The 121896-nt window shown below is 45.6% G+C and overlaps 3 protein-coding genes across 4 annotated transcripts; all 3 read left to right on the top strand.

Annotated features, from left to right (window-relative positions):
* The first annotated feature begins 2185 nt into the window (after positions 1-2185).
* Positions 2186-67285, top strand: LOC121450719 (vacuolar protein sorting-associated protein 45). 2 transcript variants are annotated; one of them, XM_041655963.1, is made up of 15 exons: positions 2191-2453; positions 3041-3175; positions 6854-6914; positions 13337-13416; positions 14425-14493; positions 14597-14734; positions 15270-15380; positions 18544-18678; positions 19038-19151; positions 19846-20013; positions 28318-28476; positions 29344-29451; positions 31246-31367; positions 45007-45138; positions 67042-67285. In XM_041655963.1, the coding sequence occupies exons 1-15, from the start codon at positions 2361-2363 to the stop codon at positions 67127-67129; spliced, it is 1713 nt and encodes a 570-aa protein (XP_041511897.1). In that variant the 5' UTR covers positions 2191-2360; the 3' UTR covers positions 67130-67285. The 2 variants fall into 2 exon arrangements, 1 of the variants encoding a protein (XP_041511897.1); XR_005974635.1 differs by lacking the exon at positions 31246-31367 and having other exon boundaries at positions 2186-2453.
* A 2213-nt stretch (positions 67286-69498) lies between these two features.
* LOC121450375 (splicing factor, proline- and glutamine-rich-like) lies at positions 69499-71005 on the top strand. Its single transcript, XM_041655190.1, has 3 exons — positions 69499-69521; positions 70305-70438; positions 70542-71005. Exons 1-3 carry the CDS (start codon positions 69499-69501, stop codon positions 71003-71005), a joined length of 621 nt encoding a protein of 206 aa, XP_041511124.1.
* Positions 70904-78056, top strand: LOC121450750 (pleckstrin homology domain-containing family O member 1). The gene is made up of 6 exons (XM_041656020.1): positions 70904-71080; positions 71183-71329; positions 74463-74603; positions 75379-75483; positions 75829-75930; positions 76847-78056. The coding sequence occupies exons 1-6, from the start codon at positions 71054-71056 to the stop codon at positions 77549-77551; spliced, it is 1227 nt and encodes a 408-aa protein (XP_041511954.1). The 5' UTR covers positions 70904-71053; the 3' UTR covers positions 77552-78056.
* Positions 78057-121896: the final 43840 nt, after the last annotated feature.

The following is a 121896-nucleotide window of genomic DNA, read 5'->3' as shown; positions in this document are numbered from 1 at the left end:
TCCCCAATCTAAAGAAGAGATGCTTATCAATGTACCACAATAAAAATAATTAAAAATCAAATGTTTAATAAGTTTAAAAAAAAGATCTTGCATAAGAGTCATGCTATAAGGCCAGCTCCAGTTTACCACCACCAGGCATATCAAAAACAACCTACCCAGAAAGCTAGAGCCACAGAGACAACTGTGATGTGCAAACAGAATTCTTCATGCAAATACTTTTTTCTTTGAGGCGTGGTCTCACTAGGTAGCCCTGGCTGGTCTGCAACTCAGCCTGTAGACCAGGCTGACCTTGATCTCAAGAGATCCCAGCACCCTACTCCCAAGAGCTGGGATCAAAGGTGAGCGCAACCCAGCCTGACTGAAAATCATTTTAAACTAATGATTTAAAGGTATTAAATCCTTTTAGCCATGTGATTTCGGCACATGCCTTAATCCCAGCACTCGGGAGATAGAGGAAGGGGGATCTTTGTGAGTTCGAGGTCGGGTTGGTCTACAGGTCCTGTTGTTCCAGGACAGCCAGGGCTACACAGAGAAAACCCTATCTCAAAAAATCAAAATTAAATAAGCAAAAAGGAAGACTAAAGAAAGAAAAAAAAATTCTCAAAAACAGTAAAATATTCAGTAGGAAGCTTTATTTACTTAGTTAGAAAACTGAAGGAACACATTTTCACAATTTTAGAGGTGACTTCTGGTCTCCTTCGAAGGATTTGGAACTTTTCGTATAATTTGCATGACCCGATTAAGGTTCTTTGCTCTGTCTAACCCGCATACTTCTTACAGTATGTTAACAGAACTGATACTTAGTGACGCCGAGAGCGTTGACTTTTGTTGACTTTTCATTTTTTTAGTTAGCATAAATGATGGGTTTCTAATAGCATTTTCATTCCTATTACAGTTATACCTTGTTCTGTTGTTTTTTTCAGTTTCTCTGTGTAGCCCTGGCTGTCCTGGAACTCGCTTTGTAGACCAGGTTGGCCTTGAACTCACAGAGCTCCACCTACAGTTACACCCAGTTCTGTCGCGTTCCCCACCTTCCTGCCTCCAGCCCCTCCACTCTTCACCCCACCCTTCCCACAGCGCTCTGGTTCCCTTCCTCAACTAAACAGTGCCTCATTTTCGTTACTCGGTTGTCTATCTCGGTTCCCCTCTCTTAAAATCTTAACTGCCCCGTGGTGATCTCCTATCCAATCCTCTCTCCCTCCCTCCTTCTCCCTCCCCCGAATCTCTCTCGTCATTATTTTGAGGGAAATGTTTGAAGCACTAGCAGTCACTGATTTCTGGCAGTTCATTTGTCTTTCGGATTTTACAGTTCTCCAACGTAAAGGCGAGGAACAAAAGCATCCTTTGAGATGTGTGGCGTTGGTGACAGACCTGAGATCTGCTGCAGCTCTTTGGAAGCTGACGCTTTAGGATCCACTTTATTGCTAATCTTTCATTGCTTCTTAGATTAAAAAATGTTTCTCTTTAAATATTCTCAGGTTAGTTGCTTCAGCTCCAATGAATAACAGCCCCCAACCCACTTCAGGGTCCCTGGAAACCCGACGCCCCTGCAACCCAGCCAAGTCCAGAGCTGGACGCCGAGGATTCGCAGTCCCTGCGGTCCTCAGTGGGGGCTGGCGGAAGCTCCCCGGCCTTCTGGGGTCTCTGAGATCTCTCCGACAACATCCCTAAATGGTGCTCCCTTTGTTCATTCATTCAACAACCATGTGATCAATTTCAGCCTCCCTTCTCTTTTCGGAAAACCTATTCACTTTCAGCTCTAACACCGGGCACGTGTCACTGCCTAAATAATGACCACCGGGAGTCGGGAAGACGAATCTCGTCCACGACTTAGCAAATACAAATTGTCGTCCCAAGATGCGGCTTCAAGTTTGTCTGGATGCTTTAGAAACCAGGTCTCCGAGCTATGTAATCCAGCCGGGCTATCCGGAAACTTGCTACCGGAAAGGACTTGTCTCGAACCTGCGACCCCGCCACCTCGGCCTCCCCAGTGGCGTGCACGCGTCTCTGGAAAGGGTGCTCGGCAAACAGCACAGCCACGCTCCATGGTAGCTGTCTACCGCGACGCGCCAAGCCCTCCCCACGCAGAGACAGAAGCCAGCAAAGCGGCTGTCAGAGGGAAGACAATGCCTCCCACTCCACGCCCGACGCGGGTCGGAAGTGGCCCCGGCCCGTGGCCGCCGAGACTGGGTCCGCGACTCCGCGGAGGAACTACAATTCCCAGTACCGGAGCTACCCGGACTCCCGGAAGCCAATACTTGGCCGACCGGAAGCAGCTGAGACCCAGCCAACAGGCCTGAGGTTAATTCAGCCAGGGAAAGGGGCGGGAAGGGCTGTGGGGCGCCTGTCAATTCGCCACTATGAACGTGGTTTTTGCAGTGAAGCAGTATATTTCCAAAATGATAGAGGACAGCGGGCCCGGCATGAAGGTACTTCTCATGGATAAGGAAACGGTGAGTTCGCTTTTGCTCCGCGTTTGTGAAGGAACCCGCCCTCCCTCAGAATTGCTGGTCCCCGTGCACTGCGGGTCTTAGCGTTGCCTTAAAGTCGACGGTCAGTTCTGTCTGGACGGCCCTGGGAAAGTTGTCTAAAGCTTTCCCAGCGGGTGTGCAGTGTAACCGGCACTGATCGGTGCCGAGGGACTTCTCGTACCTGAAGGAGTGTCTGCCAAGAAGTTGTTAATGGTCACAGGGACCACTTGGAAGACTTTAGGGTGACCCTGTCAACGTGGTTTTTAAAAGTAAATTGTTGGGGCTCACTGGAATGACAGATTATTTGTTGGCCCCAACTTAAAGGGGTGGGGGGGTGCTTTTAAAGGGATGGAGGAAATCCTCTTTGGAGTTTCTGAGTTGTTCGTGTTCAGAGAGCAGGCTTTTGTTCCAACACGTCACTACCTGTTTTGGACATTCAGTAAATAGTCTTCTGTGTATTAGCATTTAAATTACCTAGGCAAGTGTTAATGGGAAAAAAGCTTAAGTATTGAAGCATGACTATTTCAGTCTGGACTAGTGTAATCTTGGCTCATTATTTTTCTTTACAGACTGGTATAGTGAGTATGGTCTACACACAGTCAGAGATTCTTCAGAAGGAAGTATACCTCTTTGAACGAATTGATTCTCAAAACCGAGAGGTCATGAAACACCTAAAAGCCATCTGTTTTCTTCGACCTACCAAGGTACTCCACAAACTGAGCTGCCGTCTCCGCGGGCAAAGGCAGAATACTGATCTGAACGCATTAAGAAGGCAAAATAAATCTGTGTTATCATCATCTGTGGCATCAGAATTGCCCTGTTTGTCAGAGTTGTGGCCTTTCTTCCTCTCCTTCCCATGCCTCCCTTCACCCCGACAGCCAGTTTCTCCTTCAAGACATTTTTTAGATTGATGGCTATCCCCACGGCCACTAGCTCTCAGACGCTAGATCACGTGACGCTGGACTGACATCTATACCTGGCACTGAACGCCACTGTCACTCTCTCATACAGCCCCGACTGCCTTGAACCTTCATCATCTTAATCCCGTCTCTACTTAGGACCGAGTGTGTCTTTATCATAAAAACAAGGGAAAGTTACCCAGTGACTCCTCTCGCGGCTCAGTCTTACTCTACAGTAAATCCAGTGTCCAACAGGAAAAGGTCCTCCTCCCACCAGTTTGGTCTCTCTTTACATACTTAGCTTCCTGTGCTCACGTCTGGACCTGCGAGCCAAGTGGGCTGTTTTATCATTCTCTACATGTTTATTCCTGAGCCCTTCCTCAGCTTTTGTCCATTGTCTTGCAAATCTGGCTTCCGTCCTTTCTTTCTAATGAAAACATAGAGTGGGGATGGGGTGGGGTGGCCTGTGCCGAAGGCTGCGTGTGGGGCTCAGAGAACATCTTGCAGGACTCAGTTGTCTCCTTCCCTGTGACGTCCCAGGACTCAGACTCAGGCCTTGGTGGCAGATGTCTTTACCACCTCTTCTCTCTGCCCCCCAAAACTTTCCTATGTCTTGTTTTTTAACATTTTCTCTCTCTCTCTCTCTCTCTCTCTCTCTCTCTCTCTCTCTCTCTCTCTTTTCTTGAAACAGGGCCTCACCATGGAGCCCTAGCTGACCTGGAACTCATGCTGAAAACCAGGCTGGCCTCAAATTTATGACAGTCTTCCTGCCTCTGCCACCCAAGTGCTAGGATCGTGTCTGCCACCATCCTTCGCTTTGCTTTCTCTTGTCTCATATTCATGTTCGTCAACTCCAGTGTGCTTTTATCACGCTTGTATATTATGTACTTCCCAGAACGGCAGCCTGATTATGTCCTCCAGCTTGAAACCCCGGATGACTTCTCATTGTTCTTATGGTAAAAACAGAGTCCTTCCTTGTTGGCTGCAGAGTCCAGAGTGGTCTACTTCCTGTCGCTCTTTGATCTCTCTGCCACTCTGCACTTTAGCTACACTACCCAGTTATATGCTGGTGTCTCATCATGCCACATGCCCTACATACCCATTCCTCCCTCTGCCTCAAACTTCCCTGACCTTACTGAGCAGGTCAGACATCCCTCTTACAAGCAACACCGCCTCCCTGTCTGTAACCAGTCATGGTCGAAGGTGCCTGTTTTCAGGCAAGGTTTTCACTATGCAGTTCTGGCTGGCTGAAATTTCCAGTAATCGCCAACTACTCATACTCTGCCTCCTGAGTTCTGGGATTACAGACGTGAGGCTTACTTGGCAAAGCTACATGGGTTTTATGATTAATACCTAGCTTACCTATCATAATAAGCTCCATGACAGCAAAAGTTTTATCTGGTTGTCCATCCTATTATGTTCCCATGATGCCTACTACATAAAAGATGTTTAAGAAATAGTTGCTAAATTAATTTGTTTTTTTTCGTATTTGTTATTTTCAGACATGAAATTTTGGTCATTAAGAGTGGTCTTAGAGTTGACGCAGTCTGTTATCTCCTGACATAAAATGAGGAGACCTCTTTTATAGCCATATACACTCTCAAACTCTCTTGGTTTCACGTTGTCTACCTTTTTACCTGGCCCTATAAAGCAGCAATGTTAGATTTAAATTGCTTGTTAGAAACAGTTTGTCTTTAAGATTATAGGATGAGCTTGGCATGATAGCACATGTCTGTTTTTCCAGCACTTGGGAGATAGAAGCAAGAGGATCTGAAGTTCAAAGTCATCCTTAGCTGCATAGTAAGTTTGAGGTCTCCTTGGGTTCCATGAGATTCTCTCTCAAACAATAACAAAAGCAAAAGGGGTTGGAGATATGGCTCAGCAATCAGAAGCACTTGCTGCACAGTCAAGAGAACCAAGGTTTAGATCCCAGCACCCACATAACTAGCTAGGCATCCCCATATGCCTTTAACCCAGGTCCAAGGGCAGTGAGTGGCGGCCAGAAAATCACTGGGACTTGCTGGCTTCCAACCAAGCCAAGAAATGGGAGCCTTAAACTCAGAGAGAGACCCTGCCACAAATGAATGTCAGGAAGTGATAAAGGAGGATACCCAACACTCTTTTCTATCCTTCCAGCATGTGTGCACCCACAGACACATTGTACACACACTCACTCGATAAATCTAATAACACAATAGAAATGTTATAAAGATAACATTTTCTGTAGCTTGAATGACAGTGTAAAACCTTTTCCCCATTAAGTCGGCATTGTATACTTCTGTTTGGTTGTTTGCTTGCATTCAGGCAGGGTCTGGCTCTGTCATCCAGGCTGACTTTAAACCCACATCCTCTTGGTTATGCTTTCTGAGTGCTGGGATTTGTATTCAGCACCATCTCAGTTGCAGTGAGCATTTCTTAGAACTATTTTTTTTAACACTATTGGCACAAGTTAAAATTTTTAATTGTTTTTAAAGGATATTAACAGTGACACAATCAAGCAGCAGGGCCTTTGCTACTACAAATTTTAGTTTTAAGGCCTGATTTAATTTGAAATTTAACCATATATTCTGTATTGAAAACAGACCAAGTGTTCATTAGAACAGTCTGTGATTCGAATTCTCATGTTTGGCTTTATAAGAAGAACTGGAAGGGGAGATGGCTCATTGGTTAGGAGTATGTACTGCTCAGAGGACTCAGGTTTGAGTCCCAGCACCTATGTCAGGCAGCTCACAACCACCCCTGTAGTCTGATGCCTCCTCCTCCAGGAGCAAGGGTGTGTGCGTTCACACCCAAACACACACACTCACACACAAAACTTAAAAATAAGTCTTAAAAGGACTGAATTTTTTGCTTCTAATGTAGTTATAGAAGGAGTCATGGGCTGATACAAATACTTCATAAATATTGTAGTTATGAACTCTTAGACCTCAATAAATTAAAAGCCAAAGTGAATATGATTAAGTTATATTTTTTCTTGTTTTTAAAGAACTGCACACATTTTGGTGTTCTAAGTAAGAAACTTGATCAGATTAATATAGTTTATTGATAAGCAGCTTGAGGCAGATTTGCAGTTAGCAATTTTACGCTATATTTCATGTGTCCTTTAGTTTTACCTTAATTTAGCCAAGATATTGCAGATAGTTGATATTTAGCATATATGTATATTTAATTGTATCTAACATCCTTATGTGTTTAATGTCTTATTTGCATCCTTCATTACCCAATAGATGTGCATACTGTTAGACTCCAAGTAAATCAATCAATAAATTGTGATACTTACTAGTTTTTGAGTTTACAGTTATGGAAGCCAGAGAACAATCTGCAGGAGCCGGTTCTCCCCTCCCTCTGTGTGGGTGCCTGGGATTCAACTCAGATGATTAGACTTGGCAGCAAGGGCTCTTGTCTACTGAGCCATCTTGCCAGCCCTGACTACTTTTTACTGAGACAGCTCTGCTCATGCTCCATTTGTTCTTTGTTTTCTAGGAGAATGTGGATTATCTGATCCAGGAGCTCCGAAGACCCAAATACAGTATTTATTTTATTTGTAAGTATGTTGGCTCACGTTTTTAGTCATGTGTGTATCCAGCTAGACTAGGCCATTAGCAGCTGTATCATAAAGCTCACTGAAATGCATCACTTAAAAGCTGGTGTATTCAAAGTATTAAGAATAGTGTAGGGACTGGACAAATGGCTCCGTGGTTAAGAACATTGGTTGCTGTTCCAGAAAACCAGGGTTGAATTCCCAGCACCCACAGAGTAGCTCACAACCCTCTACTCCAGTTTCAGGAGATCTCACACCTTCTAGCCTCCACAGACACTGCATACACATGGTGGACAGACGTACATGCAGGCAAATATATATACAAAACAAAAATGATTTACCTTTAAAATTAGGTAGTGGCCATCATTCTCTTTCTGAAACCAAAATAACAGTTTCCCCTCATCAATGCTTAGATTTAAGGCTGATGTATGAGCCAGGAGTTGTAAGTAGCCAAATCTCGTGCTTTTCCTTCATCAGAGTGTTTACTTACTCTCGTGTTTCACCTGTGAATTGAGGTATAGAAACTAATTTATTTGGGGAAAGCATGTGTGTGGGTTTATTGGATAATGAAGAATGTGAAGAATGTGTCTGTACACCAGATGAGCTAATCCTCTTGTGTGTCCACATGGGGGCGTGCATAGGGAGACTCTGAGGTTCATGCCTACTCAAAGTTTATTTGGAATTTTCTTCCATTTGGCTATGGAAGTTACAGTTGGTCTCCTCTAGGTGTCAGCATTGCTCTTTGTATACTTAGAAAAGTCTGGTGCTGGCTCCAAAACCAGCTACAAACTTAGCACCTAGAAAGTAGGGCGCCTAGGCAAGGCCTGTAAGACCAGCACTCAAGAGCAGAGGCAGGCAGATCATGACCACCCTGGTCTAGGCCAGCCAAAGCTACATAGACAGACCTTGTTTAAAAAATAAAATAAAATAAAAGGAAGAAGAAAGGAAGGGAGGGAGGGAGAGAGAGAAAAAAGGAAGGAAGGAAGAAAGAAAAGAAAGAACACAAGAGGTTTTTAAGCTTTGGGAATTTAGACTATTGTCTAAGTTTTAGATTTATATTTTAGTACATCTTAGCTAGAATATACAAATTTCTTTTACCATATTTTACTATTTAATTATGCCAAAAATTAGCAGGGTAGTAGTAATGCGCCTTTAACCCCAACACTCAGGAGGCGGAGGCAGAGGCAGGCAGATCTCTGAGTTCAAGGACAGCCTAGTCTACAGAGTGAGTTCCAGGATAACCACGGCTACACAAAGAAACCCTGTCTCAAATAATAATAATGTCAAAAATTAACTTTAAATGATATTTTAGATTTTATAAAGAGCTGTGTCATGCTTTATTTCACTTGATTCTTTACACCATCTAACAGGTATAAATATTTTTAATAGTTTCTCATCCTACATTTTGTTTATTAATAGTCATAGCTTTTATTTTTTAAATTAAACTATCTAAAAATAAGTGCAGATTCACATGTCTGATGGTTTGTCCCCCGCAAAACAAACAAACTCATGTTGAAATTTAATCCTGCTATGAAATATTGAGATGGGACTGTAAGAGGTAATTAATCTCCTATGAAATATTGAGATCATACTGTAAGAGATAATTAATCTCTCCGTATGATTGATGGATTAATGTCTTAAGAGAGTCCATTACCCTATGATGCCCTGCACTTCACTGCCAGGAAGAAGGTCCTCACTACATGCGGCCTTTAAAGCTTGAACTAGAACTCGGAGCCAAGATGACAGTGATATTGTGCTATTGGCACAGAAAATAAACTACAGCGATGCATAGTTATAAACCCACAGAAATCCGGAGCGCTTTTGCCCAGTCTCCCCTAATGCAGCAGTCAACATGACAGTAGCACAGTGTCACAACCGGGATAGCAACTGGAACACAGGCGGCAGAGGCTCTGATCCGTCACCAGGAGGTCCCTTATCTGCCCTTTTGTTGACCATATCCACTTGTACCCGGTGGCTGCTACTCTCTTCTTTCCATAACCTTTGTTATTCTAAGAGTCTTCTGTAAGCAGAACAGTGCGCCACTTTGGGGGCTGGCTCTTTTCCTTGAGCGTACTTCTCGGGTGGCTGTAGATCTGAGTAGGGTTCCACTATCTGTTCATTAACTACTCACCCCCAAAGGGCATCTGGGCTGTTCCCGTGTGTCTGCTTGGGATTGCGGCTGTTTCCAGGCAGACATACCCTTCATCTATTTAGTGTGAATGACAGCCAGTAGCACACGTGCTGGGTTACATGGTAGTGGTGTGGTTAATATTTTTCAGAGTGACCGTACCATTTCACATCCACACTAGCAATGAAAGGGCAGCTCAGCATCTCTGCATCCCTGCAGTCATTTGGTGGTGCTGATGCCCACGTTAGCCAGCGTGATAGGTGTCTGCCCCTACCCAGGAGCATATTGGCGGTGCTGATGCCCACTTTAGCCAGTGTGATAGGTGGTGTAGGTCCTTCTGTATTTGTGTTGCTTTCATTGGTTAAATAAAGGGACTGCCTTGGCCTTTTGATAGGGCAGAAACTTAGGTAGGCGGGAAAGACAGAACTGGATGCTGGGAAGAAGAGCAAAGTCAGGCAGAAGCCATGGTTCTCCTGCCCGAGACAGTCGCTTTGTAAGCCACAGTCAAGTGGTGATGCACATTAATGGAAATGGGTTAAACTAATATGTGAGAGTTAGCCAATAAAAGGCTAGAGATAGTGGGCCAGGTAGTGTTTAAATGAATACAGTTTCTGTGCTGTTATTTCAGGGCTAGCCGGGCGGCGGGACACAGCGTCCTCCCTACTACAGATAGGTGTCTGCCTCCACCTAGCAGCATGGTCCTGGAAGCCTCAGAGTGGTGAGGAGACAAAGAAAGGACGCACACAAAGACATATGTAGAGAAAAGATGGGTCATATGGGCCGCATGCACGCTGATGCAGCAACCCAGAACCTCAGTGAGTTTATTATGGACAGGGAGGAGCGACAGCCCTGTGTGTAGATAGTTTCCTAGGAGATCTCTGTAGAGAGAACAGCTCAGGCTGTAAACATCTGGAGGAGCGAACTGCAGATGTTAGTCTTTGGTACACACTGACAACATGCTTTTGTCCGTTGTTTGTTTTCTTTTCTTTTTTAAAGGCAAGGTGTTTCTTTGTATAACAACTCTGACTGTCCTGGAACTCACTCTGTAGACCAGGCTGGCCTCAAGCTCACAGAGATTGGCCTGTCTCTGAGTGCTAAGATTAAAGGCGTGTGCCTCCACTGCCCAGCGAACACTGCCAACATTCTAACTCCTACCAGAGGAAGGTTTTGCTATCCTCTGAGCCACATGGCAAGGCTTTGCTAATTTCCCATGGGTCTGAGGCATTACTTCCTGATGTGGCCATGCCCATGTATAGTCATTTTAGTTAAGTCAAATCACAAGCTACAGCCTCAGTTCTAGATACGTATATATAATTTTTATGTTGCTCCTGCCTTCTGTATTTAAGTCAATACATAATAGGAGCATTCATTTTCTGAGTTTCTTTGCTAAAAAATGGAATGGGGGCATGTAGCTTCACTTCCTCCACACAGTATCCCTGTGTAGCAAAGGCTAGTAAATCTAATACTTATGAAGATAGTTTTATTTGGGCTATAAATCTATAAAGCAGAAGAAAAATTACATTTATACTAAATTGTATAAAGTATAAACTTGAAATTAGGATATGGCAATCAATTTTGGAATTTTATTTGGTTAAAGTAAACTAAAATAAATTAGTATTTAGTAATTTTATTCAATACAGACTTTTAGCACAATTTAAGTTAACACTAAACTGGCCTTCTGTTCATCTCATTTTTAATAATTTTAGATCTATATGTCTTATTTAACAGACCCCTTTTATTTAAAAAAACTTTATGGAAAATGTCAAATGCATTTAAGTAAAATAGATAAATCCCAGTGTCCCAGCCACACCCAGCCTTGTCTGAACTATGCTCCCATCTTTTATGTCCAACAATAGTTTTTTAACAAATCTATGCTGTCATATACGTTTTATCCATTAATATTTCAGTATGAATCTTTAATAGAGATAGATTCATCTAGTAAAAATGAAAAGTAACTCCTATTTCATGAACTCAAGTCAGTGTTCAGATTTCAAATTCTCTCTTTTCTCTCTTTCCCTCTCTTTTTTCTTTGTTTGAGTCAGAATCAAAGTAAGATCCACATATTAAACCTTACTGGTCAGTATGTTGAGTCTCCTAATTTTCTCTAGGTCCTCTTCTTCCATGTAACTGTTTTACTGAGGAAGCAGTTATGTTTCCTACAGGCTGGAGCTTCCTGATTTCATCACTGTGGGTAGTTCTAGTACTCCTTCAAGTTAAAGTTCATGTTATACAAGCTATCCATGTGTATCTATAAGTGGATAAAGAACTTGATATGGATTAAGTTTTGGCAAGAATACTAAAAGGTGGAGCTGGAGAGATGGCTCAGAGGTTAAGAGCACGGGCTGTTCTTCAAGAGGTTCTGAGTTCAATTCCCAGCAACCACATGATGGCTCACAACCATCTGTAATGAGAGCTGGTGCCCTCTTCTCGTGGGCAGGGGTACATGCAGGCAGTACATGTATACATAATAAATACATCTTGAAAAAAAAAAGAATACTAAAAGGTGGTGCTGTATGGTTTCTCTGGTAATTTCTCCTAGTGATATTGTTAGTGAGATCAATGTTTATAGGTTATTTGATAGGAATTGAAAGGAAAGTCTTTTTTTTTTTAGTTATAAATTGATTGGCCCATTAGCTCAGGCTTCTTATTAACTCTTATAACTTATATTAGCCCATTATTCTTATCTGTGTTAGCCATGTGGCTCAGTACCTTATTCAGCGGGGCAGTCACATCTTGCTTCTTCTGTGGCTGGGGCAGGACTGCAGAGGAATGGGCTTCTTAAAATGGAATTATTCTATCATTCACATTCCATGGGGTTTTTAGATGGAATGTTTCTATTAAAAAATTCCCTCATCTGTTACTTGATACAGCTTACATGTAAAGTAGGATAAAAGTTTACTCCTTCCCTGTATTTGCCACTGAAGGTAACAGTCTGAGCTGCAGCATCCTCTGATACCGTCAATGATGATCTTTTTAAAAATCTATTTGACTTTATTTTATGCGCATTGGTGCAAAGGTGTCAGATCCCCGGAACTGGAGTTACAGACAGTTGTGAACTGCCATGTGGGTGCTGGGAATTGAACCTGGGTCCTCTGAATGTAGTGATATTTCATTTGTATTTTAATAAATAAAGCTTGCCTGAAGATCAGAGAGTAAAACAGCCACACTGGTCAGCCTTACAGACAAGGCAATGGTGGCACACACCTTTAATCCCAATAGCCACACCAGGCTGCCAAAGAATGTGGGAGTAGTGATGTACACCTTCAATCCCAACACTAGGAAGGAATATAAGATGGGAGAAGACAGCACGCACTCAGTCTCCATCTCATTCTGAGATTCCCGGAGGCAGAATCACCATTTCAAACTGAGGTAGAGGTAAGAGTCAGTGGCTAACTGTTTTGCTTTTCTGACCTTCAGGGTGAACCCCAATATCTGTCTCTGGGTTTGTATTAATCGTGACACATCTGGAAGAGCAGCTAGTGCTCTTAACCGCTGATCCATCTCACCAGCCCTGATGGTCTTTTTTTTTAGTTAAATTTTTTTTTAATTAAAAATTTCTGCCTCCTCCCCGCCTCTCTTTTCCCTCCCCCTCTTCCCACTCCCCCTGCCCCACTCCTCTCCCCCTCCCTCTCCAGTCCAAAGAGCAGTCAGGGTTCCCTGCCCTGTGGGAAGTCCAAGGTCCTCCCCCCTCCATCCAGGTCTAGGAAGGTGAGCATCCAAACCGGCTAGGCTCCCACAAAGCCAGTACATGCAGTAGGGTCAAAACTCAGTGCCATTGTCCTTGGCTGCTCAGCAGCCCTCATTGTCCTTCATATTCAGTGAGTCTGGTTTTATCCCATGCATTTTCAGTCCCAGTCCAGCTGGCCTTGGTGATCTCCTAATAGATCAGCCCCACCGTCTCAGTGGGTGGATGCCCCCCTTGTGGTCTTGACTTCCTTGCTCAAGTTCTCCCTCCTTCTGTTCCTCATTTGGACCTTGGAAGCTCAATCCATTGCTCCAGTGTGGGTCTCTGTCTCCATCCATCGCCAGATGAAGGTTCTATGGTGATATGCAAGATATTCGTTAGTATGGCTATAGGATCGGGCCATTTCCTGATGGTCTTTTTTTAAGTATTCACTTTTGGGTTTAAACATTGTTGTGCTCCTCATTCCAGCCTGAAGGTGCGTGACGTGGACATGTGCCACAGTGTGTGCTGAACTTCCCTGATTTGTTAGGCTTTGCCTGGGGCCTGTATAGGACTAATCGCAGCAAAACTCCACTGGTGCCATTTGGGCCAACTGTGGCCTGTCTGTTTCAGATTTCAGTAACGTGATCAGCAAGAGCGACGTGAAGTCGTTAGCTGAAGCCGATGAGCAGGAAGTCGTGGCTGAAGTTCAGGTAAAGTTGGGTCCTGGATCCTCCCTTGTATTGTCCCCGTTAAACTATTTCAGTCTAGAAATAAGGAAGTGCTGTGACAAAACAAATGTGCACATACTAGATAGATTAACATTTACAGAATTTCAATGAAGTGTTAGATCGCCTAGAAATAGAATGAATGGAATCAGTGGGAAGGAGCAGAGTGGGCTGATGAATTGGGGGACAGTTTCACAGTTGGGGAACAGAATCAAGTATGCTCTTTGTTAGTTTATCATAGTTTATGAACCTTAGTTTAAAAACCTTCATCAATACGATTGTGCCTGATTAGGAGAGAATAAAATCAAAGGCTGTGAGTGAGATGTCTTAACATTCTCTTTGAGAGGCCCATACTTTGGGAGCTAATAAAAGACTTTGTCACTAGGCTAAAACTTGGAAACTCCTAAGCACTTACTTTGTATGCTACATAATATATAACATTAGCATGTATAATGTTATTTTTCCTTCTTTAATAGTTCAGTGTTATAGAATACATCTATCATAAATATTTGAATATATTTATCACCTACATGAAAAGTACTGTCTTCACAGGCAACAAACTAGTTTTGAATTTTTCAAAAAGATATTCTAAGTGGTAAAACATATAAAAAGAATAACCTATTTTAAATCATATCCTCCTACATAAGAATACACTGGGCATATAATGTGGTGTATTCTATAGCGGTGTTTTATTTTATTTTGTTTACTAATGAAAAATTTACATTGTTGTGTATACTTTAACTTTTTAAAAGATTTATCATTGCTGGTGTTTATAGTTAGTTCAGTTCCCCCATACCTTCTGCTACTCAATTATTATTTGAACATCTTGTACCTTTTCACCCTGTATGTTCCCATTTGATTACAAAACTTGATACAGCCGGAGTCCATAGCGCTCGATACAGCCGGGGTCCATAGACTGGGTACAGCCGGAGTCCATAGAACTGGGTACAGCTGGAGTCCATGGATTAACTGATTTTTACTTTTTATTTGCAGGAATTTTATGGTGATTACATTGCTGTGAATCCACATTTGTTTTCCCTCAATATTTTGGGTTGCTGTCAGGTATGAAAGGCAAGGATTTTCAAAATAAGTTAAATTAATTCATCAAGTAACTGGAGTTAGAGAAAATTAAGGTATTTTCTCTTAATATGTTTTTAACAAAAAGGGCCGAAATTGGGATCCAGTGCCGCTGTCAAGAACAACTCAAGGACTGACCGCTCTCCTCTTATCTCTGAAGAAGTGCCCCATGATTCGCTATCAGCTTTCATCAGAGGCTGCAAAAAGACTTGGAGAATGTGTTAAGGTGTTGTACTCCTATTCCTGTTCTAAAAACCTCAAGGCTAGTCGTTTCCCTAGAAATATCTGAACTGCTGGACGTGGTGGTGCATTCCTTGCAGGCAGATCTCTGAGTTCAAGGTCAGCCTGGTCTACACACTAAGTTCCATACCAGGCAAGACCCTATCTCAAAAAGAAAAAAAAATGAAAGACAAAACGAGAGAAAGAAAGTGAACAAAGAATATTTTCTTTGTTAGTTTTATTGGCAAAGAAGAACGGCTATAGAATTCAAAACAATAAGAAAGGAACAAATTGGCACTAAGACCCTTAGATTTAACCTAAGAAACATTCGCAGCTGTTTACAGTTAAACCACTTTAAAGTAGGCTTTCAAGTCCTGGTTTTTTAACTAGTGTGCTACAAAACTTTATGAAACCTTTGAGTCCTTTTATGGGAGGCCCGCGAGGGTGGAAAACCTTCTACTGTTTTTTTATTCATTTCCTATTTTGTCAGCTCTACTTAGAGCTACCGGGTTAACCAAGCTATTTTTCTCTTTTCTCTTCAGCAAGTGATAAGTAAAGAATATGAGCTCTTTGAATTCCGGCGGACAGAGGTTCCTCCACTGCTTCTCATTCTAGATCGCTGTGACGATGCCATCACCCCACTGCTCAACCAGGTGCAGAGCCCTTTGTTAACATAAAGGAGGATGGTTTGCAGCTCAGTAAAATATGACAATAGCATCCTTTCTATTCACCTCCTTGTTTTCAGCTGTTCTTGATTTCTGCCTTATGTTTTCTGGTGTTTTGGTGTCCTGCTTTTCCGTCCCCATCATTCCTGCTGGTTTCTGCCTCTTTCCTCTCTCTCTGTCCCTTCAGCCGCTGCCTCACTCTCATCCAGGCAACTTTCCAGTGTCTCCTTTTCCAACCTTACTGCCCGTGTGTAGGTGTAATCCCATCTCTTGCAGTAACAGTGAAACAAGCATTTATACAGGTCCTTCTTTTTATTTCTCTTCGATCTATATCCTACAAAACCAAGGCTGTTAAATGGCAGCTTTCAACTTAAATTACAGCTTCTGACCTGAAAATCCTTGTTGTTCCCCATTGCCCTACTGGGCTAAAATCACGTTCCTGATTTTGATACCCAGGCACCGTCGCTGAAAGCCTCCAGCTCTCTGCCATAGAGGCGCAACATGGTTTCTTGCCATTGTGCTTTTAAAGTGACTTTGTCTAAGCTCTGGGACATTGGGATACCATCTCTTCCCTGCTTTCCCTGTAAAACACTTCTCCCTTGAAACTTCTCAGAAGCCAGAGCGCAGCTTCTCAAAGGCTGCTTTGGCCGGGCAGTTTGCTGTCTCCCTCGAGCTGTGTAGCATTGTCTCTGGTCCCATGCTGCACTTGCTAAGTTGTACCGTTGGTTGTTTTGACGCTGTCTTAGACAGTGCACTCCCAAGGCAGCCTGTGTCCGCTCAGGTTTATTCTTTGCAAATTTAAGCAGTTCCTTGTATGTAGTTAGGTCTGTGAGTGGAGATTTGGGATGCAGAGAAAGAGGAGTCATCCCCAGCTCAGTTTCTTCTCAGCACAGAGTAACGTCAACGCTAGGGTAGTCCACGGTGGAAGGGGGCGCCTCTGTAGTGTGAGGTAACATCTGGCCACAAAAGGAAGAAAGGGAAGGGGAGGAGGAGGGGAGAGAGAAATGACTCAGTAGCTAAGAGCACATACTGCTCTTGCAGAAGACTTGAGTTCTGTTCTCAGCCCACACACTGGGCAGCCCACAGCCACGTTTAACTCCTGCTGCAAAGGAATCCAGTGCCCTACCTGGTCTTTAAAACAGGCATTGTACTCATGCCCAAACTCACACTCAAACTTACATAATGAAAAAATAAAAAGTAAGTCTTTTTTAAAACAGCAGAAAAGTAACTATCTATGAGTTCTATATCCCAAAGAAAAACAAGTTTCACTGAGAACCTGTGGTGTGCCATGTAGTAAACTAAGTATTCTATGTAAGGTTAAAAGACAGTCTCTTGTCCTCAAACCTGTATCTCAAGAAGAGAGGAGAAAAGAGATTTTATGTGTAGAGTGAGCTCTGTGGTAGAGCCACCACGACGACGTCCACTTTGCTCTATCCCTGTCAAGGCCCAAAGGGCTTTCTCAGGAGCCTCTCTGCAGAGCTGCACAGTACGGTGCCCATGTTTTCACAGCTCCATGCCTGTTTCTTCCCACTCAGTGGGTTGCTCTTTTTCCTCTGAGTGGTGTGTGCGCTCCACCTTACCTATCTGTCCAGGACTACTTTGTTCTGGAGGTTTAAAAAAAAAACCTTCCTTTGCTTTCTTTCTCTTTTCTTTTCTTCTCTGTGTGTGGGTGTTTTGCCCATGTTTGTGTCTGTGCACCACTTGTCTGTCTCTTGCCCACGGAGGCAAGAGAGGACATTGGCTCCCCTAGAACTGGAGTTACAGACAGTTGTGAGTTACCATAAGGGTGCTGGGAAATTAACCCAGGTCTTCTGGAAGAGTGACTGGTGCTCTTAACCACTGAGCCGTCTTACTCTTTGACAAATCTTTTAGGCCATAAAACACCTTCTTTTGGGGTAGAGAGATAGCTCGGCCTTATAAGCACAGGTTGCTAGAGAGGGGAGCAGAGAAAAATGCAGAGCTCAATAAAATTAATAATTAAAAAAAAAGAGCATAGGTTGCTCTTCCAGAGAATCCAAGTTCATTTCCCAATACCCATTTGGGCCACTCACAACTGCCTGCAATTCTAGGCCCATAGGATCTGATACCCATTTTTGGCTTCCAAAGGCATCCATACACATACACATACAAATAAACAAATTTTAAAGGACTTTAATACATCTTAAGTGTTTTCTGTTTTTAAAAAAATATGTATGGGTGCTTTGTGTGAGTGTATGTCTGTGCAATACAAGTGTGCCCGGTGCCCATGGAGGCCAGAAAAGGTTGTTGAATCCCTGGCACTGGAGTTACAGACAACTGTGAGCTGCCATGTGGGTACTAGTAATTGAACCTATGTCCTTGGAAGAATCGCTGGTGTTCTTAACCACTGAGCCATCTCTCCAACCTCCTTAAATTACTTCTTAATAAACTTAGTTATAAATGTACACATAAACATCTCTAGCATTTGGGGATTCTAGATAGTGAATTGTTTAAAGATACTTAACTATTAAAAATCCACTCTCCATAAATGGTGAGAAGGCAGCTTTGTGGCATTTTACCTTTCTGGTTTTTAACCAAACTGATTTACGTTATTAAAGGCTAGAACTCAATCCTTCTTCACAATTCATACTTAGTTAAAACATAAGATAAAATGGATGCTGAGACAAGTGTCTGATTATGTCAATGTTTTGATTAACTCGCAAGATTTTTTTTCTGGTAATATTAGTGTTCCTGGGATAAATATAGAACCACTCAGATCTGCAAGAACACACTTCTCAGACAGCAGAAAACCACAGAAGCGTGCAGGAAGTGGTACAGCTTTTAACTGCAGTACCAATATAGCCCTATCTGTGAAGCCAAAAATATACTCTTAATTCATAATCAAAAAGCTAATGATAGCTATAATTGTTTTCTTTCTATCAAGAATATTAATCTTGTTGGGTTTTGTCTAAAGTATAAAAGTAGAAGCATTTTGACTTTTTTAGAGTGTTTAAGCAATTAAAATGATAATCTTAATACTTACTAGAGAACAAGGTATTAATAAAAATATGAACTAAATAGAGAAACTTGGTGTGAAACAAATTATTAAAAATATTATCACTCTTTGTTTTCCTAAACACTTGGTATTGTCATGTTTTGTCATTTGCCAATTCTTTTTGACATACTTCTTTAGTGGACATACCAGGCCATGGTCCATGAACTCCTGGGCATAAACAACAACCGGATTGATCTTTCCAGAGTGCCAGGAATCAGCAAAGACTTAAGAGAGGTGGTCCTGTCTGCTGAAAATGACGAGTTCTATGCGAATGTAGGTGACTTTAATCTCTCAGTTGTTTTTACATAAAGTGTCAGTACTGGCGCATGAGGGTTTGTGGGAAAGGGTGACAGACTTCTTGCAGTTAGACTGAATCTCAGGATGGCAAGACTTGGGTGCTGGCCTTGGCAGTATTTTTTTGAGTGCTTACATAGTTACTGACTTCCCTCCTTTCTGATAGCTCTTTGTGAGAACAATAATAGTATTCATCACTAGTGTCCTGGCTAATAGCCAGACTTGGTAACTAAAATGGAATTTGTCCTTCTAGTCTGTGTTCAGAATTCTTTTCACTTCTTTTATGACATCTGAAAATCCGCTAGTTTTGAACTTTTTTCTGACTTCCTTTTTCACAGAACATGTACCTGAATTTCGCAGAGATTGGTAGCAATATAAAGAATCTCATGGAAGACTTCCAGAAGAAGAAACCAAAAGAACAGCAAAAGCTAGAATCCATAGCAGACATGAAGGTAAGTCACTCACACAGATGTTCACCTGTGAGTCTTCAGAACTAATTATGTCGGCAACATTTTTGGAATATTCCAGGTCTAATTTCTACTTTGATTCTTGTTTGCTTGTAAGTTTTGTAGGGTGGATTGTGGTATTTGAGACTGTCTAGTCATTGCTGCGTAGCTCAGGCTAGCCTCAAGCTTGGGAGGTCCTGCCTTCACCTCCCACGTGTTGGGATTCCAGATGTGGGCTATCAGCCCAGCTCCTTGTTAGTGTTGTTCTATTCTGTTGGTGAGGTGCACTTACTCCTTAGACCACACTGTCGCCATGTGGACCTGCCTGGAGCTCGTGGCAGTACTCAACGTCTCACCTCCAAGTGCTGGAATTACGGGCACTGCTCATCACATCCAGCAAGTCATTTTGTTTAGTCTGAGACATTTTCTACAAGTTTCTCTTTAATAATAGCATGATGACACATCTATCATAATCATGTATTTCCTTCCATTCTTCATTATGTCTGGCCTCTATAAAGACCCTAAGGAGATGTACCTGCTTTTCTCTTCTTAAGAATAATAAATGCCATGTGCTTGAGAATCATGGGTACCTTACCCTGGGCAGGAAAGGAACCCCAGCTTTTTACAATCTTTTCTTTACAAATGCCTGTTCTTGTTTGGAATATAATAGCATCTCCCATTGATGTTTCTCCCATGACAGGCCTTTGTTGAGAATTATCCACAGTTCAAGAAGATGTCTGGGACTGTCTCAAAGCACGTGACAGTGGTCGGAGAACTGTCCCGGTTGGTCAGCGAGCGGAACCTGCTGGAGGTTTCCGAGGTTGAACAAGAACTGGCCTGTCAGAATGACCACTCTAGTGCTCTCCAGGTCAGTCTAACTGGGTGAGCACCTACTGCGTGTGAGCAGTGTGCCGGGCAGAGAGACTGCAAAGGCGAGTAACCCTTCTTTGCCAACCGCCAACATGGAACTTGGCTTACCACAGAGTTATGAACACATTTAAGGTGGTATAAGCCAAGTCTGGTAGCCACCAGCTATAATCCCAGCCCTTGGGAGCTAAGGCAGGAGGATCACAAGTTTGAGGCCTGAACATGCAACTTAGTAAGACCCTGCCTCAAAACAAATTTTAAAAAAATGTGAAGATGTAGCCTTTTGTTCAATTCACAGTACCACTGAAAAGGAATTAGTTACTAAAGATTGCTTTTCATTTCACAAACATGATAACATGCTACATATAAACGTTATGATGAGTGAGGATGTAGAAGAATGAAGGTAAATAAGACACCATCCTTTTCCTTAGTGCCTCACACTATAAGAAGAAAGAAAGCAACTTTAAAGAATTGTGAGCTACAGGGATGGCTCAGAAAGTAAAGCGCTTAATGCTCAAGCATGAGGGTCTGAGTTCCGATCACCAGTGTGGTGGTGTATGCCTCTAATCCCTGCTCTAGGAGACAGAGAGATAGGCAGATGGGGGGGGGGGGGGGTTGATGACCAGCCAGTCTAACCAGTTGGTGGCCTTGGGTCCAGTGAAAGACCTGTGGAAAACAATCAAGGAAAGGTACCCAGCCTCAGCCTCAGGCTTCTACAAGCAGGTGCATCTGTGTGCTCACACACCGAACACGTGTACATACTCCACTAACCAGTACATACATACACATAAAAGTGATAAAGAACTGTAATCTCATGTAGTAAGTATGTAACCAAGGCCTTCACCACAGCACATGTAGATACAGAGGAGGAACACCTGTTTTCCTCAGTGGTGATCTTTCAGGTTCTTGCTGAGGAAGATGTGAAAACTAGTCCTAGACAGAGAGGTCACACCACGCAGAGGAAGAAGGAGCAGCACTCTGAGTGGGAAGAAACAGGCGTGGAGCTGTAAAAACATGGGCACCGTACTGTGCAGCTTGTAGAGCACAAGCTGAAGAATGGTCTTTAGATAAACTAGAAAGATAGTTTGAGGGCAAGGGCTACAGCTCAATGGTAGAGGGCTTGCCTGGCGTGCTCAAGGGCCTAGGTTCAATTCCTTTGAACACACACATGCACACGCGCATACACGCACGCAAGAGAGAGACAGACACAATGATAGAAGAGAAGGATCAGTTTGTGGTATTGAAAGGAGGTTGTGCTTCAATTTGTGTGTGTGTTTTGTTTTTGTTTTTTGTTTGTTTGTTTGTTCGAGACAGGATTTTTCTATAGTTTTGGAAACTGTCCTGAACTCACTCTGTAGACCAGGCTGGCCTCGAACTCACAGAGATCCGCCTGTCTCTGCTTCCCAAGTGCTGGAATTAAAGGCGTGCGCCACCACTGCCCAGCAGAGCTTCAATTTTAAAATGATGGAAGTCACCAGAGGATTTTAAAAGAAAAATTATACAATCAGACACTAACCTTAAGAAATATGTAGTCTGGTTGAGTAGACAAAACTGAAACATAAGAAAAAATTACATAATGTTTCAGGATATTGCTTAAATCAAAACTGTGATTCTGACCATAAATAGACAGGTTATTAGGAAACTTTTCTTAGAGAAGAAATGTTGAGATGGGCTGTGAGGAATGACTAGAATTGGGAGGAGGATTTCAGTCAGGAATAACAACAAAGCAAAGTTACATTGGCATGCAGGAAGTAATAAACAGTTTGGCCTATTAGGTGCAGAAGAGAAATAGGAGGAAAATTGACTTAGTAAGCAGGAACCAACTTTAGAAGTGTATAAGAGTCTGCTTGCTGAGATAGGCAGAGAGCTGATGTGGGCCTTAAATGAAAGTCAGCAGGACAAAAGCAGGGCTGTAGAAAACTGAGTCTACTCAGGATGCATGAGAGGTGAAAAGCAGCAGTAATAAGTTATAAGGGGCAAGCCCAGCGGGAGTCACAGAGGAGAGAGGAAGCAGTCAGTGATAGATTCAAATAAAGCAGTAACTCCAGGTTCCCAAGAAATGCTGAAATCATTATGATGGGACAAAATGACTCATCTGTATTTGATGCCATTGGAAAAGATAATTTAGGAATAAGCCTTTTGAGAGGTCGTAATTTCTGAGCCACTTCCAACAATCACATTTCCTCAGTAATAGGGCCCCATATTCTAAAACTTACCTTCTCCTCCTGTACTGAATTAAATAAAACCAGCCAGGTGTATTGGATGTAGCACAGGCTTTGGGGCCATACTGACCAAGCTTTTGGTGATAGGATATTGACCAAATATATTTGGGAAAATGACTTTTCCCCCTATGCTAGGAATAGCAACTTCAGGTTTCTATGTCGCAATGAGGACATTGGTATCCTTAACCCAAGCAGTTTTACACACAATAGAACTGAATGGTAGTGGTACATATGGGTGCTCACTCCAAGTCACTGTATGGTATCTTTTACAGAGGTGTAAAATAAAATATTTGACTGAGCCAACTTACTTTAAATAGCCTCACCAATATAGTTTATAGCTGTCTTGTTTGTTTCTTTTTAAATATATTTTTTTTTATTATTTATACAATATTCTTTCTGTGTGTATGCTTGCAGGCCAGAAGAGGGCACCGGACCTCATTACAGATGGTTGTGAGCCACCATGTGGTTGCTGGGAATCGAACTCAGGACCTTTGGAAGAGCAGGCAATGCTCTTAACCTCTGAGCCATCTCTCCAGCCCCCTATAGCTGTTTTGTTACCCTATTAAAAGTATTCCTGGGGATTTCAATTAACTTAGTTTTCTGCCCCTTTCTAAATAAAAAACAAACAAACAAACAAACAAAACTTTATCCCTAACTAAATTTAAATTTCCTCATGTTTCTTTAGTAGTCTTCATAAAGATAGACCCAAAATTAATCACTAGTCGATGTCTAGTGTTTTTATCCACATTTCTCAACCATAGGGAAATCATCTAGAAAGAGTTATTACAATCCTTTGCATGATGCTTTCGTTTTGTACTTTTTAAAAGGAAAAGATAATATATACTTTAAAAAATATGAATTCTAGCCTATCGCTCATGGTATATTCCCAGCACTCAGGAGTATGAAGTAGAAGGATTGCTATGAGTTTGAGGCCAGCCTGAGCCTTGTCTCAAAAATAAACAAACAGGAATGATTCTATTTATGATCTTATCACTGTTTGGAATTTATATTCTTAAGGTTTTTTGTGGGGTGTTAGAGTTGTACAGGGCCACGCCTTTAATCCAGCACTTGGGAGGCAGGGGCAGGCAGATCTCCGTGAGTTCAAGGCCAGTCTGGTCTACAGAGCAAGTTCCAGGACAGCCAGGACAGTTATACAGAAAAACCCTGTCTCAACACAAAAAAAATAAAATAAAATAAAATAAAATAAGAGTTATATAGGCAGCAGCAGTTGACAGGCAGCAGCAGTTGACAGGCAGCAGCAGCAGTTGGCAGGCAGCAGCAGTTGGCAGGCAGCATCAGTTGACAGGCAGCAGCAGCAGTTGACAGGCAGCAGCAGCAGTTGACAGGCAGCAGCAGCAGTTGACAGGCAGCAGCAGCAGCTGACAGGCAGCAGCAGCAGCTGCAGGCAGCAGCAGCAGTTGACAGGCAGCAGCAGCAGCTGCAGGCAGCAGCAGCAGTTGACAGGCAGCAGCAGCAGTTGACAGGCAGCAGCAGTTGACAGGCAGCAGCAGCAGTTGACAGGCAGCAGCAGCAGTTGACAGGCAGCAGCAGCAGTTGACAGGCAGCAGCAGCAGTTGACAGGCAGCAGCAGCAGTTGACAGGCAGCAGCAGTTGACAGGCAGCAGCAGTTGGGCTCTCCCGACCGCAGAGGATTTCTTTGCAGAGTGATTTAAATAGTCCATAAAGGGAACTTTTGTTTGATTGTGAGTAGATGTCAGGGGCCCAACCCCAGATGACTTGACCTTAGATAGTAACATCGTGAAGTAATGAATTGAGGCTTTTGAATAGAAATGGGGTTTGCTTTATTGAATAGAAAGTGTATGATGGAAATAAAAAAATGCTCATACATCCCATGGAAAAATTAATCTATAAATTTCTGCCACTTCTAACCACTTACATAAAAACTAACAGGAGTTTGATCTAGAAGAACTTCATTAGAAATGACATGTGGTGTGCGACCACTGGAGTACATGCGTGTCCACAGAAGGGAGTCCATCCCACCATTTCCCAGGACTCTCTCTGACCCCCAGCGACTGCTAGGGAGAGTCGCTGGATTCCCGCAGCTTGCTGAACCATCTGCTGTCCCACCTCGCTGTCCTCACCTGCTGCTTAGTTGTTATTCGCACAGTGGGGGAGGGGATCCTAAAGACTGAACTAGAACTGGATAAGAGGGAGATTCCCATAGCCACTGAGTTCATCTGTAATCTGCACAATAAGTTAGATGTTTTTATGTCATAAAAAATGTGCTGCAATGCTGCTTCTGATAAGAGAAAACAGAGAAGTAGGGTGATAGTCAGCCTTCAACAACAGAAGATTCTCTAGACGTCAGGAAAGAGCTGTTTCACTTGAGGTTTTGAAGGGCCTGTTAGCTCCTTTTTGAAACTTGACCACCAAGGACAGTGTGTTTGCTTTGCTTTACTGGTCTCTGGATTATGGAAGACCAGAGCATAAACAGTTTTTGTTTTCTTTCATTTTATTTTTTACCAGCTCATCCTTATTTAATTACTTGGGGGGGGGCACGATTAGAGAACAATTTGTGGGAGTTGGTTGTCTTCCACCTTGTGGAAGGGTAATCTAAGGGATCAGACTCAGATCCTCAGACCTGGAGACACGCATCTTTATTCACTGAGCCATCTCACTGCTACAATCCTAACTTTTGTTTTTTCAGAGTCTCATTAGGTAGACCAGGCTGACCTTAAATTTGCAGATCTTCCTGCCTCTGCCTCCCTAATCCTGACTTCTTTTTTTTTTTTTTTTTTTTTTTTTTTTTTGGTTTTTGAGACAGGGTTTCTCTGTGGCTTTGGAGCCTGTCCTGGAACTAGCTCTGTAGACCAGGCTGGTCTCGAACTCACAGAGATCCTCCTGCCTCTGCCTCCCGAGTGCTGGGATTAAAGGCACGCGCCACCACCGCCCGGCTCTAATCCTGACTTCTTAAGTAGACAGTAATTTGCTGGTTTGTTCATCATCCAGCCATTGTTATATGGTAGTGCCCTTTTTTCTGTTTATAGTGGCAAGACTTAGAGAATCTTAAAAAAGAATAATCAAACATCCATCATAAAAATCAGTTGTTTCCGGGCTGGAGAGATGGCTCAGTGGTTAAGAGCATTGCCTGCTCTTCCAAAGGTTCTGAGTTCAATTCCCAGCAACCACATGGTGGCTCACAACCATCTTTAATGAGGTCTGGTGCCCTCTTCTGGCCTACAGACAAACACACAGACAGAATATTGTATACATAATAAAGAAATAAATAAATATTAAAAAAAAATCAGTTGTTTCCAACAAATAAATACACCATGTACAGACCCTGTCTTCTCCTCTTCTTTGGTTAGAATCCTGAAATCTTCACGTTACTATCGCCCTGTTAGTCAAGTGGACATGCCAGGTAGTCTCAAGGGCAGTAATTCAAAAAGAGGTCCAAGGATAACATGGGATCAAGCAAACAAAAATACCCCACTTTTCCAAGGACTGCATAGCTGAAAGAGAAGCAAGAACTTAGCTTGTACCTATACATTTCTTTTCATAAGGAGGGTCTGAGCCAAGTTCTTAAAGGGACAGCAGAGTCCAGCCAGGAAGTCTACTGCCAGTGTGAAGTCTTAAGGAAGATAGTGACAAGATTCAGGACACAGGAGAGGTGAGTAGAAAGGGCGTGGACAGGCGATCACAAAGCCATCACTGCAGTGTCCATGTTTAGTTACATGGGCACTTCAGATCTGCTTAAAGGACAATGATGGCACCGGTAGATTGGCCGGGAAAGGAGGATGGCGTCAAGGGAGGGAGCTCAAACACTGAAGAGGAGCCAGAGCAGCAACCCACTGAGAGTTCACACTGCTTTAAATTGGCCAGGCTGGTTGAGAAGTGGGGGAGGGCTTACATATATGTACATATCTGATCAATTTTGCCCTAAAATGTCTTTACACTATGATAGGAAATACTGGGATGTTTTAACAGATATCCCCAGTGGGCTGTATTCTGTGGGAAAGTTACCACAAAAGAAGAGAATAAGGAAATTCTTATGAGTGTAGTGTTTCAGTGATGTTTTCTCCTTTTTAGATCTCCTAAAGATTATGATAGACATTATCCTGGAGAAGCAGCAGGGGTCCCTCTCAGAACTCTCTAGTTGAGCGCATCCCCTGTGTACTTCTGGTCTCTGTGCCTGGGTCTAAAAGAATTCTTGCATATTGGACATGGCTGCTGAGAGGTAGTGAAGAGAGCATATTCTCAGGGCTCAAGCTTGCTTCAGAATGGAATAAGGTCTTAAAAGCATGCTAAGCTATGGCGACTATTATGACCCCAGAATCAGTGCCTCTTGGGGTCTTGCTATTCTGTCCCGTCCTCCTCTGATTTTTATGTCTCTACTAACTGTGGTTCTGAGCCCAGCCACTGCAGCCCCATTGCTGCCTCTTTTATGAAGGCTTCCCTGACTCCTCAGCAGCCAGAGCACTTCCTCATCTTCTGTCCCTCCCCCCTACCCACTTACAGTGATTTTCCAACTGTTGGGTTTTGCTGATGGTGGTGAAATGCTTTTATAGCACTACACATTTCTCCCAAGAAGCTCACATTCTACAAAACCATGTACTAGATATGGATAAAAGTTATGGGGGAAGGACTATAAGCTGATCATTTAAAGTCTAACTTTAAAAATAATAGAAAACTATCTAACTTTGTAATTGGAGCACTAATAATAACAGCCCTAGCCAGATGTGGTAGCTCACCTGGAATCCCAGCACTTGAAGGCATACACATGAGAAACCCCACAAGTCCATATAGCAAGTGCCAGGTCAACCTGGATGACAGAGTGAGACCCTGTCACAAAAAGCCAAAATACTAAATAAAGTAATAGCGCCACAGTAGCTCATCTGCCTTTGCACATGGAGCAAAAACCCAGCCCATCTCTGCGGCCTTATTCTTGAGGTTAATGTTTTCTTTAGGCTCTAAAGTCCTAAAACTGTTCACTTTTTGTAGAGATTAATTTTATCAAAAGTGAAGATACCACCTCAGGCTGCCTTCCTCAGTCATTTGGGAGTTTATTTTGTTTTGTTTTTATTTGATTGCAATGAAATATCTTTGCATCCTTGTTTGCCTTTGCGCTTTCCCCGGATCCTTAACCTGGTGGGAAGTGTGGCAGCTCCTAAAGTCAGAGAGCCCTTGTCTAGGATTTCTGTCTCTTCTTTACTGACATATTGGCACTTTGTCCTCTTTTATAATAAGGAAGCCTGTCCACAATGAAAAGTTGACATATGGGCCAATATATCTTCTGCATTAACTGATTCGTGTCCACATTTTTCAGTGTCACTAAGCTAACACACTTTGAAGCAACATTCTTTGCGGCAGAGTGGCTTGTGTGTGTGTTTCATCCCTCAGTGAGTTTATGAACTCAATGAGGACAGAAATTGGTCCAAACACATCAGTGTTCCCCAGCAGTGCCTGGCATGGTACCTTCTGGGGGCCTAAAATGTAGTTTTGGCTTAAATTAAATTATGTGTTTTTACTGTATAATAAATATAAATATGTGTCATGTAGGAAGGCCCTTAATGTGAGGATGAAAAAGTCCAAACATGACTATTCTGTCCCTTTGCTTTCAGCTCCTGCCTCTTAGATTGTACGCTCTCCACTTAGTGGTTACATGCTGTGACACACGTTTCTCTTAACTATTTTGAGGCATGTTGTTAAAGATTAAGCCCAGCCCTGTGTAAATCTCCCAACTTGTGACTATTTGTATAGAGTGACGAGCAGCACAGGAAGAAAGCCGTCTTTGACCGGACTGGTCATTTCTCCTGTGCACTCTGTCAGCTGCAGTGGACGAAGTCTCTGCTCTTTGCCTCACCAAGGAGATGAGTCAGGCTGTCATGAAAGGCAAGAGCAACAGTTGCTGAATTCATTTTTCCTAAAGCTATTACAGTAGGAATTATTCCTATTTAGCTCTTCCGTTGAATAAGAAGCGGTTGCTGTTCTATAGTTAAAACAGGATGGCCTGCACGCATGTCAGCTGAGATGTGTCTCTACTGCCCAGGAAGCTTCAGATCCAGGGCATTACACAAGAGTTCACTCAAGTGAAAGGGTTAACCTTGTCTGTCTGTCTTCAGAATGTGAAGAGACTGCTGCAGAACCCTAAAGTCACAGAATTCGACGCGGCTCGCCTGGTGATGCTTTACGCTCTGCATTATGAGCGCCACAGCAGCAACAGCCTTCCAGGACTCCTAGTGGACCTCAGGAGCAAGGGCGTTTCTGAGAAGTATCGAAAGGTGACCTGATGTGTGTGCCTGTGTGTGTTTTATTTTAACTGAGCGAGGGCCTCACTGTGTGTCCCAGGGGAAACCTTACACTTACGACCCTCCTATCAGCCTCACAGTTGCTAGAATTACTGGCATGTGCTGTGTGGCTAAAATTCCTTCCCAGGGAGAGATTTGGTTTAAGTGATCTCTACTCCTCTTCCTAAGGGTCCAACAACAAGCCAAGACAGTTCTACCAAAGTTTACTCCAGGAAACCAATTGGTTTATTGGGCTTCCTTACAGAGAATAGGTGAGGGATAATGTACAGGGGTATGGGTACTCCTCCCCAAAAGGCCATACCTGGAAAACCTACCTAGCAAGGATGAGGGCTCCCCATAGCTGTACAGATGGTATCTTCTTCTCTAGTTCTCCCGTCCCTATCCCCCCATCCGCCCTCCCCACCTTTCCCCCCACCCCCTGTGCACTGTAGCCCCTCCCAGATGCCATATTCTATTAAGGCAACTCTGCCTCCCTCTGGGAGGGGCTACAGTGTATACAGCAGGTGGTAAGTAGCAGCCGCTTACTCAGGCGAGGGCACACAGTCAACATGCCCCACTGAAAGAGCCCTTTTGCAAGAGGCGCAACTGAGCTCCCTAATAGCAACTGCTTGGCTGGGAGGACAGACACAACATAGCACAATACCTGTCACCAAATTTTATGAAGCCCAAGTCTGTTACAGGTAAATCATCCTGTTTATTTACAAGGCATATGGTTCTGTCCTCTCATGTCTTCATTGTTATTGAATTCATTTTTAATTATTAAAGTTATTAAGTTATTTTTAATACAATGAGCTTCCTGATACCTAAGCAATAAAGATTGTTTCCTTTTTTCTTGTGTAGCTCGTGTCAGCAGTTGTTGAATACGGCGGCAAACGGGTTAGAGGAAGTGACCTCTTCAGCCCCAAAGACGCTGTGGCTATTACCAAACAGTTTCTCAAAGGACTGAAGGTAGAGCTTCCTTTCCTGTGCTTTCCTAAGTCTGAAACAATTAAAGATCCCGAGTCTGAGTATGAGCTGATGAGATCTTGACAGTAGATTCCTGATTGTAGTGCTGTGTCCACTCAGCGAAATCTAAGAGAACTCTTGAAACATTGCCTTCTGGGCTGCACTGGGTCTGCACTGGGTCAGGGAGCTGAGTGGGAAATAACTGTGTAAACAGTTAGTCACGGCTCTTTGTACTGCGTTTGTAATTTAAAATTTGTTAATTTCTCTCTCTCTCTCTCTCTCTCTCTCTCTCTCTCTCGTGTGTGTGTGTGTGTGTGTGTGTGTGTGTGTGTGTGTGTGTGTAGAGGAAAGTCAGTCTTTGGTAACATTCCTTAGAAGCCAGCCACCTTGTTTTTTGACACTGGGGCCTGGGGCTTTCAAGGCTCCACTAGGCTGGCTGGCCATTGAGCTCCAGGGAGCCCCCCCAGCCCCCAGTGCTGGGGTAACAAGTGGGCGTGTCTAAGTTTCTTTCCCTGGAGCTGCAGGAAAATGTTTTGACAAAGTGACTTAAAGGAGAAAGGGTTTGTTTAGTTCACAGGTCCTGGATGCAGGCCATCATTGCCGTAAGTCAAAACTGCAGCAGCTCCAGGGAGTCAGTCACTCACGCCCACAGTCGAAAGACTGCACATTGCCGGCTCACTTTCTCCACTTACTAGCTGATTCCTGCCCACAACTAAGATGGTCTTCCCACATAAATAAACACAGTCAAGGCAGCTTCCCACAGGCATGCCCAGAGGCCCATCTACCAGGTTATTTAGAGTCTGTCAGGTTGACAGTGCAGTCGTGGGCTCCACTAGGTGCAGTGCTTTTACTTGGTAGAAGGATCGAAAGCAGGTATCTTATCACCTGAGCTGCCTCTCCCCTAACCTGCTCTCTACAGTGCTCAGAATTCGTTGTTACTTGCAGTTCCTCTTGTGTTTCCTGCTTTTCTACCTCCCGTGGCTTGATTGGCTCCTGCACACAGCCCTTTCTTTATGTTTGCTTTGCCTATTATTTAACATTTTCACAAAAGAATGAGATCCAGACAGATAAAAGAGTCCAGATTTTTTAATAACTTAACAGTAACTGAAACCTTATTGAAAATAACTAGCTTTAAATGTAGTACTTTTTGGCCGGGCAGTGGTGGTGCACACCTTTAAACTGGTCTACAGAGTGAGTTCCAGGGTAACCAGTGCTGTTATATAGAGAAACCCTGTCTTGAAAAACAACAACAACAACAAATTAGTACTTTTGTAAGACTGGAAAATTTTTTTCTAATTAAAATAATTTTTAAATATTCTTAAATTTTGGACTAGGGAGATGGTTCATTTTGTTAAGTGTCTGCTGCTCAAACCTGAGTTTAAATCCCCAGCAAACACAGAAAAAGGAAATATAGTAGTGTGCATTTGTACCCCCTAGTGCCGAAGTATGTGCAGAGAAGAGGGAGAGGAGTCCCTGGAGCATTCTGGTCAGCCAGTCTAGCCAAATCTGTGAGCTCCAGGTTCAATAAGAGACCCCATCTCAAAAAATATGCTGGAGAACCATTGAGGAAGACAACAGTGTTGACCTCTGACATCCATGCACACATGCATGCATCTTTACCCACCTGCACATACACACACAAACATCCTATTTGATTCTGTTTGATTCCTGTCCAATTCATATTTGATTCTGTCCCTTAAAGTTTCTATTGAATATATATCCCCTTTTCTGATGTATCATTAAATGTTATATTGCTAGCTTCCCCAAAATAACATAAGAACCATTTCCATATTTTAGGGAGTGGAAAATGTGTATACACAGCATCAGCCTTTCCTGCATGAGACCCTGGACCATCTCATCAAAGGAAAGCTTAAGGAAAACCTCTACCCTTATTTAGGCCCCAGCACACTCAGAGACAGGTAAGGTGACAAAGACTAGAAATAAAAACTGGGATCATAGAAAGCCAGAGAAACTAGCCGTGCCCAAGACATCCAGCTCTTGGCCTTGAAGAGGTGAACTGCCATGTAGGGAGGGATGAGTGGGTGCTTCAGTCCTGTATTTAAAAAACTCCTGAATTCTGCCCACTGCCGGTGAACCTGGGAGAGGACTCAAGCTTAAGATGACAGCTGGTTTCAGCTGGGTAAAGCCTGAGCAGAGAACTCAGATCTAACCTGTGCACGGACTTTGACCCACAGACCATAAATCTATAAACTATGTGTCTTTTAAAAAGGTGTCCCAAGCTTAGGTCAGTTTGACTTATCAAAGTTCAAGCTTGGTCTGACATTGCAGGCCTCTATGGAGGCTAAGGCAAATTCAAGGCCAGTGAGCTCAAGACCACCCTGCTTAGATAATGTAGACTCTGTTTCAAATTTTAAATGTGCGAGAAAAGTGTGGCTTCAAGTGAGAAGAGAGAGATGAGAACATAACTCAGTGGTAGTATGCTTGTTTACCATGCATGGGGATTTATTCCCCAGTAGTCAGAAATTAAAATATTTAAAAAATTTTAATGTCAGCCGGGCGGTGGTGGCGCACGCCTTTAATCCCAGGAGGCAGAGGCAGGCGGATCTCTGTGAGTTCGAGACCAGCCTGGTCTACAAGAGCTAGTTCCAGGAGAGGCTCCAAAACCACAGAGAAACCCTGTCTCGAAAAACCAAAAAAAAAAAAAAAAAAAAAAAAAAAAAAAAAAAATTTTAATGTCCATAGTTACTCTGAATAAAGTATTTCTGTGTTCACTGTTCAGAACACACATTACAGAAGCAACTTTTTGATGTTGTAACAACCTATATAAGAGTTTGGTTTTCACCAGTTTTTGAGACTGAAGCTAATCATTTACTAAATTAAGAATTAAATGTATGTATTTTCTAAAAGGAGTTAGCAAAGATTTTCTCTGAACTCTGAAGATTTCTTTAGTTCTGTCATGCAAATTTGCGATCTTCTTACTATATCACCTTTGTCACATAGCAATAAATAATAGATAAAAAAAAAAAACTAGAGGAGCCAGTAAAGATGGCTCAACAGGTAAGGGTGCTTGACCAAGCCTGACAACCTGAATTCATCAGGACCTACATGATGAAGGAAAGAACTGAGTCCCAAACTTGTCCTCTGACCTAGAGACACACTCCATGGTGTGGGTGTGCTCTCTCTCTCTCTCTCTCTCTCTCTCTCTCTCTCTCACACACACACACACACACACACACACACACACACGTAAATAAAGAAATAAGTAAATAAGTTGTAGAGTCACCAAGAAAGCAGGGAACCTAGATCATGTTCCTGATCACACTGAGACGTTGTGTGCTGCCCCCTTGTGTTGTTTCGGGCTGAGGAGTCTGAGTTTGCATGTCAGAATTACCTATGAGCTCCCCTGCCAAGCCTGAATCATTGACTTGCTTTGCAATGAAGAAACAGGTGTTTTAGATCCTTCAGACCCCTCCCTATGTTCTGTATTTTAGCAGCATATCAGTTTCCTCTTATGCTCTACGGCATCTGTCATTTGGCGTTTCAAACATTAATGCTCAAAATAGATTTGCTACTTGATTGCCAGCCAGAACAGGTTGTTACTGGTTTGGGTGAGGATTGGACTTTGCCAAATGTGGCCAGCACACAAACTGAGAGGCCTGATTAGCAAAGCCATATGTGTCCCAAGAAAAAAAATGATAACTTTCTTTAGTTAGAACTTTAATCCAGTGTTTAGTTAATTTTAATAAAAACAAAATTTGTCCAGACCAATTTACTTAAGCCAACTTAAAATTTACATGTATACAAATTCTAACTAGTTAAGAATTATAGTCATATATTGGACCACATAACATAAAGGGACCCAGCATATGCAGTTGGTATCCATTGGGTAATTTGATGTAAGAATTTTACTATTGATATAATTCATCTGTTATTTGAATTGGCAATTTAGTATTTCAAAGATATAATGAAATTCAGAAAGAAGAAAATGTTTGAGATTTTAGGTGAATGATTCTTGTATACTGTATTTTTTTCCTTAGTTCCTTAAAAAGAAAACTATGTGGTCTAGAATTTTTTTAAATACAAGGTTAATACCAGATGTAGCTGGGAGTACGATCCAATTACTAAACAGTGTCCAGGGACAATGCATTAAGATCCAGGTGTCCGCTAATAACAAAATGTAAAACTGCTCCCAATTTCTCACCTATTTGAGAAGCTTTTGAAAAACCTTGTTCTTGAGGCTTTTAGTTAATTTGATAAGCCATGAATGTGCTTATAGATTTCATATGAGACTGGCTGGATGCAGGTAGGAGCCGCTCTTCTAGAGAACTGGATTCCGGTTCTTAGCACTCGGCCACTTTCAGCTCCAGCTCTAGGAGAGCCCATGCTCTCTTTGGCCTCTTTGAGCATCCACACACACATAGAATATGCTCATCAGACACATAGATAAAAAATGTGTAACTTATAAAAAACTAAAGAATTGCTGAATGAAAAAATAGCTACTTCCTGTTAAAAGGAAGCCATGGACCAGATGAGTATATTAGTGTACATAGCAAACCTTCCTGTGTTGAGTCATTGCCAAACAAAGCTCAACATGATGCTCTCCCCCACAGTGCTTATTAACTGTTGGCCTCTGTTCCTCTTATCACTGTGATCTGAACGTGTGTACAGTTAATTATGCTGCTTTATTCTTTGGTACAGCAGGTGTTTATTGAATGCTTTCAGTATGTTAAGAATTGTAGACACCAGGGCTGTAGAAATAGCAGGAAGACCCGTACTTACCCTTAAGGTACCTTTTAGAGTAAACAAAAGTGCTGCAAAAGGAAGAACAGAAGGACAAGCTGCAAAGTAACTGTGGACCAGGGAAGTTTAGACTAGACAGAACCTCGCCAAGGAGGTGGCATTCAAAATGGATTTTTAATTACAAAATAAAAGTCAATCACATAGTGATTAGAAAACACAACTCAAAACAGAGGGAATGCCCAAGTAAAGGTCTCAGAGAAGGGAGAGCTTGCCTTTAAACCAGAAAGAAGTGCAGAGTGGAGTGTCGTGTGCATGGGGAGGGACTGGGTCACATGGAGCGTGGAGCCACTGGCAAAGTTTGGTTTTCTTTACTTCCTTCTTGGTTTTTTTTTTTTTTTTTTTTTTTTTTGGTTTTTTGAGACAGGGTTTCTTTGTAGTTTTGGAGCCTGTCCTGGAACTAGCTCTTGTAGACCAGGCTGGTCTCGAACTCACAGAGATCCGCCTGCCTCTGCCTCCCAAGTGCTGGGATTAAAGGCGTGTGCCACTACCTCCTGGCTTCCTTCTTGTTTTGTAAATATAGAAAGACATGATAAAACCCTGCGACAAAGTACAGCTACTTTTTTTTGTAGACAGTCTCACTGTATAGGTGTAGTCCTGACTGGTTTGTAACTTGCTGTGTAGACCAAACTGGCCTCAAATTCACAGCGATGTCTGCCAGCTTCTGCTGGGAGTAAAGGTTTGTGTTACTCCCAGCTCCAAATTGTGTTTAAATGATAATTTTGTAAGAGACTGATTGTGAGTGAAAAGCGAAGAAGCAAGCAGACTACTGAGGGAGGTTCTTAAGTCCACAAAAGACATGAAAGTGACTTGGCACAAAGGAAGGAGAAGCAATCTATTTAAGAAAGTACGCTGATTGAGGGTCAGGTTTTGAGGCGAAATTAAGAATTTTGTTGAGGTGCCTATTTAATAATAAAAACAGAAATGTCACCTATTCCTAGGTATGGTGGCCCACACAAGTAATCCCAGCACTAAAGAGCTTAAGACATAACGTTGAAGGCTTGCCTAGATTCCATAGCAAGACCTCACTTCAAAAAATATCTGTCCTCAGTTGGGAGTTGATAAGACATTGGTCATGTAGATCAGATAGGAGCTCTAAAGGAGAAAGAGAAAAGAAGATTGCTCAGAATACAGTGCTGAGCACAGGCCAGGAGCCATTAGGAAACTCCACAAGAACCAAACGAAAGAAGACAAAGCAGAGGTCCGGTGGTGGTGGCGCACGCCTTTAATCCCAGCACTTGGGAGGCAGAGGCAGGCGGATCTCTGTGAGTTCGAGGTCTGGTCTACAAGAGCTAGTTCCAGGACATACTCCAAAGCTACAGAGAGAAACCCTGTCTTGAAAAAAAAAAAAAAGCAAAAATAAAAACAGAAGAAGAACAAGAACAAGAAGAACAAAAACAAGAACAAGAAGAAGAACAACAACAAGAAGAGAAGAACAAGAAGACGACAAAGCAGAGACGAGGGAGTCTTCAAGACAAGCACGTGGTAGGCCATGCCCAGTCTTCTGAGATGTAAAAAACAAGTACTAAAAGTAAAGCCCTCTCAGTTTAGTGGGAAGGTTGGTGGTGGTCCCCAAATGTCAGCAAGATATGGAAGCCAAGTTTCAGTGAGTTTAGATGCTAAATTAGGAAGTCGTATAGGATAACAGGTGAAATAGGAATATGTATTTGAATATAATTTACTACAAAAATTTAAGTAGAACTTCCATGCCTATTAGTGGACATTAATTTAAAATATACCAAGTGAGCTTAGTTGTCTGGTTTTCAGTGACACTTTTTAACTTATACAAGGTTAAATGTGAGGAAGGCAAATGGGTCCAACCAGAATTCTAGAAAGTGGAAATAGGAGGAAAGGATTGGATAGTGACATAAGCATTGGTGGTTAAATTGGAAGTACAGAATGTTATTGCATATGACTATTAATATAGGTAAGTTTTAAATTGAGGGATGATTATTGGAGAAAGGAGATCTTAAATTCATGATTTCATGGGTGACCCACATGTTAGTAATAATAAAATTTAGGCTGTAACATGGATGGTGTAGGAGTAGAAGAAAAACTAGGCGTAACTTAGGTATTTAGGTGATAAGCCGTGCTGGTGTTAAAGTATCTGGAAGTGTTGAGAAGAAGAATACAGAGGAGGACGGTGAGCAGAGCTAGGTCTCTAGAGAGTACAGGGGAGGACGGTGAGCAGAACTAGGTCTCTAGAGAATACAGGGGAGGACGGTGAGCAGAGCTAGGTCTCTAGAGAGTACAGGGGAGGACGGTGAGCAGAGCTAGGTCTCTAGAGAGTACAGGGGAGGACCGTGAGCAGAGCTAGGTCTCTAGAGAGTACAGGGGAGGACGGTGAGCAGAGCTAGATCTCTAGAGAGTACAGGGGAGGGCGGTGAGCAGAACTAGGTCTCTAGAGAGTACAGGGGAGGACGGTGAGCAGAGCTAGGTCTCTAGAGAGTACAGGGGAGGACGGTGAGCAGAGCTAGGTCTCTGGAGAGTAAGGGCAGCCAGGAAAGAAGGTCAGGAGAAGCAGCACAGCATGTTACAGGCATCTAAAGTCTTGGAAACTTTAAAGGAGGAGGTAGAGAAATGGTCCAAACTGGTTGAGGATATAGAAGATATTCCATGTCACCTCTAAGCTCTGCCTAGCAGAAGCAGGATGAAGAGCACTTGAAAAACACTCTACTTAACAATTCCAATTCTGAAAAATTTATCCTGTAAACAAATATACACTCACAAGTACACAAAGACATGTAAACCCGGTATTCACTGGAACACGAATTGTCACAGCACAGTCTAGAGACAAGCTAAACACTCACCACAGAGGACTGGAGCTCAGTTATAGCTCAGCACTGTGAGTTCTCGCCTTCCTTCCTTCCTTCCTTCCTTCCTTCCTTCCTTCCCTCCCTCTCTCCCTCCCTCCCTTCTTCCCTTCCTCCCTTCTTTTCTTTCTTTCCAGACAAGGTCTTATTAGGCTGGTCTGGAAATCACTACACAGCCTAGGCTGGCCTTCAACTCAATATCTTCCTGTTAGCTTCCTGTTGTTCCACCAAAGCCCAATTCTTAATTTAATTAAATTAATTAATTTAATTTACTTTAATGGGCTAATTCTTCATGAAGCATATGCAAAACTCTCTAAGATGTATTCACGGAAAATCCAAGATGGTGTCATTCCCTCTTTTGTGGAAAAAAATGTAAGCTATGACTATGTATATGTAAGCATATGCTTAACTATACATATATATATATATACATGACATGTATATAATGTGTGTGTATAGCATGGTTTATGAAAGAAGACATGAGAACTGCTGATTATTACCTCTGTATGTTGAGGCAGTGGTTCATTATATCATACATAGCCTTCTCGTTAACTATTGTATTAGATAGTAGATATTGTACATATATTGAAGTAAGAGTTAATTAGTCTTTAAGGTTTTCATACTATCCAACAGTATTTTACAAGGAGTAAGAATTCAATAACTATTCATTAAACCATGTAGATAGCACTAAATAAGCCAAATTTACCATTGAAAAATTTAGTTGATAATTCAGATTGTTGTTGGTTGTCATTAACTTGCTCTGGACTTTGGCTCTGCTCCGGCTTAGCCCCAGTATCATCTCTGGGCACTTTCTTGGCCCTAGTACATCACACTGAGGAGATGTTCACCTGGCTTAGGTGTCATGATGGAACGTCTCGGCCTTCCCATTGTTGCAGGGCTGTGGCAGTAGTGCAGACTTGCACAGCCAGAGCACTTACATTCTCTTAGTCTTAGCTATGTAATTGGTGGTTACTATTTGAGAATAAGGACGTGAAAGGGGGTTGATCTTCATTCTGCAGATGGACTTATTTATCCTCCCTATCTGGCTAAATCTTTCCACACAGTTGCGCTTATCTCTGATAGACACACATTTCATAGACTCTTGTTGTAATCACTTCTTTGTTTCTATAAAAGCCATTTTCCCTGCAGAAAAATATCAAAAGAACTTTACTATCTTTAAGTATATTTGAAATTTTAAACTTTAGGCATAAGTGTAGTGGTCCACAAAGTAGGTTAAGTGTTACATTTGGAAAGCTTTTCCTGATTAGCTCATGTGTAGAAATAATAGTTTCTAGAAATACTATATCTAATGTTTTATTTTTCTAACAAAATAAGATACAGATTGGGCTCTTAGTTTGTCCTTGTGTAGCTGGATATAGCATGAACTGGCTGCTGTTTTCTAACATTTCTGACTGCCTAATTAATGCTTTGGGTTGCTATGGTGAATTACAGAGCATAGGAGGATGCACATTGACTTGAACTTGTGTATTCCATCATGTATAAAAGATTTTCTTTATATTTTACCACTAGTCTCATAGGAACATCTTTTTTTTTTTTTCTGAGACAGGTTTCTCTGTATAGTCTTGGCTGTGCTGAAATTCTCACTCTGTAGACCAGGCTAGGCTCAAACTCAGAGATCCTCCTACCTCTGCTTCCTGAGTGCTGGGATTAAAGGCGTGCATCACCATGGAACATCTTTTAAAATTCATTGGGAAAAGGAGAAAGAAGAAAAATGTTATGAGACTCTTCAGTTTTGTTTTAATTTTCTATTTGAGACAAGGTCTCACTCTGTAGCTCTGGCTGGCTTCCAGTGCTCAACAATACTCCTGCCTCAGACTCCCAAGTGCTGAGATTATAGGTGTGAGCCATCACACCCATTTCAGAGACTTTTTTTTAAAGATTTATTTATTTATTTTTATGTGTATGTGAATGTGCCTGCGTGGGTTTATGTCACCATGGACATGCAGGTGCTGGTGAAGAGGCCAGAGTGTCTTAAGTACCTTGAAAATGGAGTTATAGGCAGTTGTAAGTCACCTGATGTAGATGCTGAGAACCAAACCCAAGTCCTCTGCAAAAAGAATAAGTGCTCTTAACCACTGAACCAACTCTCTCTAGCCTTTTATACAAGTTTTTAAGGAGCTGAAGAGATGGTAGTTAAGAACACTTGTTCTTACAGATGACCTAGGTTCAATTCCCACACCTACATGGCACCTTACAACTGTCTGTAACTCCAGTTCCAAGGAATCTGATGCCTTCTTCTGACCTCCATAAGTACCAGGTGTGCACATGGCACACAGATAGACACGCAGGCAAACACTCATACACATAAAATAAACTTTAAAAAAGGTCTTTGGGAACTTGAGAAATGACTCAGGGATTAAGAGCACTTGTTGCTCTTACAGAGGACCCAGATGGTGGCTCATAGCCATCCATAACTCAAATTCCAGGGGATCTGAAACCTTCTGAGTTCCACAGGACCAGGCCCGTGCATGTTACACATACTTGCAGGCAAAACATTTATACATATACCATAAAATAAAATCTATAAAAATTTGTTTTTAAAGTTTTTCATAAATGTTCCTTAGCCACATTGAATCAACAACAGGAGACTCAAAACTTGTATTAATTTTATATCATAGTCAAATATGACATAGTCATCTTTGTTAGGTGTACAGTTGGACCAAATTCTAAGACTTTATCTCTTTAGCTAGGATTTTTGGTAGTTTTGTTTTAAAGATTTGTGTGTATGCTCTTGTGTCTTGAATGTATTGCACATGTGGTCAGGTACATCTGTGCACACATGTAGAGGCCATCAGGGAACGTTAGGTTCCTCTTCTAACACTCTCTGCCTGTTCGTTTTAGACAGATTTCTCTTGAATCTAGGGATCACGTTTTCTTGGCCTGGCTGGAAGTCAGCAAGCCCCAGTGCTCCTTCTGTCTCTGCGTGGTTCAGAACTGGGGTCACAATGCCTGTATGAGACATTGTATCCTGAGATTCAAGCCCTGATCCTCATGGTTGTGTAGAAAGCACTCGTAACTGCTGAGCCATCTCTCTGGCCCCACAGCTAGGCGCTGCCCTTATATTTTGCATAACCTACATATAGGGCAGCTACAGGTACCAACACCATTCCCCAGGGCGCTTTCTTTGCCTGCTTGGTGGCTTTTCTGATTTACCAGATCAGGAGCTCAGAACACAAGCGTTCCGATCTGACTCCCCTCACCAGTCACTGAGATAATCACTGTACTCCCTGCAGACAGGCAGGCTGTCCTTCTTAATAATCTGTGCAATCCACCGCTGTTTGTTTATCCAAACCCAGCTGCTTGATGGGCCTCAGGGTTGTCCTTCACCACGAGGAGCACTGCCCAGGAAATCTCATTTTCTGAGACAATGATATCTCACCCTCTGCTCTGTCTCTCCTTTCATCCCTCAGAGTCCTGCGGGCCCTGAACTTAGCTAGTCCACAGCCTCTAGCCGCTGTAGTCAGAGTATGCCCTCCTAATGTCTCACAAGGGGATTACATTTCAGTGTGTTAACCCTTGGGGGACACCCTCAAACCATAGTGGGCAGAGCCACTTGCTGCATGCAGCTAATGCTGCTGAAGAAATGAAATTTTAATTTAATTGCATTAATTTAAATCACCATATTTGAAGAATATGAGGGGAGGGGTGTCTTAGAGTTTGTTTTTTGTTTTTTTTTTAAATATTTATTTATTTACTTATTATGTATACAATATTCTGTCTGTGTGTATGCCTGCAGGCCAGAAGAGGGCACCAGACCCCATTACAGGTGGTTGTGAGCTACCATGTGGTTGCCGGGAATTGAACTCAGGACCTTTGGAAGAGCAGGCAATGCTCTTAACCGCTGAGCCATCTCTCCAGCCCTGTCTTAGAGTTTTTATTGCTGTGAAGAGACACCATGACCGTGGCAACTCTTTTTGTTTTGTTTTGTTTTGAGACAGGGTTTCTCTGTGTAACAGTCCTGGCTGTCCCAGAACTCGCTTTGAAGACTAGGTTGGCCTTGAACTCACAGAGATCCTCGTGTTTCTGCCTCCTGAGTGCTGGGATTAAACGCACATGCCACCACCTCCAAGCTACCATGGCAACTCTTATAAAGTAAAACTTTAATTGAAGAGGCTCACTTACAGTTTCAGAGGTTCAGTTCACTATCATCATGATGAGGGGCATGGCTGCATGCAGGCAGATGTGGTGCTGGAGGAATAGCTGAGAGTTCTACATTTTGCAGGCAACAGGAAGTCAACTGACTGTCACTCTGAAGTGGGAAGCTTGCTCAAAGGAGACCTCAAACCCACCCCCACAGTGACACATTTCCTCCAACAAGGCCATACCTCCTAGTAGTGCACCTTTGGGCACCATTTTCTTTCAAACAGCCACAGTGAGTGTAGTCTATAAAGTGGCCAAGCGGCTAGACTCTGGGTATCTCTTTGAAAACTTAGGGAGGTGAAACAGAGCTACCCAGGAAGAGGAAAAAATGGCCACTAATAGAGCAGGGGGGAAAACAGGAGAACATAACACCCTCGACGTTTACCCAGAAAAAGCAGGCAAGCAGCTTGTCAGATGCTGTTTCAGGTGAAGACAGAGACTGAAGGATGGTTATGTGGATTAGCAATGTGTCCCACTCCGGCAACAGAAGTTACTCCCTGAAATTCGCTTATGATGAAATGGCCAGATCACATCAGAAGTCAGCATGAGATTCTGCTTTGTCACCTGCACATTTAAAGGGACAGCAACTTTGAAATGCATGGTCCTGACACATGGGAGAGCAGGCACTCTACTGGATTGTTGGTGTGATGGCATATGTGAAATGACTTGGAGAGCTTTCTCACAAAAATAATAATACATTTGAGACAGTGTCTTACTGTGAAGCTTTTGCTAGCATAGAACTTGGTATGTTTACCAGATTAATCTCGAACTCACAGAGATCTGCCCACCTCTGCCTCCCAAGTGCTGGATTAAAGGCGTGCACCTTCATGCCCAATTTCTAAATTTTTAAAAATGATTAGATGTTTTTAATATGTATGAGTGTTTGCCTGTATTACGTGCACTTCATGTGTGCCTGGTGCCCACGTGAGGCCAGAAGAGGATGCTGGATCCTCTGTAACTGGAGTTGCAATGATTGTGAGCCACTGTGTAGGTTCTGGGAACCTGGGTCCCCCACGAAAACAGCACCTGTACAATGTGGGGACTACAAGATGGCAAAGGAATCTGCTGCCAGACCTGATGACCTGAGTTGAATTCCCCAGATCCCAGAAGTGGAAGGAGAGAAGTGGTTCCTGCAAGTTGTCCTCTGACAGCCACATACATGTTTTATGGGTACCGGAGTGCATTTGTCCACACACATACAGGCACAGAAGAGTGTATACGGAATGCTTTGTGTTTGTGCTTCAAAATGCCACGTGGGGGCACACACAGATGAGCACCAGTGGTCACCTCTGTAGGAATGCTGGGGAGTGGACACACTAGAGTCCGGGATGACACAGCTAAAGAGTCAGAGTGAGGAGAAGTGTCTCCAGCACGTTTGTGTTTCTGCTGTGTACTTGCCTTTATCTACTTCAAATGTCTTTAACTGTTACTGTTTGGTTGGTTGGCATTTAAATTTGTGTGTGTGTGTGTGTGTGTGTGTGTGTGTGTGTGTATGTACGTACACACATGTACAGGGTTCAGAGGACAACTTGCAGGAGACTTCTCTTCTTCTTAGGTTCTGGGTATTGAACCTAGGCCTCCAGCTTGGTGACAGGCACTTTGGCCCAGTGACCCAGTCTCCTTGGCTCTGATTTGTTTTAAACACTGTCTCACTATAGAGCCTGGTTGGCCTGGAATCACTACATAGACTAGATTCTCCAGATTCCTATACCTCCCAAGTGCCAGTATGCCCCACAGGCACTACCACACATAACATCAAAGATGTATCTTACAAATAAGAACTCGTAAGACCTTTTCAAGTGTGTGCAGTGCACTGCAGGTCGACACATTGCTTGGCCAGGTGGTTTCTGTGTGTTTATGGTGTTAAGAATAGAACCCAGAGCTTGTACATGCTGGGATAGCCCCAGCCTCTGGCTGGAGTTTTAAATGAAGTTTATTTTAGTAGGTGAATTTAGTGCCAGGAGAGATGGCCCAGCAGTTAAGAGCACTGGCTGCTCCTCCAGAGGACCTGGGTTCAATTCCCAGCACCCATATGATGGCTCACAGCTGTCTGTAAGTCCAGTTCCAGAGGATCTGACATCTTCTTCTGCCTCCATGGGCACAGACATCTATGCAGCCCAAACATCTGTGCATATAATTAAATAAAATCATAAAGAAATTTAGTAAATTTAGTGTCTTAAAGGCAAGATTTTATGTCTCAAGTCCCATAAAAGTGTCATAATTGGTCCTCCAACTACTTAACTGCAAAATAACTACCTCTTCATATCTTCAAACTTGCATACTGTCCAATGGAGAGTTTCTGTAATTAGAGACTATCTGAACTTATTGCAATAGCTACACATCGGCTTCTGTTTCCATGAAGTCCTATAAGAACAACTTCTGTCTTGGTTTGCTTGTTTAAAGGTATTTTAGAAAGATACAAGGAAACCCAAAGAGGAAATATACACCGTGTTTTTCCATAGTCTACACATAAGCATGTGTATCCTAACTATTTGGTTTGGAGCCCTGACTTCCAAAATGGATTCTTCTGCTTGATGTGGTTTTTAAATAAAGTGCTGTAACACAATTGCTTGCATGGTTAATTTTCTCTTCTTTTGATGGCACACAAAAAAGAAAAGACAAACTTTAATAACTGAAAATATGTTGTTATGCCTGCCAAAAGAGCTGATAGGAAGTGTTTTCTTTTATGATGAAGCCATTTTGAAACAACTTAGTGCCATCCAGATTAAACCAGTGTCCAGCTGTATACTTGTTATTGCCAAAGAATACAGAAGTGGATTACATTGTTAATTTATGTGTCCAGTATTTTTAATTTTATTTATTTATTTATGTTATGTATATGAATGTTCTATCTGCACATATGCCTTTATCCCAGAGGGGCATCAGATCCCATTCTCGATGGTTGTCAGCCACCATGTGGTTGCTGTGACTCAGGACCTCTGGAAGAGCAGCCAGCGCTCTCAATCTCTGAGCCGTCTCTCCAGTTTATGTCCTGTTCTTTTATGTAATCATCACAGCATAGGGCACCCCAGTATAACTGTGATCTTACAGGGTGCTCAGAGTCCTTGACAGGGGCCACAGTAAACAGCACTGTGACTCAGTGCTCGACACAGGGCTGTGTTTGAAGGAGACTGTGGTGCAGGCGTGAATGCTGCTTGTTGAGAGCATTGCAGTAAGCACTCTGTAGACTCTTGTTGAGAGCATTGCAGTAAGCACTCTGTAGACTCTTGTTGAGAGCATTTGCAGTAAGCACTCTGTAGACTCTTGTTGAGAGCATTGCAGTAAGCACTCTGTAGACTCTTGTTGAGAGCATTGCAGTAAGCACTCTGTAGACTCTTGTTGAGAGCATTGCAGTAAGCACTCTGTAGACTCTTGTTGAGAGCATTGCAGTAAGCACTCTGTAGACTCTTGTTGAGAGCATTGCAGTAAGCACTCTGTAGACTCTTGTTGAGAGCATTGCAGTAAGCACTCTGTAGACTCTTGTTGAGAGCATTGCAATACAGCACTCTGTAGACTCTTGAATATAAAAGAATATTTTTGCATTTGGTTCCAGCAAACACCATTGTGCTATTCTGAAACCCCCAGCACAGAAATAAGACATCCGCTCATAAGGAGAAAGCAAATCACTATTCAGCATTTCCTTCTGTTTCCTGCCAATTTGAGATAATTAAAACTTTTTTTAAACCCTTTATTCTGCTTTAATTCTGCTTCCTTCACCAAAAAACGGGGGAAGGGGACTTAGAAATTGAAACTGTGTATATAATAACAAATCTTTGCCTCCTTTTTATGTCTTAGCCTGTGATATTCTCTGTCTTCATCATCACAGGCCTCAGGATATCATCGTGTTTGTTATTGGAGGAGCCACCTATGAAGAGGCGCTGACAGTTTATAACCTGAACCGCACCACTCCTGGAGTGAGGATCGTTTTGGGAGGGACAACGATACACAACACCAAAAGGTAAAGCCTGTCTCGGTCCTACAGCTCTCTTCCTATCCCAGGGGCTATGTGCAACGTCCCTGTGTCTTGGGAAGACTGTTGACCAACTGATTGTGAGGCGCCAGCCACTCTGGACTGCTAACAACCAACCAGACAGGCACCTTGGAAATGGCTGAACCTGGCATTGTGTGTGTCTGTTTTGTTGGCTTTGTTCAGTGTGTATTAGGGAGAAGACTACAAAGACAAGCAAAGAGTCTATCTCAAGTCCTATCTATCAGGAAATACAGAACAGAAGCAAGGAAGTAAGACACTGGAGAGAGAGAAAAGAACTATAGATTCTTCAAATGTCTCATAACGAAGAGAACGTACAAGCAGGGCCTCAAATAAAGCCTGAGTATAGGAAGGGAGAGCATGCTCTGCTGACCACTCACTCCAGGGGCTGTAGGCAGCGTGCACAGACTCAGGGCCTGCGATCCGGAATGTGTGCAGCAAAGTGAACAGTTGGATTCTCTACCATGAGTGTGGAGGGCTGGGCTGTGAAGCTGAAGAATTTTTATTTTCTTATGTAAGAAAATGGAAATATTGAGGTTTTAACTAGCAAAATTACAGGAAACTTATATTGTTTTAGAAAAGCTAACTTGGCGGGAAGGGGAGAAAGACTCCTCGAGAAGTAGGGCAGGACGGTTGGATTTGGCGGTGGGCCTGAGAGGGTCTGTGCTGAGACTTGGGTTTAGGTAGCTGGAGTCATGAAAAATACTTACATGTTCTTTCATTGAATATCATTTTTTATTTTTAAATGTAATTTTGCCTTTCTTATGGAAGTAATGTACATATACTCTGAAAGGTTTTTTGGGTTTTGTTATTGTTTAGTTCAGAAAGTATACAGAGAAGAAAAAGCCCCACAGCCCAACCACTTAATCTGATTTCCTTATGACATTTCTTCCAAGTCTGTGTGAAAAGGCCCCATTGCAATTCTGCTTTAAACCTGTCTGTTCTAGTTTGATATAAATACTGTTAGTTTTTATTGTTATCATTATAACATCATTGTCCATTGACAGATTTTTGAAAGACAGGGATGCTTGGATTTTTGTTGTCTTTGTTTTCAAAATCATTTCTCTGTGTCGCCCCAGTTTTCTTGGACTCCGCTCTATAGACCAGGCTGGCCTCAAATTCACAAAGACCCCTGCCTCTGCCTCCGGAGTGCTGGAATTAAAGCTGTGCACCTCCACCGCCCAGTGCTGCCTGGGTTTTAGCTGTAGTTTTCTCTTAACTCTTTATGTTAGTGTCCAGAACATGCTGACACACACATTTTTTAGTGTGTGTAAATTGCAAGTTAATGTCCTTGCCCACTTAACCAAAAGGTATTCTTTATATTTTCCTTAACCTTCTTAAACTTTCTGTATGTATAATTAAGAACATTAAGCCGGGTGGTGGTGTCGCACGCCTTTAGTCCCAGCACTTGGGAGGCAGAGGCAGGCAGATCTCTGTGAGTTCGAGGCCAGCCTGGTCTACAGAGTGAGTTCCAAGACAGCCAGGGCTGTTACATAGAAAAACCCTGTCTTCAAAAACAAAGTTCCAGGACTACACTGTAGTTGTTACAGAAGGGCACCAGCAGGCCAGAGCATGGCAAGCACGGCCCCAGCCTGGCAGACATGGCGCCCACAGGTTTTGCCTTTTACCTTTCTCTGCCTTGCTAAGATGTTAGACTACATTCCTAGAGTTAGCCACCAAGGTCCGTTCCCTTATTTGTCCACTGATTCATTCCTGAGACAAAACACCAAGTCCAACAATCAAAATTCATTATTTGGCTAATGTGTCCAATGAGGACTTACCATTTTACCCTAGAATAGGCTACCCTCTTTTTCTCCTTAAAAACCTACTCCTGAAAACAAAACAAGCCTGTTTTTTCTTGCTAGCTTGCTAGTGCTTGCTGCTTCTGCTGCCTTTGCAGTCACACTCCCTGCCCCACCTCCATCCCTTCCCCTCCTGGGTAATAAATCTTCTTTGTGCTGAGACTTTGGTATCTGGGTGTGTTCTGTGCCAATTCCAGGATGCTAGCCTCCCTTATAGTTAGTTACTCTTTTAATTTTTTGTGCAATTAAGCTACTAGTGATTTTTGCCTTTGATATTATGCTTAGAAAGTTCTTTCCCAACTAAGTTTATAAATGCTAACATTTCTCATTACTTTTAGAACTCATGTTTAAACTTGTATCTTAATAATGTCTCATAATTTTAAGCTATACAGAGAAACCCTGTCTCAAGAACAAAAAACAAAAAATAAATAAGTAAGTAGGTAATCTATCAGAATTTTGTTTTGGTTTAAACCGCATGGTGGACTTTTACAGCAGTCATACAGTGTTTTATATTTTCCTCTATTCTGCTCCTCTGGGCGCTAGCTGGCCGGATGCTGAACAGCTCCCTCAGTTCTGCTGGTGTCTGTCTACCTAGCTTAGACTCACGAACTGAGGCCCAGTCTCATAGGACTGCCCACTTAGAGGCCAGCCACAGCCCTCTAGGTGTGGTAGCTTGTTAGAGCTGTATGCGAGCTCGGGAAACCACTCCACTCACATTTACTAAAGTGCAGGGCGAGGGGAGTGGGCAGCGTGAGTACACTGCACTCAGCAACCTGAGAGATGTTTGAACCTCGGCGTTAGAGGAGTTGGTGGGGTTCCATTCTGTGGGCATGACTAAGTTACTGCCCGTCAGTGACTGCAACACTCGCCATGTCCCCAAGGCTGGAGCACATACTGCCAGTTCCAAGCCTCTGACCATGGGCCGAGGCCGTAAGAATAGCTTCATGAAACAGAGCACTCAGGAAATGCAAGGGTTGCAGGAGCTCCATGCCAAGAATGGGGACAAAGACATCTTTCTATAGTGCCACATGCATGTCATTACATACAGAAGAGTCATCACAGTGAAATATCACACTAACTACACCCCTGTGACCAGGGTCTTCAGAAAGGCCCCTCGTGCCCCTGCTCACAACCCTCTGCACGTCATCACTCACTGCGTGTGGAATTTCTGTTGCCATAAATTGATTTTGCCTAATCATAAAAGATACTTGTTATCCAGGCGTGGCGGCACACACTTTTAATCACTTGAGAAACAGAGGCAGGCAAATCTCTGTGAGTTCAAGGCCATCCTGGTCTGCAGGTTCAGACCAAAAGGACTAAAGGATGAGACCTTGTATCAAAAACGAAATAAAAATTTTTAAAAGAAGATAAATGAAAAAAATAAATATAGAGACTAAACGTTTTAGGGCCTTGTGTTATAAGCACTCTACCACTGAACTGCACCCCACCCATAGAACGACACCCTGATTTCATAGAGCCATACCTCATTCCCATAGAGCTCCGCCCTGCTCCCATAGAGCTCCGCCCTACTCCCATAGAGCTCCGCCCTGCTCCCATAGAGCTCCGCCCTGCTCCCATAGAGCTCCGCCCTGTTCCCATAGAGCTCCGCCCTGCTCCCATAGAGCTCCGCCCTGCTCCCATAGAGCTCCGCCCTGCTCCCATAGAGCTCCGCCCTGCTCCCATAGAGCTCCGCCCTACTCCCATAGAGCTCCGCCCTGCTCCCATAGAGCTCCGCCCTGCTCCCGTAGAGCTCCACCCTGCTCCCGTAGAGCTCCGCCCTGCTCCCATAGAGCTCCACCCTGCTCCCGTAGAGCTCCACCCCATTCCCATAGGCCCAAACTGATCAGTTTGACTCAACATTCCTCCCAAATAGATTTACCTACAGACTTGTCCCTCTTCTTCCTCTAGTTTGCTTCTTTCATTCTGGCCTTCTCTTTGATACAGTTTTCTTTTAACTAGGAAACACCCTTCTTCCTTTTGCCAGTCACCTTGATATGGCTAAAAATGTGTTACTTCAGCTCAATTTAGAATTCTGGGCTGAGGAATGGAGAGATGGTTCAGCAGTACTTGCTGTGTTTCCAGAAGACCCAGGTTCAGATCCCAGAACCTACAGCAGGTGACTCATAACTATTTATAACTCCAGCTCCAGGAGATCCAACAACCTCTTCTGACTTTTGAGGGCCAACATACATACAAATAAAAATAAGAATTGTAAACAGGACAACAGAGATGGCTCAATGGTTAAGAGCCCTGGTTACCCTTCCAAAGGACCTGAATTTAATTCCCAGCACCCACGTGGAGTTCACAACTGTCTGTAACTCCAGTTCCAGTGGATGTGACATCTTCACACATACATATGCAGGAAAAACACCAATGCACTTAAAAAATAAATTATTAAAAAAAGAAAAGAATTGTGGGCAGAGTTTCTGCCCTGCCTGGTCCCGCAACAGCCATTCAGTCCCAAATAAACACACAGAGGCTTATATTGATTATAAATTGGTTGGCCTTTTGCTCGGGCTTATTTCTAACTAGCTCGTACAACTGAAATTAACCCATAATTCTTATCCATGTTTAGCTACGTGGCTTGGTACCTTTTCTCAGTAAGGCATTTTCATCTTGCTTCTTCTGTGACTGGCTTGCAACTGCATCTCTGCCTTTCCTCTTCCCAGAATTCTCCTAGTCTGGTTGACCAGCCTATACTTCCTGCCTGGCTACTGGCCAATCAGTGTTTTATTAAAGCAATACAAGTGACAAATCTTTACAGTGTACAAGAGCATTATCCCACAGCAAAGAATGAATCTTTCTAGAAAGAGAGGGGGAGTTCTTAATTTAAAAAGGATTCCAAGGATGATAGTTTTTGTCCAGCATTTAAAAGTCAGTAGGACTGTTTTCACTTCTTTCTTTCAACAAATAGTCTTTCAGGTTGGACATGCTGGCACACTCCTTTTCTTCCCCAGTTTTTCAATACAGAGTTTCTATGTGTAACAGCCCTAACTGTCCTGTAACTAGCCTTTGTAGACCAGGCTGGTCTTGAATTCAAAGAGATCCACCTGCCTCTGCCTCCCAAGTACTGGGATTAAAGGTGTGTGCCACCATCGCCCAGCTGTGGCACATTCCTTTAATCCTAGCACCTCTGAGGTAGAGGCAAGTGGATTTCTGTGAGTTTGAGACCAGCCTGGTCTACAGAGCCAGTTTCAGGCCAGTTTTAGGACAACATATAGAGAGACCGAGTCAAAAACAGAAAAAATCTTTTCTCACTATGATTGTTAATTGTTTTTCATTTGAAGACAATCTTCTGCTTCTTCCCCCTGTTCCCCACCACCACCACCAAGACAGGGTCTCTATGTGTAGCTCTGGCTGTCCTGGAACTCACTCTGTAGACCAGGCTGGCTTCAAACTCAGAGATCCACCTGGCTCTGCCTCTTGAGTTAGGGGATTAAAGGAGTGTGCCACAACCACCTGGCTTCTTCTGATTCTTTTAAAAGATTATCCTTTTTTATCTTAGGTTTTCTAGTTTTAATATTCTGCATGTAAATATTCTTACATATGTTACTTTTTATAAACTTTATGTTTGGCATAATTTCTGGAAAAATTCTAGTCATATTTCTTCTTTCACCCTCTGTGGTCTGTCCTTCTGGAACTCCCGCAAGGTATGTGTTGGACCCTCATGCCTCTTAGCCTCTGTTTTTCAGTGTCTCTTACCTCTGTTGCTTTCTTCTGTATGAATTTTTCAGATCAGTATTCCAGCACAGGCACTCTCTCTGTAGCTCTGTGGACTCTGTGTTTACTGTCTCCCTTGAATTTTAATTTAGAATAGTATGTTATACTTTAAGTTATGTTTGTTTCTTTTTCAAATTTGCCTTTTGCTAATGTCTTCCTTCTCATGCTTTCAAGTCCTTAGTTTCGTTCAAGTCCTGTAATTTTTTAAATTAAAATTTATATGACTTCTCCTTCTTCCCTTCAGCCCCTCCCTCCCATGCACCCTACACCCTCTCAAATTAATGACCTCCTTTTTCTTCAATTGCTGTTGTTACATATGTGTGTGTATGAATGTGTGTGTGTGTGTGTGTGTGTGTGTGTGTGTGTGTATACATCCATATATGGGTACAAGGATAAATTTTAGAATGCAGTTAGGAATTAAGTCCTTCTGTAATCTGAAGTGCATCCCGGTTACCATTTGTGGACACAGAACTTTCAAGCCTCCATTCTAATTCCGTTTCTCACAGAAGCTTTCTTCCTGCCCATGCCCTTGTGTAGCATTTATACATAAATATTACATATTATAAAAACATACATACTAATGTGTAGCCGTGATCTTGTTTCAGAATGCTGGCATATCACCTGTCTGGCTCACACTCTCTCCATCTGATGTCTGATTACTTTTCAGTTTCCTCCTATTTATTTATTTATTGGAACAGAACCTCACCATTATCCCTGTCCCCCTGTTTCTGCTTCCCGAGTACTGGAACTAAAGGGAAGAGTAACCACCCCATCTCCTCTTGCTTTTTAAGCATTTAGATACGTGCTGGCCAGGCGGTGGTGGCGCACGCCTTTAATCCCAGCACTCGGGAGGCAGAGGCAGGCGGATCTCTGTGAGTTCGAGACCAGCCTGGTCTACAAGAGCTAGTTCCAGGACAGGCTCCAAAACCACAGAGAAACCCTGTCTCGAAAAACCAAAAAAAAAAAAAAAAAAAAAAAAGATACGTGCTTAAGTATGCTTGTAATTTTCTCTTGCCTTTCTATGTGTTTTGTTGTAAGAGAATCTTTACTTTATATATTGTGCCTTAAGTGCAGGAATGGAAATGTCCGTGAATTAACAGTTAGGTTCTGAGGAGTATATAAAATAGTTATGACATTATATTTCATTTTCAAATTTTTAGATGATATTATTTTGAAAGGTAGCCTTGCATCCAAAAATGATTAACAAGTTTGATACCTAGTTCTGTGGCTAATGAGGTAAACTTGAATAGTTTTTGACATAGAAGTAACTGTCACAATCATTTCGTTTAGGTTTCTCCTTTGCTGCTGATAAAAACAATGATGCATTTAATTACTGAGCACATCCTGTATGCTAGGGACAATACTGAGTATTTTATGTATATCCATTAATCCTACATATCCCGTATGCTAGGGACAATACTGAGTATTTTATGTATGTCCATTAATCCTACATATCCCGTATGCTAGGGACAATACTGAGTATTTTATGTATGTCCATTAATCCTACATATCCCGTATGCTAGGGACAATACTGAGTATTTTATGTATATCCATTAATCCTACATATCCCGTATGCTAGGGACAATACTGAGTATTTTATGTATGTCCATTAATCCTACATATCCCGTATGCTTGGGACAATACTGAGTATTTTATGTATAGCCATTAATCCTACATATCCCGTATGAGAGGGACAATACTGAGTATTTTATGTATAGCCATTAATCCTACATATCCCGTATGCTAGGGACAATACTGAGTATTTTATGTATAGCCATTAATCCTACATATCCCGTATGCTTGGGACAATACTGAGTATTTTATGTATAGCCATTAATCCTGGCATATACCATCATCAGAGCAGTTCATTAACAAGAGAGACAAAGACCGAGAGATTGAGATTAGAAGTCAGAGCCCATGTGCAATTCTCTCATAAGTATCTCTCAAATGTCTCTGATCATGTATTGTTCCTAATACTTCAAAATCTAGGTAAAAAGGGTTTTGTTAGTGCTTGCTGGCAGCCATGTAGTGTTTTATCTTCTTGATTCAAATAAGTTCTCTAAGTATATTAAGATAATCTTTTGCCTTTAATATATTCTAATCTCAGTGTTCAAAATACGACCTTTAAACACTTTAAATGTTCTTTCTGGGAGTTTTATTTCTACTGAGTCTGTATAGCTACATGACCTAAGAAAATGGCACCTTCCCTTTAACTTGAAATATCAGAAGTGTAAAATTAAACATCTACATCTCATCTTAAAGATAAGTAAAATTACAAAGAATTATATATGCACATCCTAGTAAAATAGTCTTACCAAATGTAAATAAAAATGCATATTTTTAGATGTTTGACTATAGTACTTTGAATAAAATTTCACTTTACTGTACAAAAAAAAGAAAAACTAATTTAAATTTTTCATAAGATAGTGTCAGTTACTAAGCAAATGATCTTTTGTGTGTGTGAAATCAAGAAATAAGAGCCCCCAGTGGTGTCTTGTAGAGCAGGACTTAAAACTAATCAGAAAGTGATTGGCTACTCCTGTAACATCTATGCCACTATTACACCAGTGGTCATGTTGGCGATTTTTGGCTGCTAGAAGAGGAAGGGTCAATTTTTAAGAGTGTGGCCCTGATAAGTCAACCCCACTCCAGTGGAAGGCTATCCAACCAAGAATATTTGGGCAGCACAATTTGGCCTTGATGTGAAGGTGTGGGAAGGGAAAAAGGGTGTATCTGAGACAAGTTAGGAGAGGGAGGATGAGTATGATTAAAATATAGTGCATGAAATTCTCAAAGAACTAATAAGAGAAGAGAAAAATCCTCTAGACCTGCCTGACTGCAGCTAACTTTGTTATTCCCTTGTCTGACTGATAACAGGCTCAACATTTACATAGAGCTTAGAAACAGAAGGGCAAAAATCTTGGACAGGATTGTTTACTGGCTCCTGACCAATGACACTTTTAGGAGGAGAGACTTGCTATGACAACTGCCAAACTAAGAAGGGAAATATTAGTGTTTATGATTTGTAATTATCCAATATTAGATCTTTATAGTTTGTTCTTATAGATATATAGCCTGCAACCAGTAAATAGTAAAATATATCATTAATAATAAAAAAGAAATTATCATTATTGGACTCTCAAAGGCTATTCTTACAAAGAGTTAAGTGATTGGAATTTTTATAAAGAATTCAGCTTTCAATGGAAAGGCTTGATCCTCATGATGAGCAATACCTAGGCACCACTAAATTGTTAAATAATCCACTGCTCCTTCTGTTGTTGTTTTCTTTCCAGTCAGGTCTCACTGTATTCTCAGATTGGTCCTAAACTCCTGGGTTCAAGCAATCCTCCTGCCTCAGCCTCAAGAATAGCTGAGTATATGGCCCACTGACTTTCCATCTCTTAAACCATTGACTCTGAGGGCTGGGGATGCCGCCTGGGGGCAGAGCCTATGCATAGCATTTAGGGGTCATAGGGAGGGGACACTCCCAGACTCTCCCTCAGAGAGATGCTAGTATTTTATGAGGGAAACAACATTATAGGTACAGACAGTACCGTTCGTGAGTGTGCAATGCAGACTTTAGTATGGGGAGAATCTGTAAATTGTTAGGGTTCAGTTCTGAGGGTTGTCGTTATCCGTGGTGAGCTGCATGGGTTACTTAAGAGAAGCCCACAGGACCAAATGACATATGCAGCCGTGGTCCTAAGAGCTCTGCAGCACGGTATTGTTTTGGGAAACTATGGAGATTGGAAAGAAGTCTACTTTTAGATATGCCATAATGAGTGCTCTCCTGTTATACTTAGAATGGTGGAAGAGATGGTATGGACTGCCTCCCAAGGATCTGAAATAGAGTGCCCTGGTAAACAGGAAGTCACATCCTGTGTCTTGTGAGTGCAGTATGTCGAGACAGACTGGGAAATAATTCTTGTGGAATTTCTGTGGATACAGGTCACTCGGTTTCCCTTATCTTTGCCATCTTAAATAAAATCTAAGCTTACCACAGATTTATTCTGCAGATGAATCTTAGAAATGCCACTTACTACAGCATGCGTAAATCACCACGGTTTAGGATCTAGAGGGAGCTACCTAATGTACATGGGTCAAGATTGATCTGCTTTTTAAAAAAATTACAGGCTCCATTACCCTTCTCATGGCAAATTTAATAACTGTCTTCTGTAAATTGAAATTAAATCTTAGTGTGAACAACACTGGCAAACCATAGAAATGTCAGGCATGGTGGCACACACCTGTGACCCCAGCCCCTCAGGAAGCAGAGGCAGAGAACTTGGAGTTTGAGCCCAGCCTGGGATCCTGTCTCAGGAAAAGAAGAATAGAAAACAAACCTTTCCTTCCTCCCTAGGGCATTTCCGGGATTAACATAATCTTTGGTGACTGGAATCTTTTTGTTTGTGTTCTGCTGCTTTGGAGCATGGGCAGTGCTGAGAATTAGACCAGCCCCTGCACATCCTTGAGAAATAGTGTGTCCCTGTGTGTATCTCTGGTCTTTGGGGTTTTGTTGCTAGTTTGGCTTGGTTTTTAACACAGGGCCTTGAGTAAGTTTCTTCATTTTAAGCCAGAAGATATCTGGAAATATATGTGTCACCACACCCCCCACCATTTTCATGAAACAACCTGGGGGTCACTCTGTACCTTGAGAATGACCCTCCTACCTATGCCTCCCCAGTACAGGATGTATGCCATCCTGCCTGGCGGTCTCCTTTAGGGCTTAAACAGAAGTTATGTTAGTTCAATGTAAAATTCATGTTGCCATTCAAATGTATCATTTAAGTGGCCTTTGTCTGGGTTTTTCTTTTTTTTTTTTAAGTTTTCCAGACAGGAGCCATTAGCTGCTGCTACCGTGGCAGCTCAGACACAAATAACCAGGAGGGAACCATATTAAAAATAATGACTTATGCTGGGTGGTGGCAGCACATCCTGGCACTAGGGAAGCAGAGGCAGGTGGATCTCTATGAGTTCAAGACCAGCCTGGTCTACAGAGCAAGTTCCAGGACAGCCAGGGCTTCACAGAGAAACCCTGTCTTGGAAAAATAATAATAATAATAATGGTTTATTACCGCAGCAAAATTATCAGGGACCCACTATGCTTTTTTTTTTAAACAAAAACATTTTTGTTTGATTGTGTATTCATTTTTGTCTTCTTGAGACAGGGTCTCACTCTCTTCTCTAAGCTAACCTCAAACAACAGTTCCCCTGCCTCACTCAGCCTCTCAACTGCTGGCATTACAGATGTGCAGCAGCATGGCCGGTTAAGTGTCTCTTCCTTAAGCAATTTCTCCTGTAAGAGTGCTGGGATTATAGGTGTGCGCCACCACTGCGTGGCTTGTCTGCTATTATATTTAGAGTGAATTTCTGGCCATAATGAAGCAGGATTCTGATGAGCAGGCCCGCTGTAGTCACAGGACGTGTTTCTTTAAAGTCTTCTCTGATTAGGTGTAATTGTGATGACCTTTGGTTAGGTCTAAATACCAGAAGGTTAGGTCTAAAAACAGAAGGAGGCTATTTGCTTCTAACATAGTGAGGTGGTCTGAATGAGAATGGCCTCCAAAGGCTCATGTTTCAAATTTTGGTCCCTAACTGGTGGGACAGTTTGGGAAGAGTTAGGAGGTGTGGCCTTGTTGGAGAAGGTGCGCTCCTGGAAGCAGGCTTTGAGGTTTCAGAGGACTCACTGTGAGTTAGAGAACATGATAGAACATGACAGTTGGGGTGTTTGTTTTTATGTGTGTGTGTCTGATGAGTATATGCCACTTGTGGAGGGGCCCATGACAACCAGAAGAGGGCAATCCATCCTCTGGGGATGGATTACAGACAGTCATGAGCCATACAATGTGGGTGCTAGGGACTGAACTCGGGTCCTCTGGGAAAGCAGCAAGTGCATTTTACCACTGAGCCTCTCTCTCCAGCCTGGGTGGTCATTTTTGATATCACACAGTTGGCTCCATGCAGGGCGCACTGATTTTCAGCATATTTATAAATGTGTGCAGGTGTCAGCACCACCCCTAAAGAATCTCCCACTCTAGCCCACAGCCGTTTTCTGTCCACATAGATGTCTCTTCTCTACATAGTTTGACTGAAATTATGCTTTCTTTTGGGTGGCTTCTCTCGCTAGCATAATCTCTTGGGAGTCACCCATGTTGTGATAGCATACTTCATTCCTTTGTGACTGACTCCTTCACTGTATGCACGCCCCACATTATCTTGATATCTGAGTAGTTTTCCTCTTTCGGCTCTTACCTAGAACATTATTGTTCTGTGTGAGCTTTGTGCATTGTAGGCTAAAGTCATCACATTGGACTTAGAGTGTCATCTGAGCTACCAGAGCTAGTGTGACGGTGCGGAGGGGAGACTGAAGACATTGATTAGTAGTTCAGAATGCTGTGCTCTTGCAGAAGACCCAGGTTCCGTTCCCAACACCCACACTAGACCACAGACAACTGTCTGTAACTCCCTCGTCTGGCCTCCACAGGCACTTGCAGGAATTGGTACACATAATCTCACTCAGGTGCACACATACACATAAAATAAAAAGTAAATAAATCTTTTAGAGAACTTTTTGGAAGCTAATATTAACTAAAGGGTTATCCCCAAATGAACATTTGTTTATTATGAAAATGCAGGATCGTAGGCCCAGTCAACTGTAATCAGTATTTACTTACCTGCAATAAATTGAGTCTTCGTCGTCTTCTATTTTTGGAGAGCATGATTCTTGCAGACAAATGAGAATCGTGGTTTGGGCTTTAACCTTACCCCATCACAAGCAGTCAACAGTAAAGAGTTCTAGTCCTCACTGGAAGCAACTGGGTCATCTGTGTGAGCCGAGAGGCTGAGACCCAATCCGAATGGACACAGTTCTTCTAATGGAATAGAATTGCTGTCTCCATGAGATTTAGGATAGAAGTGGAGGGGAAGGGGATGAATGTGTTACCAGTTGGCCTGAGAAGGCACCTCCTGACCTTCAGTCTCTAGAACTGTCCGTTCGTTCCTTCTTAAGACTTCTGACAAGAATGCATCCTACTAGCTGACCCCAGACCAGCCACCCTTTTCCTGCCAGGTCCCTCCCAAGTCAGAGCTAACCATGACACATGGCGGGTTCTCTGTTTCACTTAAATTTACATTGGATTCAGTTAAGCCCTCAGTGGCTATGAATCTACAAAGCAACTAAAGGTTTCATTTTCCAGTTCCCTTCCTCTAACTAGCAAAGGCATGGGGTATAAGCAGCAGGTAAGTAGGCAGTCCCCTTCCACCTAGTGATTCACCCGTACTCACTGCAGACAGGAAGTAAATGCATAGAAAAGTGAAACCCAGTCCAAGTGCCACTGTGGCTCTCTCCTCCCTTGACTTGTAGAACACTTCCTGGGGACTGGCCAGAGTCACCTGTGCTCACAGGAGTCGTTCTTCTCTTTCCAGCATGGGGTTCCCTAAACTGAACTCTGGTAATCCCGTTACCCACCGAGCCATCTCACAAGCCCACGTGCCCACATGAAGGTTTTTGGGTTTTGTTTTTGTGTTTGACATATTTAGGATAGAATCATGTAGACCGTTCCATACCAGGTTTACTTTGGGCAATGAAGGAGATTTTTGCAGCAGTAAATGGCTGCATAGTCCAGGCTGGTCTTCAACTCATAGCTGTCTTTTGCTTCCGTTTCCCAGAGTGCTGGACTACAGGTGTGAGCCACCACATCCAGACCCTATTTGTTTTTACTTTCGCTATATTGAAAACATTTTCAGTTGTTCACAACATTCTTTACAATAATTTTAATTTCATTAAGATATGACTTTAATCATTGTAATCAGCCATTTAGATTGCTTACATAATGCTACAATAAATATCATGTATATTATTAATAAATCCATGCCCCTGAGCTTGATTATTTTTAAGTTTATCCCAATTCATTTGTACGGCTTGAATAGAAATGTAAATTTGCTTGACATTTCTGGAAAGCAACTTAGTTAACATTTTGTACTAAAACGTCTGGCACGAGCTCGATGGCTCCTGCTGAGTTCTGTCGGGTTTGTAAGAAGCCCCTGCCCAGGGCATAGGACTGTCCTTCTCGACTGATGAGTGATGTGGGATTCCCCTCTGTATGCTGTGAATATCACTGGTTCATAAAGGAACTGCTGTGGGCCTGTAGCAGAGCTATAGGGGAACAGAGCTAGGCAGGAAAAGCTAAGCTGAATGCTGGGAGAAAGAAGGGCAGAGTCAGGGGAAGCCATGGAGCTGCCACTGGAGACAGATGCTGGAACTTTAGCTGGTAAGCCACAGCCTTGTAGCGATGCACAAGTTAACAAAAATGGGTTAACTTAATATTTAAGAGTTAGTCAATAAGAAGCTAGAGCTAATGGGCCAAGCAGTAATTTAATTAATACGGTTTCTGTGTGATGATTTCGGATCTGGGCGGCTGGGACAAACAAGCCGCCGACCGTCCTTCAACAGATGCAGTAGTTATCCCACTGCACTCCTTAGTCAGGCTCAGCAAATGATGCCCTGAAAACCTGGGTTTTATTATCTATGAATTCTATCTCAATTTTAAAATGAGAAGGTAGAGCTGGGGATACAGCCTAGTGTAGAGTACCTGCCTGGCACGCAAGGCCAGGGTTCAGTCTCCAGCAACGCATGTGACAAAATTGAAGTAGAAAAAGCAAAGCTCTGGAGCACAGGCTGAGATTTCCCCTGATCTAGCCTTGAGATTGTTTTCTCACTGTGTGCTCCAGGGTGAGTGTTGGCTCCCATAACCACTGATGCCGACTGGTTCTGGGGCACACACTCTATAGCAGGCTCTCAGGAGGACATTACAGGGCCTGAGAGATGGCCAGTGCTTACAAATGAATACTGCTTTTACCGAGGTCCCAAATGCAGTGCCCTGCGCCCACATCAGACGGCTTATGGGACTCCAGCGTCCTCTTCTGGCCTCCGTGGCCACCTGCTCTCACAGGCACATCCCTACACACACACACATAACTTTAAAAATAATAAAAATAAATGTTTTTTAAAAAACACTGTAGCCGGGCAGTGGTGGCGCACGCCTTTAATCCCAGCACTCGGGAGGCAGAGGCAGGAGGATCTCTGTGAGTTCGAGACCAGCCTGGTCTACAGAGCTAGTTCCAGGACAGGCTCCAAAGCCACAGAGAAACCCTGTCTCGAAAAACCAAAAAAAAAAAAAAAAAAAAAAACACTGTAACACTAAGGACTAAATTACAATGTGCGCCTACTATGTGCTACAATTGTTTTAATACCTTACACCTATGCTGTCTACTACTGTGGTCTCCAGTCACGTGTAACTAACACTTGAGCTCTTGACTGTGGCTAGTCAGATTTGACTATAAAAGACATTTTGGATTTCAAAGAAAAATGCAACAAAATAAAACATCTTATTAATAATTTTAAATTGATTATGTGCTGTAATGATAATTTGCGGTATATGAGTTAAATAACTATTCACTGAAATTTCCCTTTATATTAGTGATTTTTAATGACTACCAGAACATTTTAAATTACCTATGCATCTCACATTTGTGACTTTTAAACACTTGCAATTTTGGTTTTGTTCCTTGTTTGTTTTTTAAGACAGGACCTCTCCGCATAGCTTGGATGTTTTGGAACTCGCTCTGTAGACCAGGCTGGCCTCAAACTCAGAGATCTGCCCACCTCTGCCTCCCAAGTGCTGGGATTAAAGGTGCGCCACCATGTTCGGGCCCAATTCAACTCTGTTTAATTTTCATAACAGCCCAATGAGATCTCACTTCTCGGGTGAGGAAACTGAGATAGTAAAGAGGCCACAGAGCTAGTTTGTTCTCCCCACTCACCTGGACACTCAACTGAAGTAAGACCGGCTGTGCTTTCTCAGATCCTTTGCTTTTAAACGTCACTTGTAAGCAAAGCATGAAGCCTTCTGCCAGTGAGAAAATAATATAAAAGCGAGGAACCAGAATCATTTCATTTTACGGTGTTTGTCATCACAAATAAAATTTAAATAAAAATGATTAATTGGATTGACTAGTGGCAGCTGATGAGAGTTTGGAAGCAGGAGGGGCTGACGCTTGCTGTCAGCGAGTGCGTTAGAGATCCTTCCTTAGCACGGAACACTAGAAACTCGGCCCTTCTCCTGTGACCACAGTTGGTTCAGTCCCTGAATTATTTACAGAAAAATTAGGATACTATGACAGAATTTGCATTTCAAAGAGAAAGGAGTCCAGACCACACCGTTCTTCAACTCGGTCATCTTGGGTTCCCCTGAAAGTGTGGAGCCACAGCGCCTTTATAGGGATTTCCTCTGTGGGTTTGTTCCCACCTCTGACCAGCTTTTCCCTAGACTGCTTGTGTGTGATTATCTCTTCAAGGTGCTGGAGAGGAAGCCGTGCTCTGTGCCCGTGAGGGAGCCTAACCGAAAAGTAGAAAAGTTGAATTTAACCAGAACATAAACCTAAGTATGTCTCCTGATCCTAATTTATGTATATACTAACTAAAGACAACTTTTCATCATAAAAACAATATACAATTTTTATATAAAAATAATAGAGCTAGGGGCTAGAGAGATGCTCAGCAGTTAAGAGCACATCTTCTTACAGGTTCCATTCCCAGCACCTACCTGACAGTTCACATCCGTAAGTCCAATTCCAGAGGACCCTCTTCTGGCTTCTGCAGGCACTGTACATACACATAAATAAATAAATCTTTAAAATATTAAGAATATTAGTTATAAGCACAATTAAACCAAAATGAGGTACTAAAATATCAAACTGCCACCGTAAGAATTGCTGCCATTGACCTAGTGCGTAGTCTGTAGTCTTCGCCAGTGAACGTGTAGAAACCTTTCCCTGGCCTTTCATTTTCTGATTCTGGCTCTCCCTATGCGGCCCACACTGGCCTCGAACTCTCAGTCCTCCTGCCTCTGTCTCGTGAATGCTAAGATTAAAGGTGTGTGGTACCACAAAGGCTATTTTTAAATAAAAGACAATGTGTTTTCAAAAAATACTTTTGTCAGTTTTATTGATGGAATCATATTGTTGTTTGATTAGCCAATCATCAGTTTTTTCTACATTAATAAATATTTTTAAATTTATTTTTGTTTTATGTGCATTGGTATTTTGTAGGTCTGGGTGAGGATGCTTGATTCCTTGGAAATGGAGTTACAGACAGTTGTGAGCTGCCATGTGGTTGCTGGGAATTGAACACAGGTCCTCTGGAAGAGCAGCCAGTGCTCTTAACCTGTGAGCCATCTCTATAGCTAGCTCCCAATAATAAATATTTTTATACACCAATTCAGGAGCTATCTTGAGATATATTATTTAACAATTGTTTTTGAGACAGGTTCTCATGTAGCTCAGCCTGACATCCAAAGTGCTATATATCCAAGGATGGCCTTGACCTCTGGTCCTCCCGGGTGCTCAGGTTACAGGTGTGCACTACCATACCCACTGGCTGATATTCTCTGTCATTTCTCACTCAGAAACTGTCACAAACGTTTCCTATGCGTCCTTATGCACTGTCCATGTGGTTAGCAGCTGAGCATGAAACAGTGCTAGAAGGCTTCCTTCACTCATCTAACCGTCCTAATCCAAGCAGTAAGGTCACTGTGATCCCAGCTTCCAGATGAAAACCAGCAAGATGCTGGCTGACTTGCGTGGATCACGTCTGGAGCACAGAGCTGGGATGTGTCCGAGCTCCCCTTTGTGCTCGCATGCAAGGGTGGAAACGTTTCAGAATGCGCTTGCCCGCCAGGGAGGGTGTTGTTAATTGGTTTTTCAAGACGTGTAGCACAGGCTGGCCTTGAACTCCTGATCTTCCTGCCTCCACATCTTGGGTGTTCGCAGTGGTAAGAAAGCATGTCTATGGGTCTGTCTTCTTATTGCTGACTTCCTCTTGGATCTGCATCACTGAGAGCACAAGCAGTTCTTTCCCCTGGAGTCCGTTTCCCTTGCAGGTGCCGAGGGCCTTTCTCCTTCCTTCCTCTGCACGTGGAGCTCCAGTGAATCACACACACAGTGCTGGATTCCTGCAGACTCGGTTTCTTCTCAGTGAGAGAAGTAATAGGACCAAGAGCTTTGTTGTTGTTGTTGTTGTTGTTCTTCTTCTTCTTCTTCCTCTTCCTCTTCCTCCTCCCCCTCCCTCTTTCTTTCTTTCTTTTTTTTTTTTTTTTTTTTTTTTTTTTTATTTTTTGAGACAGGGTTTCTCTGTAGCTTTGGAGCCTGGCCTGGAACTAGCTCTTGTAGACCAGGCTGGCCTTGTTCTTTTTCTTTCTTTCTTTTTTTTTCCTTAGTTGAATTTCAGTAAAAATAGGAATTAGGAAGGAGTAGTTTTGTTTTTAACAGACAGTTGCAGCATTCATGGAGAGGTAAAAGAAGCCTCAGTAGGATTGGTAGTTATCAAGACAATGTTATCTAGTTAATTCAGTATTTCCCACAGTCCATTCTACAGAAGTGTGTTTGGGGAGGTACTGATAGATCCATTTCAAAGAATGTACATGAGACAGAGCCACACAGACCTGCACACTCTCCTGGAGAGTCACAGTTCACATCGGAGTGTACAGAGACAGCCGCACAGGCCTGCACACTCTCCTGGAGAGTCACAGCTCACATCAGAGTGTACAGAGACAGCCGCACAGGCCCGCACACTCTCCTGGAGAGTCACAGCTCACATCGGAGTGTACAGAGACAGCCGCACAGGCCCGCACACTCTCCTGGAGAGTCACAGTTCACATCGGAGTGTACAGAGACAGCCGCACAGGCCCGCACACTCTCCTGGAGAGTCACAGCTCACATTAACATGTTAAAAATCTGAGAAATTGTACAGTCAAAAAACCCCTCCTAAAATTTTGTGCTTATCACTTGATATTTATAAAAGATATAGCATTTATGTTAGAAAGCACGCCACAGTGAACACATGAACCGCTGGCCTTGCTCCAGGACTAGAACATTGCCCGGCACCATGCGCTCCTCTCCGGTTGCAGCCCTTATCTTCCCTCGCTCTGATGCAGGGCTGTGCATCTTTGTCCGTCAGGAATGGATGGAGTTCTAATAATAATGTTTAGTTTTTCTTGGTTTTAATCACAATAAAAGTAGTATTACACTTTTCTTTTGTAGGTGTTGCCTCCAAGATTTATCTCTATCATTGCTGTGACTTTGTTCATGCATTCTTCAGTACTGTGTGACATTTCCTTTCGTGGACAAGCCAGTTTTCTTCTGGATCACCTGTCTATTGAAACCTGAGAGGCTTTTTGTTGTTTTTACCTATTTTGCTATTGTTTTTGCTGCTTTCAAGGAGTAGAAGAAACAAGAGTCAGGAGTGTTGGCATACTCCGATTACATGGTTTGAGGGCACAGGAGAAGAGACTTGGAGTGCTGTGAGCTGGCAAAGGAGGAGAGAACAGGAGAGTGAGCAGGATGTGCCTGCAACAACCTCAGGCTTCAGCAAGGGAATTAAACAAGCCTATATTTCTCAAATTAGAATATGATTAGTCCTGGGGACATGCAAGGACACAAATAAATGTGACATGTCTTATGTAGCATCAATTTTCATGTAATTTGGGAGATAGACAAAGGAGAATTAAATTAATAAAATAAATGAACTTGTGGTTGGAAAGTCCAAAAGTTTTCAGGAAAACAGAAACCCCAAGTGCTGGGTTCTGTGTGTGTACCACACTTGGATTAACGCTGTTTCTTCTTACATGGTCCAAAAAGACACAAAAAACTACATTTCCCATTTACTGCACTACTAGTGTGTATATGGAAGGGTTATGCATAGCATGGCATGTGTGGGCATTAGAAGACAGCTTGGCATCAAGCACTTTTACCCACAAAGCCATCTCCCCAGCCATTCCAGTGCATGGATACATTATGCAGTGTTAGTCCCATGGGCTAGCCTTTCAGCTCTTGCTCCGTTCTCTCGTTATGTCTGCCTCTGGACCATAGTGACTATGAGAAAGATGCTGACTTAGATTTGTACACGCATGTACATATGTGTGCGGTATTGTCAGAGCATTGTTTAAGAACAGTTATTCATAGGAATTACCTGGTGATTAGCAGAACATTAACACTCTGAGTATTGGTTGCTGCTCTGTTGCCAGAGACTAAAAAGATGATACAAACATTTTAAGAGGATTTATTTTTGTTTCATGAGTGTTTGCTTATATGTATGCAAAGGCCGGACGAGGGTGTCAGATCCCTGGAATTGGAGTGACAGATGTGAGGCGCTGTGTGGGTGCTGGGAACCAAACCCCGGTCTTCTAGGAGAGCAGCCTTGCTCTTCACCACCGGGGCTTCTCTCTAGCCCAGTGCCTGCCTTTCTGCGCATGACCGAGTCTCTGAGGCTTGTTTCCCAGACTCCTCTTTCCATCTGTAGAGCTGGGAGGAGCTTGAGAATCGCACAGAGGAAGAGCAGCGCCGACTGCCAGTCCAGTGCTGTTTATGTCACACACTGCCCAGGGGTGCTTGTGTATCTGGCTCTGAGAGCCCCTTACAACAGGACTCGTGAGCTGTGGCCCTGTGCACATATAGCTCCATGTAGCTCACAGTCATGCTCAGGAAACGCTTATTAAATTGAATTTAACTGAGTTGGATTGGATTCTAGCTCCACAAGAAGGTTTTTTAGTTTGTTTTTAGGTGAGATTGATTTAAAAAAAAAATTCTAGACAAGAAAAGGCATTCTTTTTGTTTCATTGTTTTTAAACAGTCTAAATTTAGGATACAGCCACCAATATGTTCATTGCCCATAATTTTTAAGCATTCTCAGCAATGACTCATCAAAGTCCCTAAATAGCTATCTGAAAAGTCACAATAGCCCTGGGAAACAAAATTAGGTTTGGCAAACACTGTGTCTTCTCTTTGCAGTCAGAAATGTGCGGGCCACCAATCTGCATGGGAGGAACCCGCTGCATAATTTTAGCAAGTTCTTTCCCTTCCTACTAGAGTCGAGAACAAGCAAAGATCACTTGACAAGGTCCTATAGGGCACCTAGCACAATTTCTGTTTTACTGGAGACCATTACCTTTCCAGATGGCAATGCCACTCCTGTCCTGACCCTAGCTCAGTGTCCTCTGGTATTTCCAGTCCAGTGGCCGAAAGGTGAGGCCAGACAGAGGCACCTGTGTTTCAGCAGAAGATAAATGAGCTTTTTTGTCTCTAATGGAGTCGAGAATGTAAATCTTCCAAACCCCAGAATCTCCCAGGTCTGAACTACAGGCAGTTCTAAGGCACCCTCCAGTCATCTCTGCTGTAGAACTGTGTCTTGTCTTGAGCATGCGTACGAGCGCCATTAAATAGCGCTCATGTTAGAGAGAAGCACCGCTCACCACTGACGAATGCATTAATTAATTCATTTATTCAGCTTATGTTGTGGGCGGCTCCACTAAGCCCGCAGGAGCTGAGTAAACTCCAGCCTGAGAAGACCCTGTGTGAGGTGAACCGTGAGGACCAGACCTCAGGTTGTCCACCAGCCTCTGCGTGCGTTCATGACACACTTCACACACAGATGGTTTGTAGGAAGATGTTGAAGAGGAAAGAGTATCCAGCTGATAAAGTCTGTGTTTTAGGGAAATAGAGATAATAGGTCCGAAGGCAGTGGTTCTCAGCCTGTGGGCCGCAACCCCCACAGGGTTCACATAGCAAATGTTTCCATTACAACTCATAACAGTAGCAAAATTACAGTTATGAAGTAGTAACATAATAATTTTACGGTTGGGGGTCAGCACTACACGAGGAACTGTATTAAAGGGTCATCACATTGGGCAGGTTGAGAACCATTGTCCTAAGGTTTAAAAGATCTCAGATCCTGTAATTTCTTTTTAAAGCGCAGTGGGTGGGACCCCAGCTGACAAACTCGATGACCTGAGTTGAGCCAGCTGTCCTCTGACTTCTCCACAGACGCTGTGGCACGTGTGACTAACTCACCACCCAGGAGGCTGAGAGAAAACGCTTACGTGAAGCCAGCCTAGGTTACATACCAAGTTCCAGGTCAGCTAGAGCCATGTCAAAATATCCTGTTCAAAAAAAACAAGGAAAATTTTAGCCAGACAAGGTGGTGGCGCACGCCTTTAATCCCAGCACTCAAGGCAGAGGCAGGCGGATCTCCTTGAGTTCGAGGCCAGCCTGGTCTACAGATTGAATTCCAGGACAGCCAGGGCTGTTATACAGAGAAACCAGAAACAAAAGGAAAAAGAAGACACAGTCGTGTGCATGGGTGTTGTCAGTCCTGGCCTGGATGCTTTATCCAGCATTCTTCTACCCTGCACACAGCATCAAACCATGTTTTCTTATCCACTTCAGTGCCGGGAAAATGATGCTCTATTTTGGTGAGGCCTTTGCTTTTCTGCTAAATAACCTGGAATCTCTGTGTCAGTTTCCTAGAGGAAGTCCTGGCTTCTGGGCTGCACAGCCGAAGCAGGGAGAGCACACAGGCCACCTCAAGGTCAGCAAGCAGAAGGTGAGATGGCGATGGGGACCCCTGGCCTCAGCCCTTCCCTGCCTCCCGGGGGCCTCAGGAGGGCTCACCATTCCTGAACTGCTGACAGACACCAGGACTGGCGCGACGAGCCCATCCCAACCCCCTTGTGTTCTGTATCTAATAAATGTGTTCTTTGTGTATTTGACAGCGGTTGTTTTAGAGTTTGATGGGCTTGGTCAAGATTGTTCTTGAGAAATGGATTGTCAGAGATATGAGGGATTCAGAAAGCCGTGTGCGATACACAGTACCGTCCCTTATGTCCTGAGCAAGAGAAGTTCCGTGTGACGTGAGTCAGCCATGTGAAAGACCATGGGATTAGAACTATGGGCAACTGGCAAAGCCTTTCCCTCAGATCACATTCAGAGAGGCAAGTCCTTCCTCCACCCAAGTGGGAGTGTTCTAAAAGACTAGCAAGGACAGCTTCCTCCTCCAGCTGAGACTGCCCCCCTACAGACACCACTACCTGAGACTAGCTAGCCTCTGGGGGAGGAGAACCTAAGTGCCCTGAGGTTCCAGGTTGCTGAGGCAGAGTGCATACAACCCACCCAGCTTTTCTGTACTTGTGTTTGTGTCTGTTCTTTCTTCACGCCCTTACTGGCCCAGGAAGGGGTCCAGGACACAGCCCCTCGTCTCCTGTTCACCTCAGTCTGGCACGCTCATTTCTTTGGAGAGCCATTTGCTGTGGCATTGGGAACCCATGTAGGGTTGCAATTGGAATTCAGTCTGCAGAGATATGAGTGATTTTGTTTGATTTGAGGCTCATTCATGGGAATTCACAAGGTGAGACTTGAGATGGTGTTATACCATACAATGAAGGCCCAGCCGGTCCCCGGGCATGGCTAGCTATGCCAGAGCAGATGAAAACTCAGGTCTCAGTTTTTCCTCTCCTGAAAGTAGTAAAAAGTGATGATATCAATAGTGGTAGGAAATTAAGGTCCTCACATAACTGAAGTAAAAACACCACAGCACAGTGCCTGGTTCTCTGTAGAATAGGTCAACCAATCTCCTGGAGCTGGAGTTACAGCCTGCCCAGTGTGCGTGACGGGAACCAAACTCAGGTCCTCTGCAAGAGCAGCAAGCACTTTTGACTGCTGACCCAGCCCTCCAGCCCCTTAATGTATATGTTGATAAGTATTCTCTGGCATCATTCAAATTCATGTGATATTTATATGAACAATAATGGGAGTATTGGTCTTTTTGTGGCAGGCTCAGTTTCTTCATCCATAAAGTGAAAATAATTAGTGCCTTCCTCATGTGATGATAAAGATTAAACACAGAGATATAATATAGTTTGGTATTTACAACGCTAATTCCATTATTACTCTTCCTTTTTCCTTACTAACAACATTTTAATGAAGGACATATGCTTTAATAACTCTCTCACCCATAGATAAAATGCCCTGGTCAAAGCATCAATCCTATTTTAAAAGTAAGATTTTTAAGTCAAAGATATTTGTTTTTGAAATGACAACTCAGATATTTCTGCCCAGTAGTCCTGCAAGCAGCTGCTCACGAGAGTTTGCTCTGATAGTTTCTGTCTTTGCCCCCCTCCGCTGCAGGGGGCAGCTGTGGTGGCACTGTCTTCCAGGCAGACGCTCGGGAGTCCCCCCAGGACCTCATCTCACTAAAGAAATTGGCTCAAGTTATTTTTGTGCTTGGTGTGTGTGTGTGTGTGTGTGTGTGGTGTGTGTGTGTGAAGTCACTGAGTGCTATAACAATGTGTGTGTGGTGTGTGTGTGTGCTATAGCACTGAGTGCTATAACAATGTGTGTGTGGTGTGTGTGTGTGAAGTCACTGAGTGCTATAACAATGTGTGTGGTGTGTGTGTGTGTGTGAAGTCACTGAGTGCTATAACAATGTGTGTGGTGTGTGTGTGTGTGAAGTCACTGAGTGCTATAACAATGTGTAAAGGAACCCAGAAGTGCTTATTCTAATTTCTCACTTAAGCACTATTCTCTGGGAACAGTCTCACTTAGATCCAAATTCAGGTGCCATGTGGTTCACCTGGTGGGAGAAGTCCGCTTCAGAGCAATCCAGGAGAGAAGCTGGCATATGGGAACTTCCTGTGCCAAGAAAGCAAAGGTGGGGAAGAAGGCCAGGACCGGACAGGGCTTCCTAATAGTTCAGGTCACTGGGGAGAAGGGAGCTGGGAGGGATGGGGACCAGCCAGAGACTTATGTAACATCTCAAGACACAAGACAGGCAGCGAAGGCTCCGCAACCCACATGCATCTGCTCTAGAATCTGAAAATTGCTTTGGTTATTTTTTACGGGGCCCCTCTGCCTGATGTTTCGCTGAGCCCTGGCTCCTATCTGATGCCGTGCAGAGAGCCCAGGGTCTTGCACACCGGGGATGCTCCAGAATCTGTGGACCAGGTGAAAGCTCCTGGGAGGAGGGAGATGATTCTTCTGCCTCGTGAGCCAGGATCTATCGTTCAGTTTCCTCCTTACAGGGCAGGCAATTGAGCCAGAGCCCCTCCTGAATGCCAGGCAAACTGCTCTACCACTGGGCCACACCCCCAGCCCCTATTTAAAACTATGTAAATCAGGTGGGGATTAGCCGATCAAGACCAGCCTCCCGCTCTGTACTAAGTCTGAAAGCAGCCTAGGCTGTGTAAGACCTTGTCCAAAAAATAAAAAAATAAAAACCTCAATCCAAACCATTCTTCTATGCCCAGCCAAGTTCCCCAAAGCTCCCGTGGGCTAATTTCCTCGGCGGTGTCCGCACACTGGTACATTTTGCTTCCTCATATAGCCTGCTTTTTTCTCACTTTTTTCATCACCTTTTAAAGAGAACAGTACCAAGCTGAGATGGCGAGATGGGAAAGGGGAGTTTGGGACGTGCGCTGTGTGTACTAAGCCTAAAAGGTAGAGCGAGGTCAGAAAACCTACATTCTAACTCATGTAACAGTAGCGTGTCAATTTGAGCATGTCATTTGTTCCGCCGTGTCCAACTGATCATTTTCCAAGGGATAATATTCTTACTCTATATGCCTTACAAAATGGTACTCGACATGTTTAAGTGTCAAAATAAGAGTGTTTTGAAAGGACAAAGTTTTGTGTCCACCTGAAAGAGAACTCAATTGGTGTGGATAATGAGACGCTTACAGGATTGGGAAGGAGGGAGGGTCTGGGATCCTTTTTTGATTCCAAAAAAAGCCCAAACACCCTCCACGCCTGCAACCACAAACTTCCAACACTTCATCTTGAGCGTTTCTGGAAAAGGATAATTTCACCTGCTCTGTGCCAGGGATCTTTACGCTTTTCGTGGTGGTTGTGTTACCATACACCAGGTAATAGGTTTATTAGCGTATTGTCTGGTAGTAATTGGCCCTGGAAGACAACACTTGCGTCCTCCCGGGGCTTTCAGCTCACCCTCCTCCATTTACCCGATAGGGGATCGGAGACCGCGGAGTGGTGAGGAAAGCCGTCCTCAAACTTGGGCTCCCGCCCGGCCCCGCCACAAACTCGGGGCTCAGAAGTGCTCGCGGGCCTCCCCGCAGCTGCACGCGTGTTTCCCGCAGGCCTCGCGGGGCGCCCACAGCCGACCGGGAGTCGGTCGCGCCTGGAGCCTCCCGGAGCCCCGCCAGTCCGAGCCGGTGGGTCCGAGGCGGCCGGTCTCCCGCGGCGCCTCCGCTCCGTCCCGCTCGCCACGCCTCGGGCCCGCCCCCATCGCCGCGCCTCCCGGTTATCCGCTCGCGCCTCCGCCGGGTGCCGGGTCAGAAACAAAGGCGGGGGGCGGGGAGCGCACGGCGGCGGCGGCGGCGGCGCTACGGTCCGCCCTTCATTCGGAGCCCGCGACGTCAGCGGCGGCGGCGGGCATGGGCGGCGGGGGCAGCGGGGGCCCGGCCTGCGGGTAGCGCGAGCCGCCGGCGAGCGAGCAGCGGGCGCGGCCGCCCGATCCCGCCATGAAGAAGAGCGGCTCCGGCAAGCGGGTGAGTGCGCGGCGCGCGGACAATGGGGCCGGGGCCGGGCGGGGGCGGGGGGAGGCCGCGGGGACCCGGCTGAGCCGCCGCTCCCCCGTCTCGCCCCGGCAGGGGCCTCCGGATGGAAACCATCATTCCGCGGCGCCCGAGAAGGTCGGCTGGGTCCGAAAATTCTGCGGGAAAGGCATTTTCAGGGAGATTTGGAAAAACCGCTATGTGGTGCTCAAAGGCGACCAGCTCTACGTCTCCGAGAAGGAGGTAGGCGCCCTTGCCCATCCCGACCCGGTCCCCGTGGCGGCTAGTTCTCCGGCTTGCCCCGCCTCCCTCTTTGCAAGTTCAGGGGTCGCAAAAGTCCTGTATCTGCAGAGAAAAGTCAGCCCCGAGTGACTTTACGTGAGTGGGAGTTAGGACTTTACTTATTTAATGGGCCTTTGCGGACACCTTTCCCAGAAGTTCTGAACGTCCGCTGCCTCTTACCCTAGTCTGGCCCCATGAAATTCGGGATTTTTTTTTTCTAATTTTCTGTTGAAACACACTGGTCATCTTGTCCCTCGCTCCTTCCTGCCTTCCCCACCCAGCCCACCACCCTTTCCGTTCCTGTCTGTAGCAGGGGGCATATGTAGGTCTCCTGAGTGGCAAGTCACCCTCAATCAGAAAACCGCAAACTGGAGTCAGTCTCTGGGATCTGACGTCCAGTAGCTGTGAATGCCGGATTTGTGTAGGAGTCAGTGTCCTGAACTAGGCCTCTTCCTCACCTTCCCCTCCACTTAAAGAGAGAAAGAAAGAAAGAAAAGAAAACAAGGAACTCATATTATACCCTGCCCACCTTTATCTGTGGAGTGGGGTGGGGGGATGGAGTTAGGACTGTGAGCGCCTGTGTGTATGTGCGCGCACGCGGCTTTGATTCAGTAGTTGAGCATGAACCACAGCCCACCCTGGGTCAGACTCTAAAGGCAGGTCGTGGAATCCAGACCCCCTTCCCTTTTGTAAAGCCATAACTCTTGACTCAATACCAGGAGTGCCGAGAAGCTGAACTTGCTTCCCCTGACTTCCTACATTATAGACTGTCCCCTTTAGACCGCCCCCTTCCTCTCTTGACTCTGCTCCCTCACCCAGAACGGACTGGCAAGTCCTCTAACCTCATTCTGCTTTCCGCGCTCGACATGCATTCTGCCGTTCTATTCGGGTAAATAAATCCTTTTATGGTGTTGAAGCAGACACACTTGCAGCCCAAGAGAAGTACTCATCCAAAAACTGTCTGCTGAGACAGGAGAGAGAACTAAAGAGCACTGAGCCCGCCAGGCCCCTCTTGAAGGAGCCTGAACAGAGAGGTTGGAGAGTCTTAGGAGCGAGCTGCGGGAAGGCTTGGAGGAGAGTTTGCTTTGAAGGGTTGCTGCTACCTAGTCCCAAATCCTAAGGAAAGCTCTCACCTCAATTGTCTAGCTTTCCACTGTGGTTTTATTTATTTAAACAAGCTGCAGCAAGTGTCACAGCGTATCTATCTCCTTCACAATGCCAGGAAGCACAGCGAGCAATCAGGAAAGGCTTCCTACATGTCGGGAAACCGGAGGGCAGTGAAAGGCTAAAGAAACTAAACAAGGCCTCTCTTGTTGGCTTCTGTTTGTCCAAAAGGCAGAACCTGGGGACAGAAGTGCCTGGTTAGTTGGTTAATAAGCCTGTGTGTGTTTGAAGGGGGATATGGGGCAGAGAGACCATAGGGTGACCTCAGAGTGTCTGCTGTCCTCTGAGTCAGGAGCATCTGACTAGTCCTGGGGCCAGGTGCCCCCTGCTGGGGAGGGCATTGGAGAAGAGGGGGAACTGCACCTACTCTCGACCCTTCTTCAGAACCAAGTCCATGTTCCAGTGGGCCTGAGCTAAGGGTGAAGCTGCCAGAAGACACCGTTTATTCTGCCTCTAAACAAAACAGTAGATTGTAAATGGAGCAATAGATTGAAGATGTAAAAACCCAAAGCAAAATATATTTGCAGTTTACATGCTGATGCAAAAAAGAAAAACGCCCATAACCATTCCATGGTTTCTGTTGGTGTTTCTTGGGAAAGCAAGGTCTCCCCAACTTCTTCCACTAGAGAAGCCCTTGGGTTGTGGATCATTCCCTACTCTACAAGGGCACCCTGTAAGGCAGCTGAGGTGTCTTCTGATCAACCGCCGATGTAGGAACATAGCCGCACCTTGGGGTGACTTCATGGTGGGGAAGTTAGGTTGAATGCGATACTTAGGATACTCAGTCCATGTGGGCCCCGAGAAGGAAGGGTTCATTTGGAAGATGTAGTTGTAAACGAGACGTTAGGAGTTTGCCATGATGAAGACACTGAATACGGCCCAGAACAATTCACAGGAACCCTGCTAGGGGGTCTGTCTTTCCCGGGCACTGCCGTTTTACTTACTCTACCGCCTGCCTCACCCCGGCTCCTCCCTGTACCCCTCCTAACCTCTGTCAACACCTCCTGCTCCCACAGTGCCTTATCGGCCACGTCCAAGCCAGAAGTGCTCCCTCCCTTCCCTCAGGAAGACAGAAGTGAGTCCTTTTCCTTGCCGCACACACCCAGCTCTTTCCAGGCTTTCTGGACTCCACTGATAGTCTCTCTGGGGAAGGAGCCAGAGAGGAGGTCCCACAGCCCAGCGTGGGTTCCTGTGAATTGTTCTCGAACATTCCTGTGGCACCTTGTCCCATGCCCACCATGATGTTTAAGGCCTCTTGGTCACTTCCCAGCCAAAAGCCCAGGGACCCTAAAACGGAGAATCCTAGAGAGCCAAGCCTTGCCAGACCAATGGAGCCAGATGAATGTGCCCTTCGCTGCCCACAGCACAGATGATGGGCGATCCACTACAGGCTGGTAGAGGGTGCCAAGGGAACCCTGGGGCCGCTTAGACACATTTGCTCAATTTCCACTTTTTCCTGGGAAACATGACCGACTCGTTCCTGGCCTATTCCCAGCTAAGCAGAAGAGGGTGGCTGGCCCGCTGGCCAGGAAAAATCTCCTATAATGTCCTACTTTAGAAGAAAGAGCAGGTGGGAAGGGACGCTCTTGGGAACCATAATATTCCCTGAGGCCAGAGGCAGATGCCAGCTGCCCTTTTCACCTTCCCCTGGACGGTTAATGACCACTCGGGACGATCAGGTCAGCCTGCTCACCATGACCCTTTAGGGCTTGTAAGGCTGTGTGTGTCCTTCAGAAACAGAGGGATGGTCATAGGTAGAGGGAGACCCTGGAATGGTGGCTTGGAAAGCAAGGGGTTAAACAGGAGCCCACACAAGGACTCTGAGTAGTCCTATCCCACTTCTACAGCTGGGGGCTCACCATCATCCTCCCTTTCCCCCAGCAGGAGAAGCAGAGTAATTTTATCCTGTCGCACCCCAAACCTCCCCTAGGTAAAGGATGAGAAAAATATCCAAGAGGTGTTTGACCTGACCGACTATGAGAAGTGTGAAGAACTCCGGAAATCCAAGAGCAGAAGCAAGAAAAACCACAGCAAGTTCACTCTGGCCCGATGCAAGCAGCCAGGCACCATGGTGGGTCTGCGGCCTGGCGGGCTGGGCAGGGCTGTGAGGTCCAGAACAGCCCCCAGAATTGTTCTCCCTCTGGCTATTTATTTATTTATTTTGCATTTTATTTATTTGGTTTTTCAAGACAGGGTTTCTTTGTAGCTTTGGGGCCTGACCTGGAACTAGCTCTTGTAGACCAGGCTGGCCTCAAACTCACAGAGATCCGCCTGCCTCTGCCTTCCAGGTTGGCTTTTATTATTTAACTGGAGAATATTCTGTTCGCTCCCTTTCTTCCAGGCAGGCCCGCTCTGTGAACTTGTTCATCCGTAAAGATATTTCTCTTTCTGCCCCCTCCCTTTTCCTTTCCCTTTACACACACACACACACACACACACACACACACACACACACGCCTACTGTGCATACACATGTATTCTCTTGGAAGAAGAGTTGTTTATTGGCCCCTGTGCCCTGATGGGTGGTTGAAGTTCAAGGGAAGCCAGGGAATCCATGCTTGTCACATTCTGTGTCGTCTGACACCTAAAGACCTTTAATACCTCAGCTTTGTCACACCTCCCCAGTGGTCAAATGCAGTGACACTCTTAGCTCTTCCTCGATTGTTCCTAAAACAGCCTGCCCATTCTGCAGGGACAGACTCTGGGTTTCTTTCAATCATTCATGATTCCAGACACGGAACCTCTCTTTCCAGGAGTTGGGTGTGCGGAAATGAGATTGTAATATCTTTTCCTTGGGGGATTATAATTTGTGTGTAACTAGCTAAAGCAAGAACATCTCCTTCCAGGCACCCAACCTGATCTTCCTGGCGCTGAGTCCTGAGGAGAAGGAGTCATGGATCAACGCCCTGAGCTCTGCTATCACCAGAGCCAAGAACCGCATCTTGGATGAGGTCAGGGGCTGTTGTGGGAAAGGGGCACTGTGGCAGAACACAGGCCGTGACTCACAGAGGAGGGGTGTTTGCAGGGCCCCTTTTAGTTCACCCCAACTCTACTTTCTCTGCTTCCTTAAAGGCCCTGTTGTCCCCCGTGTTCTCTCTGAAGTCTTCTCTGCTCACCCCCTCTCCAGCTTCCTGATGCTTGAGCCGGCCTTGGGTCAGCTGCGTCCATAAATCCTGCCTGGGGCCCTGCTCAGAAATAGTTGGTGGGGTGGATATTTCCCCGGCCGGGCACGTTAGGGGCATCCAGTTGGGACAGAGTCCTAAAGGGAGCCTGTGACTCACGGACCATCTCCTCAGGTCACTGTTGAAGAGGACAGCTACCTTGCCCACCCTACTCGAGACAGAGCGAAAATCCAACACTCCCGCCGCCCTCCAACTCGGGGACACCTCATGGCTGTGGTATGTAACGCTGCAAGAAAGTAAACATTGCCGCCCAGGGCCCTTCTGTGTCCATCCATCTTAGCTCTGAACAAGCAGGGACATTTGTGGGAGTCCTCCTCATCTGAGGATCAGAGGCTCAGGAGGCCTGTCCACCCTACCGCCCTGCCTGATTTCCCAAATCAAAATGACTAACTCAGCACCTACCCTGAGTCAGCATCTGTGTTCTCAGTAACGTCTGAGGAAGTGAGAAATGCCACTCAGAAGGGGACAAACAGAAGAGCTGAGTACGGCAGCGTGCTACATGCCGCTGTGTGGTGGCCGGGTGGTGAGGGCCAGTGCTGTGTCCCCGCAGCAAAGCCTCTCCTGAATGAAGGAGTGGGTTCTCTCAGGCAGCCGTTCTCAGAGCCTAGGGAGGGGCTGTCCCTGCAGGAGAAAGAACACAGGCCTTGGATTATCAGACCCGTGGTCTCCAGAGCTGCCCAGCTGTAAAGCCTCTGTCAGGAGCACACGTCTGACTTCCTTTTGCAGCTGCTAAATTGCAGCATTTAGAAATAAGAAGGTCTGTGACTAGCAAGGATTCGGAGCTCAGATATCAGAGCAGGCTAAGGTGTGTGGCCAAGAGGCCGTGGGTAGAGCATTCTCCTCTTCTGTCTGTGCACCTTACTGTGATCGTGGGCCATCCCAGGTGATGTTTAGAGTCCCCAGTATGGAAGTAGATACTTCCCAGGAAGCTTGTAGCAGAGCAGAGAGCCCAGACAGTATGCAGGAGAAGGTAAGGAACAGAAAAACAAAAGAAAGAACTTCAAATCATCCTCAAAGGACTCCGAAATAGCACAGTCGAGGGGCTCAGCCGGGAGTGGAGGGAAGGGGCCCCAGATGGCATTCATCATGGGGGGCTGATGCGGGTCCCCCTTCTTTCACTCTGCCTTCCCAGGCTTCCACCTCTACCTCAGACGGGATGCTGACTTTAGACCTGATCCAAGAAGAAGACCCTTCCCCTGAGGAGCCAGCCTCTTGTGCAGAGAACTTTCGGGTGGATCTGGACAAGTCTGTGGCCCAGCTAGCCGGCAGTCGGCGGAGAGCCGACTCCGACCGGATCCAGCCCTCTTCACACCGGGCCAGCAGCCTCTCTCGGCCTTGGGAGAAGCCAGACAAGGGAGCCACCTATACCCCACAAGCCCCGAAGAAGTTGCCCTCTACAGACAAGGGCCGCTGTGCCTCCCTGGAGGAGATCCTGTCTCAGAGGAACACTGCCCCAGCCCGCCCCCTCCACCGTCCAGCCGAGGAATCCCCAGCCCCCGTTCCCTCCCAGCCGGGGCAGCTGTCCCGGATCCAGGACCTGGTAGCGAGGAAACTGGAGAAGACTCAGGAGCTGCTGGCAGAGGTTCAGGGACTGGGTGATGGCAAGCGAAAGGCCAAGGACCCCCCACAGTCTCCACCCGATTCGGAGTCAGAGCAGCTGCTGCTGGAGACAGAGAGGCTGCTGGGAGAGGCTTCGTCCAACTGGAGCCAGGCAAAGAAGGTGCTGCAGGAAGTCAGGGAGCTGAGAGACCTGTACAGACAGATGGACCTGCAGACCCCCGACTCCCACCTCAGACAGGCCTCCCAGAACAGTCAATACCGGAAGAGCCTGATGTGAAGAGGGGGTCAGGTCTGGAATTTGGGGGGCACAGACTCTATATCTCCAAATGTTGCAGGATAGAGCTTTTTTTATTTACCTCAATCAAAAAAAAAAAAAAATCCAACTCACTGCTCTTGCTGATGCCTGACCCACTACGGCCTTTCCTGCAGACTCCCCGAGACAACTGCCAGGTCAGATGGGAGAAGGTGAGCCCTGAGGCCCAAGTCAGGAGCTCTTGCTCCTGTGCACAAGTCACCTGCTCCCAGGCCAGAACAGACGCTGCTGACACACAGCCTGGCTGGGTTAGAGTGGGCGGGGCAGCCTTTCCTCAGATGTCCCATTCCAGGTTCTTACTCTGAGGGTGAAATTTCAGCTGTGCAACTTGAGTTCTAGGGACGCAGGGGCCAGTGCCACCTGTCCATGCCATAAGAGAAGTGAAATTTACCCCAGCCCTGAGGAGGATCTGTGGAATTAACCCTGGCCTCTCACCGTGGTGGGGGGTGGGGGGCTAGCCAGCTGAGGCTGAGGCTGTGGGTCAGTGGTGTATTAGCGTGTGCATGTGCGAGGCCCTCTGCCCTTGCCAGCACTACGGAAACAAGACTAAGCTGCCTCGGTTTCTTATCCGAGGGTCTTCCTTTACCTTCCACTAAGGAGTCAAGATTAAAGCTTGAATACATGGAAGCAGCCTGGTCTTCTGCCTGGGGCAGAGCAGCACAGGAGTGGGGAGCAGCTGACCCTGGGGCAGAGCAGCTCAGGAGTGGGGAGCAGCTGACCCTGGGGCAGAGCAGCTCAGGAGTGGGGAGCAGCTGACCCTGGGGCAGAGCAGCACAGGAGTGGGGAGCAGCTGACCCTGGGGCAGAGCTGACCTAAGAATGAAACTGCCTTGAGATGGCGGCTGTGTGGGAAGGAGGGGAAGCCAGGCCTGCCCCAGCTTCCTCTTTCTGCCAAGCAAGGGTTCTTCCTCTGTCCGCCACCCTCCACACAGCAGAGCTCAGAACAACTCTCCCCACACCGCCTCCTGCCTGACTTCCTCAGGCTCGGCTGTGACAGGTCCCCCATGACTTGTTCTCTGAGATTAGTTTGTTAATTGTAGTGGTAAGACCTGGCACAGGGAAGGCAAGATGGGGATGATTTGTGATAAGGACATAGAGCCTCTCGTCTCTGTCACACACAGGTTAAACCACAGTGCTGTGTCCTTGCTGTTCCTGAGGTCTCACCCCTTGCAGCTGGTCCCAGAGCTTCACAGGCAGTGAGAGAAGAAAGGACAGGCTAAGGGGGGGCTGCTCTGTTTAACGAGACAGGAGAGAATAAGGTCTTTGGGGAAACCCTCTGACCTCTGTTCTTCTGGGACATTACCACCCTGTAAACAAGTTGTGGGAATCCCTCCAGTTGTGATTCCTGGAGATTCGAACTCAGGTCCTCGCATAGCAAATGCTCTCACCACTGCGCCATCTCCCAGCCTGCCGGAAGTCAGGTACCCTGCTTCTCAGTGTCATCAAAGTGTTCTCCGTATCTAGCCTGTAGTTATCTAGAAATGAGGTACACCAAGTACCAAATTACAGGACACCCCGCCTGGGGGACAAAGTGGGGGAACCAGGCTTCCTGTGCCCTCAGAGACTTCCCTTCCCACAACTCTAGCCCCAGTCTTCAGCCCACCCATTGCCACAGATCCTGAAAGTTGGGTTAAAATCACACGCTTTGTGCCTTCCCATCTTTTCTCTTTCTTGCCGCCCCCACCTAATGAAGACAAAGACAAAACAAGAATGGCATGTGTGTCCCAACATGCCAATCTGTGGTACCCAGGGGAGGAAAACACACACACCCCAAAGTCAGCGGCTCCCAGCTCCCCAGCAAGTGCTCCAGCATCCAGGCTCTACAGTGCTAAAATGAAACCACAGGGGTCTGGATTCAAGTTCTGACTTCTGGTTCATCGGCCCTGGGCAAAGCAGGCCTGATGAGTGTCTGTTTCCTCTGCAGACGGCAGAGGTGTTGAATGGGAAAGAACAGCCAGTGGCCTCTGCTTGTCCCACCGTCATCCGTCGGGGGCCGCTGTACTAGTTTGGCTCAGTGAGGAGTGAGCAGCAAATTCAGGTGGCCAGAGCCCAGCTTGAGCGAGGCAAAGGACACAGAGCAGTCAGGGCCACTCTACTTCACAGCCTTCCGTGGGCCGCGGGCCGTGCCCACCCCTCCCTTCGGAGGAGGGCATGCGAGGTACCGGCTCTGTGCTGAAGACAGCTGTAAAGAGGGAAGGGTGCGATTCCTGTCCGCAGCCGTTCCAGAGCTTAACACAAAGCCATGTTTCACACTAGAGAAGCAACCTAAATTCTACGCTTGTGGGCGGCTGCCAGCAAGCACTCTGCTCATGTGGAAATGTTTTGAACCTAGCCACCATGTCAGGATGCTGTCCTAACCTCCCTCCCGGCCCCCCTCCACCCCATCTTCCTGCATTATCTCCCTTCCTCCGTCCCCACGTGTGGAGGAGAAGGGAAGAGGCGCTCTGGTTGCATAGGTCTCCTTCTCCCGCGAAGCTGCTGACAGATGTTTATATTCAGCCCCTTCCCAACAGCCTATCTCTGTCTTCTTACCCAAGTGAATGGAGAGGGAAACTCCTCTGGGAGGCCTGGGATGGGGAGAGGGGGAATCCAGGACACAGAGGTGAACCAGGGTGATGAGTAGACAGGTAAATTGGGGAACCAGATGTTTACATCATACTTCAGTGATATTCCCCTCAGCTTTTCCTGCTTCTCTCCATGAGTTTTTCAGGAGGGTTGGAGAGGGCTGGTAAAGGTACAGTCTATGGCTTCCACCATTAGGAAAGATGTCTGGGGTTGGTCTGGAAAGCTAATGAGTTCATTTGCATATGATTTCCACAGCATAGCTGTAAGTTGTCTGGGGTGAAAAGAAAGGGGTGGAGCGGAGCCCAGGTTTCTCAACCCCCATCTCCCCACTCCAGCCCTCACAAACCGCTCCTAAGCCTAGAGCCCTGAACCTAAGGCCAAACCTTGTCCCCTTCCCCGACCAGTGCCCCCAAGTGCTCTACCAACAGTAACTGTGCCCCAAAACACGTTCCAAAGAATCCATCTCAACCTCCGAGGCAAGCAGTCCTTCTGCAACCCTTGAAGCCTGGTACCATGCTCTCTCCTCCCTCCCCATGCTGGGTTTCTTTTTCTGCTTTTCTCCCACCTCCCAGTCTCCCAACAACAACAGCCAATCCCCAGCCTGCTCTAGAGCCACACCATATATGGAGAGGTTGGAAGGAAACCCGAGTAAAAGCGGGAGCAAGCGATCACACACATACACACAGAGAGAGAGAGAGAGAGAGAGAGAGAGAGAGAGAGAGAGAGAGAGAGAATTTGAGCGCTTTTCTGCACGTGACCCTGTGTCTCTCTGCCTACACCACAAGTCCCACTGTCCCCTGTCCCTGGTTCACTCCACCCATACAAAAAAAAACAAACAAACAAACAAAAAAAAACAACCCAGGGCTGTGTTTGTTCTTTCCCACCTTTATTCCTGCCCCCAGGAGACCATCACTCCAACTGGTTGCCTCTGACCCAGATTCACTCCCCGCACTAATTACCAGCCTATTGCGATCTAACAAACACCCAACTTAGCACAGCTGAGACCCTCCAGGTCAATTAGTGCAGTCCAGTTCCGCTTGGGAAACGAGGGATGGAGTCCGAGAGTTGGGCACGCGCCGCAGCCCAGCCCCACCATGACCCTCTGGTTGGAGCAAGGATGAGGAGAATGCAAAAATCAGTAGGACCCGGTTCAAAATGGGGTCTCGGAAAGTTAACCAGTGTGAGAAGAGCGTTAGGTTGGGGAGCAGTGGGAGAATTTAGATCCCTAGCCAGGCATGGTGATGCGTTAGAAGGCTGAGGCAGGAGGATGGCATACTCAAGCCATACCTGGACGGGAGAATTATAGCTTCCCAGCTTCCCCTAGCCTATCAGCACAGAAGATGGTGCAGCTTCAGACACAATGGCAGCTTTCTGAAGGAGAGTAACTCAGACGAGTATCCCGCAAGCTGGGCAGGAGCATGGCCTCAGTGGTAACTCCTGGTCCCTCCTCCTCGGTCCCCACCCTCCCTGCTGGTTCGGAAGAACTCAAAAATCGCTCCTTTCAGAATCCCTATACTCAATCTCATTCTTGCTTTTCATTCTGCAAGATACGAAAACTAGGAGAACAAACAGCGCCTCCCCTGAGTGCTGGAGAGAGGGCTCCGTGAAGAGCACATACATGCTACTTTTGCAGAGGTCCTGAGTTCAGTTACCAGTACCCACATCCAGGCAGCTCACAACCGCTCCAGGATCTGACAGTCTCTTCCAGCCTCCATCGGCACCTGCACACACGTGTACTCACATGCACAGAGACACCAGTACACACGGTTAAACATAGTCTCAAAAGTCCTTTCCTCCCAGAGTCCCTTCCGTTAGGTGGCAGACAAGGCAGTGGTAGGGCGTCCTGTCCTGTACTAGGTTGAGTGTTTGTGGAGGTGGGAAGCAGGCAGAAAGGACTGGAAGAATCCATGTGCTAAGTGGGTTTGCACCTTCGCCAGCTCGCCAGCTTCTTCCAGCTGAGTGGCCGGAGGGTAGCAGTCTTCAGTGCCATCCCGCCTTCAGGGTCCCGATACAGAAACGGGACTCACTCTCCGTCCTAACCAAGTGTCTTTCTGGCACCTCTACCTGGGTGATCATTCCGTTTATCAAAAGGTCATTACAAAAGGTTCTCTGTCGACCTCCTCCGGGCTCCCTTACAAGGTGGGTTTGATGCTCTTCCCCCCTTGTGAGGGAGGGCTGTTTCTCAGCTGCTGCTCAATCTTGGTTGACCTTGTGACTCACTGTGGGCAGTGGAGCGTGCCACCAGGGAAGTTCCAGACCTCGAACCCTAAGGGATCTTGCCGTTTCTACTCTGACTCTCTTAAAATTCAGCTGCACGTAGAAAGCTGCCGCTAGCGTCCTGAGTGAGAGACCACGCGATAAGAGAGGCCCGGAAACCCCACAGCTGCCTCCAAATCTGAGACAGCTGAATGCAGAACACTGGGCCAAACCAAAGATCCACAACCCAGCAAGGCCCAAGAGATCTGAGGAACTAACAAGCCTTGTTATCTCAAGTGCCGAGATTTGAAAGTGTTTTGTTACCCTGCAAGGCGCAGTAAAACAGGAAACTGGTTTGGGGAAGTAGAAGGTCGCCATCATTAAAACCTGAAGCAGGAGGTGTTAGCATTGTGAGCAGCAGCAGGCAGAAGTGAGAAGTGCTACAAGCACACTGTTCACAAGGTCAGGATGGCAGGGAGGAAACTAATACTGGAGACTGGAGAGAGGTTCCCATGGTACGTCCTGGTAGAACGGTTGATAAAACTGTTGCCTGTGGTAATTCGGCAGACGCCAATGTCCCTAATAAACTTGAAGGTTTCTGGGTGGGATACTGCAAACGCCAGTAGCCTTGCTTGCTGCATGCTGGGAAGAGATCACAAAGGAGAATAAGAAAGGGAACATTCAGGCTTATACGCAAAGCTGGAAGGTCTTGGGAGGAAAAATACACTCCCTCATGGTAGTTGAGATTGACTTATTGGAGAAGACCACCGGGACAGGACCAGTGCCCACAAGGACAATGGCGTCAGCTGGTTGGTCCCGACCTGCCTTGGTTCCTGGGAGGAATAGGAAAACAGCTAACGAACAAGAGAATGTATGTGCAGAGGCCAGTGGCCTCCGTAGTGACTTACAGAGGGCCCCTCGCTCCTGAAGTCATGGAGAAAAGATGAGAGTCAGCTCAGGAGCACTGACCTGTCCTTGAGGGAGGAGGCGGAGTTCAAACCGAGGGAGACTGGCCAAGGCTTCTCCTGGAACCCCACAGGAAAATGGGGACATGTGGTACTTCGGTTGGTTGGAGCCCCTGAATTTTGCTTTGTTTCATTAGTTTGTAGCCCTGAGGATCGAGCCCAGGGCCTCACCCTTCCTAGGCAAGCTTCTCCATCTGTAAGCTACACCCAGCCCTTACTGCTCTAAGCCTTTAAATCCTCCCTTCCTCCACTGCTGGTCAAACATTTCAACTTTGCTAGAGTGAGCCATCACTTTTCCAGGATTCTAGATGCTCCATAACGCTTCCATCAGAATAAACCATCTCCTGCTGTCCTTGCTGATTCGTGATCCGGAATCCCAATGCAGCAGCCTCTTCCCCGGTCTCTATGCCAATATCATGAAAGTCTACATCCTTAGAGACCTTCCTGACTCCTGTCAGTACACACTGTGTGTTAGCTAGTCCTGACTCCTGATGGTACACGCTGTATGTTAACTAGTCCTGACTCCTGTTGGTACACACTGTGTGTTAACTAGTCCTGACTCCTGTTGGTATACACTGTGTGGTAACTAGTCCTGACTCCTGTTGGTACACACTGTGTGTTAACTAGTCCTGACTCCTGCTGGTACATGCTGTGTGTTAACTAGTCCTGACTCCTGTTGGTACACACTGTGTGTTAACTAGTCCTGACTCCTGTTGGTACACACTGTGTGTTAGCTAGTCCCTTGCCTTCCTGCTGAGCCATGCTGACTAAGCCTTAGTTGTCACTCTGTCAGCCAGGGGACACAATGGGGCAGGTCTGGGATCCTTCCTGTAACTGTATAAGGAAAGCCACCTACGTTGTCTTGGGTGACCGTTGAGTCTATGTCTAACAGGGAACTAATTCCCCCATTTTAAGACAATGTCTCAGTGGATTCCCCAGATCTGATCTTCCTTCTTCACCCCCTGAGTAGCCAGAATTACAGGTATGTGCCACCAAATGGGCACCTTAAGATTTTTGACTTCCAGTTTCCTATGACCTCTTAGTTGGTAGAGTGCTTGCCTAGCGTGCACGAGGGCTTCCAGTCCATATTCAGCATCACATAAAATAGGCATGGTGGGGGGACTGGAGAGATGGCTCAGTGGTTAAGAGCATTGCCTGCTCTTCCAAAGGTCCTGAGTTCAATTCCCGGCAACCACATGGTGGCTCACAACCATCTGTAATGAGGTCTGGTGCCCTCTTCTGGCCTGCAGACATACACACAGACAGAATATTGTATGCATAATAAATAAATAAATATTTTTTTAAAAATCGGCATGGTGGTACAGCCTGTAATCCTAGCAGCCGAAAGGTGGAGGGGGAGGGTCAGAAGTTCAGGGTCGTCCTCAGCTACTTCTGAAATTTATGACTAGCCTGGATCCATGAGACTCTTTTAGCCATGGATTCTGAGTCACAGGAGACACACCGTTCACTCCACAGCACAGCTTTAAGAACTGTCCTGGTGAAGATGGCCATCGTCACTAAACTCGTGGTGGCATCTGCAGGCCAGAGATGGAGATAATGGTGGCATTGTTAATAGGAACTATTGACTTCACACTCCATCTCCACTACCAAGCCAGAGGGATGGCTCAGTGGTTAAGAGCACTGGCTGCTCTCCCAGAGGACCAAGGTTCAGTTCCCAGCACCCACATGGCAGCTCACACCATCTGTAACTCCAGTTCCAGGTGACCTTCTGGATTTGGAGAGCACCAGGCATGCACGAGCTACAGATACACACACAGAGAAAAGGCTTAGTAAGTGTAAGATTCTGTCCTGCCTGGTCCTGCCGCCATTCACTCCCAAAGAAACACAGAGGCTTTTATAAATTAGAAACTGTCTGACCTATTAGCCCAAGCTTATTATTAACTAGCTCTTACAACTTAAATTAACCCATAATTCTTATCTATTTTAACATCATGGTTTGGTACCTTTCTCAGTGAGGCATTCTCATCCTGCTTCCTTTGCATCTACCTGGTGACTGCAGACTGAGCCTTTCCTCCTCCCAGAATTCTCCTAGTCTGGTCACACCACCTATACTTCCTGCCTGGCTCCTGGCCAATCAGCATTTATTAAGCTAACACAAATGATAAAATCTTTACAGGGTACAAGAGCATCATCCAACAGCACAAGGCACCTACTCAAATAATTTTTTAAAGAGAAAGAATCACCTTGTGATCCAGCAGCTTCTGGGGAATGAAACACAGGACCTGTAAGAGATATCTGTGCACCGTGGTTCACAGTGTGTCATTCACGGGGACCAGGAAGAAAAGCAACCCCAGGGGTCAGGATAAGTAGATGTGCAGAACACTGTATGGCGGGGCTGGGAGATGGCTCATTTGGTAAGGTGCTTGTCGTGGAAGCAGAGGGACCTGGGTTCAGTCCCCAGAACCCACGTAAAAAGGGGGCTTGTGTCTTACACTTGTAATCTCAGCCGCAAGAAGGCAGACACTGGGAGGTCTGGGCATGCCAGCCAGCCAGCCTAGCTGAGGGATCCCATCGTGAAGGAATACACAGGCTGCCCTCTGGCCCCCTCCACCCACACGGGTGCACACGCACACAACGTGATATGACATGGTGGAACTGTATGCTGTCTTTGGAGGGGAGGAAACCCTGGTGCACTCTAACGCGGGCGGACCATCACTGCGTGAAATACACCTCCACAAAAGGCACACACTCATCCATCGGTCCGCTTCCATGAGGCGTCAGAGGAACCCAATCCAGAGGACAGAAATAGAACAGCAGTCACTGGGCCTTTGTGTAGAGGAAAATAAGGAGTTGGTTATTAGTGGGTTTAATTTCACTATTGCAATGTGAACAAGGCCTGGGATTCTAATGCACCAAGTTGTGAATATGGAATACCGCAGAACTACGTAAAGTTAAGATGCTAAGTTCTGTTATTTCTTGCCTCAATTAAAAATAAAATATACAATAGGTGGTGGTATCTCACGCCTTTAATCCCAGCACTTGGGAGGCAGAGGCAGGTGGATTTCTGTGAATTCGAGGCCAGCCTGGTCTACAGAGTGAGTTCTAGGACAAATGAAACTACATAGAAAAACCTTGTCTTGAAAAACCAAATATTAATAATAACAACAACAACAATAATAACAACAACAATAATAACAATATTAATAAATACTCTTTTCAGCACTGAAGACCAAATCCAGAATCTTGCACCTGCTAGGCAAGTTCTCATGTCAGGGTCAGCCTCACCTGGGCCAGCTCCCAGTTGATAGGGGTCAGGGCCAGACTTCTCAATCGGTAAAATTAATTTCTCACTATGAAGGGTCATCTTACTGTTGTTTTAGAATTCTAAACCTAAAGTCCTTCACCCACTGCCCTGTTTAATCTTTGATCTCTTTGCCCCATTCCTCTTGTAGAGTCTGCTCTGCAGAAGGACGGAGATGAACACACATCTGTATCCACACACACTAGTGTGTAAGCGGCCCCCGCCCAGTGGAGAGCTTCCGAATTCTACCTTTCAACAGCTAGCTGGCATTTTCTTGGCGTGTTAACCCGCAGGAAATTACAGGCTGAGCTGCGACCACAATGCCTTTCAGAACAAACGAGAGTGTCCTGAACCCAGGGGCAGACGGATGCCTCTGACTCTGGGCCAGCCTGGCCTACATGGTGAGTTCAAGACCACACTAAGACCTCAGCAAAATAATGTGTTTTTTTTTAATATACTGTAAATTTTAATTTACTGTTAGGCTGAAACTATAGCTCGATAGAAGAGCATTTGCCTAGCATGTGCAGGGCCCTGGGTCCAATCCTGAGGGTGGAGAAGAGCTATTTAAGGAAAGTATTGTGAATTCTTTATTCCCCACACGACGCTGAGTTAAGATGCAGTGAATGTATCGGTAAGGAGAAAGCCAGAGCGATGCCGGGCAGGGACATCCGTGTGGCTCACCACTGTAATCTGCGTGGCATTCTCTGAGGAGGAGCTACAACGTGACAGCCTGTAATTTCCTGCGGGTTAACACGCCAAGAAAATGCCAGCTAGCTGCTGAAAGGTAGAATTTGGAAGCTCTCCACTGGGTGGGGGCCGCTTACACACTAGTGTGTGTGGATACGGATGTGTGTGGCCCCTTTCCCCCACTTTTTGTAGAAGTTGTGTGGTCAGTAACATTGGAGTAAACACTATCAGAGTGCTGTCGCCAAAGCATTTTATAAGGTGGCTCAGCTGATAAAGGTTCTCACTGCCAAAATGGTAGAGGGGGCGAGCCAACTTTCACAGGCTGTCTCTGACCTCCACATAACCACCATGCCACGCCATACACACACACACGCACACACACACACACTAGGTAGGTAGGTAGGTAGGTAGGTAGGTAGGTAGGTAGGAAGATAGGTAGGTAGATAGGTGTGATTTTTTGTTTAAATTTATTAAAAGCCAAATCCAGCTGGGCATGGTAGTGCATATCTTTAATCCCAGTACTGGGGAGGAGGAGGCAGGTGGATCTCTGGGAGTTTAAGGCCAGCCTGGTCTATAAAAGCACGTTCCAGAGCAGCCAGGGATATTATATGGAAAGACCTTGCCTTAAAAAAACAAAAATGAGCCGGGCGGTGGTGGGCACGCCTTTACTCCCAGCACTCGGGAGGCAGAGGCAGGCGGATCTCTGTGAGTTCGAGGCCAGCCTGGTCTACAAGAGCTAGTTCCAGGACAGGAACCAAAAGCTACGGAGAAACCCTGTCTCGAAAAATCAAAAAAAAAAAAATGAAAAATAAAGAAAAAAAGAATGCAGCATGAATTCTAATTGTTCTTTATAATAAAAACCTGGAGTCAGATATCAGGGACGAGAGCTGAAGATCACAGTTCTTACCTCAGACCGAAAGGGCCAATCCTGTCTCTTCAGATCCTCAGACTGAGCCGGGCGGTGGTGGCGCACGCCTTTACTCCCAGCACTCGGGAGGCAGAGGCAGGCGGATCTCTGTGAGTTCGAGGCCAGCCTGGTCTACAAGAGCTAGTTCCAGGACAGGCACCAAAGCTACAGAGAAACCCTGTCTTGAAAAAAAACCAAAAAAAAAAAAGCCAGATCCTCAGACTGTATCTGCCCATGTTTCCTCCCACCTTATATTCCTCTCTCCGCCCAGCCATATCGCTCCTGTCTCCACCTCCCTAGTCCTGGGATTAAAGCGTGGGATCCCAAGTGCTGGGATCACCTTTGTGTGGGCTGTTTCTCTTTTAGAAAAACTCAATCTCATCTGTCCCAGGGTGGTCTTGAACTCACAGAGGTGCTGGAATTAAAGGTGTGTGCCGCCACTACCTGGCCTCGATGGCAAACTAGTGGTTTAACTCTGTCCTCTGACCTTCAGACAAGCTTTATTTGTTAGACTACAAACAAAATATCACTCCAAAGGAAAGAAAAAGAGGGGCTGGAGAGATGGCTCAGCGATTAAGAGCACTGACTACTCTTCCAGAGGACCTGGGTTCAATTCCCAGCACCCATATGGTGGCTCCCAACTGTAACTACAGTTCTAGGGGATCCAACACCCTCACCTCACCCAGACATACGTGCAGGCAAAACACCAATGCACAGAAAATAAAAATAAAGAAAAGGGAAAAGGAAAACAAGTCAAGCCCAGTAGTGTACTTGGTTGTGATCCCAGTGGTGTACTTTGTTGTGATCCCAGCTAGTTAGAAAGCTGAGCAAGGCTGGAAGATCCCAAGTTTGAGTCCAGCCTGGGCAACATAGTGACACTCTGTCTCAAGATCAGCTTAAGCAGCATGAGGGGTACAGCCCAGTGGTAGAGTGCCTAGCTAGCAAGCCCAAGGCCCTGGCTCCATCTCCAGGACCACATACACAGATGGGCAAAGAGTGCCTCCAAATGGAAAGACATGCCTGCCTTTGCGTGTTAGTGTTGTTCATTATCCTTTTCCCCGACGAGCCCGAGAACAGTGAGCGCCTAAGTGAATACAGAGCTTAGCCAGTTTGACTTAAAAAAAAGAAAAAAGAATCACACAGCACTATAAAATAATGATGCATATTAGCAGAAGCGAAAGCCACTGTCTGGACAGCTGTGTTCCCTCTAGGCTCTCCTTCTGAGCGCTTATTTGACACTGGGTAATTCTCAATTCCTAAATCTATTTCCTCTTCCAAAAAAAAAAAAAATGGAATTACTCATACTCTCTTTTCCTGCCTCACGCAACTACCATCTTATAAATGCTGTATACCGACTGCCCTCCCACCCCAACGTTGGTCTCCAGCTCCTGAACTAAAGTGACCCGCTCACCTCGTCCTCCAAGTGCCGAGACGCGAGCTCATGTTTTCAGAAATGGCATGCATCTTAAAGGATGACTGGGGACCAGATCGGGAATCCCACGCCTGAGCAGGCCAGGAGCAGGGAGGCTGTCTCACCTTGACGGCCTGGAAGTGCAGCGGTCTTGAGGCACAGCCGCCAGGCTTCACGCTTTTTCAGTTTTATAAATGGGCAAAAGCAGTATGCGTGCAGCAAAGCAGCTTTTGAAATCTGGTCTTCTTCAGGGCTGACTGTGCACTGCATGTGCTGGACGGTGCCACAGACCCAGTCAGTCCTGTGACACAGGCTCACTGTGAGCAGAAAGATAAGGTGGGGGTTCTGGGGACTGTAACTCTATTTCCAGCTATTGAAAACAGGAGCCCACCCCTGGGGGCATCTAGTACCTGGAAGTGGTCTAAGGTCTCTGCTACTTGTTAGACATGTTTACCTTCCCCAGCTTGGCTCCTCATCTTCGTCTCTGTGCGCCTCAGTTATGCCGTGTTACATGAGAACAAAGCCGGCCTTCCGGAAGCTTTGCCAGGAGGTGCACATAGAAAGGACTCCTGCTAAGGTCCCTTTGCCAACCATGAAGAGCTGTCACATACACAGAAATCCGGAGCAAAGGAGACAGTTTGGTTGTTAAATGCTTGCCATACCAGGGAGGCAGAAACAGGTGGATATCCAGGGCTCATTGACCGGCCTAACCTAGCTTACTCTGACGGAAGGCCAGTGAAACTCCCTGTCTCGTGTAGCAAGGTGGGCAGTCACTGAAAAACAGTGCCATTCTGGTATGACGAGGTTGACTTCTGGCCTCTGAATGTATGAAAGTGTATGAAGACACACATACACTCACACACACACACACACACACACACACACACCGTTTTTTCAAAAAGAAATAATGGTAAGAATTCCCTAACGGATAGATTTTTAGGGATAGTCAATAAGATGTTGACACAGGAGCATTCTGGGAAAGACTGGGATATGTGTGCATCTACTGTCTGTTTCGATAACACTTGGTTTCCTAAACTCCATTCTGGCAAGGCTTTCCGAAAAGTAAGATAAAACACAGGTCCTTAGCCGGGCGGTGGTGGCACACGCCTTTAATCCCAGCACTCGGGAGGCAGAGGCAGGCGGATCTCTGTGAGTTCGAGGCCAGCCTGGTCTACAAGAGCTAGTTCCAGGACAAGAACCAAAAGCTACGGAGAAACCCTGTCTCGAAAAATCAAAAAAAAAAAAAAAAAAACCCACAGGTCCTTCCCCATCCGTTGGGTCATTAACTTGAGCCAGCTGGGAACTGCACTGGAGATTGTGCACAAGATCACACAACCACTGAATGGCAGCATCCAAAACCAGTTCTGTCATCAGCCCGGAGGAGACACAATGGACATACATTAAAGGGAGGAGCTAGTGGGAGACGGCCTTAAACAAATGACTGTTTTCTCTCTGTCCCCAGTGCAACTGTCCATTTAAGCCAATAAGACTATTTTGTGGGTATGTGTGTGCTTTTTAAATATTACATGTTTCCACAGAAACACCAACAACAGGCCAACATGGGTCCAACACAGTGACACCCATGGATGGGAAGGAACCCTGCTGAGGATTGTGTAGGTGGTGCTCTGGTCTGAGAGACAGCCTCCTCTCCTAAGGGGTCTTCAGTTGATGGAGTGGCCGGCATGGCCAGCTTCAATCTGTCCCTGGGAGAAGTGCCCAGCTCCTCCATCACCTCTCAGGTCTACACAGGCCTCAAGGGTGAGCATGAGCACCCCTGCATGCCCTCTGTAGCTTGAGCAAGTGGGGAGAGGCTCCTCCGCGTAGAAATGCTAGGGCTCTCGGCATAATGTGTAAATATTTCTCACCGCCTTGATTTCTCCCTTCATGAATTGGTGTCTTTTCTCTCTTTAAAATATTTTCAAATGCTGAAAATTAGAAACAGCCCCATTGTCCATCAGTTTGGAGACCAAATTAAATGAACTATGATAGCCAGGCCTGGAAGGATAGGCCTGCAATCCAAACTACTTGGGGAACTGAGGCAGGAAGATTGCAGGTTCAGGACCAGTCTAGGCAACACAATGAGTCCATGTCTCAAAACAAAATCACTAACAAGGGGCTGAGCATGTGGCTTAGTGCAGAGTGCTTGTCTAGTGCGCAGGAAGCCGTGGGCCATCAGATTCCTCGTACATACACACGGTCATGAATAAGTAAATAAGTCCCGTTCCTACAGTGTACCACTGGAGAGTCACTAAAAAGAACAAAATAAACCGGGAGATGGTGGCTCACACCTTTAATCCTAGTACTCAGGGAGACAGAGGCAGGCAAATCTCTGTGAGTTCGAGACCAACGTAGTCTACAGAGTGATCTCCATGACAGCCAGGCTGTTGCACAGAGAAACCCTGTCTCAAAACAAAAGATTCTGACCACAAAAATTGTGCTGTCTCAGGATACCCAAGGCCTGAGTTCAATCTTGACGACCGGAAAAGAAGGAAGAAAATTGGATGTAAGCAATGTATGTATATTCAATGTACATTTCTTTCTCTTAGACTTTCCATGGGACAATTCTGTGGCTTCCAACTGCCCCTTAGCCTTGTTGTGGGAACCTGCCCCAGGATGGCCATTTCTGGCTCCATTTGTAACAGCTCAATAACTTTTTTTTTTTTGTTCCAGAGGTTTCTTATTCTCGGGAGCTTGGGTTTGATGCTAACAAAAGATGGTCTTCCAGTCACACTCATCCACAAGTCTTGACTTAGACAATTGTTTGAAGATTTTGAGTTCCTCTTCTTAACTGCCAAAGTCACTAGGGCTTCTAGTTCAAGCTACGGACCATCTTTCCTCAGCCACCACAGCCGTCTTCCGCTTTGACCCCCTATTCTATGGTTTCTCTTTCTCCTCTTCCACAATCCATTTCCACAGAGCGATGAGGTTGGTCACCATTTTTAAATCCATTTCCCATATTCCCCACAGCCCCTGAGTTAAAACCCACCTGCCTTCAGAGGATTTACAGCTCCCTGGAGCCCCCCTCCCCCTCCACTGTCTCTCATGGGACCTGCTGTGGGGGAGGGGTACTATCGTCATCATCATCATCTTCACCCGTCAGCCTGCCTGAGAGCAGTTACCAAAATAAATGCACAGGGAGGGAGCCAGAGATAAATGTATAATATTCTGTTTCTGTCTCGATAAATAAAGCTTTCCTGGAGCTCAGAGGACGGAGCTAGCCACTAGTTAACCATAGAGACCAGGCAGGGGTGGCGCACATCTTTGATTCTAACACTTGGGATCTCATGCCTTTGATTCCAGCACGTGGGAGGCTTACGCCTTTAATTCCAGCACCAGGGAGGTAAAAAGAGAAATATAAGGTGGGTGGAGACAGGAGCTAGCCCCATTCAGTCTGAGGATTCATAGAGATGTGTGGGATATCCTTCTGTATGCTGTAAATATATGTTGCTTTTATTGGTTGATGAATAAAGCTGCTTTAGCCTATGGCAGGGCAGAATACAGGTAAGTGGAAAAGCCAAACTGAATACAGGGAGACAGAAGGTGGAGTCAGAGAGACGCCAGCAGCTGTTGGAGGAGTAAGATGCCAGAACGTTACCAGTTAGCCACGGGCCATGTGGGGATACACAGATTAATTGAAATGGGTTAGTTTATATGTAAGGGCTAGCTAGTAATAAGCCTGAGCCATCCACCAAAGAATTACAGGTAATATTAAGCTCTAAGTGATTATTTTATAAGTGACTGTGGGACCGGAAGGGACGCGGAAAAGCCTCTGGCTACAGCACCCCCCATTCAGCCTGAGGATTCATAGAGACAGGATCGCCTCCATTCCATCTGAGATTTCATACAGGTAAGAAGTCTAGTGGCTGCTGCCCTGCCCTCTGATCTCTAGGCAAGATTTATTTGTTAGAACACAAACAAAATATCACACAACAGATAAACACCCCATCCCCCATATCTTACCCCCCCCACCCCTCACACCACCTTCTACCACCCCCTTCCCCCAGTTTTCCCGTCTGAAGCACAGCCTCCTTGGTTAAAGGAATACATTTCCTCATTGTTAAGCGTCATTTTGCTCTCAGAAATCCTGTAAGAGAAGGAAACTGAAGGCCACAGGGGTGAGAAGGGACCAGGCATTAAGACCAGCAGAGTTAGGAGAAGTAACTTGCATTCTTTCCAGCACAGTGGCCTAAAGATCTTGTTCAGTCAGCTCAAGGCTTGGAGATGAGATGGCTCACTGTGTAGAGTACTCTCTGCTTTATCAGAGGAGCAGACTTCAGATCCCAGCACCCACACTGACCTGTTCACAAACTGTCACCCAACGCCCTCTCCTAGCCTCCATGGGCACCAGCACACACACACACACACACAGATACGCACAGACAGACATACTCTCTCTCTTCTCTCTCACACACACACACGACACACATGATACACACACATACACACACGCACACAGATACACACACGCACACAGGTACACACACATACACACACGCACACACATACACACACGCACACAGGTACACACACATACACACACGCACACACATACACACACGCACACACATACACACACGCACACACATACACACACATACACACACGCACACACATACACACACGCACACAGGTACACACACATACACACATGCACCACAAAATGAGAAACCATGGCACACTTGAACCCCATCCTAAGTCCCCAGGACTGGAGGCTTTCACTGTAATCAGGCAGAGAGTGGTTTTCAACGTGATAATGTCCCTCACTCCAGCCTAGCCTGCTTGACAGTGATGCTTGCCAGACACATGCTCTGCCCCAGGGTGTATTTATAGCCTTCTTCATACACAAGTTGAAGGATGTGCTTTGTAGGTTTTGTTTTTTTGCGTATCACCCCAAACAATAAAGTCCAGGAATCAAGTTATCTTGCAAGGTCCAGACCACATGCTCTTGAAAACCTGCCAGGCTTTCCGATCTTCCAGCAGCCGCTCTCACCGTGCACAGCGGCTACCGACTATTCATTTAACACGGCTGCTGGCGGGGCTGGCAGACCCAGGCATTCCCTGGGGCCCTCCCTGAGTTATGGAGAGGACCCTTGGCTGCTTCTCTAACTCCAAGAACATGGTCGGTGTAAGGCATAGCTTGCTTGTATAAAGACCTCCGGATCCCAAACTTCATCTTCTCCGCCTTCTATTCCTCTTATCTTCCTTTCTTCTGGTCCTCTCTCTCGGGACCCTGTGGCTGGAGAATGACCTGCTGATCCAGGTCATAACACGTTATAAATTTGCTTGAATTGCCCTCTAAAGGCCGCAAGGCAACCTCAACAGGAGTCTAACTCCATGTAACCTGAACAGCCTTGCAGGACTTGGAGCTTCCTGTAGTGTAAGGGGGGCGGGGATATGGACCAAGGCGCACTCTGTGGAGAATAAGGAGAGAGTGCTGACCATAGCGGGCCATGCGCTCCAAGGCTCTGGACTCCTCAGAGCACGGAGGCTCAGGCCACACGGTTCCTGAAGTCTGGCACATTGTACCCTAATGGGAGCTGTGGTTCCCCAGCCTTGATCAGGTAACTGTGTCTTCCTGGGAAGCGAGCTCTCACCGTCTCTGGATGGTGCTGCAGCTTCACTGATGGCAGTTTAGTAACTTCGGAAATCTTCGGGAGGCTGTTCTCTAGTGTAAATTTCAATCTCTCGAAACGAATCTTCATGAAAGCTAAGGAAGCAGAGGAAATGATTTAAAGCCTGGTATCCCCCTCCACTCCTGCGCTTCCCTCTCTGCCACAGCCCAGACTTCGGTTCCCACCAGCGCAGCCTCGGGGACACGAGTTTCCACGTGTTGAGCCCAGTGAGCGTGGGAATCATGTCTGACCCCCAGAGGAGCGAGATAAACAAAAACAAACAAAAGCAAATACCTTTTGAGAATTTCGCTTGAAACACCAAGTGTAAGGTGGCGGGGGGGGGGGGGGGGGCCTTATTCCTGAGTTTTGGGGGCGTGGGGGTGCAGGATTGTGGAGAGCGGTTTCGGAAGGGCGCCGCATACCAGACAATGCGCTACAAGAGCCTCGGGCTGCGGCCTCAATGAGGCCTTTCAGCCGCTCCACACTGCCTTGCTTGTTCCCCTAGAGGGGCGCTTTCTGGAAGCTAAGCCCTCAGCTGGCAAGAGCAGGGACCCCTGTGCCATTTGTCTGTCAACTTCTTTAAAAGGCAAAGCCTCGCGTACAGCTGTCTCGCTTCGCATTTCCCTTCGGCGCTTGGGTGCACGCAGTGACAGACTAGGCGGTGGCTGCGGCCAGGGGCCCCTTTCAACCGGGGAGGAAAGAAAAAAGTTAAAAGGCTGGGAGAGAAAGCCTTGCCTCTCAGAGGAACCAGCACTAATTAGGAGGGAGAGAGACAAAGCTAAGCCAGTCCCTCGGGTCCCAGAACACCAAAAACTAAATAATGAACCTAATAATAATAATAATCTAAATAATGACCAAATAATAAACACCCGTGGTCCACCCACCCTTTCCAAACAAACAACGGCTTTCTCAAATTTTAAACATAGCAATCTGGGGGGGGGGGGCTGAATTTCACTTAATTTTTTAAGTCTTTTCATATCTAACCAAGTCTGTTGGCATTATTAACCAAAATGATCCAGACTGACAGATAGCTCTAAAAGCAGTTTCCCAAAAACTTGTGGGTTTTTTTTTTTTTTATCTCCATGCTTTATTTAATGGCTGAGTAAGAATAGCTTGCCCTATTTGCCGGAAAGACGGCAGAGTGCCTAAGAAAAACTGAAACTCAATATTTTCTACAAATAACGTATTTTAAAAGTTGGACTTGAATGTTGAAAATAGGTTTATTTTAAAAGCACATCAATGCTGGTTTTTGTTTGATTTGGGGTTTTCTATTGGTTTGGTTTTTGAGACAGTCTTACACAACCCAAGCTGGCTCAAACTCCTGCCCCTCTAGAACCACAGACACACAGTGGGAAGAGCATGAGACTCTTAATCTCAGGGTCGTGGGTTCGAGCCCCACGTTGGGCGCCATCTGTTGTAATACGGGCGGCGGGGCTGTGTCCCTGGCACCCCAGCCGCCTGGCTAGCTTATGCCCCGAAATAACAACACACAAACTGTATTCATTTAAACACTGCTTGGCCCTTTAGCTCTAGCCCTTACTGGCTAATTCTGATATCCCGATTAACCCATCTCTAATAATCTGTGAGAACCGGTCTTACCGGGAAGATTCTAGCCTAGTCCATCCTGGGTCGGAGCTTCATGGCGTGTGTCTGCCCAGGAGCCAGGAGCATGGTCTCTCTGAGGCATCTGCTCCCGAGAGGAGAGCTGTGGAGTCTGAGCTCACTTCCTCTTCCTCCCAGCATTCTGTTCTGTTTACTCCACCTACCTATGTTCTAACCAATAAAATGGGCCAAGGCAGTTCCTTTATTAGCCAATGACCTTCCTCCATCATTGCTGTTACCCAATAGCTCGGTGAATTTCAAACTTCCACCCTAAAGAATTGCTCTTCCTACTCGATCATTCAACTGCTACCTCCTGAGCCTCCATTGCATCCCAGAGATGGCACAGTATGAACAGCAGACACAGTTCCGTCCTCGAGATGACATGTTCTGGGAGCGCGCAAGATGTAGGTAGCGTCTTCGCTCTTGGCTGTTATTCTTTGGCTTTTTGAGAAAAAGATCTTACCATGTAGCCCTGGCTAGCCCGGAGCTCTGCGTACAGAAAGGTGGCCCTGGCTAGCCCGGAGTTCGGCATACAGAGAGGCGGCCCTTGAGGTCTCAGTTCTTCCTCTTCCTCACAATGCTGGCTACAGACATGCGCTGCCATACCCAGTTTAAAAAGTGGTCTTTAAAGAAAGACAGGGACTCTCAGTCCTCACCTTCCACCGTGGAATCCCAGGGAATGAATCAGGTGGCCAGGCTTGGCAGCAATGCTGAATGAAGCATCCTGCCAACCCAAGAGACTAATTTTTATCTTAAAAAACCCAAACATACAAATTCAGTTATGGGCCTGATTCTAAAAAAAGAAAAGCAATTGTTTCATTTTTTTTAAAGTCGGGCGGAACCTTGGGAGGGAACGGCTGTGGCACCTTGCACATTGAAGGGCTTCAAGCAACAAACTGGTTCTTTTTTACATTGATTTTCTTATTTTTTTTTAATGTGTTTGAGTGTTTTGCCTGCGTGTGTATCTGTGCACCACGTGTGTACTTGTCCCTCCGAGGTCAGACGACCTCATGGGATGCCCTGGAATTGCATGGGATGCCCTGGAACTGCAGTTCCAGGCGGTTGTGAGCCAGCATGTACGTGCTGGAAACCGAACTTGGATCCCCTGAAAGAGCGACAAGCAACAAGCCGGTTACCATTCATCAGCCTTGCCCCGCCTGCCCGCTTGACTCCCTGCTTCAGATGCGACTTCCCAGCGCTGCAGTGATCCGCAGATCCCGAAATCGCGCCTCTCATTACCTGCTCAGAGGAGGCGCCAATGACGTGGGTGTTCGTGCGCGAAATCCAGCGAGATCTCCCCCTTTCGAATGGTAAAAGCTCCCAAGACATCATTATAGAAAGAAAAGCACGAAGCCTGCGCTCTCCGCCCTTCCCGGCTTCAGATGCTATGAGACTGCTTTGGATAAACAGCTAGTCCCCAACAGTTCTTTAGCCATCTCCTGGTCCTTAGGTCACTTTACTGTCGGTAAAGACCCCACCGCCACCGAAACTGCAACTTTTGAGCAGGCAGTGCCCTCTAGCGCCTGTACTTAAATAATAACCTAAACGCTGCCCCTCTTATCAAATATCAAAGCAAAAGCAAAGTCTGCCAAAAATCAAATCACATCTTACTAACCCACTTTTTTTTTTTCAGCTTCACAGTGCTGACATTTAGGACTTGATGCTGCCACAAGCCGTCTTGTTCGCTGTGGGAGGCTTAGCAGCAACTCTGGTATCTACCGACCCCGTGCAGTGCCACTAGGGTCAGGCGTGACAACCAAAATATCTAAAGACATCATCACTGACGGTCCCCAGGGAGCAAGTCGCCCTGGCTGACTGAGACAAGCGGTTAGAAAACAAAGCCCGTTCTTCTGGCCAAATACGGGGACTGGGCTGGGCTGGGGGGGGGGGGGTGACTTTGTATAGTACAAAGACACACTGCTTCTTTTGTTTTTAACATTTATTTTTTATGTATATGAATGCCTGCCTGCCCTGCATCTGTGTGCCACTTCCGTGCAGTGTCCTCGAAGGCCAGAAGGTGGCGTTGGATCGTCTGGAAATGGAGTTGCAGATGGTTGTGAGCAGCCATGTGGGTCCTCTGGAAGAGCAGCAAAGCTGGCAACCACTAAGATATCTCTCCAGCAACATCCCTTCCCTCTTTTCTCCCCCCCCCTTCTTCTTTTGGGGCCTCATGTAGCCCAGGCTGGCCTCAAACTCACTATGTAGCCAAGGCTGCCCATAACTCCCTCTTCCTATCTTTGCTTTCGGAGTGCTGGGACTACAGGAAATGAGCCACTCTGACGGCGGTCACTTTCTAGCCACTTTATAATATGATACGTAGTAATGTCTTTGTACAATTGTCAAGCTCCTGTTTGAAGAACCTGAAACGGAGGTCCGTTAGCTACCAGCAGTTGTGATCAGCCCCCTGCCTCCGCTTCAGAAACTGTTGCTTTACTGATGTTTCTCCTGGCTTCCCCCATCTCTCTCTAGTTGACTGCAATCAGACAGTCTTCTGGACACATTGTAAACAATTCAGAGTCTTCCGACTTTTGTATTTTAAAGGACTGATTTAGGAGGTACATTTAAAACTCTAACCTAGGGCCGGGCGATGGTGGCGCACGCCTTTAATCCCAGCACTCGGGAGGCAGAGGTAGGCGGATCTCTGTGAGTTCGAGACCAGCCTGATCTATAGAGCTAGTTCCAGGACAGGCTCCAAAGCCACAGAGAAACCCTGTCTCAAAAAAACCAAAAAAAAAAAAAAAAAAAAAAAACTCTAACCTAGAAATGTGTGTGACTTGGCTAGATTAGATTGGCTGCTCTTACAAAGGACCTGAGTTTATTCCAAGCACCCACATAGTGGCTCACAACCATCTGCCTCCAGTCCCAGGGGGAGCTGATGTCCTCTTCTGGCCTCTGTGGGCACCAGGCACACAAGCAGTACACAGACATACTTGAAGGCAAAACACCCAAATACATTAAAAAAAAAAAAAAAGCTACAACTAAATGGAAATGGAATTCAGAAAGCTGTGTTCTGACTGGAGAAAGCTCTGTCAGCAGACATCAGGGGACCATTTCCCAGCTACATTAAAAATCACTGGCTGTTCACCCAGAGGGCCTGAGTTCAATTCCCAGCAACCACATGGTGGCTCCCAACCATCTATAATGAGATTTGATGCCCTCTTCTGGCGTGTAGGCACACATTTATTATGTATGTACACATAATAAATAAATAAACCTTTTAAAACGTTCAAGTTTTTCCTAAATGTTATTTTAAAACATCTGGAAGTTGTCTTAAGCAAAGAATCCTAGAAATCAGAACTATAATCCGCTGCTAATTTCCCAGCACTGCCTTTGCTCCTGTCTACAGGAAGTCTGTGCCCTCACTCCCAGGCCCTGTGATGTTACTGTATAGGTCCAAAACGATTGCAGGTGGGGTTAAAGAGTTCAAGGTGTCCCAACCAAGTGCGATCACAGGAGTCCTCCTGAGTGAAAGAGGGGCACGGGGAGCCCCGAGAAGGAAACAAGATGAAGAAACACAAGGTTGGGGGAAGATGATGGCTGCTTCAAAAGAGGAAGAACTCAGGAGCCAGGGGTTGTGTTCTGGTCTAGAAGTAAGAAGCAAGGGGAAGGTTCACCCCTAAATTCTCCAGAAGCAACATAGCCCTGCAGATCTCTCCGGCTCAAAACGGCCTTGACTCCAAAACTTTAAAATTGATTTCTGGTGTTGTAAGCCAAGTTCGGGGTGGGAATCTGTTCTGGCAGCAACAGAAAATGGCTACAGGGATAGCTGTTAAGTTGTTAGTACCTTATCCTGTGAGAATTTCTGCATTTCGATAATCACATCTCATCGGATTTTTGTGTTATGAAACTCCATGTGTGGAGCTGGAAGACAGCTGTAGGGGCACTTTCTGCTCTCCTGGAGGACCAGGGTTCAGTTCCCTGCACCCACAAGGCAGTTCACAGTCCCAGGAGATATGCCGCCCTCTTCTGGCCTCCTTGGGCACCACACATGCATTTGATACACAGACATACATGCAGATAAGACACCTATACACATTAAAAAAAACAACTCCATGTGCTCTTTTCCTGAGTACTTATTACTGTCATGTTGCTCCTAAGATGTGATTACTATTCCTTTAAGTAAATAATATATCCCAAGGGGCTGGAGAGATGGCTCAGCACTGGCTGCTCTTCCAGAGGTCCTGAGTTCAATTCCCAGCAACCACATGGTGGCTCACAACCACCTATAATGAGATCTAGTGCCCTCTTCTGGCCTGCAGGCAGGATACTGTATAAATAAACAAATCTTTAAAAAAAAATAATATATCCCAAAATTGTAAGCCAGAGGCAAACATGCACCCATAAATCAGGTTGTAAGGCATTGTCTTAATTAGTGATTGATGGGGGAGCCCAGCCCATTGTGGGTGGGGCCATCCCTTGGCTGGAGGTCCTGGGTTCTATCAGAAAGCAGGCTGAGCAAACAAACCATGAGGAGCAAGACTGTAGGGAGAACCCCTCCCTGGCCACTGCATTAGCTCCTGCCTCCAGGTTCCTGTCCAGCTTGAGTTCCTCCTGTCCTGACTTCCTTTGGTGATGAACTGAACTGTGATGTGAAAATGTAAGCTTTTCTTTCTTTCTTTCTTTCTTTCTTTCTTTCTTCTATGGTTTTGTTTCTTTCCTTCGTTTCTTCTTTTTGCTTTTTCTGGCATGGTGTTTCATCACAGCAATAGAAGCACTAACTAAGACAGGACCCAACCATTCTGGCTTTGAGCAGGCTAAAGTTGAATTCTGAAAGCAGAATCTAACTTCAGAAGACAGAGGGGTGGTGTGAACAGGGCCTCTTGGTGCAACCCCACAGCAGAGAGTGAACCTTCTTCAGGGTGGTTAGAAACAACTGTTGTTGCAGCAACAGCTGCACTTGATAAATGATGGGAAGTAGACCTCACTCCTTAACATGGACAAATGCCTGGCATATGGTATGTCCTCCTCTTTCATCTCTGTGTTACCTGTGTGGGAGCTGCTGCAATGCAGGGTCACTGCACAGTGCCCAAGAGGCCAGCAGCCCCCCAAATTCCTGTGATCACAAGCAGTCTGACTCACACACTCCCAAGCTGTCCCTCGAATATCCAAAAGGGTAGCATGCCTCCCCATCCAGCCATACTGTTCATTATTCCGCATCCAGCTCATGAAATCGAAAGACCCCCAGAGTGGGGAGACTCTCACTCAAGTCTTGAGATACCACGAGTCCCCAGGAACTCACGAGAGACCGTCCTTGCTGCAATCACACGAGGTTTATTGACAGGAACCAGCGTGCTGGAGCCGAGACTCATTTCCCATGCAGGGGTAGAGGAGTTTGACTATGAGTAGCTGGCAGAAGGGGTATTTAGGGGAAGAAACCATCCAAAGGGGGTAGGGAGGGCGTCACTGGAAAATTCCGAAAATACCAGTAATAATCACAAGGGGGGTAACTCTCCGTTTCTCAAGATTATTTTTTTAATATTAATTTATTTATTTATTATGTATACAATGTTCTGTCTGTATGCCTGCAGGCCAGAAGAGGGCGCCAGACCTCATTACAGATGGTTGTGAGCCACCATGTGGTTGCTGGGAATTGAACTCAGGACCTTTGGAAGAGCAGGCAATGCTCTTAACCACTGAGCCATCTCTCCAGCCCTCAACATTATTTTTAAGATTATAATCTAACTTTATGGTCAGCTAGTTCCTGGAACAAAGTCATTGAACCGGCTAACCTAGATTTTTGGCTCTATTTTTTCCTGCTAGAATTTTGGCTCTATTCTTCTTGCTAGAGGGGTCTGGATTTATCCAGGTCTTTCAAAATTTCATGAAGAAAACTCTAAACCAAAGCTTGTTACTTACCTCCCCAATGTACTTATAAAAAAAATGAGAATTCCTTTGCTGTAGGAGTGTTCCCTGCACAGCAAGAAGACAAACAACCCACAGACACACAGAGGATGAAGACTGTATGGGGAGGGGGGTCTCAAAATAGCTTGCCTGGAGTCTTGACAGTAGTGATGAAGCCACCTAGACAGAAGGAAAACATGAACACGAAGAAATGGTGTGTCCTTTTCCTGGACAGCTACAACAAAATACTGCAAACTTAAACTACCCAGAACTTCCTCTCTCACCATGCTGAAGGCTTGACGTCTGAAATCAAGATGGTCGAAGGACAAGCTTTCTCTGGCAGCCATCTAAGAATTTGCTTGCCTGTGTTGGCATTTCGTGGCTTGTAGACACATTGCCTCAGTCTCTGTCTCTATGAAGCAAGGAGTGTTTTTGTTCCCTTCATGTTCCTCCATGCCTGTGTCTGTGTGTCTCCTCTTGCCTACAAGGACACCAGTCCCAACACAATATGATGTCATAATTTAAGACTTTATTTCCAAAGAAGGCCACATCCATGAGTGGGGTTAGGACTTGACCATGTCTCTTTGGGAGACACAATTCCTCTACAACATACAGCAATGAGAAGTTGGGAGAACTAGAAAATAGATTACATTTAGGGAACAAATAGGAATAACATGTCAGACGGGGACCAACACAAGCCAGGTGCAGTAGCACCTCCAACACCTGGGAGGTGGACTAGGAACATTAGGAGTTCAAGGTCATTGTCTTAGGGTTTCTGCTGCTGTGAAGAGACACCATGACCACAGCAATTCTTATAAAGGAAAACATTTAATTGGTGCTGGCTTACAGTGCAGAGGTTTAGTCCATTATCATCATGAGGGGAAGCGTGGCTGCAGACAGGATTCTGGAGAAGGAGCTGAGAGTCCAACAGGCAGCAAGAAGAGAAAAAACTATAAAGGTTCAAATAAGAATGTCCTCCATAGGTTCCTTATTTGAATGCTTAGGGAGTGGCCCTATTTGAAAGGATTAGGAGTTAAGGCGTTGGAGCTTGGCTGGCAATGGTTAGGGTAGGTGTGAGCTTGTTGGAGGAAGTGTGTCACTACGGGTAGGCTTTGAGGTTTCAGAAACCCTTGCCAGGTCCAGTCTCTCTCTCTTCCTGCTGCCTTCAGTCACGTCTGGTCCGGATGTAGAACTCTCAGCCTCATCTGCCTGCACACCACCATGCTCCCTGCCAGAAGGAAAATGGGCTAAACCACTGAAACTGTAAGCCAGCCTCAACTAAATGCTTTGTTTAATAAGAGTTACCATAGCCATGGTGCCCTTTTCATAGCAACAGAACACTGACTAAGACAATTTCATAGCAAATTCAAGGCTAGCCTGAGCTACAAATGACCCTCTCTCAGATAGGTGGGGGCAGGATTGGAGTAGAGGACCTTGATGAGTAAGTAATAAAAACACACAGAATATTTTCAAGTACAGGATCATTGCTGATTAAGTGTACATTTGGGAAGGAAGAATAGAGGAAGCTATGAGCAGGAGTTTACGGGCAGCCTTGGCTACATAGTGAGTTTGAGGCCAGCCTGGGCTACATGAAACCCTGATTTAAAAAAAAGAAGCGGGGGCGGGATTGTTGTTGCTGGAGAGACATCTCGGTAATTGAGACATCTTTGGCTGCCCTTCTAGAGGACCCACATGGCTGCTCACAACCATCTGTAACTCCATTTCCAGAGGATCCAACGCCACCTTCTGGCCTCTGAGGACACTGCATGGAAGTGGCACACAGATGCAGGGCAGGCAGGCATTCATATACATAAAAAATAAAAGTAGCTGGGCAGTGGTGGTGCACACCTTTAATCCCAGCACTCGGGAGGCAGAGGCAGGCGGATCTCTGTGAGTTCGAGACCAGCCTGGTCTACAAGAGCTAGTTCCAGGACAGGCACCAAAACCACAGAGAAACCCTGTCTCGAAAAACCAAAAACTAAATAAATAAATCAATAAATAAATGTTAAAAACAAAAGAAGCAGTGGTCTTTGTACTATACAAAGTCACCCCCCAGCCCAGCCCAGTCCCCGTATTTGGCCAGAAGAACGGGCTTTGTTTTCTAACCGCTTGTCTCAGTCAGCCAGGGCGACTTGCTCCCTGGGGACCGTCAGTGATGATGTCTTTAGATATTTTGATTGTCACGCCTGACCCTAGTGGCGCTACACTGGGTCAGAGACCAGATACCAGAGCTGCAGCTAAGCCTCCCACAGCGTGGCGAAGGACCCTCTCTTGGATGTAGGTGAGCTAGCAGTGAGCCGCTGGAACGCGTGGCCGGCAGCTTGGTTCTCAACCCTTCTGGAATGAGCAGCGGTGGCGGAATGGGCACTGTGGATCCACGGTGGCAGCGGCTTCATTCTGTATTGTACCTTATTGATTGGTACCTGTTTGATGGCAGAGGCCACTCCCTCTTTATGGGCCTGTCAACCTACCCTCATAGAAAAAGGGATAATTCTGGTAATTCTGAGATTCTAGCCACTCGCTTCTGCCTTGGCTCCTTCTGGGCTGCTGTGCTCAGACACTGCGGGAATACCGCCATCACAGAAGGCTAACGGAGGAGCGGAGCTGATTCCATCCATCCAGCTGTGGAGACGTTGTCACCCATGCTGGGGTGGCTCAGCTGTCTCTGGTGCCCCTCCCTGCTACAGTGGGCATTTGTCCCTGTCTTCCTGGAAAAAGTTCACATTCCACCCCCAGCATAACCTGGATACAGTGACACACACCTGTAATGTTCCAGTCTGTTCGGAGATTTGCTGATTTCCCTGGATCCCCCTAACTAACTGTATGTTAAATATGCACTAGGTGTATGTTGTGGAGGATTCACCAGAGAAGATTGCTTGGACATGGGTATAAACCAATAGAACTCTTTATTAGCCAGCAGGCGGCTACATTGGGTGTTCAGGAGCTTTTCTCAGGGTGAGCTCTGAAATAGAAAAACCAAGGGCTGACATCCTTCAGTTAAGAGGAACAGTTAGCCAGAGGCAGAACTACAGAAGCCAGAAAGAAAGGTCAGTACATGAGAGAGGTTCCCAGAACTATGGACGTTGATGGATTGGGCCTTAGTTTTAGTTTTGGCTGGTGTGCTGTCTGTGTGTTGAGTTTTATAGCCGGAATGGTACTTCTGTCATGGAGTCAGTTGTGCCGGTCTGGGGCCCTGTAACAGTATATTCATTAATAAGCTTCTTATTTTTTTCTCGTTTGTTTCAAATCTTTCTAAAATGAAAGCTCAAGAATAGGAATAGGAACATTTGTTTAATTCTTCCTCTTTAAGAATGACATTACAGGGAACTGGAGAAATGGACTAGCAGTTAAGAGTGTTGACTGTTCTTCCAGAGGACCCAGGTTCAATTCCCAGCACCCACGTGGCAGCTAACAGCTTTCTGTAACTCCAAGATCTGATAGTCTCACACAGATATATATGCAGGCAAAACACCAATGCAAATAAAAATAAATAAATAGACAAATAAAAATTTTAAAAAAAATAACATTACTTAGTTTAAATCCCAGGGAGGCAGAGGCATGTGGATGTCTGAGTTTGAGGCCAGCCAGTTCCAGGATATCCAAGGGCTACACAGAGAAACCCTACCAAGAAAGAAAGAAAGAAAGAAAGAAAGAAAGAACATTTATTAAGGGAGCTGGAGAGATGCTTCAATGGTTAAGAGAACTAGCTGCTCTTCCAAAGGACCAAGGTTTGATTCCCAGCACCCACATGGCAGCTCACAACCATCTCTAATTCCAGTTCCAGCTGGGCAGTGGTAGTGTAATTCTGTCTCTTTAAGAGAAAGCCATGCCCACTCCCTGCAGCCTCTCTCCCTCCCTCGCCATCTTGGCGCTCTCTCTCTCTCTCTCTCTCTCTCTCGCTCTCGCTCTCTCTTCCTCTCCCCTTTTTCCTTCCCCTCCATAGCCCAACTAATAAATATCCAGTTTTATCCTGTACAATGTGACTATCTATGTGCCTCCCACCCGCCACCTGCTCACACTGCTCGCTGGGCTCGCTGGGGACCAGCCACCTTGGTTTGTGGACCTGCCATCACTGGGACCCCACAGCAAGCTGCTGGGGACTCGCTGCAAATCCATAACAGATAGTGCACACCTTTAATCCCAGCACTCGAGAGGCAGAGGCAGGTGGATTTCTTGTGTTTTTTGATATTCAGAATTCATATTAGATTTCTTATTTTTTTATTTTTATTATTTTTGTTATTGAATCATCCTCAGATATCTGCAGGAAGTACTTCTCACTATGTTCTATTATTCTTTCAATATATTATAACAATCACTTGCTTGTTTTAGATATAAGATTTGAAGTTAAGTCTGTGGAGACAGCTCAGTTGTAAACTGCTGATATCACACAAACATGAGAACCTGTGTTTGATACCCAGCATCCATGTAAAAAGTCATGGGTGATGGTACATACTTGAATCCCAGCACTGAGAAGGCAGAGAAAAACAGGGGACCCCTTGGAAATCTGTGGAGACTGAAAAATGCAGGCCCATTTCCACCTTGTCTGCTGGTCAGAGAGTTTGGAGTCTACAGACAGAACTGCACCTCCTAACTCAGGAGGTGGTCGCCTGGCTCTTGTGAAGTTAACATAGCTACATGCCATCCTAACGGGTGGTCAGGATATGCAGGTGTGCTTCTGCTCCTTCTGTTGTAACTGTGAGGTCACCTGGGGAAGGGCGTCTCACTACCTAGACAACAGAATGCCAGTGATTGGATGTCTCAGAGTTGACTGTGTGAGGTAACCTTTTGTATCATGTTAATAAAGTCTCTTGTTGGGGATAGAGAGATAACTCAGTGGTTAAGAGCATTGACTGTTCTTCCAGAGGACCTAAGTTCAATTCCCAGCAACCACATGGTGGCTCACAACCATCTGTAGTGAGATCTAGCGTCCTCTTCTGGTGTGCAGCCATACATGGAGGCAGAATGTTGCATAAATAATAAATAAATCAATATTTAAAAAATAAAAAAATAAAGTCTCTTGTTACCTTCTCCCCCAGTTTACACTGAGTATAAAAGCTGTGGAAAAATAAACACAGGTGATTTCAGGGTCTGAGTAATCCCTGAAATGCCCTCCCAATACTTGCTGTGTTTTCTGTCTTATTATTCTTATGTGTCTGCATATTCTTTAGTTATATTTCTTTAATCCCCACGCCCCTACCCTGGTAAGAAGTATTTTTGTCAAGGCAGGTCCTCGGCAGAAATCTTTGCCAGCCTAGGCTGATCAGCAGGCCCCAGGTTCCCACGAGAGACCCTGTCTCATAACAACAGTGTGGATGGCTCCTGAGAAACCACGCCCACGGCTGACCCCTGACCTCCAAATGCACTCATATGTATTACACACGGACACGTACACATTCACAAACACACACACATACTGATTGGAAGTCCCTGGCCTGGCAGTTGACCTGGCTTGGACTCCAACTCCCAGCCTGCCAAGCGCTGACCCCTCCCTGGGGAGGGTCAGGACCACTCCCCCAGGCTATTTTTGCTGGGGGGCGGGGAAGAAGAACACATGGTTTGGGTTCGCATGTGTGTGCTCTCTCTGTCTTTCCCCTGCCATCCCCCCCAGGACCGCCATCTATTAAACACGGGCATTTGATATGTTTTAATCTGGTCTAATTGGGTTTCTTTGCGCCGGCGGAGCGGCTCGTCTTAGGAAATATTCCTAACACATATATATTCACAGACAGAGAAATATGAAGCCATAATTAAGAAAGATTCATTTTTAGCATCCAGTTTATTAGTTGTGTTTGAGACTGGGTCGCACACAGCCCCAGTCAGACATCACATGTAGCTGAAGGCGACATTGAACACACAGAATTATAGGCATGTACCATTATGCCTGGATTATTGTTTTTCAACAGATAATTTTAAGATTGTGGGGGCATCTTTTTAAGTAACAACAACAACAACAAAAATAACCACAAAGTTATCAACTATTTATAACTACAAAGGAGTAAGAGATACCAAGAGTGTAACTGTAGGGCTGGCAAAATGGAGCCTCCAGTACAGGAACTGGCTGTACAGCCTGCAGAACCATCGTTCTAGCCCAAAACCCACACAGAGAAAAAGAGAACAGATCCAGGTTAACAGTCCTGTCTGTCCTGGAACTCACTCTGTAGACCAGGCTGGCTTGAACTCACAGATATCCGCCGGCCTCTGCCTCCCGAGTGCTGGAATTAAAGGTGTGCACCATCACTGCCTGACCTACACTCACCTTTTTTTTTTTTTTTTTTTTTTTTTTTTTTTTGGTTTTTCGAGACAGGGTTTCTCTGTAGCTTTGGTGCCTGTCCTGGAACTAGCTCTTGTAGACCAGGCTGGCCTCGAACTCCCAGAGATCCGCCGGCCTCTGCCTCCCGAGTGCTGGGATTAAAGGTGTGCACCATCACTGCCCGGCTCTCACCATTTTTTTTTTTAAAGAGTCTGACTATTATGCAGAATTGGTTTGCCCACTTCTGTCCAACCCAGTGCTGCCCCAGCTTCCCCAAAGCTGCAAAGAAGCGCCGTCTATGAAAGCAGAACAAGTGTGCGCCCTCTGTTGGAGGGAGAAGGAAACTCACTGTTAACGGGCGAGGCACTGGCGGGGCACTCCACCGGCCTCAGAGAATGCACAGAACTGAGTCACAAATGTCTCCTCGGGAACTCGAGGGAGAAACTGTTCAGGACTGGAGAGCATACAGACAGCTGCCCGTGCTTTGCAAGGAGCAGGTGAAGCCCATCTTGTTGGCCTTTTTGAAGGCCTGAGCTACCCATGCCAATTGTGGCTGTAATCTCAGCACTTGAGGGGCAGGGGCACAAGGATCCGATCATCCTCAACTACCCAGGAAGTTCAAGGCCAGCCTAAGCTATATGACACCCTGTCTTTAAAACCAAATCTACTATTTGTGGCCAGCTTGGTCTACACAGTGAGTCCACAGAGAGCCAGGCATACATCGTGAGTCCCTTTGTAAAAGTAAATAAAATCTATTTCACCCCCTTCCCCAATCATGACATTCCTCTTCTTGTCATGAACAGCAGATATTTTCCCCTGTGGTCAAAGGTACCTAATGGGTTTGGTGTGGTGGCTCACACCTTCAATCCCACCATTTGGGAAGCATAGGCAGGTGGCTCTCTGTGAGTTCAAGTCCTTCCTGGTCACCATAGAAAGGTCTACAGAGAGACCCTATCTCAAAACACCCCCCCCACCAAATTAAAAAGGTATCTAAATGCAGGTTGTGTTAAATTTATGAATATGAAATGCCCTGCACACTTTTAAATCCTTGGCTCTCAGCGGTTGGCACCTTTCTGGAAAGAGTATGGGACTTTGGGGACTATGGCTTAGCTAGCTAGCAGGTCTCCAGGGTAGGCCTTGAAGTTGACCCCACTCCTAGTTCCAGCTCAAGCACTTGACTGCCTGATGTGAACAAGCAGAGTCACGTATAAGCCCCTCCCCCCTCTCAGCCACCTGCCTTCCCACCCATGATGGCCTGGAGCCCCTGAAACATGAGGTCACAGGGATGTCAAAGTAACTAATGCAGTATATGTCTGTGCGTAGAGAAGAGAATCAGGGTTGGGGACGTGGCTCAGCAGTTAAGAGATCAGAGGGAACTGTGTCCCCTGGAACTGAGTTATGGTGGCAGGTGGCTGTGAGCCTCCGTGTGCGTGGTGGGGACCAAACTCAGGTCCTCTAGCAGAGCAGAGCGGTGTCTTAAGACAATTAAGACAGACAAGCACAAGAGCCCTTTGCTGCTGGTGCTTGGTTGAAAGAGAATGGCACCCGTAGGGTCTCCAGTTGGTAGACCAGCAGGAAGGATGAGGGGGTGTGGCCTTCTCGGAGCAAGTGTGTCACAGAGGGGGTCAGACTTTGAGGGTTTCTAAAGCCCATACCACTGCCAATTAGCATTCTCTCTCTCTCTCTCTCTGTGTGTGTGTGTGTGTGTGTGTGTGTGTGCACGCGCGCGCGTGCGCGCACACGCTTCATGCTCATAAGGTCTCGGCTACAACTGCAGCCCCACACCCGCCTGCCTGCTGCCATGCTCCCCACCATGATGGTCATGAACCCTCACCCTCTGGAACTGTGAGCGCCCAAATTAAATTCTTTCTATCATACACTGCCTTGGTCATAATGCCTCTTCACCGTTTCTGAAAATTAGTTAAGATGTCGCTCTGCTAGAGGACCTGAGTTTGGTCCCCACCACCCACATGGTGGCTCACAGGCCATCTGCCATCCATAACTCAGTTCCAGGGGACACAGTTCCTCCCTCTGAGCACCAGGGAGATGTATATATTAATCCACATCTCTTCACTTCAGCCTCAGGCAGACTTTTTGGGCAAGGACAAAAAGCAGCCACGTTCTTCACCAAATAGCTCAAGAATGGCCTCTTGGCCACACACTAATATACTTGTCCTCTCGGATCCTGAGCCAGGCTCCCCACAGCTCATCAGCGCACGCTCAGCACCACTGTCTTCTGTGCTCAAGTGTGAGCTCCTACGATGGCCCTTTAAGCAGCACTTAAAGCATCCAATTGCTTTTCTACCCCACAGTCCCAGGGGCTGTGTTCTTTCAAATGAAAGCAAGGTCAGGTCTGTTGGCAATTCCCCGTCCCCAATCCAACTTCTGTCTTAGTTAAAGTTTCTATTGCTATGAAAAGACACCATGATCATAGCAATCCTTTTCTTTTTTTTTTTTTCTTCTTTTGTTTTTCTGAGACAGGATTTCTCTGTGTAACAGCCCTAACTGTCCTGGAACTAGCTCTGCAGACCAGGCTGGCCTCGAACTCACAGAGATCCGCCTGCCTCTGCCTCCCGAGTGCTGGGATTAAAGGGGTGGGCCACCACTGCCAGCTCAAACTACTATTCTAATTTCTGAGTTTTAAATCCTATTTCTAATACCGGTAGTCATTACTAAGCAATGCTGCGTTTTCAGAGTCTGGAATCTTCTGTTCTCTGAGAAAGACCAAACTGTCATCTATGCAAATGAAACTGTAGAAGAATATGGTGGGAACTCCTTTTACATGTCACTCCCCTCGGTTGGCTTCCTCCCAATTCCTAGGAAGTCAGTGGGAGCAGTTATTTGTACTAAAAATGGAATACACTTGGAAGTACAATCTGTCTGGGGGAAAGAGATGGGAAAGAGCGTAGCGTGCATTCCTGGAAGTGCCTGTTAGTAAAACTTAAAGCTAAAGGATTCTTTGTTTTCCTTCCCCTCCCCTCCCTCTCCTTTCTTCTCTGTCCTCTCTCTCTCTCTCTCTCTCTCTCTCTCTCTCTCTCTCTCTCTCCCTCTGAGTCTCACGATATAGTTCAGGTGGATTGGAATTCACGGTCTTCCAGCCTTAGCTTCCCAAGTACTTGAACCCCAGCCTCACGTTCATTCTCTCTTCTCTTTCTTTCTTCTTCTTCAGACAGGCTCTCACTGTGTAGCCCTGAAATCTCTCCCAGGCTTCAGGCCACACTCCCTGCAGTCCCTCTCAGGACACAGTGGGTAGACAGAGTGTGCTGGGGTCTTGCAGTCTCTCCACCCCTAACCCTGCAGCTGAAAGCCCAGCCTCCTGATACCCAGGCCCAAGACGACCTTGAGTTAAACTTTGCCTTCTCCTGCTTGGTGACTCCTGGCATGCAGGCTGGGGCCACAGGTGGATGTCAGGCAGGGTGGGGCACAGGTGGATGTCAGGCAGGCTGGGGGCACAGGTGGAATCCATGCAGGCTGGGGGCACAGGTGGATGTCAGGCAGGCTGGGGGCACAGGTGGATGCCATGCAGGCTGGGGGCACAGGTGGATGCCATGCAGGCTGGGGGCACAGGTGGATGCCATGCAGGCTGGGGGCACAGGTGGATGCCATGCAGGCTGGGGGCACAGGTGGATGCCATGCAGGCTGGGGGCACAGGTGGATGTCAGGCAGGCTGGGGGCACAGGTGGAATCCATGCAGGCTGGGGGCACAGGAGGAATGTCTCACTTCTCTCACTTCAAACCTATAAGGCCAGGGAATGGATTCTCTTTTTGTTACAGAAGGGTCTATCTGTCTCTTTCCCCTCAAGACCCTCAGCACGCCATCTAAAATGTCTCTCTCCTAACAGACCTCTCTTTGAACCTTCTGTTCTTTCCCTTCAGATTCAGATAGTGACTGCCTCTGACTGTGACATCTAACATTTCTGATAAAGTGTAATTGTTCTCAACTTCCTGTCTATGAGGCTGTAACAGCTTTTGATGTTTATACCACAAGTATTGCCATTTTCCAGAAAAAAATAGACACATTAATTACATTACGATGGTTAAAAGTTGAGTACTAAAATTTGTTTGTGGAAACATTTGATCTCTCTCTCTCTCTCTCTCTCTCTCTCTCTTCCTTTCTTCCAAGACTGATGCTTTTCTGTTGGCTTTGTGGCTGCACATGAATCTATTGGGATTTTAATTGTCTGCCTCCCCATGGTCCCTTAGTCAGCACCCTGCCAGTCACTAGGGCCTTGACTTGGTGGGGCTTCCAGTTCTGCAGCTGCAATATATACGTTTGAATTAAGTCTCTATTATTCTATTTATCAGTAAGACTCAGAAGTCAAAGGCTGGGGTGAAGACCTGCTAGCTCATAGAGGCTGAGTGGTAACTTGCTGAGCTTGCGTTTTGTCTGGAGACACCGCAAGAGACAGTCTCTTCCAGAGAGCTCTAATCCTTCGTGTGCATCTTCTTTATCCAAATCGCTGGCTTCTCTTTAGACAATTTCCATCAGCTAGCCACTGACTCTGCCTCCTAATTCAAGGTATAACTTTATTGGGCATCCCCAGGAGTGTCAGAGTGCAATCAGAATATCCCCACAACATGAGACAGTGATGGAGGAAGGTCATTGGGTAATAAAGAAACTGCCTTGGCCCATTTGATAGGCCAGTGCTTAGGTGGGTGGAGTAAACAGGACAGAATGCTAAGAGGAAGAGGAAGTGAGGTAAGACGCCTCAGACAGATGCCATTTCCTCTCCTCTTTGGGGCAGACGCGATGAAGCTCCGACCCAGGATGGATATAGGCTAGACTCTTCCTGGTAAGCGCACCTTGTGGTGCTACACACATTAATAGAAATGGGCCAACTAGTGTTTATATGAATACAGTTTGTGTGTCATTATTTTGGGGCATAAGCTAGCCAGGCAGCCGGGAGCTGGTGGCAGGAATGCAGACCTCAGCTCCCACTACAAGACAGGGTTTCTTTTTGTAGCACTGGTTGTCCTAGAACTTGTCCTGAAGACCAGCCTGGCCTTCAATTTAGATATTTGCATCCCAAGTGTTGGCAGAGAGAATCTCAAAACAGCCTAGTGTAGACTGTCGTGTGGTTACTAGTGCTCATGTTTATAGAAATTTATAATGAAAAGGAGAAAGCTGAGCAAGTGAAAGTACAAAATACACAACTTGAGGAGAAAAAGGGCACCAGGAAGTGGACTGGAACTAAGTCCTGTGTTTGAGAAGATAAGCAGATTAAAAAATTGAATAAAGGGGCCGGGCGGTGGTGGCGCACGCCTTTAATCCCAGCACTCGGGAGGCAGAGGCAGGCGGATCTCTGTGAGTTCGAGACCAGCCTGGTCTACAAGAGCTAGTTCCAGGACAGGCTCCAAAACCACAGAGAAACCCTGTCTCGAAAAACCAAAAAAAAAAAAAAAAATTGAATAAAGGGAGTGGTGACCTCAGGGCAAGATCCCAACCAGCTAAATTTCCAATTTGTAAAAAGGAGTAAAGAAAAGCTTAGAGCCAGGTGTGGTGGCACACGCCTTTAATCTTAGCACTCAGACTGCAGAGGGTGAAGTCTCTTTACAGTCTCTATGGGCCAGCCTGGTTTACAGAGAAACTTCCAGAACAGCCAAGCTTAGGCAGTGAAGAAAACCATGGAAACCAGAAAGCTGGCGAAGATGTAACTGAATGCAAACAGCAGAACTTGACAGCTTCCATCGCGTGGTTCTGGAGTCAAGGCTGGAAGAAAGAAGCTATAGAATTTGCCTCTGTGACTAAGGAAAGCTGCTGAGGCCAGGCATATGTCGGGATGTCCCTGAATGGAGCCCAGAGAGGCCATTGTGTGAAGCCGTGAAGTTGAAGCCTTGATTGCCTTGGAGACTCCAAGATGTTGGAGATACCAGAGTCCTGGGATATCTGCTGAAGAGAACTGTTAACAGGAAGTGAAACCAGCCCAAGAGAAAGAAGTGCATTGCAATCAACAAAGAGGAACAGGGTTGGGGATCTGAAGAGCCCTTTACCATCAGACATGGGGATGCAATGTTTGGAGTTTGCCCAGCTGGTTTTCGGTCTTGCTTTGTCAAGTATTTCTCATTATTCTCCCTTCCCTATAGTAGTAGGGACGGCTTTAAAAAGATTCTCAACCCCTTTGGATCAAGGAGAGAGAGAGGGGTCAATTCTCTGCCACTTCTCTGATCATTCAGGTTCTTACCTGATATCTGACTCCCAAGTTTTTATTGCTAAAAAATAATTAGATAAAGACTTCGATAGGGACTTTGGAAGTTAGACTAAATGTATTTTGCATTATGATATTGCTACAAGTTTATGGGGGCCAGGGAGTAGAATGTGATAGTTGAATGTAATTGGCCCCCATAAGCTCATTGGGAGTGGCACTATTTGGAGGTGTGCCTCTGTTGGAGTAGGTATGGCCTTCTTTGAGTGTGTCACTGTGGAGGCAGGCTTTGAGGGCTCATATATGCTCAAGCCACACTCAGTGTCTCAGTTCACTTCCTGTTGCCCCTGGATCAAGACGTCAATGCTCAGCTCCTTGTCCAGCACCATGCCTGCCACCATGTCCCACTATGATTATAACATACTAAACCTCTGAAACTATAAGCCTCACCCTTTGGGGACAGCTTTCCCACTCTCATGGGTTTGAGACATAGGTCCTTGGCATGGCCATGCCCTGCCAACAACATATATTCACATATTCACCCACTCTGCACATTCACATGAGGCTCCCTCTGCTCCCTACGTTACTATTGCTATTGTAAAATAGAATACATAAAAATGTAATATATGCTTTTTTAAAAAATAAAGGAACATCACAAATCATTGGCAACAGGACAGGTTCTCAATAATCCACAGTGTTGGGATAACTCAAAATTTGTGATTATGCAGAGACAAGAAGATTGATTGAAGTATAAGCCCCTGTCTCTGGCCTCCATCTTTGTTTTTTTTTTAAATATTTATTTATTTATTTATTTATTTATTATCTATACAATATTCTGTCTGTGTGTATGTCTGCAGGCCAGAAGAGGGCACCAGACATCATTACAGATGGTTGTGAGCCACCATGTGGTTGCTGGGAATTGAACTCAGGACCTTTGGAAGAGCAGGCAATGCTCTTAACCATTGAGCCATCTCTCCAGCCCCTGGCCTCCATCTTTGGAGGCCCCATTTCTGTGCCGGCCAAAATCTTGACCACTCCCTCAGTCTATTTAAACTGCTTCCCTGGAAAGTTCCCTCGTGATCTCTGTTCCTTCTTCCTGGTGGTCAAGTTAGCGGCCTCCCGGTTCCACCCCGGGGCCTCCTGAGAGGGCAGTAATCCCACTAAACCTGGATATTTTTTGATTTGGCTTGATTGGGATTTTTGTGTAAGCAGAGAGCTCGCGTTAGGAAAAATTCCTAACACAAAGGATGGCCCTGGTTCTGACAGGGAGCAGACAGGCATCCAGGGTGTCTGTAGCCACTGGAGTTCCCTGGAGAGATGCGCGCACGCGCAGGCCATTTGGTACAGCTGCACTGTCAAGGTCTCTCGTACATTTGAGCGCGTGGTACCCAGTGCACTTGGGCACGTGGAGCACTCTCGTGATGGTGGAGAATGGCCCATGCTTCCTGCAGACCTTCCTGTTGTGAATTCCTGCTGTAGCCAGATAACATTTACTGACGTCACTTAAGGAAATGGTTTAAGGCCAGACCACACATTATGCACTCAAACTAATTCCAGATGGTTAATGGGTTAATAAAAGTAAATCAAAACAAGGACACTAGGACAAAGCAGAATTAACTGACCCCACATCTCTGGAAAAGGAGACTCTTTCTGGATAAACCAGAAATAAGACAGTTTACTGGAGAAATATTTTACACCTTCATATAACCCAAATAAGATGAAGATTAGACAAAGTACTTCCATCTAAATAACTATAATACATTTAGGGAGCTTAGAGACGGCAGCATTTCCTTTCTTCCCAAACACTGGGCTGGTTCCTAGGATCCACCTGGAAATCCATCTTTTGACCTCTGTGGGCACCTGCTCTCACACACAAAATAAAAATAAATTTTTAAAAAGTATTTGTGAGGCTAGAAAGAGCACTGGCTGGGAACGTCTACAGAGCAGGAAGCATCAGCTGCTGGGCCATCTCTCCAGCCCGGCAGGACCCTTGATTTGATGGTTACATTTCATTACCAATCAGAGTGTGCTTGCTTAAGACTTATTTATTAATTATGTATACTGGGTTCTTCCTGCACGTATGCCTACAGGCCAGAAGAGGGCACCAGATCTCATTATAGATGGTGTGAGCCACCATGTAGTTGCTGGGAATTGAACTCTGGACCTCTGGAAGAGCCATCTCTCCCGCCCGAGATAAGGGCTTTCTATATTCAAGTCAAACCTTCAGTCTTCTCGACTCATTTTCTCAGGTGCTAGCATTACAAATGCGCAAAAACACACAGCTATTTATTTTTTAAAAACACACGCCTGTCCTATAAAGGGGTGTGGTGGCTCATGCCTTTAATCCCAGCACATAGGAGGCAAAAGCAGGAGGATCTCTGTGAGTGTGAAGCCAGCCTGGTTTTACAGAGTGAGCTCCAGGACAACCAGAACTACACAGTTGGACTTTGTCTTAAAACAAAACAAGGGCCGGGCGGTGGTGGTGCCCGCCTTTAATCCCAGCACTTGAGAGGCAGAGACAGGCGGATCTCTGGGAGTTCGAGACCAGCCTGGTCTACAAGAGCTAGTTCCGGGACAGGCACCAAAGCTACAGAGAAACCCTGTCTCGAAAAACCAAAAAAAAAAAAAAAAAAAAGACACAATTATCCCAACATATCAATGCCCTGAAAGAAAGTTTGACAAAGATTTAAGACTATAAAAATTGCAGAATAATTAGTCTACAATCAAATACAATTAGACATAACAAAAAATATTAAGGGCTGGAGAGAGGAGAGGAGCCAGCAGTTAAAGCAGTCAGCGCTCTTACAGAAGACCTGGATTTTGTTCCCGGCACCACATGGCAGTTCAAACTGCTTCAGAGGCCCAACAACCCTGTCGTGACCTCTGTGGGCATCAAGCGCACACATGGTGTACATGCACATAGCTGAAACACTCATATATACAAGATAAGAATAAATAAATCCAGGCTGAAAAATGTCTCAGGGATAAAGAGCACTGGCTGCTCTTCCAGAGGACCCAGGTTCAATTCCCAACACCCACATGGTGGCTCACAACCATCTGTAACTCCAGTCCCAAGGGATTCTAAGTGCCTCAGTTGTACAACAGGATTCCATAAGGTGACTTTAGCTCAGCCTGTTTGTCAGCTCAGACAGGAATGTCTGTTGGGAGAGCCTATCTCACCTTGGGTAAAGAATTTCAGGGAGGAGGAACTGCTGGGGACACACATAGCCCCCCTGCAACAGTTTCCTATTTCCCAAGCCACTCATGCCTGTCCTATGAAGGGTGACTCCCAGCTTTTCCCTTTGGCGGACCCTCTCAACTTCCCAAGGGGGAGGCTGCCCCTTGCTGTGGGCCGCATCCCTCGGTTTCTGGAGGGAGACTGCTCCTCACTGTGCACACTAATAACATGGTTCCATCTGTTGAAGGCAGACTCTGGTCTCTTTCTGCCTCTGTCCCTTTACACGGCCTCAGAAATCTAAAATTTGGTGCTGAAACCTAGGAAGGGCATTTGAAATTTACTGGTGGCCCAAACCCTGCACGCAGGCCTCCCTTGCTCTCGTCCACACGCCCAACCCAGATGGGCCACCCGTCTCTCCCAGTCGGCTGTTTCTTTCACTCTCTGCCTCCACCTTCTCTCCACTCTCTCCTCTCTGTTTCCTCCTGACACAGTTCGACATCCATATGGGAGTTCACAGCCACAAACACCGGGACACAGTAACTGGGACTTAACTGGGAGGACCACCATTCGGTCTCAAGAGCTCTGGGAGACCCCGGCCTCCATCTCACTGAGAGACTCACTCACTCAGTAGGCACTTTCGATGCCCACTAAGCCTGTAAGTCTGGAGATGCCCTACCCACTTTCCAGGACCGTTTGATCAATTCAAAACCCAAGGGACACCGGGACTGGATTTGATCCGGTTTTACCTTGGTTCCATCCCTGCCATAGGTTCCAAATGGTCTGTGGGAAAGGACATACCCTTAGCCTGTCTGTGGTCTAATCTGAAAAAGCTCCATTTGGGAGACCCCAGACCAGCCACACTTGTTGGGCTCCCAGTCCCAATCTGGCCTCAATACACACTGGAAAACGGCCACAAGCAGGCTTGAATTGGGAACTTTCAATTTCAGTATCTAAGCTGATTTAGATAACTTCATAAGAGGGATGGAGACTGGTCCAAGGCCCCTCCCCCACACAACTCCCAGTTCATTTTAACCCTTCCCATCCCTGCCACTCTGCTCTTATAACCATGCCCAAAGCTAGAACCTTCCAAGACAGAATAGTCTTTCTGTTCTTGGGGTTCCTTTGTCTAGATTCCACACCCTCTCCTGGCCTCTTCAGGCACCAGGCACACACAGGGTGTACATGCATACATACATATACATACATACACACACACAAAATGAAAAAAAATTTAATATTTATTTATTATCCATACAATATTCTGTCTGTGTATATGTCTGCAGGCCAGAAGAGGGCACCAGACCTCATTACAGATGGTTGTGAGCCACCATGTGGTTGCCGGGAATTGAACTCAGGACCTTTGGAAGAGCAGGCAATGCTCTTAACCACTGAGCCATCTTTCCAGGCCTAAAATGAAAAATTTTAAGGAATAAACTTTTTTTAAAAAGTTTTAAAAACCTGCTGAAAAAAGTATATGATAAAGGAAAACGGATTACTCAAGAATAAAGAAGTATAAACTTGTCAGATTAATTTAGAAAATAGAAAAGAGCAGCTGACACAGCTAGAGAGGCACCAGGCCACTCTTGTTTCCCAGGTACCTCTGCCCAGGCATAGACTATGCTGGATCTCGACCTCGTCACTGAGCCCTTGAAATGTGGCTAATTCAAGCTTGAAATGTGGCTAATAAAGCTTCAACCCTTACCCGACTATAAGACTTTGTATGAACAATAAATTTCAGTAATAATACTTTGCATTGCTTACATGTTAAAATTATAATACTTGGATTTGTTGAATTAAATAAAATATAAAATTAATTTTAGCAGTTTCTTCCTTTAACACAACTGTTAGAAATGTTAAACATGTCTGTGACGTGAATTCTAGATAGCATTATATATCCATTCAAGAGTGCCCACTTAAGCCAGGTGGTGGTGGCGCGTGCCTTTAATCCCAGCATTTGGGAGGCAGAGGCAGGCAGGTCTCTGTGGGTTCGAGGTCAGCCTGGTCTACAAGAACTAGTTCCGGGACAGGAACCAAAGCTACAGAGAGAAACCCTGTCTCGAAAAACAAAAACAAACAAAAAAGAGTGCCGATCTAGAACCCAGATGGAGCAAACCTACTATAGTCAGTGCAAACATACAGTCTCTCTACAGCGGGAGCAGACTCTCGGTGCTAACACAGCAGTCTCCAGATAGCAGCACAATGGCTGGGCGCGGCAGTAACACACCGAAGTGCAAAACAGGCAACCAGACCTTCCCCGAAATGAGCCAACTGAAGCTTTGGCATCCTGTCAGTCTCCTGGGCACAAGCTGTCAGCTCAACCATTTCCCTGCCTGCTGTTTCTCTCCTGGCTCAAAAGCTCGGTTCAGACTTTGTTCTTCAAAGGCTAGAGTTATGAATTATTCACCTTGCTGTCTACTGCTCGTGTTTGTTAATTTGATGCCGTTAATGATAGCTACCTGTGTGTTTGTCTCCAGAGGGATGTGTGTGAAATTCTGCATTGTTGATCTGTTAATCACAAGGGACTTGTAAAGATTAAACACACAAAGTCTAAAAGGAAAGCAAATTATTCAGTTGTGTAGAATGAAAACGGTGAGCACATCTGATGTGGAGGTGTGGAGCACATCTGATGTGCAGTCATCTGTTAGCATGACTGCACGTATGTGTTCTGACATCAGCAATAAAGTCCTAGAGACAGACCACAGGAGAACAAACAAGACAAAATGAAAGCAGGTTCACAGAAGGACAAGCGTGATGCTTTGGCCTCATGACACAGGCCAAATGGTAGCATCAGCTCAGTATCCTAAGGCTGAGAAAGCAACTTCCATATCAAGTCCACCTGCTAGCAATTATTTTTTAATAGTGCAAAGCCAAAGCTAAACAAACAATTCCTCGATAAAAAAGGGAAAAACAAACACACAAAAAGCTCTTCTTAAATATTTACTATGTCAAGTTAGGCACTGTGGCACACACCTTACAACCAGCACAAAGGAAGCAGAATCGGGTGGATCTCTGCGAGTGAGTTCCAGGCCAGCCTAGAGGTTGGGGTATAGTATTTTCAGGGGTTACTTTTGTTTACGCTGCATTTGTTTAACTGTGTGAAGCTGGGTTACTGTGCCTGTCTAAAACACCTGATGGTCCTAATAGAGAGATGGACAGCCTATAGCGAGACAGGAGCAGGGATGGGCGGGACAATCAGGCAGAGAGGATAACTAGAAGGTGAAGTCTGGGAGGAGAGAGAAGAGCAACAACAGAACAAGGAGTGGAGGACATCAGGGGCAGCCACCCAGCTACACAGCAAGCCACAGGGAAAGAAGAAAGGTGCACAGAAATAAAGATAAAAGCCCAGAGGCAAAAGGTAGATGAGCTAACATAAGAAAAGCTGGCAAGAAACAAGCCAAACTAAGGCCAGGCATAAGCTTCCGTGTGGTTTATTGGGAGCTGGGTGGTGCCCCCCGCAAAAAGTCACAAGAGTAAAAGATCACATAACACCTGGGTTAGAAAGACCCTGTCTCAAAAAAAAGACTGAAGAGATGGTTCAGAGGTTAAGAGCACTGGCTGCTCTTGAGAGGACCCAGGTTCAATTCCCTGCACCGACATGGTGGCTCATAACCAGCTTGAGTTCCAGGAGAACCAATGCCCTCTTCTGGCCTCCTTGGGCACTAGGCAAGCACCTGGTCTGATATATATATAT

Source organism: Microtus oregoni, unplaced genomic scaffold (assembly GCF_018167655.1).
Source record: "Microtus oregoni isolate MIOR12 unplaced genomic scaffold, Mior012 000007F_ref0000211, whole genome shotgun sequence".
In the NCBI taxonomy this organism is placed as follows: Eukaryota; Metazoa; Chordata; class Mammalia; order Rodentia; family Cricetidae; genus Microtus; species Microtus oregoni.
Note: the sequence above shows the minus strand (reverse complement) of the source record. Positions and strands in the feature narration are given on the sequence as shown.

What these genes read in the sequence shown, in the direction of transcription:
- LOC121450750 (XM_041656020.1), top strand. Translation starts at nt 71,054, where the DNA reads ATGAAGAAGAGCGGCTCCGGCAAGCGG. An exon ending in GCAAGCAGCCAGGCACCATG is followed by an intron (nt 74,604 to 75,378) that starts GTGGGTCTGCGG and finishes ATCTCCTTCCAG; the next exon opens with GCACCCAACCTGATCTTCCT. An exon ending in AGAACCGCATCTTGGATGAG is followed by an intron (nt 75,484 to 75,828) that starts GTCAGGGGCTGT and finishes CCATCTCCTCAG; the next exon opens with GTCACTGTTGAAGAGGACAG.
- LOC121450375 (XM_041655190.1), top strand. Translation starts at nt 69,499, where the DNA reads ATGCTCCAGAATCTGTGGACCAG. An exon ending in CTCCAGAATCTGTGGACCAG is followed by an intron (nt 69,522 to 70,304) that starts GTGAAAGCTCCT and finishes TTCCAAAAAAAG; the next exon opens with CCCAAACACCCTCCACGCCT. An exon ending in GTTGTGTTACCATACACCAG is followed by an intron (nt 70,439 to 70,541) that starts GTAATAGGTTTA and finishes TTTACCCGATAG; the next exon opens with GGGATCGGAGACCGCGGAGT.
- LOC121450719 (XM_041655963.1), top strand. Translation starts at nt 2,361, where the DNA reads ATGAACGTGGTTTTTGCAGTGAAGCAGTATATTTCCAAAATGATAGAG. An exon ending in AAGTCGTGGCTGAAGTTCAG is followed by an intron (nt 13,417 to 14,424) that starts GTAAAGTTGGGT and finishes TTTTATTTGCAG; the next exon opens with GAATTTTATGGTGATTACAT. An exon ending in CCCAGCACACTCAGAGACAG is followed by an intron (nt 31,368 to 45,006) that starts GTAAGGTGACAA and finishes TCATCATCACAG; the next exon opens with GCCTCAGGATATCATCGTGT.